This window comes from Tasmannia lanceolata, unplaced genomic scaffold (assembly GCF_043159265.1).
Source record: "Tasmannia lanceolata isolate RefF3 unplaced genomic scaffold, GAP_Taslan_0.1 ptg000015l, whole genome shotgun sequence".
Classification (NCBI taxonomy): domain Eukaryota; kingdom Viridiplantae; phylum Streptophyta; class Magnoliopsida; order Canellales; family Winteraceae; genus Tasmannia; species Tasmannia lanceolata.
This window is the reverse complement of record NW_027518692.1, coordinates 44,496,985-44,640,418: the sequence shown is the minus strand read 5'-3', so window position 1 is coordinate 44,640,418 and position 143,434 is coordinate 44,496,985. Positions and strand designations below refer to the sequence as shown.

The 143,434-nt window shown below is 38.7% G+C and overlaps 11 protein-coding genes across 18 annotated transcripts in view; 5 read left to right on the top strand and 6 right to left on the bottom strand.

Moving 5' to 3' along the window:
• LOC143847500 (uncharacterized) overlaps nt 1-31,684 on the bottom strand; it is a 40,810-nt gene extending 9,126 nt beyond the window's left edge. Inside the window, exons 1-19 of the mRNA XM_077356350.1 lie at nt 30,765-31,684; nt 27,914-28,028; nt 26,965-27,065; nt 26,542-26,633; nt 24,796-24,931; nt 24,594-24,662; nt 24,318-24,419; nt 23,341-23,439; nt 17,282-17,392; nt 16,823-17,029; nt 16,602-16,709; nt 15,759-15,854; nt 12,384-12,440; nt 9,859-10,005; nt 7,610-7,669; nt 7,374-7,478; nt 5,537-5,698; nt 3,984-4,057; nt 3,473-3,596 (exon numbers count right to left, since the gene is read on the bottom strand). Of these exons, the coding sequence (XP_077212465.1) occupies nt 3,473-3,596; nt 3,984-4,057; nt 5,537-5,698; nt 7,374-7,478; nt 7,610-7,669; nt 9,859-10,005; nt 12,384-12,440; nt 15,759-15,854; nt 16,602-16,709; nt 16,823-17,029; nt 17,282-17,392; nt 23,341-23,439; nt 24,318-24,419; nt 24,594-24,662; nt 24,796-24,931; nt 26,542-26,633; nt 26,965-27,065; nt 27,914-28,028; nt 30,765-31,445 (2,646 nt within the window). The 5' untranslated portion in view covers nt 31,446-31,684. The remainder of the gene's footprint in view (nt 1-3,472; nt 3,597-3,983; nt 4,058-5,536; nt 5,699-7,373; nt 7,479-7,609; nt 7,670-9,858; nt 10,006-12,383; nt 12,441-15,758; nt 15,855-16,601; nt 16,710-16,822; nt 17,030-17,281; nt 17,393-23,340; nt 23,440-24,317; nt 24,420-24,593; nt 24,663-24,795; nt 24,932-26,541; nt 26,634-26,964; nt 27,066-27,913; nt 28,029-30,764) is intronic.
• A 3,738-nt stretch (nt 31,685-35,422) lies between these two features.
• LOC143847498 (putative transcription factor GLK1) lies at nt 35,423-44,058 on the bottom strand. Of its 4 annotated transcripts, none has more exons than XM_077356348.1 (6): nt 43,347-44,058; nt 42,392-42,532; nt 41,108-41,431; nt 40,694-40,791; nt 39,572-39,688; nt 35,423-35,800 (listed from the first exon to the last, which is right to left on the bottom strand). In XM_077356348.1, the coding sequence occupies exons 1-6, from the start codon at nt 43,785-43,787 to the stop codon at nt 35,782-35,784; spliced, it is 1,140 nt and encodes a 379-aa protein (XP_077212463.1). In that variant the 5' UTR covers nt 43,788-44,058; the 3' UTR covers nt 35,423-35,781. The 4 variants fall into 4 exon arrangements, with proteins under 4 accessions (XP_077212463.1, XP_077212464.1, XP_077212461.1 ...); XM_077356349.1 differs by having other exon boundaries at nt 35,423-35,797; nt 43,347-44,057; XM_077356346.1 differs by having other exon boundaries at nt 40,720-40,791; nt 43,347-44,057.
• A 10,421-nt stretch (nt 44,059-54,479) lies between these two features.
• On the top strand, nt 54,480-55,351 carry LOC143892165 (signaling peptide TAXIMIN 2-like). 2 transcript variants are annotated; one of them, XM_077396611.1, is made up of 2 exons: nt 54,480-54,812; nt 55,098-55,351. In XM_077396611.1, the coding sequence occupies exons 1-2, from the start codon at nt 54,715-54,717 to the stop codon at nt 55,219-55,221; spliced, it is 222 nt and encodes a 73-aa protein (XP_077252726.1). In that variant the 5' UTR covers nt 54,480-54,714; the 3' UTR covers nt 55,222-55,351. The 2 variants fall into 2 exon arrangements, 1 of the variants encoding a protein (XP_077252726.1); XR_013255439.1 differs by having other exon boundaries at nt 54,681-54,812; nt 55,103-55,217.
• A 6,077-nt stretch (nt 55,352-61,428) lies between these two features.
• LOC143847497 (uncharacterized) lies at nt 61,429-65,927 on the top strand. The gene is made up of 3 exons (XM_077356345.1): nt 61,429-61,766; nt 61,863-62,269; nt 65,291-65,927. The coding sequence occupies exons 1-3, from the start codon at nt 61,602-61,604 to the stop codon at nt 65,727-65,729; spliced, it is 1,011 nt and encodes a 336-aa protein (XP_077212460.1). The 5' UTR covers nt 61,429-61,601; the 3' UTR covers nt 65,730-65,927.
• Nucleotides 65,928-66,807: 880 nt separating this feature from the next.
• Nucleotides 66,808-94,687, bottom strand: LOC143847495 (homeobox-DDT domain protein RLT2-like). Its single transcript, XM_077356343.1, has 18 exons — nt 94,125-94,687; nt 93,400-93,825; nt 88,978-89,060; nt 86,763-87,290; nt 86,587-86,676; nt 86,340-86,504; nt 86,032-86,254; nt 85,792-85,892; nt 85,299-85,385; nt 85,047-85,199; nt 84,783-84,938; nt 84,252-84,461; nt 83,450-84,172; nt 82,799-83,356; nt 80,884-81,522; nt 80,611-80,715; nt 68,291-68,554; nt 66,808-67,747 (listed from the first exon to the last, which is right to left on the bottom strand). Exons 1-18 carry the CDS (start codon nt 94,237-94,239, stop codon nt 66,917-66,919), a joined length of 5,457 nt encoding a protein of 1,818 aa, XP_077212458.1. The 5' UTR covers nt 94,240-94,687; the 3' UTR covers nt 66,808-66,916.
• On the bottom strand, nt 74,476-77,677 carry LOC143847496 (uncharacterized). Its single transcript, XM_077356344.1, has 2 exons — nt 75,546-77,677; nt 74,476-75,444 (listed from the first exon to the last, which is right to left on the bottom strand). Exons 1-2 carry the CDS (start codon nt 77,123-77,125, stop codon nt 74,829-74,831), a joined length of 2,196 nt encoding a protein of 731 aa, XP_077212459.1. The 5' UTR covers nt 77,126-77,677; the 3' UTR covers nt 74,476-74,828.
• Nucleotides 94,688-97,199: 2,512 nt separating the features above from the next.
• LOC143847493 (Pentatricopeptide repeat (PPR) superfamily protein) lies at nt 97,200-104,788 on the top strand. Of its 4 annotated transcripts, none has more exons than XR_013235063.1 (3): nt 97,200-97,346; nt 100,243-102,077; nt 103,775-104,788. XR_013235063.1 is itself a non-coding variant. In XM_077356339.1 (2 exons), exon 2 carries the CDS (start codon nt 100,495-100,497, stop codon nt 101,938-101,940), a length of 1,446 nt encoding a protein of 481 aa, XP_077212454.1. In that variant the 5' UTR covers nt 97,200-97,346; nt 100,243-100,494; the 3' UTR covers nt 101,941-104,788. The 4 variants fall into 4 exon arrangements, 2 of the variants coding, with proteins under 2 accessions (XP_077212454.1, XP_077212456.1); XR_013235062.1 differs by having other exon boundaries at nt 102,613-104,788; XM_077356339.1 differs by having other exon boundaries at nt 100,243-104,788.
• A 1,330-nt stretch (nt 104,789-106,118) lies between these two features.
• Nucleotides 106,119-107,049, bottom strand: LOC143847494 (protein DMP4-like). The gene has a single exon (XM_077356342.1). The coding sequence runs from the start codon at nt 106,932-106,934 to the stop codon at nt 106,299-106,301; it is 636 nt and encodes a 211-aa protein (XP_077212457.1). The 5' UTR covers nt 106,935-107,049; the 3' UTR covers nt 106,119-106,298.
• Nucleotides 107,050-123,464: 16,415 nt separating this feature from the next.
• LOC143847492 (uncharacterized) lies at nt 123,465-127,869 on the top strand. The gene is made up of 2 exons (XM_077356338.1): nt 123,465-126,298; nt 127,133-127,869. Exons 1-2 carry the CDS (start codon nt 123,697-123,699, stop codon nt 127,528-127,530), a joined length of 3,000 nt encoding a protein of 999 aa, XP_077212453.1. The 5' UTR covers nt 123,465-123,696; the 3' UTR covers nt 127,531-127,869.
• A 6,785-nt stretch (nt 127,870-134,654) lies between these two features.
• LOC143845629 (Protein kinase superfamily protein) lies at nt 134,655-136,529 on the top strand. Its single transcript, XM_077354013.1, has one exon. It carries the CDS (start codon nt 134,941-134,943, stop codon nt 135,961-135,963), a length of 1,023 nt encoding a protein of 340 aa, XP_077210128.1. The 5' UTR covers nt 134,655-134,940; the 3' UTR covers nt 135,964-136,529.
• Nucleotides 136,530-139,508: 2,979 nt separating this feature from the next.
• Nucleotides 139,509-143,434, bottom strand: part of LOC143847490 (uncharacterized) — a 22,329-nt gene continuing 18,403 nt past the window's right edge. Inside the window, exons 11-14 of the mRNA XM_077356336.1 lie at nt 141,959-142,044; nt 141,257-141,869; nt 141,080-141,157; nt 139,509-140,733 (exon numbers count right to left, since the gene is read on the bottom strand). Coding sequence (XP_077212451.1) covers nt 139,693-140,733; nt 141,080-141,157; nt 141,257-141,869; nt 141,959-142,044 — 1,818 coding nt within the window. The 3' untranslated portion in view covers nt 139,509-139,692. The remainder of the gene's footprint in view (nt 140,734-141,079; nt 141,158-141,256; nt 141,870-141,958; nt 142,045-143,434) is intronic.

Here is a 143,434-nt window from a genome sequence, read left to right as displayed (position 1 = left end):
TCTCTCCTTTCTGCCAAGATTCCCGGAAGATCTAATCCCCCCAGAATTGCCACGAACACGATCTCTATTCTCTGCTATTCTGATCATCTTTCTGAAATCAACTTCAAGGTTTACAGTCATAGGAACAACAAAGGGTAAAATGGTCATTTCTATGACAATCCCTAGCCAAAGCACTCAACCCAAGTCATGGTTTGGAGTTTCAGTAAAGAGAGAGGCCCTATCTAGGAGTTAGAACACTCATTAGAGTGTTTCATTTCATGTTTTAAGTGAAAGGGGCACAGCTGGCATTTTGAAAGTACCACATAAAGCACTTGAGTGATTTCAGTTCAAAAGAAATCCTGCTATTCTCCCACAACTTTAAGAGAGGAGAAAGGGGGGGGGGGGGGGGGGGGGTGGTATTAGGTTAGGGTCCTACAGTATTTTCTTTTCTCTATGTATGTTGCCTCATGGCCATCTTTTTCACATGTTATGTCATGAATAAAGTTACAAGAACTTGCATACAGAGAAATATTCTTCTCTTCTGATCTTCATGTGATGCCTTGATAGTCCATTGGTGTCAGGCCTTCAGTCAGGGTTGGGTTATTAGGTTAGGGTCTTAGAATCTACAGTATTTTATTTTCTCTATATATGTTGCCTCATGGCCATCTCTTTCACATGTTATGTCATGAATAAAGTTACAAGCACTTGCTTAAAGAGAAATATTCTTCTCTTCTGATCTTCATGTGATGCCTTGATAGTCCATTGGTGTCAGGCCTTCGGTCCACAGCAATGATGCCTTGGATTTATCATTCTTCCTTTTGATCTTCTCAAGGTAATATCTTCACCACTCGCCCTTCTCTTGTTTGAAATTTAAGATCTTCCACGCATGTGATGTTCCATGTTAAATTGTTAATTTTATTCAAGGGTTTTATAAAGAGCACCAGTCAAAGTAATCTGAACGAATTAGATCTGAGATCCAGCTGTTGGATTGAATCAATTTCCAGCATCAGATATCTAAAGTGCGTGAATCTTGAAATCCAATGCTTGGATCTCAAGATTGGGTAATTTTACATAAGAATAAGATCAATTTGGCTTTCCTCTATTAATCCTAGACCACCATCTTGTCTTTACAATGAGTTATTTTCCTTATTTACCAATAATTATTTTTTTCCAATATAACGTGTTCATCAATTTGAATAGTGACCAAATTGGTATATTACCAAATCATGCCCCTATGGCAAAAGCTATAGATATAGGTATTTTGAGAATAGGCCTCAACACCAATGGTTAACGATGGCTCCGATGGGCAGTTTCACTAGAATAGGCAATAATGAGATCACCATTTTAGTAAATGACACGAAGAGGTAGTAATATTGATATGCCAAAATCTCAGTGAACTCTTGGGAAAATTTCATACAGGTACATTTTTTGCAAAAACCCTTCCTATCTAATAGAAATGTATCCAATGATTATGAACCGATCTGAAGTACATATTGCGCAAAAACCCCTCCTATCTGATAGAAACGCATCAAATGATCCTGAATCGATGTTACCTAGGATCTTAAATCCCCACTTTGTCTATGAAGACAATATGGCATGAGGTAAAAAAAATCAAGGTATGAAACTACGCTCGAAAGCTGAAACTATTACCGAGGAGATGGTTGGGTTAGTCCAGAACATAAAAACTACAGCGAGGTTATGGCACAAAGTCACAAACTCTACCACAGGGTATAAAAAGATAAAGGGAAGTGATCAACAGGAGACTTCATCCATGATACCACAAACTTCCGCTAGGAGAGCGGTGATACCTGATAGTGTTTGAAGGATATGTTTGACGGTACTCCTGTAGAGTATATAAACATGTTAGCACAATGCTGACTGCATTATTGAGCATGACAGGAGCCAAAAGGAGTCTGTTATATTCATGCAACATGATTGAATACACTAAACCTGTTTTATATTTGGACAAAAATGTCAATAACCAAATAATTTTTTTAGAATGGTAAAATAACCAAATAATTTATTATTCTTAATCTTGATATCTATTGCAGGACCTTCATCTGGTTTTCATTGAATTGGAGAAAGCGTATGATAGTTCCCATGAATGTTATGCGGTGGGTCCTTGAAAGGAAAACAGTGCCTACTAAATATGTTGATGTGATTAAGGATATGTACGATGGAGCAGTAACTAGTGTCAGAACCACGGATGGCACGTCTAGTGAGTTTCCACTTACAATAGGACTGCATCAAGGATCAGAGCTCTAAGCCCTTATCTTTTTACGCTAGTTATGGATGAGCTTACGGAGGGTATCCAGGATGAAGTGCCGTGGTGTATGTTATTTGCAGATGACATAGTATTAATCGACAAAACCAAAGCAGGAGTAAATGCTAAGTTAGAGTTATGAAGACCTACTTTGGAATCCAAAGGTTTTAGACTGAGTAGGACAAAGAAGACAGAATATATGGAATGCAACTTTAGTAATGTAAGGAGGCGGGATGAGGATGTAGTAAATATGACTGGACATGAGGTACCTAAGAGAGATATCTTTCGCTATCTTGGTTCAATTCTACATAAGGAAGGAGAGATTGAAGAGGATGTTAACCATAGAATAAGAGCAGGTTGGTTGAAGTGGAAGCTTGCTTCAGGAGTTCTGTGCGACCGCAAAATCCCAACCAAGTTGAAAGGAAAGTTTTATAAGACAGCGGTGAGGCCAGCCATGCTGTACGGCTCAGAATGTTGGGCCAACAAGAAGCAGCATGTGCATAAGATGTGTAGCGGAGATGCGAATGCTTAGATGGATGTGCGGCCACACAAGGTTAGATAGAATTAAAAATGAAGACATTCGTAAAAAGGTGGGGGTAGCAGCAATTGAGGAGAAGATGAGAGAGCACCGCTTAAGATGGTTTGGACATATCCAACGTAGGCCTTTAGATGCTTCGGTGAGAAGAGGCGACTCATGCCAAATTGATGGAGTAAAAAGAGGTAGGGGCAGACCAAAAACAACTTGGGTAGAAACAGTGAGGAAAGACTAGATAACTAGGAACATAACAAAGAGCATGCCCTTGGATAGGATAGAATGAAAGAAAATGATCCACGTAAAAGAACCCAACTAAAGCTCGGATTAGAGCTGGATAGATTCCTTTCACATTCTTCATGAAATTTTTCTAAAGGATTTATTTAGCCGACCCCAACTAGTTTGGGACAAAGGCTTTGTTGAGTTGAGTTGAGTTGAGTTTGATTTCTATTGTAGGATGAACTTTAGAATGACTAGTATTTCCATCATAAGAAAAATATCAATACAAAAACAAGTATACACTCTTAAGCTATGCTGCTTCTCACTAATTATTCTAGAATTTCAGTTTAGCATCATTGAAACCATAAAGCAGTTATCCATGAAGAATGATCAAACACGAATTCAAATAAGGTTCTAACTTTACAAAGATAGGCAATTTACATAATGTATTACTTAAACCCCTTTTTAGTGGAACCCACCATGTTATCTTCTCCAATCTCTTCAATGATTTCAACTGTGGACCCATCAGATGTAGCTAAAAGTAAACATCCATTCATCAAAAATTTCATGCTGCCAGTCCCTGATGCCTCATGACCAGCAGTACTGCAAGACAATTAGGAAACGTCATAAACCAATGGAAGAAAGAATAATGTTCCAGGCATAACACATGCTACTAGTTTTCCAAAAATGTACTGTACTGTAATATGCAAGATTGCCAAGATATAACTTTTACCGAAGTTGGAAACTTGACCCAGCGTAAGTTATGGTAAGTCAATGCTAAAAATGAATGCAAAGCAGATTAAGAACCAATGTCTTCCCGACATTGCTTATGTGTTAATTTATTGAAATGAATCGGAGGCAAGAAACATATATTCGGTAAACAGGATTGCTTCCTCGTACTTAACAATCTCCTGTTAAATGAATAAGAAAGGCCCATGCAAAAAAAGAAAAAAAAAGGCCCAAAACATCGCAATGTGCATTTTTGCAAACCTGATGTGTTGTGAAAGGTCACTTCCTGGTATCACTAATTCCGCCACAGAGACATTGTAATCTGGAATAAAAACCTGTAAAACTGGAAGAGTTAGGGCTATGATTGATGCATGATCTAGAACTGGGATGAGGGGGCAGTAGGCAAAAAAAAAAAAAAAAAAACCCCTCCCTCAGGTAACACTTTCATGCCTAGTACAAACCGAAAGTGGACATTTGTTGCCATAACCTTCGTTTTCATCAGTGCAGGGCAACATAGAACTATAGCGAAATTAGATTTGATGATCAATTGAATATATTAAGCATGCAATAGAATGCTCTAACACATTTGTCACCAAGAAAATCAATTATATATAGTGATAATCTAAGGGTTTGTATCTTATCATTGACATGTATGAACATATCACTTTTTTGACATATAAAATTTGGATGCCATCTAAAGGACACAACAAATGTTACAGCATTTGTATACATACTTGTAATTCTATATGACATCATGTAATGCTCTTTATGATGATGAAGAATAGAGAACAACCTCTATTGTTCTTCAACTTGGAGGTTGGAGGTTCCATCCCAGCTTAAAAAAAGAAAAAAAAGAAGAAGAATAGAGAACAACCACCACGTTTTGGGTTATGATCTTTATGATGGTGAAGAATAGAGAACAACCTCTATTGTTCTTCAACTTGGAGGTTGGAGGTTCCATCCCAGCTTAAAAAAAGAAAAAAAAAAAGAAGAACAGAGAACCACCACCACGTTTTGGGTTTCTCACCTTCCACTCTTCTTCATATTGAAAAGAGATTTTACATGGTATCAAAGCATGGTTGAAACTTAATTGTCCCTCCAATTCAAAGTTAAGAATTACTCTCTCCAAAACCCTAATCTTCCTTCTTTCCATTCAAATAGCCCACAAGCATATCTTTTCTTTTAATTCAAAATTTTAAGCGCATATTTCTGACCATCAAAGCATCCCCATTCTTGAAAACCCTTAAACTTTTTTTTCCCTTCCATACTTCCCTTCAAAAACTCTAAACCCAAAATCCCAATGTCTGCTAACCCTAAATCAACAATTCTCACTATCATAAATCATATATATCCCTTTCCTTTTCTTCACAAACCCTAAATCATTACTTCTCTTTGAATAGAAAGCAACCTCCATGTTTTGGGTTCCTAACCTTCTGCGATTCTGAGAATTTTACAATATCATAAATATAGCCAGTGGAGCCAATGGTTTGTTGGACATCGAAGTCAGAAATGAAACATGGACCGAAAGAACCACGGACAAGCACAAATGTAAGTAGGCATATGTGCAGGTATGAAGTACATTTGTGCATTCATGTGCATATATGATATATGGAATGACCATATGGGTAAGTTCTACTGATATCTTGAAGAATAGTGTGAACTGGTTACGGAGTGTTTAGTTGCAAAAGATGCCCACATAGAAGAATGTAGAAATCTGTAAGCTAAAACAAGATACAATCTATCCAATTCTTTCAATAAACTCAATAAAGCCCATGACTAGAAGTGTAATGGCATCCACAATATTTCAGTTTTACCACTTTCAGAAGATCTCCAACATCAGGATCATTATTTATCTTTTCTCCAACAGCGTGACATAGTTTGATTATCTTTTTTGCAATTTCATAACCCGGAGCTGCTTTTCCTCCAATAATGCATACACGAGGTACAACCTTTCTCCTGTCACTCTCCTTCATATTCTGTGATATCAATATCAAAAGAAAGGAAGGCATCAGCTGAAAGATAAAGTGCATGGTATATAGGCAAAACATAATAAGGAAAAATGAAATCTGAATGGTTTACATGGTCACTGTTGGAATGCCTAGTTACTTGAAACAACAGAAGGTGTAGAAAGTTGGAAGATCATAAGAGATAAAATAGTGGTAAGGAAAAATAACTTGTTGAGAAAAACAGCAGGGAGTAGACTAAATAGTAGTGAATGCACTATAGTTTAAATAAATGCTCAAACTACAGTATGATTCAGCTTGTTCCAAGCAGTTAACTTGAAAGAAAAATATTTTGTCATGATAACTGATCTTATCTAATCTTATCTTGGAGGGAATAACAAGTTAACTACCAACTGGAATGCAGAGTAAGCAGGTGTGCCTGCAGTTCGAAATACATATCTTTCTTCTTACTTGTAAATATATACTAATCTCACAGAACCCACGTTTCAAACTTCAAATGAAATGACTCAGTGAGCCAATGCTCTTATCTTTCTATTTACAAATGTATTTATTTCAATTTAATTTTTTCTAAGCTATGGCAATGGATGGCTTACCTGAATATTCACAACACGCATGAAATACGTGGAGATTCATGATACAGTAGAAGGCTTGAATTCAAAGCCAAAAAACTTTTAGGAGTCCCAAATAAGCAAATACATAACGATGATATCTATATAAGAGATCTCTGATCTTTCAGAAACTGGCTATGGCGTCCAAGAATGATTTGTTATATGATTCAGGGACATATTTTTCCAAGGAAAATTATGAGCCGGCAGAAGTACAAATGAGGGTACCTTGTTCAATGAACAAAACCATTTATTGTCAGGTCTTGCTATGGAAGGGTCATGTGCCAAAATTCAACCAACTCAGGCGACTCTATGCCTCCAATCTGTGGAGGTGAATGCAAGATGTGAGGTTCCTCATTTTAAATCCTGCTCAAGAAACATGCTCCTGTCTACAAACCTACTATTACTCCTACCTTTGGTTTTATAGGTAAGTTGAAATTATATTAAAAGAAATATTCAAATGAAGTAAAATAATGGGATTGTCCATAGCATGATAAAAACATACATCAACTGGCTGGCTTAAACTCAATAAATGATAAGCAAACACCGATCATTCTGGGCTATGCATGACACCTGTTATTTTAATATATAGAGACAAACACCAATCCTCTTACTCCAGTAATTACTGATGCCAAAATTCCACCACCTCAATCAGTTTAGTACTGTTTGAAGCTTTTGTGTTCCCAGATAAAAAGGTTTCAAGTTTCTAAAACATAATTGCTAAATAACTTAATTTTCGTAATTTTCTACATTTTTTTAATATTTTAACATTTTCAAATTATTTTATATAGATGACTCCTATGCACACAACGCACTTGCTTCCTAAATATTTTGAAAATGGTAACTTCCTCATTCCTGCACCAAAATCTACTCCCATTTTGTGCAATGGAATTATACATCGGTAGCTCAAGTCCCTGCAATACAAATGTTTCATGGGTTTCACCATGTAACTTAAACTGGGAACATTGTTTTAAAGACTAAAATCTAAAACCATCATCACAAGCAGATAATCCACCATGCTGAATCTAATTTTTAGAACAATATTGGAATTAATTTGAAGCCATAAAATGGATGCCACCTACCTTTATACAATCATACCGGTGGATGATACCAAGTAAATTAAGCAACTGCCTTTTATACTCATGTATTCGCTTGACTTGCACATCAAACATTGCATCAGGGCTTACCTGCAATTTGAAGGTAGGCAGCAAGGATTAACTTGTTAGGAAGCATCAAATATCCTAAATGGGGAAAAAGTAACTGAAAAATTAAGTGAACCTAAACAAAAAAAAATCTACAGGGAAATTTATATTCAAACCTTTAGGCCACTCATTGCTTCAATGTACTCAGCGAGTCTCATTTTATTAACTCTTCGAACCTTGAAATCAAAATTTATAACGTTCAGATCAGTTGATTCCATACAAATTATATATATATATATATATATATATATATATATATATATATATATATATATATATATAGATAAGTTATATATATAATAATAATAATAACTTATCTACTCCCTAGCTTAAAATAACAGTTGGGGCCACATTGTTTGGGTGATCCAAAGCATTCATTTGATGGCCCTCACATAGATAGGGTGTGCCCAAAAAATCAGCTCGATAGGATCATCCTAACCTTATGACTTGTGGAGGCAAAAAATGGACAGATTTGTGCAGGTTTATACACATCCATTCTTGCCTCCACAAGTCATAGGGTTAGGATGATCCTATCCAGCTGATTTTTTGGGCACACCCTACTTATGTGGGGGGCCATCAAATGAATGCTTTGGATCACCCAAACAATGTGGCCCCAACTGTTATTTTAAGCTAGGGAGAGGGAGTACCTACTCTTCTCTCTCTCTCTCTCTCTCTCTCTATATATATATATATATATATATATATATATAGAGAGAGAGAGAGAGAGAGAGAGAGAGAGAGAGAGAGAGAGAGAGAGAAAGAGAGAGAGAGTAGAGTTCCTGAGGTTAACCTCATATAAGCTTATATGAGGTGGAGCTCACAAAAGATAAGGCGCCCACTTTGTTTGGATGATCCAAACCATTCATTTGCAAGGCCCCATCATAGATAGGGTGTGTACGAAAAATCAGCTCCGTTGGATCATCCTAACCCCTCCAAAAGTGGAGGCAAAAATGGGCAGATTTGTGGGCAAAAAGTGTCTATCCATTTTGCCCTCCACTTTTGGATGGGTTAGGATGATCCAATGGAGCTGATTTTTTGCACACCCTATCTATGATGGGGCCTTTCAAATGAATGCTTTGGATCATCCTAACAATGTGGGCCCCTTATGTTTTGTGAGCGCCACCTCATATAAGCTATATGAGGTTAACCTCAGGAACCCTTTTCTCATATATATATATATATATATATATATATATATATATATATGAGCAATGATAGATACAAGGGATCCCTTGCATAAAGAGCCGCAAAAGGGCTCTTCATTGGATCCACGTCATTTTCAGTTACAATTTAAAATCGGTTGAAAAAGTAAAATCAGTTACATTTGATGACGTGGATCCAATCAAAAGCCCTTTTTAGGGTCTTTATGCAAGGGCTCCCTTGTATCTATCATTCCTATATATATATATATATATATATATATATATATATATATATATATATATATATATATATATATATATATATATGTGTGTGTGTGTGTGTGTGTGTGTGTGTGTGAGGAAAAGGATTGTAAGCTCGAGTGCCCAATCACATATGGCCCACTTTGTTAGGATGATCCAAAGCATTCATTTCAAAGGCCCTATCATAGATAGGGTGTGTACCAAAAATCAGCTCCATAGGATCATCCTAACCCATCCATTTGTGGAGGGCAAAATGGACAGACCACATATTTGCCCTCCACTTTTGGAGGGGTTAGGATGATTCAATGGAGCTGATTTTTGGTACACACCCTATCTATGATAGGGCCTTGCAAATGAATGCTTTGGATCACCACAAAAAATGTGGGACCCATGTGATTGGGGCACTCGAGTGTACCATAAGCTTGGTACGCTCGAGCGTATAATCCTTTACCCCTCTCTCTCTCTCTCTCTTTATATATATATATATATATATATATATATATATATATATATATATATATATATATAGAGGAAACTGTTAAGCTCACCAAACTTATGGTGAGCTAGCTTGCCCAATCACATGGGGGCCCACTTTGTTAGGATGATCCAAACCATTCATTTGAAAGTCCCTTACATAGATGGGGGGTGTACCAAAAATCAGCTCCATAGGATCATCCTAACCCCTCCATTTGTGGAGGACAAAAATGGACAGACACAAATCTGCCCCATTTTTGTCCTCCACAAATGGAGGGGTTAGGATGATCCTATGGAGCTGATTTTTGGTACACCCCCTATCTATGATAAGGCCTTGCAAATGAATGGTTTGGATCACTCCCCAAAATGTGGGACCCATGTGATTGGGCAAGCTAGCTCACCATAAGTTTGGTTAAGCTCACCAACAGTTTCCTCACACACACACACACACACACACATATCATGACAAACAATAGCTACAGAAATACCATCCTCCATTCTTGTTGAAGAGTAGCATCCTCAGCAAGCTCTCGTAACCCCATTAAGAGGTCGACATCACGGATCCAAGCTTCTGTTCCAAGCCATTTTGAGATAAGACCACATAAACTGGGATTGCTCACGACAATCCAGCGACGCTGAGAAAACATTTTTCGGATGTTAGATGTGCAACAACCAAGATTAACATACCAATTCGAATTACACAATTTGCATTATGTTTCAAGGGAAAGAATAGGTGGGGAAGGAGATATAAACCAGAAGGTCAAGGAGAGATTTCTTTTTACATGCTAATTGTGCATGCCCCTTAACCTTCACAGCATTCTCTTTTTATAGGCGGCAAATTTGAAATTCCAGCCTATCAGACACATGCGAAGATCATGGCCACAATCCCCCTTTTGTGTTCCTGGGGAACCAGCTTGTCAGCCTCTAGCAATTGGTTCCAAGAAAGAGAATGTAAGTTTCTAAAGGTCTGACCAAATAAGCTGCTTCCACATCTCAACTTTGGCACATGCAGCACATGTGATCAGGAACTTCTAGAAAGCTCATCATCAATGTTCAAGGCATGAAACAAGTTCAGGAGGAGGGCAGTGATGCTAGCCTTCATTTCTCCAAAACAGTAAGATGCATTCATGTCTCTCTACTAAGACGTGTGGCACATGCGATGAGCCAATGAGCTGTATCCCTACCCTATTTAGCAAAACTTCGCATCTTATAGTGATTTGACATTTTAAATGGATTCGCTTTGCAAAAAGGCTTTGACTGCTTTTAATTCAAAAAAATAAAAACTCCATTTTATTGCTATTTTCAAGATCATTTAAAAAAAAATCCTTCAATTTTCAACTCTTTAATCGGTTTCCCTTTTTTCTAGATTCCACTTTATGTCTATTGCCTCTCTTCCACACAGAAGCAGAGACATGGGAAATCTATTTTCCTACTTGTTATCTTCCTCCTTTCCTCTTCACTCTACTTCTTGGTGACATCAGTAGTTCGTCTGACCCGATCTCCCTATCATCTAGTCCTCCGCCCTCTTGTGTAAAAAGAAACAAAAATTAAAACCTCACGTGAATGCATTATAAGTAATGTGGGGAAGTTTAATATGACGAGGAATGAGTGAATCACGGGTTATTATTTTAGAATTTAGAACTTGATGACAGTGAGGGACTGGTGGTCAACAAAAAAGTGGCGAGTGTTGGAGGAGGCATTGTACCCTATCCATGGTTTTCAATTTCGGCCAAAATGTTTCGTTTTCGGCACAAACCGAAACGAAATTCACATGAAGTCGTTGCTTTACAAGATTTTACCGAAATTTCACCGAAATTCCGAAATTTAGGTTGAAATTTCATTTTTGGATTTTTTTACAAAATTTCCACCAAAATTTTAAAAATGTACACCGAAATGTTGTAATTTCCACTGAAATTTATGAAATTTCCACCGAAATAGCCAAAATTTCAACCGAAATAGCCTAAATTGACACTGAAAATTTAGACATTTCGGTCGAAATTAAAAAAATAAAAGAAATCATAATCATATTTTTACATGATTTCGGCCGAAATTTCGGCCAGAAACTGAAACATTTCGGTTTTGGGTCCGTGTGGCCAAAACCGACACCGAAACCAAAATTTAAAACCTTGACCCTATCCAATGGAAGGGTATGTTCTGGTTTCTTTTTGAATCAACATCTCAAGATAATAAATGTAGTTGATTTGGCGTGCCATGTGGTATCTTTTGGAGATGTCAAATGTTTATCATGGCAGCCTAGAACCTTGAGTTGCGTGTCTCCGAACACCGAAGGCAAGACAGAAACCACCTAAACTACAACCACACAGGAGTATTATGGGAAACTACAAATTTGTGGCATATGGATTAAAGGGAAAGGCAATTCTAGCACATTTTAAGACGCAAGTGAGTTTGCGTTAAAATAGAGAAAATGAATTAGAATGAAACATTAAAATTTCAATAAATAGATACAATTTCTAATCTATACTTCATTCTGCTAGATTATAGACCGTGTGACTCTTATTATGATGAGAAATACAAAGATTATAGTAGTTGGGAGTAGTAAGCATGCAGAAGGATCAAGAGTTTCCTAAGACAGTTCATCTTGGTTTAGCTTATGTAATGGATGGCTCAGGACCAAGCATTAGATCAGCCTTCTAATGACAGACAAAAGGGTTTATAGATTTTAAATTGGGCTTTTAGGATTGATTTGGTTCTTCTATAGTTGGAGGTCATATTTGGGGATGACTTTCTGCCACAAAATTTTGGGGCATGGATGGTTAAGGTCAGTTCATAAGCAAGGATCACTTAGTTACAAGATGTGTGTTTGATGCTTGGTGTTGAGAGGATCGGATAAGAAATGAAGCCCTTTCAAGGTTAAGCGATGCCCAGGTTAATGCCAACTTATATTTCATATCCTTTCAATTAAACAAACTGCATCACGACCATTTCAAAAAGAAAAAAAACTGCATCAAGTATTTTACCCATATTGTACAAATTGAAGAATGGCAGTTTCTACCTGAGTCACACCATTTGTCTTGTACTGAAATTTTTGAGGCCAAAGCTCATAGAAGTCCTGCAGAAATGTTTCTGATAACCATTAATTAACTCCTCCATGTTTTAATTATAAGAAAAGGAAGGGCAGCAACAAAGTACAAAAAATGAAAATGATAGACAAAGTTAAGCATCAATCGGTCCTAATAGTCGTAGCTTGATAGATTCGTTCTTTCGCTTAGGTCTCTTGTCTGGATATTTTAGCTCTACTATTCCTTCTGGGACTGTCTTAGTTCTGGAGTGTTGGAGTTTAAGGAGGCAGATTTTGGCAGTTTCGGAGGATCCATTCCACTTGAAAGTCCAAGAGGGTGCTGGTTAGGAGTTAGTTATAGTCTCAATAGGTACAGGTGATAGCTGCACACGCTTGCAAGAAAAGTTGAAAAGAATGCAATCTACAAAATAGAGAATAGGAATGCTTACACTCTACTGTAAATGTGTTTTTGGTTATCTTTGAATTGGTCTCGGGTATGCCCGTTCCAATTCGTTTTAATATTTTTTATTGCAGGCTGGGACTCCTGGTCCCGATTGCTATCTGAATATTAATGAAATATGTCAATTTAAAAAAAAAATCGGTCCTAATAGGATGGAAACAATTTAAGATTTTTAGCACTTGAGCAAACTAACAGTGCACCAGGACATTCATTGATAGGAAGACCTTTTCTTAAACTAAAATTTTGATAACGATCATTGATAATAATATTGAAGCCACATATGTTTGTTTACTGATCCACCCATTTGTCTGAACAAACAGCCCTTGGTTGCTGGGTCTGTGGATCCTACGTGCTGGGGAAAACAAGCCAGTAATGAAATTGATCTGCTGAAAGCACATTCAAATATGTAGAAGTCATGGAGAACAGTATTTTGAGTCAAGCATAACCCCCTGCAAAGCAGGGGTAAGGCTGCATACATCTAGCCCTCCCCAGACCCCGCAATGGCGGGAGCCTCGTGCACTGGGCCGCCCCCCATAACCCCAAAATTAATGCAAGGCTTCAAAACTACAATAACAGAATCTATCAAAGCAGAAGAGGGATGTAGCTAAAGCTGCATCAATTCATCAATTTCAACTCCCATCTAGAAAGTGAAAAAAGAATAGAAAAAGAAACTTCTGAATAATAGCAAACAAAAGGAAAAATTAATGAATTTTTGAGATTGAAAATGATAGCAGGTATCTGTTGATTCACATAATGACCCCACTCTTCAACAAAGGGGTATACAGAGGAAGACAAGAAAGCAAGGGGTGGTGAAATGGTTTATGGGCTCCTACATATGATATCATTATGACTTCACAAATACATCACAGTGACATCAGAAGTAGGCCTAAGTTCACAAATACACCATTATGAGTGCTACTTGGATTTCCGTACTTCAACCGATACAGTTAACAGTTTTAGATGGTCTTTTGTTTCGGCCGAAACAAGGGATTTCATCCCGGTCAAAATGGACCGAAACAGGACAATTCCGAACGAAATGGAATTTGGGGGTGTTTTGTTCCGGATTTCCGAACGAAACGACACAAAATCCATAATTGTGATCCAACCAGAAAAGAAACTTTAAGTTGGCAAATCAAAACTATTTAGTGGGGTCAATTGGAGAGAAAAAAAAACTTTTAGTTTCCACCAGAAAATTAGTCTTCTCACCTTCCTGTCTCTCATGCATGGTTTTAAATTCCCACCGAAACCTATGATTTAGCTGACACATGTGTCGTGCCATGTCCGACACGACATGCATGTCCACACGTGTCGACACTCATTTGGACACTTTAAAATGTACCGGTAGAAGTGTTAGACCTAATTTGGGCGTGTGGGCACGTTTTTGTACCTTGCTTAGTGTGACATTCTATTTTATTATAGAATATTATGTTTACCTTTTTTATTATAAACTCTTCTTTTAACCTTTCTTTAACTACTATTTGATGTTATATCCCCTCCCCTAAACCTAAAACCCTAAACAAACTCTTATTCCAATACTATATATTAATTGTATCATATTGATTTCCCTTTCTCATTGTATATTGGATATGGAAGAGAACAAGATTAAATTGATAAATGAATAAAAAGATCCAAATCAAATCCAAAAAAAAAATGATGAATGCCTTGTTATTTGATTATCACATGTCTGTTTTCGATTATAGTTGATTAATTCTAAGATTTATTAGTTTGTTAAACGAATACCATATTTATATAGTTACCAACTATGATAGTAGTCAGTAATTTTAAATGTATGTATGCGTCACAATTTCTAGATTTTTAGATGTTGCCATGTCAGACAACTCGTATCCATGTTGAAACTCGCCACACGAGTTTGTATCCACAACTATGATTATATATACTTTCTATTTTAGCCATGTCCCCGTTTCTAAATTTTGGGGGTTTGCCATGTCCGACAATTTGTGCCTGTGCCCACACACGACACCGGTGTCCGTGTCTACAAATCATAGACCGAAACCAACACAAAATGACTGAAATGTTACACAAAATGTTTGATGTTGTTAGACTATCATGGATGGTTGTCATGCTTATGTTATCTCTTCTAAATGTGTGTCTGTGCTTAGTCTAGCACTGCCTTAAGTTACATTATAAAATTCGATTATTTGCATATGCTTACATACGTTTCTGTTATTTTAAAGGATTTGCAGCGAAATTTTCAACCAAAACCGAACCGTTTCTATTTCTGTGGCAACCGATACCAAAACTGAAACCAAAATTTAAAACCTTGCTTTCATGAGGGTTCATAGCATGGAAGATCTTTTGTTCCATGGTAGCCTGCTCCAGTCTCCTTGCGAAGCTTTCACGATTGGGTTAGCCATGCCCCACATGTTTCTAGTGATTCATATGCCTCATCAACTGATACAAGTCTTGATTAGGATGATAAAAAAAAATTTCATCACATCCATCCATAAAATGCTGTTGGGTTCCAAGATTGCCTCATAAATCACAAACTCTCTTATCAAGCAAAAATCCCAAAACTCTTACTTCAACCATTGAGAAAATGTATTTCATCAATAAATATAGGCTACTGATATTCGCACTACCCTATATTGATAATGGGGTGAACTCACCTTTATATTTATTATTTAACCAGCTGTCAAAAGATATTACAATTCCCAAAAAGCTCTCAGCAACAAATTAAAAAATAAAAGACGAGGTGAGTTCGCCCATTAACAAAACATAATAGTACGAATATCAATAGCCAAAATAGATAATTTACGATATCAAGTTCAACAAGGATGCAATTAGCATGTTACCATACTCGCAGGAAGATATAAAACACTTTAGGATATTTAATTAGAAACAAAGTAAATCAGTTGGGGGAAAAGAAAGAAGTATAATCATAGATTTACCTTGAATACTCTTGTTTTCAATAATTCTAGATGAAGTCGAGATACACCATTTACAGTATGGCAACAAACAATTGCCAGATTCGCCATTTGAATGCTCTACAAATCAAATTGGAAAAAAAACATAGGGTTAACTCCAAACTTTATCCACGTGCTGCAACCAAAGCTTAGAAATGAACGAATCATTAGTATGTAGAGGTACAAATTTTCTTATAAGATATATTTTCATGCAATATATATATATATATATATATATGAGAGAACGATTTCTACACACAATATTTTAAGCTAGTGTGTAGATAACTTATCTACACTTGTGTGTAGAAACCGTTTTCTCATTATATATATATATATATATATATATATATATATATATATATATATATATATATATATATATATACGTGGATGAATTAGACTATTAGGAAACCTTTTTTATTCTACCCAGATTGATATCTTCAAAAATTTCAGTTTGTTAGCATCTAGTTTTGGTTGGAAACTATGCTAATGGATGTTGAAAATACTATGGGCGAGGAGTTTAGATCCTTGAACCCTGGGGGTTCTTGACTGAGTAGTCCAAATTATCTTCGTAAGCTGCAGATAGGATTATATGATTTTGAGCAGATGCCTAAAGCAAATTTTTCAAAATTGGGAAGTTCACTTTCTCATAGGATACACAATGTCTAGTCTACATCTAATAACCACTAAGAATCCTGCTAAGATATCATCCTCTTATTGTTAACACCCTCGCTTAGAGTATGACAACCATCCCCATTTCTCGAAAGACCACTTGTATTTCAGAATATGAGAAAGTGAAAACTACTGAAAAAAATGTTGATTACATACCTTAACAGCCCCTTCTTCAACGATTGACATTCGAGACAAACGATTCCAATCAAGACCAAAATGCCTTTTCAACTCCTCCATGAAAAAGAAGTTTATATCATATATGATCTTTGCAGCAAACAGTCATTGAAGCTTGTCAAGAAATAATATGGATAAAGAGGGCTAATAAATTGTCGCTAACAAATTAACAGAGAACACGTGAAGCTGTATCCTAAACGCACTTGTAAATGCCGTGGAAGAAGGCTCCCCAATAAATCAACCGGAATTTTCTCGAGGCCGTCAGGAAGTACAGAGTGAGTTGTGAAGGAGAAAATTTTGCATGCAATGTCCCATGCTTGACTCCAACCCAAATGTTCTTCGTCAACAAGCACCCGCATAACCTCAGCTATCGCAAGAGAAGGATGGGTATCATTCAGCTGTAGAGCCACCTGCAAGATAATATCAACTTGTGAACAATCTTGACTAAAACAAACTTGAGCACCATCACAAATTAGTCAAACAAACTAGCAAATTAGATTTTGGAACATGGAAGACATAGGTCAATGAAGTTTAATCAATAAAATTGAAGAATTTCCCAATCAAAAAGATACTGAGCAAAAGTAATCTATCAGGACCTCGTGGCATGCACATCTTGTTATTTATACAGAACTCAAACAAATTGTTAGAGCTGGGAGACGAACCTTCTCTGGAAACTCGTCAAAGCTACTGTGAGAATCTTTGAATCTCCGAATGATGTCTTGCAATGATGCTGAGACAAAGAAATATTGTTGTTTCAAGCGCAGTTCCTTCCCCTAAAACACAATAGTACCAAATTGACTGTTTTGAACGGAAAAATATGTATAATGGAAATAAATCTTTATCAAATAGGAAAACATAAACTAAGATATATACAACAGGGAAAAAAAAGATAGATGCAACAGAAACAGCACAAAAAGGAAGCAATTAACTAGTATTTATCGTTCTTTGCTACTCCGTGCCAGCTCCACGCCAAAGATTTCAATCAAATATGCCCTTAAGTACATCTAACTTCTTCAAAAATTGGCGCATAACTCACACATGGAGAGATGCAAATGCCACGGCCGACTTACTTTCAAAAGTTGATTACCCTTGTAAAAGAGGAATGTCCCTCTTTCTAATATCCCCTCATCTCTTGTAGCTATTGTATCCATGAATAGAACTGGAACTCTCTATGAAAAATTGTAAATCTTTTAGTTCATCCCATTAATACACGGGTAGGGGTCCGCCAAACCCCAGCTTGCCCACCAAAAAAAAAGTACATCTAGCTTTTCTAGGAAATTGATAAAAGAAAAAAAAAAAAAAAGGAAATTATATCAACACTCCAACATTTTAATAAGATGCGCAAAAGCATAAGATGCGCGAAAGCATCTTATCGTTTAGTATTTAAAGGGCTGTCAGAGGGATACTACAGTTCTCAAAAAGCTATTTCAAGCTCTTTAAATACTAAACGACAACATACTTCATGCATGCTATTATAACATTGCGTACGTGCCAATCAAATCCGTTGAATCCTTCTGAGGTGAAGTACATCAGCCCCTCTGCAGTCATTGATACACTGCTGCTGGGTGTCCCAAGTGATGAAAAGGGGCGCATTTATCATTTCCCACAAAAAAAAAGTCGGAACAACTGGAATGGAGGACGATAATTTTGGTTTGATTCCATTCCAGTTTCTTTCCCAGAACAGAATGGTCTGCAATTTTTGCTCTGAAAAGAACAAATTGACTACTATATAAAAGAGGAGAGAGAACAAGAAACTTCAATATAAGATATGCCTAAACAATATAAAATGAATAGCTTGATGAACATAAATTGCATAAACTATATTATGAAATTGGTCGCCTGACCCTAAATTTCAATCTATGAAATCTGCAGTTAAGAAAATAAGCACACACATGGCTGCTTTAGGGAAATTAAGAAGTCCGACTTAAAAAAAAAAAAAAAAAACAAGTGTACACACCCAGAGTTCAGGATGATGTACATTCTACATAATAGTTTCTGTAACGACCCGGATTTGGGGCAAATTTTTTAGACGTGATTTTTTTTTTTAAATCCCAAAATCCGAATAGCTACCCCAAAAGGGAAACAAGCGGACAAAAAAAAAACCCAAAACAACTCACAAGGTAAAGGCACTTTGCCCTACAAGGCCACATGGCCAAACACTCTTTCCTCGATCCCTTTAAACTCCCTTATTTTGTGTTAATATCATCGTGTCAACCTACAAGAATTGTAGTAACTGAGTCAGAACGAGCTGAACAAGATCCCTTAGTGGGCTCACATAATAAAAGGGCACGGTAATGACAATGATCCTTATCTTAATGAACAGAATAGGCAACAACTTGAATAGAGATATGGAAATTGAAATAAGAGTATGAGTACGATAGTCAAAAGACACGAGAACAAACAAAGAGGACATCAATAGATCATAGTAGATATAAATAACGCAAGAATCAAAACCTCGTATTGGAGGAAAAACATAGATAGGCATAGGAAAAAAAGTCACATCGTATACCAAAGTATACGGTCTCAAATCTAAATCATCATATGTATATATCCCAAGTCATCATCACCTGGCCGAAGCGGGTGGAAGCATAGGTCTTTATATATATGCCATTCATATATATAGGTCAATAACATTACCATACGACGACAAAGAATATAAGCATAAGATCATACGTCTTTTTTTCAAATCAAATTTTCAAAACTCTCATTTTTTTTTTGAAATTCCAAGGGTACAGAAATATGATGCATGAATATAGGGACCAAAACTATAATATCAAAACCATTAAAGGAACCATTATTATGAGAGTCCACTATCACTTACCTTAGTATTTGACAGTCGAAGAAGATGGAAAACTCTAAGTATTAATCGAGAACCAACCCTGAAGACGAAAAATCAATCGATGCAAAACCGTAGCTTTTCTTATTCCTTTCTTCTCGTCTGTCCCTTTCCTTCGATTATTAGGTGATTAAAAATAACCCTAGATGGGTTTATTTATAAACTTAGCCTAGAGTTTTATTTTAAGAAGGATTCTAATTATTAGATTTCTAATTATAATCTAATACTAACTTAAGAATGATAGAAATATCAATATTGGGTTTCCTAGCTTATTCTAATATATTATTAGTATTTAGGTTATATTAGGTTACTTTCACATTTATCTTTTTTTAAATAAAACAACTTAAAAGTTGCCTAATAAGACAAAACTCGTAACTATGCCTAACCCTAACAGAAAAAGAGTCATAACTTGCTCAAATCATGTCTGAATTGCTAAAACTTGGGTCCGTTGGATAGGTATTCAAAATACCCATCTACCGGGACCAAAATCATGTCGAACGGATAAGATTTGATGCCCAAAAAATTGGTTATACTAAAAAAAACGAAAATACACTGTTGTGATTTTTGGTCGGGGATCTACGGTCCAAATTTAATTAAGGTTATTAACTTTCTAGGCCCGTGTGGGGCCGAGTCTTTACATTCTACCCCCCTTAAAGGAATTTCGTCCCTGAAATTCGACTCCCCAGATTCCCTTAATAGTGCCCAATATTTTCGTTGGCACATAGAATGGTATGACACTCTGGATTTATGTGAGACGACTAATATTGCCCTTGGAGCTCACAACTAGTTTTCTTGGCTTCTGCCGACATAACTCGCTCATATGTAAAACCAGGCATCCCCGGTGCATGTGAGTTCGTTACGTGGTTCTTACAACACAATTGACTCATGTGCCTGCAGTACACACGAATTTATTGCGTCGTTTCCTATATGCTCCTTGCCTAGTTTCTCACATCTTTCTAGATACTAGCCTTAGGGACCTACAGCCTAAGCTTTGATACCAACTGGAACGACCCGGATTTGGGGCAAATTTTTTAGACATGATTTTTTTTTTTAAATCCCAAAATCCGAATAGCTACCCCAAAAGGGAAATAAGCGGACAAAAAAAAAAACCCAATAAAACTCACAAGGTAAAGGCACTTTGCCCGACAAGGCCACATGGCCAAACACTCTTTCCCCGATCCCTTTAAACTCCCTTATTTTGTGTTAATGTCATCGTGTCAACCTACAAGAACTGTAGTAATTGAGTCAGAACGAGCTGAACAAGATCCCTTAGTGGGCTCACATAATAAAATGGCACAGTAATGAAATTGCATTATAACAATGATCATTATATCAATTAACAGAATAGGCAACAACTTGAATAGAGATATGGAAATCGAAATAAGAGTATGAGTACGATAGTCAAAAGATATGAAAACAAACAAAGAGGACATCAATAGATCATAGTAGAGATAAATAACGCAAGAATCAAAACCTCGTATTGGAGGAAAAACATGGATAAGCACTGAAAAAAAAAAGTCACATTGTATACTAAAGTATACGGTCTCAAATCTAAATCATCATATATATATATATCCCAAGTCATCATCACCTGGCCGAAGCGGGTGGAAGCATAGGTCTTTATATATAGGCCATTCATATATATAGGTCAATAATATTACCATACGGCGACAAGGAATATATACATAAGATCATACGTCTTTTTTTCAAATCAAATTTTTAAAACTCTCCTTTTTTTTTGAAATTCCAAGGTACAGAAATATGATGCATGAATATAGGGACCAAAACTATAATATCAAAACCATTAAAGAAACCATTATTATGAGAGTCCACTATCACTTGCCTTAGTGTTTGACCGTCGAAGAAGATGGACGACTCTAAGCATTAATCGAGAAGCAAACTTGAAGACGGAAAATCAATCGATGCAAAACCGTAGCTTTTCTTATTCCTTTCTCCTTTCTTCTCGTCTCTCCCTTTCCTTGAATTATTAGGTGATTAAAAATAACCCTAGATGGGTTTATTTATAAACTTAGCCTAGAGTTTTATTTTAAGAAAGATTCTAATTATTAGATTTCTAATTATAATCTAATACTAACTTAAGAATGATGGAAATATCAATATTGGGTTTCCTAGCTTATTCTAATATATTATTAGTATTTAGGTTATATTAGGTTACTTTCACATTTATCTTTTTTTAAATAAACAACTTAAAAGTTGCCTAATAAGACAAAACTCGTAACTATGCCTAACCCTAACAGAAAAAGAGTCATAACTTGCTCAAATCATGTCCGAATTGCTAAAACTTGGGTCCGTTGAATAGGTATTCAAAATACCCATCTACCGGGACCAAAATCATGTCAAACGGACAAGATTTGATGCCCCAAAAATTGGTTATACTAAAAAAACGAAAATACACTGTTGTGATTTTTGGTCGGGGATCTACAGTCAAGATTTAATTAAGGTTATTAACTTTCTATGCCCGTGTGGGGGGGGGGGGGGGGGTCTTTACAGTTTCCTATAGAGGAAACCTACATAAATAGCATCATATAGCATTAAAAATGATTGGGAAATTTTCAGATTTCGGTGAGGACCGAGACTGAAACGTTCCGAAACCAAAATTGCTGAAATTTCAGAAAATTTTTGGAATTTTCGGCGATATTTTTTATGAAATACTAATTTTTTATTCCTTTACAGAATTTCGGCCCAAAAAAACGACATTTCAAGCGCCTTTACCGAATTTCGCCGAAATTTTGGGATTTTGGCTAAAATTTCGGTTTCGGTGAGGACCGAAATTACCCCCGAAACCGAAATTTAACCTTGATTGGAACACAAATATTTAATTCTTTATTTGAAAGCAAATTTCAATTATAGTAGGAAGAACATTTTTGTATTCAAGGTTAAAATTCATTTTAGCACTTTAGGATGGTACCAAAAAATGAATAGGAAAATTACGAAAAAAAAACTTTACAAACTTTATCAACAACGAAAAAAAAGAAAACCAAACTTTGAAAAAAAATATTAGAAACACCAATCATTTGTCCAAAATGACTTAGGAAAAATTTCCACCTATTTCATCTCATTAAAGGAGGAACTATTGCTTTAGTCCAGTGAGTATTAGGATATGGCATTTATATGGTCATGCCCCATCTCATGAATCATCCCAAAAATTTAGACGTCCCACAATTGCTTCAGAGGTTCTCTCTCGGAGGACATGATACTATTAACATTTTTTGAATGTTGGTAGTTATCCAAAATTTTGTGGCTTTTTTGTGATGATAAACTTTAGTGAAAGGGGTTTTTGTAATTTTTTCCAACTTAAGATAGAATAGACATTGGATTAGCAAACTCATTTGAATAAAAGATAACGTTTATGAAATTATTACCCAATCAACACTAATCAATATTTAGGGAAATTAAAAGGATGTCATCCGAATAGTGTAATTAGATTTCCACATAAATGAATTATGCCACCTAAACAGTGAAACTCTTAAACTGTAAATACAATTTAGCTGAAATTTATTTCAGGAAAAACCAATTTACTCATGTGATCAAATTATGCCCATCCAAACGACCTCGAATGTAAAGATAGCTACATTTCAATGGGCATCTTTACTTCTAAGAATAAGTAATGATCAGATCATTATTAAAAATCTCACACAACAAAAATAACCACACCAAAAAGAATTTAAGTTCCTTTCAGCACTCATAATCATAAAAAACATAAACATTGGTAAGATATTCATGTTTTTCAGTTTTGGATTTTTATTCTTTATATAATTATCAATTGCAAATTCGCTTCGTCAGAAAAAAAATTCAGTAACCTTTAGCCACACATGTTTGTGCTTCCATATGCTCATGCTGCACCATAGAAAAGTAAAGACATACCTGATAAGAACGATCATCAGGATACAAAACACTACTTATCGTCTCAGCTCTCTGCCGGTTTATAACAGAATTAATATAATCGCCAGTATTGAATGATTCCTGCAAAGAAAATTGAACAGCAAAGAACTTATAAAGTATTGAATGATTCCTGCCAAGAAAATTCAAGAGCAAAGTACTTATTAGTTTTGAATAATCCAAAAAACCCTTGAATTCCCAGATATCTAACCAGAGCAGTTTGAACAAAACCAGTTCCAAATGTAGGAAAATCTTTTCAAGTGAATGCTGAAAATCAAATAATAATCAGCAGGAACTATTTGACGTAGATTTCAACATTTGCTGGCAAGATGAGACCAATTGGCGTCCATTCTTTGGATTAAGGGAAATTTTATCACGTGAACTTTGTCCAAGTATGAAATGGACATTGGTGATCATTTTTTTTTTTTGTTGCAAACATTTAACTCTACGTTGAAAGCAGAATAAATGGATGAGGTCATGTTTTCTCTCTTCTAAAAAGCATTGTCAGTGTTATTGATTTGAAAAGTTGGAACACTCTCGGTGCTTACAAGAGAGATAATTGAGACGATAAGATAAAACGGAACTTGCCATGTTCAATGTAGCTATTTGTAATTTGAACATGTATCATAATCCGATTATCTAGCATCAATAATCATGGAAGTGAAAAAGCATGTGGGATGGAAAGAACTTCCTTCAAACACTTCTGACCCTATCCTCGCCAATGGTCAATGGCATCTTGGGGCCTGGAGTTGCCCGTGTGCATGTGGCCTAGCCTTTGGCTCTTTTCTTTCTTGTACCAAAAAAAAAAAAAATTTGTTTACTGAGGCCAAAACTCATATGGTGCTTTGCCATATTAGCTTATACAAATATAAGTAGCAAACATGTGATCGTACTCAAGAAACCAAGCTGTCGAAAATCTATTCTGGTGGAAAATGATTTTCAAACATAATAGCTGTACTTACTATATCACACTGTCCACTGGGTTTGGCTGCCCATAGGCGGAGATTTATTGTATTTCTCGTCCCATAACCGGGTATTGGGTTGTCATAAGCAATAGCCTCAACCTGTGTCACCAGTGAAATTAGTATTCCAAAAGACTAATATCAAGCCTTTCAGCAAAGCTTTGTTGTTCAATCTGATTATGTATTTTTACATACACCTAACTAAAAAAGGAATATTTGCTTGGAATAAAGCAATTGTTTCCTGAAAAGGGTAAAAAAATCTAGATACTGCATTACCATTTCTCCAGGAACCCAGACTTTACATTTTTCCCCATTCCAAAGCTCCTCTTCAACGGTCCCATAGAACTAATGAATCAGTAGATCACATTATAGACGGAAGAAATAGAATTTTTAGGCTAACAACAAGATGGAAAGAGAAAATGTCAAATAAGTAACACCAATGGAAATCTGGAGATGAATGAAATGGCTACTTGCATACCTTCACTGCATGTGAGAAATGAATGCGCTCTATCTCCCACGGGTTTCCAAAATTCAACCAATAGTCGGGTTGCTCATGCTGAAACCCATCCAATATAACCTGGCGGAACAATCCATACTGGTAGCGTAGTCCATAACTGCAAAATAATATAATGGTATTAATTTTCAATAGTTTCTACATCCATGCCTATTTACACAAAATAATATAATGGTATTAATTTTCAATAGTTTCTACATCCATGCCTATTTACTAGGGCTGCAACTCGAGCCGGGTAAAACCCGACCCGCATCGACCCGACCCGAAAATAGCCTGGGTCGGGTTCAGGTTTCATGGGTTTCGGGTCGAGCCGGGTTCAGCTTTCAAAAGCCCGCATGAATCTCGGGTCGAGCCGGGTTTGAAGGGGCCCGACCCGACCCGACCCGAGTTACATAAGTTATAGTATGTAAATTTTTTTCTATTGTTAGTTAAAAGTTAAAGGGATAATTACATTTACACCCCCTCTAGTTTCTGACACATCCACTTCCACCCCTATAGTTTAAAACATGACAAATACACCCCTGTAGTTTCAATTTGTTTAAGGTGGGCCCCCTCAGCTGAAGGTTCGTCCATAGATTGAAGGGTTAGGATGATCCGATGGAGCTGATTTTTTGGGCACACCCTATCTATGTCAAGACCCATCAAATGAACGCTTTGGATCATCCAAACAATGTGGGCCCACATTATTTGGATGATTTTTTGGTAGTGTTTGGATTCGGGTAGGGGCCCACATTATTTGGATGATCCAAAGCATTCATTTGATGGGTCCTGACATAGATATGGTGTGCCCAAAAAGTCAGCTCAATCGGATCATCCTAACCCTTCAATCTATGGACGAACCTTCAGCTGAGGGGGCAAACCTTAAACAAATTGAAACTACAGGGGTGTATTTGTCATGTTTTAAACTATAGGGGTGGAAGTGGATGTGTCAGAAACTAGAGGGGGTGTAAATGTAATTATCCCAAAGTTAAAAGTGAAAACCCATGCACCCACTGTTACGGTATGTGAGTGTAATTTCTGCTTCTATGAGTTGAGTTGATTCAAGTGTTTGATTCAGCATTGTTTGATTGTAATTACAACATTGTTTGATTACAGCATTGTTTGATTCAAGTGTGATGTGAGTGTAATTACATCATTGTTTGATTCAAGTGTAATGTGAGTGTAATTTCTGCTTCTATGAGTTGAGTTGCCTTGCCAAACAAGAATTTTCCTTAAAAATTTGCGTCAACGTGAAAAAACCCGACCCGAACCGAACCGACCCGAGATTTATCATGGGTAGGGCCGGGTTTGGGAATCGTGGGTTTTCCGAAAAAAAACCCGACCCGACCCGACCCGAGATATTTCTCGGGTAGGGTTGGGTTCTCCAAAACCCGACCCGCCCGACCCGAGTTGCAGCCCTACTATTTACACAAAATAATATAATGGTATTAATTTTCAATAGTTTCTACATCCATGCCTATTTACAAAAAACGGATTGACAAATGTTGATGCAAAATAAATTGAAGAGTTTGAATCAAGCAAATCAGAATGCAGAACCCCCACAATAAAATTCCAGAGACCTACAGATTCTTCCCCTAAAAGGCAGCAACAAGAAACCTTCTAATGAGCAATCAGGGATTTCAATAAAAAAATATTGAAAGCAATAAACTTCTTATTATATGTAACAAACGTATAGATATGTTATACGGAGACAAGCAGTAAAATGCATACCCCCAAGCAGGAAAATCTAATGTTGCTAAAGAATCCATTTGACATGCCGAAAGGCGAGCTAGGCCTCCATTACCAAGGGAAGCATCCCCTTCCTTCAAACACCACAATGAAAAACTTAACTCATAAGAAGCAAATATGATTGGCCATTGTAGCTAAGGAACAAACAAAAGAAACAAAGACAATGTGATCACTAACACATCACCTGAAAGGTAAACATGTAGGTGCATATGGTTAATTGTTTTACAAAAAAGATGTAAAGAGATAAGGCCAAAGCAGTGGCTCGGATAATATCATCTGCAAGTGCAGTAGATTCGCCATTGTGACATAGATACAACAATACAACCGCGGAAACTTACATCCCGCTGTGGGGCAAGATCGAACATTCAAATAATCCAACTAATAGAGACAGGATATATTCCTAACCTGCTCGGCCAACACTTCAAACTCAAAGCCGAGTTGGTTTAAAGCATCGGCATATTGGTCTCTTATGCCCAAATTTGTAATGCTATTTGATAACGAACGACCTGAGATGACCAAGTGGCAGAATTTATCAGGAGTCCTATGGATGAAAGCAGAATGGCAAAAACATATATCTAATGTAATATACAACAAGCAAAATACGCTGAAATTATGTTAAAAATTACCCATACAAAAAGAACTAATGAAATAAAAATTTCTGTTGCCCACAATTGAGGAATATCAAAAGAAAAGTGTTGGATTTGGGTCATTTTACACTGCAGAAATAGAGAACATGGAGACAGCTCAAAAAATGTGTACAAAGGAATACACGTAACATACCATTCAAAAAAAAAAAAAGGAATACATGTAACAATGTTATCTTTTCATTTTCATTCAAAACTAAGATACACAGCCAGTCAAGGTGCCAGATTTCATCATTCAAACTCCAGAAATAGATGCCAATATTACTGCCACTATCGTTCCCTCTCTCCTTTACACTAGCATGTATGAAGCATCAGCAGCTTAACCACTTCATCCACACTGCTCACTACCATTACAACCATGTGCAGTCATATTGTCTTCCAAACAAAAAAACTTAGCTGGATTGCACTGTTCAATAAAAACGAATCTTATTTTGACATTGAGGACTTTCACTCATAAAGAAACAAAATATATAAAATCTTCAAAGGCCACTTTATTTTATTGCTGAGTATGAGGAACTTGTTCATAGATGATGAAAAAAATGGCAACCAATACTTCATTATTATGAATAGTGAGCCTTGTCCTGGTTGGAAAAATGCTTTATGCTAGTGAAACTGATGTAAGAGTCAATTAACGAGTCAAGCAGAAACTAGTACCGAACAAATATAAACTACAACAACTAATTCATAAAGTTATTAAAAATTTAACATACCCATAAGAAACTCCAAAGAAAGGAAGTACAGTTGCTTCGGGTCTTTCCTCTTAAAGTATTGTTGTGTATCATGCCAACGCTCAATCAAGCGGTCCCTTACACTGTGCGACAATGCCTAAATGGATCATAAAAACAAAAGATAGGTTATTATGTCTTGCCACTAGACAAGCGGATATCTAACACCATGACATTTCGAGTCATATTCATGGATGGTAATTACCTGGAAAAAAAATAACGGCCATATATACTGACATAAAATTTATAAACGACAAAGATTACAATACTTCAAACAAAACTCAAAAGAGAAAACTTCCTGAAAATAAAGATTTATCAAACTATGTAGACTATTTTACTCGAGACCAGAGTCTTGCCACACTATAATAACGTGGAAATTACAAAAGCAAAAGATATGATTACAAACCTAGAAGCCATTTAGGGACTATCAGATAACTTTCACTGAAATTGCTAAGATAGAGCATGGAAATCACAAAAGCAAAAGATATGATTGCAAATCTAGAAACTACTTAAGCACTATCAGATAACCTTGACTGATATGCTAAGATAATTAAATATTTATCTTTTCCACTAATAGGGGAATTATTGCAACAAATTATAGCACAAGCACGTAAGTCTATGTTTTCATATCTTTGTCTAGGCCTTTTCAACGTCTTCCCTTTCATAGGTAAACTAAAGCAAGTAGGGAAGATTTTACTCATATCTGCTCTGTCACCTGGGAAGTCGAATTACTAGGATGCAAGTCAGACAAACCACCTACTAAGCCTAACAGATTAGAATATGGGCCAGATTTAGGCTAGAAATTTAGGACCTGTTGGGTTGGAAGGAAAGGCCTTTCCACATAGAAAGAGCTTTCCTTGGGAAGCCTTCTTCTTTCCATTACTTGCGGAAAAAAAATTAACTTTTTGGTTGAGCAAATATGAATACGCAAACATTTTTCTAAAAAAAGTATTTCTCCTATTTGGATGCTTGTTACCTGGAAAAAGGCGATGAATAGTTCGCTAGTTCTAATCAATGACATAGTAAAGAAAGTGCAGCCCACATATATGCTAATGAGTTATATATTAGTTAAAAACAAGGAACCCTACAAGTACACTAATAAGTGATCTATCATTCAAAAAAAAAAAATACTAATAAGTGATCTACTATTGGGTCTAAGATGGAGGGCCAATGTCCAAAAACCAATTGGACCTACATATAAAGTAATTATTCTTATACTAGTGGGAGCCTATATAGAGGGCCTAATGGCCAAAAAGACAATGGAATGCACCCGTAGGTTAATCAGTGATCTACTAGCAGTCTAGCAGACCTACGATGTAGGCCCTGTTGACCAGAAACTATTGAGGCCTGCATGTATAGCAATTAGTAATAAATTAGTGGGGCCGACATATAGGGCCTAATGGCAAAACAAAAAAAAAAGGATCCCACATGTATATTAATAACTAATTTATTAGTTGCGCTAAGATGAGGTTCCAATGATGACAAAAAAAAAGGGGCTCACAGATAGTGATCAGTTACATATTAGTGGGGTCCACCTAGAGGGCATAATGGCTAAAAAATAATGGAGCCAACCATATATACTAATCAGTGATCTACTAGTGGAGTATGGAGGATACACCAATAAAAACCAAAGGCACCATATATAGTAACGAGTTATATAATAGTGGGGCCTACACAGAGGGTCTAATGACAAAACAAAACAAGAAACAATGAGCCCCAATGTATATTAATCAATGATCTGTTGGTGGAGCTAAGATTGAGAGCACAACGGCAAAAAAGTAATGGAACCCACATATATTGTAACAAGTTATATACTAATTACCAAAAACTAATGGAACCCACACTTGCCAAGTTGCCGCTGTTGCTCAAAATTTCCTTCGAGATGGAAAATTTTAGGAGGAAAATGGGTGCTTTCTTTCTAGATGGAAAGGTCTTTCAATCTTGGAAAGTTTTTCCATGACCACTTGAAGGTTTTCCTTTCACCAAGTTTCTACTACTTTCTTACCAACCAAGCAGGCCCTTAGGAGGTTAAATGTGTAGACTGGGATTATATTGGAATAGTCTAACAAAAATATTAGGAGCATCTCACTTTATTTATCATTGAATTCATAAATTAAAAGGGATCCTCTTAGATGGTTTAAATCTATCGGTTTTACATTTTCCAAGGTAAAGACTATCGATCTATCCATAGATATCCAGCATCAGATATCTTGAACTTACGCATCAGGTGTTAACCTAAGTTTTATAATTTCAATATAGCAATAATCAACAGCGTGTGCTCCTAAGGAGGTCTGATGGAGCACTAAAAAGTTTAACGAGGTATACAAGATAAGTGGTCATGAATTACTATTTAATGCAGATAATCATATGTTACTAAGCATTTGTGTAACAGAGATCAGCATACTACAACTTATGCAATATATAGTTGTTTCGTGAGTTGAAATATTTACTTTAGGTTTCTTTCCTTATGAGATTGGTTTTCTATATCAACCATCCTATATTTTGCATTGAGTTAACCCCACACAACCATCCTATATTTTGCATTGAGTGATATTCCCATCAATCATTGCATACCACTACAAGTATACAGCATGTACTGAGATTCATTATGTTATTCAGGAAACAATTCTATCAAGAGACATTGCCACAGTTAATGTTCAAAGCACACAGCTGACCAGCTGTGACAGGCAAACCAAAAACCATGTAATACCTCAAATACATACACATAAAGTAATCTACTCTGTTCTGAGAAATGAGAAACAACGAATCCAACCATAATGCAAATCAAACACCTCATAAACATCTTTCAGTAGAAAAAATAAATAGATGAAATTACCTGATAAGCCTCGAAATCATCGAAGCTGAATCGCGATCTTGCCACTGTATACTCAACATGATCCAAAATGTCCTTCTGAAGGCTAACAGGATCGTTCTTGAGGAATCCATCCATCAGCCCAAACATCTTTTCAGCCTTTGCCTTCCGATCCTCAGAACTCGGCAACAATCCAGCTCTCCTCACCACAAACCCTCTCGAAGCTCGCACCGGAACCCTAGCCACCTCGTCACCATCATTAAGCGCCTCAAATAGCGCCTTCTTTATCAGATCCAAGCTCTCTTTGTCCTCAATCTTATTCCCATGGGAATCAGTGACGAAGAACTTCTTTACAAAGAAATCGCCCTCGAACTCGACAGTCGCCCTATCGATACGCAATCCGAGGACTTTGAAAACCCTAGTAATGACCTGGAGAAGGCCGATCCTGTTGCGAGCTTTGACCACGAAACAGGTGGAATCGGAATCGGAGTTTTCGACGGTTAGGGTCGCGGTTTCGGAGATTTCTTCGTGTTTTTCGATGGCTCGGAGGCGCCAGTCTTGGAAGGAGTTGTTGCAGGGGAGAAGAAGAGAGGGATAGGGTTTTGAGAATTTGGAAATGGTGGAGATTAGAGGAAAGAGAGATGGAGAAGAGAGGTTGGAGTAGGAAGAGGTGGGAAGAACAAAAGAGGGTGAGATTGCTGACATAATAATAATCAGGTTTGGAAAGCAAATCTAGGGTTTGGATTTCGAGCTTTTGCCAATGAAGTTAACAGTGTTGAAAACCAAAAAGAGAAGCCTCATGAGCTCTGCTTCCACTTCAAAAGAATCCTGTGATAATGATACCACCTTCCTTCGTGATTCGGATTTTTAAAGAAGGTTCGAGTACCAAAATCGGATCCACTTTATGCGCATTATAATTACTTGGGCCACCCCCTGCCGGTGTAAAAGGTTGTCATTCATAAATACGCTAAGGGGCATGCCTGATGAAGAAAAGGGAACGAATATATTTCCCTATTTTTATTAACTAAAATATGAGTGGGGCCTACAATTTCTACGATCCACACCATTCGTCTATCTCACCGTCTATGGATGGGCCATGCATCAAAATCAACTCCCATCGGACAATTTCAACCGTCCAATTTGTACTTGCCTCCATGTTTTCTAACTATCCATTCAGCTGATACAAATGGAAGGGTTATCGTCCAATGGGAGTTGACTTGGATGGATGGATGTGGCCCATCTATAGCAAGTAGTCCCCACTTATACTCCTATAGTCCTATCTGCTAATATTTTTCCATCATGCAACCTCCCTCAACAACTGAAATAGGGGCCGTTTGGATGCAGAGAGGATTTTGATTTGGATTTCTCACATTTGCAGCCCTTTTGCCATTGTAATTTGGATCTTATCAAATTCTTGGATTTCCAATTCAGCAACTGACAGTGAAAAAAATCAGATTTCCAAATAAGCTGTGCAAATAAGAAATTGGAAATCCACAGATTTGGTAGTTTCCTTCACCCTCTTTGCTCCTCAACCTCTCTCCTCCAATAGGAAGTACCTCCTTTCCTCTCTCTCTCTCTCTCTCTCTGTCTCTCTCTCTCTCTCCCTCAACATGAGCTGCCCGATCTATTCATTTTATATTCAAAACTCAAATCCAAATCCAAATACAATATATAAGGTATCCAAACCGGCCCAGATGAAATCATGGTAGAAAAGTAGTTGTACACCCCGTGTGTCTCAACAGTATCAATTAATTTATGCCAGCGGAAAGGCAATTATTGTGTAGCTGTGAATGTGAATATTTTCCAAGGAATAAATATGAGCGGGCTACAAGTACAAGTGCAGCCCACTTATTCAATGATCCAAACCATTCATATGTTAAGATTTGTTGTGGATAGATGCGCCATTTATAAAATTTTACTCTCGTCCCAAGATTATAATGATCCTAGCCTTGTGATCTATAGAGAAACTGCATGTTGTGGAAACCTCTATATACAGGAGGGTTGCGATCATCCTATGACAATGATTATTTTGGGCACAACCTATTTCTTTCGTTGTGGCCCATCAAATGGACGGTATGGATCATCCTGTATGGTGTGGGCCGTACAGTGCTTTTGAAAAATACTTGACTATAGGGGCTTACACCATATAAAAATGAAAATGGTTTGACTTCTTAGAGAGCTTTTAGGATCTATCTTTTTCTCTCTCTAACCCCAAATCTTGGATGCTAATGTCTCCGTCTCTCCTCTTATGGAACCCCAACCCCCAGCACGCCGCAAATTCGCCGCATCTTTAGTGGAAGAGGGCGTTTTTATCTTTTAAGTTAAGGAGAAATACAGAGAACGGGCCAATCTTGGAGACCAAAGATCGCAATCCAAATATCAGCAGCATAAGATAGTTATCTAATCATTGAAAACCCTAAAAGATAAGTTCTATGAATTAAAGAGATGTGTTTTAGCCATGACCATGCGTTGGGAGGATTTCCATGGTGGACCTCGGATTCCTTGGAGTTCATCTTGTGTTTGGATCACCATCGGACCCAAGATCATCTTGTTTTAGTCTTTAAAATTTGGAAATAATGAAGTTTTGACCTAGATCTTAGATTTGCCATCGGTCGTCGTGGGATGAGTTTTTGGTGGCTGGATTGGATACGATGGAATCCTCTCATCGTACGGAGTCCATTGGATCCAATCTTGCGCGATTCTGACAAGGATTGGAGAAGTTATGATATGTTAAAGGTTGTGAAAATTCGAAATTGGAACCCCGACATAACGTGTCTCGGTCAACCGTGGGGGAAGACCGACCGCGGGTGTCTCTGCTTGCAAAGATCGAGTATCGACAAAGCGTGTCTCGGTCGACCGTGCCTTGTGATTGACCGTGGGCGCCTCGGTCTGCAAAAAAAATCAATATTTATCAGAGATCACTCAGTCGAACGTGGGTCATGGTCGTTCGTGAACACCCCTGTCTACAAGGTTGGATTGCCAGACATCGCTTTTATGTTTGTTTTAGGGGTTCCTCTATGGTATATCCTACCTTCCAAAGACCGCTTATCTCATGAAATATCTATGGTTAATATGTAATAAAACGTTTGAGCCCTAGAGCATGAAGTCGTGCATATGTATTTGGCATTCTAGGCACATGATACCGTATCATTTTAGTGCTTTGATCTCTTCCAGCCTCTCTGACCCTCATATTCAATTTATGTATAATGTGATCTTATCTTAGAATTGTGTGAACCTCTGTTCTCGGTTGATTTCGGGTCTAGCATGCCTTTATCCCATGTTTATTATTTCTTGTGAATTTGTATATGGACCTTTTGATCATGGATATCCCTTTGATCTTGCACGCCCATGCTTAGATGCAATGAAATTTTGTACTTTATTCTTCGAGCTATGCTTAGAACTTTGAATCTAAACGATCTTTGAACAAGTACTGCTTGCTAGTGAATTTGAAAAATCCTTGTTACTTACTTTGATTTCCATGTGGATCTTGTGAATAGTGAACACTCATGTGGGTTTAGATTTTTTAACTTAGAATAGCCCTCACCAATGGGGCCACAATACATTGGCCACATGAACATAAGAAATTAGATCCCGCCAATGGGGGACATACCTTGGCCCTGTCGACATGTATATGTGAATAAGATTAGCAACTAGTTCTGACATTGCCGACCGACAGTGCAAAACAACATGTCATTAGAATCGTGATATAACGTGGTATTATATGAGTATTATATGACTAAGCCGATGACCCGGAAGTGCTATAAGAACTTTGTTCCTCTGACCCTTACATGTTCTTTTTGAAATATTGACGTTTGAGAACTTTGGTACATACAACTTCGACCACCCATTCGTTTGGATATGATTCCCTTGCAATTAGATTATTTAGAACCTATGAAACATCGACCTATGTGAATCTTTAGCACGAATACTGTTGATCACTCATCCGTTTGCTTATGATTATTTTGTCTTTTGACACAATTAGACCTTTTGGAACATGTGAAAAACTTCGGATTTCAGACTTGTTAATTTGTTCAATTATGACTCCGTTCTTTGAACTCTTAATGGCATGCTTGACCCAACTAAAATAATTCATTATTATGTATTGGGCTTTGGCTGATTGTGGATTTAAAATTTTCAGATTTTGATCATCGCGCTGTTGACGAGGGAGCGAAAGCATAGTTTCCTCCAGTCGTTTGTTAGTTTCTTTGATTAGTTTTGATAGTAAGTATGAAATAAGACTTATCAAAGAATTGTTTTTAATTATGTTATATTCAGCGTAGGAAAAGAATGAGAGGAATTGATTTATGATTGAGTAATGCTAGGCAAACCCAGAATAGGACCTAAAAGTGGACCAAGCAAATTGATTAACGCCACAACATCACAAGTGATGTGAGCAAACCCTTAATTTTAGGGAAATCTCAAAAAATTAATTTTTGTCAGCACATAGCATATTCTCCCCGATTTGAATTGTATAAGAGATTGTTATCATGGATTTATGGATATAGATTGTTCTGATAGTTTGCTTCGCCTTGTATACTTGTAGAGGTAACTTTGCAGGTATATGGAACTGGACCGTGAGTACAGTATGGGGGCGTGACATCTTATCTGTACTTTCTATACTATTAACACACTATAAATGAACTTGAATTCAACAGAAGGGGGGGGTGGGGGGGTGGGGGGGGTTTAAGGTAGAAATTAAACTTCCTCTTTATTACAACCTCACAACACCCATTACAAAAGGTACTGGTTATTCTTCCGTGATCCATTTGAGGTAATAATAGAGAGAAAAAGAAAAGAAAAAGAAAAGAAAAGAAGAAGAAGATCTCTGATGGAGGCTTGTACAACCGGGAAATGTCGTCGAATTAGGTTTTGCTGATCTTCACAAAATCAACAAGATGTGCGTATAATCAAGCACAAGAGGGTGGTATTTTAGATATTCCTTGTCTTCGTAGTTCCCCCATCACACTATCGAGAGATGGAGGCTTCAGCCCAAGAGGAAGTGGCAGCCATGGTTTTGCTAAAACATCTCCAATAGCAGCATCTAGGGTCTCTTTTGACTGCTACCATTACAAAGCAAAAGGAGATGATGTCAGATCTTATGACAAACTTAGTGAAAATAAGTTGTAATAATTCTTGAAGAAAATCAATAAGTTATATTACTTCTTGAAGAAAATTAAGATTATAGATCAGTGCCCATTTATGTAAACAAGGGTTTTTACCAAAAATCCCCATTATCATAAGCTATATTGGCTAGTGCTACTAATTAACAATCTATTGAAAACATTTCTTTATCCTTCAAACTAACTACTCTTTAACCAACTTACATGCCAAGATGAACATAGGAATTTTAGCTTATATCATAGGATTAGGAAGCCTGATGTGGGCTGTTCGAGTCCATATTGTAATCATAGGGGGTCATAGTAATATACACGAGTTAGAATTCGAGAGATAAATTTAACAATATTGATCTACTGTCTAAGACAAGGCAACCCAAGAAATGATGAAAGTGAAACCAATGGAATTTCTTTACCTATAATTCAGATAGTCCTAGTCGGGAGAAGCAACAATTAATATGGGCATTAATATGAATGTTAATGCTAAGCTTAGCTAATTATAAAGTAACATAAAAATGTTGGCCATCAAATTAGGGTTAGATTTGATTTCCTTCCTTTGACTTCTAATGGCTGCTTTATTTAGCAAGTCCAGCCACAGAGAAATAAAGATTATTATACAAGCTTGTGCTGGAATTAGACCAACTAGATGGAGGTAGAAGATTAGATTCAAGAAAAGAAACTTGTTCTTCCGATGCCACACACACAAAGAATAAATTCAATTTTCACTAGAAGAAGATACAAGGTCCAAATTATAGTCTAGCTACATTTAAAATTAGAGTTAACACTTCTTAACTATACTTAGCTTTGCTAAGCAACCACTATTACACTATCAAATTCAAAACATAAATAAACAAAAGAACTTATACAATTCCAGAGCAAAATTAAGTTACTAAAGAGTATAAATTCCCAAGAGAGTAGATTTCCAATATAGCAAAGTCCCAATGTAGGTCACAATTCTAGCGAAGTCAATGTATATAGTAAGTCTCAACGGTGACGATGCCAAGCTCCAAGCATGTAGCAAGTTCCAAGAGACGGGTGATCAAGTGCTTAAACTTATAATTCCATCAGATTGCATTAATAAATCTAGATTTTAGGGCTAAGGCTGAGGTGATTTCAAAAATCAAATACATTTAGAAGGGGATTCGCTAAATGTGATTCGTTGGCTGAAAGGTGGGTCGGCTCCTCCGTGGAGATTTCTTTCCATGTTTGATGAGATTGGGGATATAACTTCGGGATAGGATATCAACATGTCAGAAGATCGGCAAATGATAAGGCGGATGTGCTTGCCAAGCGTGGTGTATCTGGTGGTCCTATTAGGTGGTTTGACCACCTTCCTCCTTGAGGAGTGGTGTGCCGTTGATTGTATATTTCGTCTCTTTTGTCTTCTCATTTTCTATTGTAAATATGGGAGTTCTATCTCGGTCTCCTGTTTTTTCCATTATTTATAATATCACCATTTCAAAAAAAAAAAAACATTTGGAAATATTGATATTCAAAAGACCTCCAAACTTCAAGTCTGAATCAAAGTGCTGAACCACAACCACATATATAAAACCAAATACTCCTCTTCATTTTTTTTTTGGACAACTAAAGTGTGTGTTTAGATGCAGACCCAAATTGCAGTTTGGATGTTTTTTAAGATTTCAGTTTACGTGTAATTGTTCATAAAAACTAGTTACATCTGTCTAAGTAAACCATGCACTATTCAATAAAGTCAATCTCTTTCTCTAGAAATAAGAGGAATTAGTTTCAGTTATTGTCTCCACCTTAGATATCAAGATATCAAAATCTGAAATACTTGCATGTTTCCCCTTTTTTATTTATTTAAGAGCTTGCGAGGTTAGTGCTATAATATAGTTTTGCCTTGAGATAATATAACCTCGATAGGCTAAGTTTTTTCACCATCTACTTTCACTCATGAAGTGTCTGACCTCGATTCTACAAGTTGATTTTGAAGTTTCATAGCCTCACGTTATCCTTTATGGATGTACTTTTTGTATCTTTAGGATTTGGCTCATATAAAGGGAGTCCTGGTCTTCGTCCTTATCTTCAACGAGCTTAATGTCTTTGATTCCTTTACTGGCTCATTTCTGGTCAGTCTTGATGGACCAGGTCGGGTTCGCTGCAAATGATCATCACCGTACACCTGTCCTTACTGTTGATGGCATGTCTATTTTTGAACAGTCAGACCTGGCAAACGGGTGGGTAGGGTCGGGTAACCCGTGGGTCATGCGGGTTGCGGGTCAAAATGACCCTTACCTGGATTGCGGGTCAAAATGACCCGTAAGGGTGTCAATTTTGGCTCGGGCTCGGAAAAAGCTCGGCTCGAATCATTAACAAGCCGAGCCGAGCATGGCCTAGCTCGGGCTCGGCTCGTTACGCTTAACGAGCCTGGCCATCCGGCTCGGCTCGTCTCGGCTCATTAAGGCTCATTAAGAATTTAATATATTTAAATATATATATTATATATTAATATATACACTGAAAGGGTTGTCCATGGAGTGAAAGGGGGAGGCAAAATGTCACTTCTTTTTTGGAACCTCATTTGTTACTTGGACCACCCCCCGAGAGTAGTCAAATTACACTAGATAGGGGTTGTCCAGGGAAGATGAGGGGTGTGAACTTAATATAACCCGAGCTCGATAAGGCTCGCCAACCTGGCCCAGCCTGACCGAGTAGAGCTTTTGAGCTTAGCGAGCCGAGCCGAGCTTGACCAAGCTCAGCTCAGCTCGGCTCGTTTACACCCCTAATGACCTGCTTTCCTACGGGTAAGCAACCAGTTGACCCGTACCCAGTGCGGGTGGGTCGGGTCGACCTGCGGGTTACCTGCATTTTTTGCCAAAACAGTGTTTTTTTTGGGCGGTGATAAATTCACTCCCTTCTATCTATGAATTCACCCCCTAATTTTCAAAATAGACGGTACAACCTACACCATAGGATGATTCAAACCGTCCACTTGATAGGCCACAACGTAAATGGATTGTGCCCCAAAAATCATTGCCATAGGATGATCCCAACGTCCTATCTATAGTAGTTTCCATATTGTGAGTCCCTCTTTAGATCAGAGGGTTAGAATCATCCTATGGTAATGATTTTTTGGGCACAACGCATTTATATCATGGCCCATCAAATGCATGGTTTGGATCATCCTATGATGTGGGTTGTACTGTCCATTTTGAAAAATAGGGGGTGTATTCATGCTTAGTAATGCCCTCTTTTAAAATAATTTTTTTTTAAAAAATCCAAAAACCCGCGGGTTGACCCGATCCAGCCCATGTTTTTGCGGGTTGGGTGACCCGCAGTTCGATTTTGACGGGTCACTAAAACTCCGACCCGTGCCCCCAAATTTGCGGATGGGTTGGGTCGACCCGCTTTTGCCAGGTCTAGTCATAGTGGACTATATGGTGGTGATGACAAAAAGATCCTATCTCTGTTAATAATCACTCCTTACTTGTTGAAAAAGAAAACGAAATGAAGTTTCCCAATTTTCACATATTCTTAATCATGTATGACCTATCAATCCGTAAAGAAATTTCTTATCTAACAAAGCTGAAATTATATCTTCAGTTTTTTTTTCTATTTTTTATTTTCAATATAACAAACAAGAATGATACATTCCATGAGCCCAATTTCATATTTCAATTGAAGTAATTCTAAGCTGCAGACATATATAAAGCATAATATCTAAAAGAAAAAAGAAAGAAAGGAGGTGGTTACCGGATGAAGGTCAAATTGAAGGTGGGAGTTGGATTGCCCGTTTGGGAAGACAAGGGTTTTATCAGGTCTGTACAATGCAGGAGGTGGAATGCCCGGCACGGGTGGGGAAGAAAACCTCTGCATTAATTTGCTAAGAAGTTAAGAACAATCGCGTTTATGTATGGAGTTTTTATATGGTGAGAAAAAATGTTAGTTGGATAGTCAAGTATTTTTCAAAATGCACTGTACTTTACTGCTTACACCATAGGATGATCCAAATCGTTTATTGACGTAGGTTCTGCCCCAGAGTGACGCTAAATGATTTTGGGGCATAACCTACATTGTGGCCCATCAAATGAACTGTTTGGATCATCCTATGGTGTAAGCCATACAGTTACTAGACTACACAAGCTTACACCATATTAAATTTGCATATTGTTTAGTTGAGTTTTGATATTGTGTAAGCCCTTATAGTCCCTTATTTTTCAAAAAGTACTGTACGCACCATATCATAGGATGATCCAAACCGTCCATAAGATGGAACACAAGGCTAAATACGTTGTTCCCCAAAAATCACTTCCATAGGATGATCCAAGCCCTCATATCTATAGAGGATCTGCATATTATGGAAACCTCTATAGATTGGAGGGCTAGGATTATCCTATGGAAATGATTTTTGGGGAACATCCTATTTACATTGGGTTCCATCTTATGGACGGTTTGGATCATCCCATAATGTGGTTCGTACAATACTTTTTGAGAAATACGGGAGTATAAGGGCTTACACCATATAAAATCTCAAGTTTTTATGTGTGCCCGCTTGAAGTCTCAGTATTTTTCAAAAAGTTTTGCGGGCCCACTTCATAGAATGCCCAAACCGTTCATTACACGGGCCACAATGTAAACTGCCTCTACCGTATAGATCATTTCCATAGGATCATCGTACGTTGCCCTTCTGTATTATAGCAACCTATATAGATCGGAGGGTTAGGATCATCTTATGGAGATGATCTACCGGCTTCATCCTGTTCAAGTTGTGGCCTGAGAATGTACGGTTTGGATCATCCAATGAAGGGGGCCCACTGTACTTTTTGAAAAATACTGGACTTCAAGCGCACACTCCATATAAAAACTCGTGTTTACCTATAGACGAAGGGAGTAATAGATACCGTCGTTAATGGCGGAGGAAAGCAAGGCGTTCCTTGTGTGAGAGAATTTGAAAGCCACCCTTCTTTAGAGACCTGCAAAAGGAGCACCACGTTGAGAGAGAGAGAGAGAGAGAGGGAGTTAAAGTATAAAAGATTAAATTATACCATCTCCATAAACTTAAGCTTTTGGGAGTAATTGGTAGTTTCACAGAGAGAGAGAGAGAGAGAGAGAGAGAGAGAGAGAGAGAGAGAGAGAGAGAGAGAGAGAGAGAGAGAGAGAGAGAGTACACGATGGTGATGGGGTGGGGTTGTTAAAGTATAAAAGATTAAATAATGCCATCTCCATAAACTTAAGCTTTTGGAGTAATTGGTAGTTTCAGAGAGAGAGAGAGAGAGAGAGAGAGAGTACACGATGGTGATGGGGGTGCCAAAAGGAAGGATCTGGTGGGAATGGAGGTCTTGGTGGAGGTGCCCATGGTAGTTGTGGTGGAGATGGAGACTGGACCAGATGTTTAGCCCACAAGTGTAACATTGATTGATCGACGGTTGGATGTCCCCACACGTGCATGGGCCTGAAAGGTTGAATTGCACTAGGTGGAGGGAAACCCATTGTGGGTGCTAGCCATGGAGCCATTTCTCTCTTGCTTCCTCCTCCATATATTTGCCGTCGTTGGCTCCAGCTCGCTGCTTCAGCTTCTCTTGCCAGCAAATGCTTCCGATGCGACCGATATTTCTGCAAACAACCAGCAATTAACCATCTTCAGAAAAAAAAAAGAATAAAGAAAAAAAGAAAAATGCTAATCCCTAAGGTTTCATATTGTTTCACAGCTTAATTTGTATGTTTAACTAAAAATGGATGTTCTAGTAATTCATAATTTTGTTGGCTAATCACTCTAGGCATAGTTTCAAAACTCCAACGCGTCCTCAACTCGTCCGAGTTGATTCCCTTTTGCATTTGCCGCATTCTTCTCCACATTTTGCCCTATGAAGTCAATCAAAACTCCGTTGACTCGATCTCCTGAGTTATGAGTTATCAAACTCGGTCGTGTCAACCAAGTGCTTGGTCTCATCAACTTAGTACTAGATCATGCCGTGCCGAGTTGATTAGGATTTGCTTTGGCCGCTTTTTAATCCGCGTCATCATTTTGAAACAGTTAGTTTAGTAGAAATTGAAGCTCATTTAAAGTTCATAAGCTCAACTTCTATACAGAAGGGAGGAAATAACTTTCTATTTTAGTTGAGGACTTTCCTATAGTTCAAGGAAGCTCATGTTTGTTATCAATCACAGCAAAGAAAACGAAAGGAATGTTTGGCCAAGATAAATAACCCTACAAGATCCAACTTCAAATAGATATTGAGAGAAGAGAAAATGAATATATCAGTTTTTAATTTGTAAGCTCTTTCAATGCATTAGTAGGAGAAAATCCTCTTTCTCTAACAAAGGAGCTCCTTTCTATTTTTCAGAAGAAAAAAAACCATGTTTTGGAAGTTTTACAACACACCTAAAAACATATGTTTTGGATCTATCGAAAGCAAACAAAGGAAAATGGCACAGTAAGAATGGGTATGGCAAAATTCCAAAGGAAATTAAATTCAGCCCACATGTGGGAAAAAAGAAGGCAAGAGCAAAAAAAAAATGGAGGAAAGAAGAACAATCTCAAAGGGGAATGTAGATGGGAGAAAAAAATTGTACCTGAAGGTGGCTAGCAATATTGTGTCGAGTGAGACAATCAATTCCCATAAGCTCTAGAATCCTTGAAGGCACTGCCTTATCTACGCCTAGCTGCTCCACTGCTTGAACAAATCTTCTATGTAGATCTGGGGTCCAATCCACCTACACACAGTCCAATAAAACGAAAATGAAATACAAAAAAAAAGAAGTTCAGTTTTATTTTTTAGAAATGCAAATTCCATTTTTCCTTTATTCACCTAAAGGTGAGTCTCTACCATCAGCCAGTCTCTTCATGCTTTTGGTTCAGATCGACCCATGATTTCCGTGATTCCCATGAAATATTTGACAATCTATTTAGTATTATTTTTTTTTAATTTTTATCTGAGAGATAGAGAGAGCTATTCTGAATACATAATCTCTTCAAGCACACCCAACATTTTGTCGAAATGTAATTTGTATGTCTGTACAATGTCAAAGTGATTTTAGAGAAATCTTACACTATCTTAAGCTCCCCATCTCAGAAATCCCCAACCTTAATCTATGGCTTCTGCTTTACCTGTCTATTACCATTTTCTCTTAAGCTCCTCATCTCAGAAATCCCCAACCTTAATCTATGGCTTCTGCTTTACCTGACTATTACCATTCTCTCTCTCTCTCTCTCTCTCTCTCTCTCTCTCTCTCTCTCTCTCTCTCTCTCTCTCTCTCTCTCTCTCTCTCTCTCTCTATGCAAGGCGAGAAGGAAAAGCTAAAGATATTGTAGTATTTCTCTAAAAACTTGAGGACATTTTTTTTTGAATGACAACCTTTGATTTAGATCATAAAGTGCAGACACAGATTTACTATCAAATTGGTTAAACCATTTTCAGAATTTTCTCTACATAGTGAGACTGGGTTAACGTGAGTACATTTTAGAGGAGTTACATTTCAACAAGCACAGTGGCTCATGTATGTCAGCAAACACACCCTTATTATTTACCTTCATTTTCCTCTTCCCTCGAGGGCTTTTGGTCTGGGCCGTTGCCGGTTTCTGGCCTTTATCACTCTCCGATGACACAGAATTCGTTGTCGCAACTGACTCCACTCTCCTGCTTCCGGCCTTCGCTCCCTTCTTTCTCCTTTCCTCCTTCTCTGATGACGAAAAATTCATCTCGGAATCTTCTCTAAGCAAACAAGTTTTATCAAGCGAAGAAAACTCGGCGAGTATTTCCGGGTCCATCTCCAAATCCGGCAAGATGTCCCCGTCATCGAGGCCCACAAAGAGATCACTGAAATCGATGTCATCGAGCAAGTTCCCACCGGAAATCTCATCAGAAAAATCATCGGCTCCGACCAAAAAGCCTCCCAAATCTCCCCCGTTTTCATCCTTGGAACATTTTAGAGGTGACACTGAAAGCATTTCAATATGGAAAGGAACCATACCCAAGGATAATTCTTGGGTTTGATTCACTTGATATGTCTATGAAAACAATATTGCATGAGAATAGTACCAAAACTTCTATCCAACTACGATAAATTCTTAGGTTTTTCAGAGATTTGGAGAATATGGTTTGGCTTGGTTGTGATTTTTTGGAGTATAGAAGAAGGGGAGAGTGGAGAGAGGTTGGATGTCAGCCACAACTTCTTTGGAGATTTGTTTTTTCGTTTTTGTTTTTGTTTGTGCTTGCTTTTGTGGACTGGTATTTTTTGAAGGATCTGCAAAAATAAGAGAAAGCTCATAAGGTTGATTTTTTTCCCTTTCAATTGTTTTCTTTTTCTCCTTTGGTTTGTAGTAAGGGTGTCAATTTTGGCTCGGGCTCGGAAGCTTGCTCGAGCTCGGCTCGAATCCTTAACGACTGACCTGAGCCGGCTGGCCAGGCTCGTTAAGCTTAACGAGCCGAGCCCGAGCTAGGCCAGCTTGGCTCGTTAAGAATTATATATATATATATATATATATATATATGAGGAATAAGATTGTGCGGTCGACCGCACCAAGCTTAGGTGCAGTCGAGGGCCCCAAACTCATGTGGGCACACTTTTTTAGGATGATCCAAAGCATTCATTTGAAAGGCCCTTACATAGATGGGGTATGCACAAAAAATCAGCTTCATAGGATCATCCTAATACATTCATTTGTGGAGGTCAAAATGGACAGACACCGTTTGCCACAAATCTGCCCATTTTTGCCCTTCACTTTTGGAGGGGTTAGGATGATCCAATGGACCTGATTTTTTATACACACCCTATCTATGATGGGGCCTTGCAAATGAATGGTTTTGATCAGCACAAAAAATGTGGGACCCATGTGTCCGCACCTAAGCTTAGGTGCGCTCGACCGCACTCCTTTTCCTATATATATATATATATATATATATATATATATATATATATATATATATATATATATACACACACACACACACACACACACACTAAAAGGGTTGTCCAACGAGTGAAAGGCGGAGGCAAAATATGTCACTTCTTTTTTGGAACCCCATTTGTTACTTGGACCACCCCCTGTAGTGTAAAAAGAGTAGTCAAATTACACTAGATAGGGCTGTCCAGGGAAGATGAGGGGTGTGAACTTAACATAACCCGAGCTCGATAAGGCTCGCGAGCCTAGCTAGCCGAGCTTTTGAGCTTAACGAGCCGAGCGGAGCCGATCATGGCTCGGCTCGTTTACACCCCTAGTTTGTAGTGTTAGAAAAGTTGAAATGGAACAAAGGGAGAGGAAGGGAGAAAAATGTCAGAAGACAAAGTTTCATACATATCAGCTATGTCTGTTTATGTATACCGGCAAAAAGGTAAATCAGGGTCGTAGTCTGACTATCCTTGTCTTCTTTATAATGGCAGGTTTGTCCTTTCCTTTACTTTTTCATGTTATTGTGCCAATATTGAATCTATTGATCTATGATTGTTTCGGATGGTAAAAATGGACAATCTACCTTTACAGCAGGCATACTGTACATATTTTTTGCTCTATGAAGCTACCCGTTTACTCCAAAAGCTTAAGCTGTTGGAGAAGGCAGTATTTAAGCTTTTATACTTTAACACTCCCCATCACATGTGGCCCCTCTTTTTAGGATTGGCCTACAAGTGGCCCCTCTTTTGGGTTTTGCCATTGCATGTGGATTTTGCTAAAGGAGGTTTGAACCGAGGCATTTGCTTTGATACCATGTGAAACTACCGGTTTACTCCAAAAGCTTAAGCTGTTGGAGAAGGCAGTATTTAATCTTTTATACTTTAACATGCTTGGTATCCACTCTTGGATTCGTTACCACTTGTAGTACAAGTGGGTAGAGTCTCTCTTTTGAATTACAAGAGAGAGATAGAGAGAGGGAGATTAAAATGCTAAAATAAAAGTCAGTTTTATACACGTTACTAGAAGACACTTATTTAGCACACTCTTGTCTGTTTATGTGATAGATCTATAGATTCAAATGGAAATTGTTTGTGGTGTTCCTAGAACCTTGGTCCATCAAGCCTCATTCAGGGTTCTCCCAAGAAATGCTAAACGAAAGAACCAAGAAATTATCGTGTGGCAAAGACCCTTTTTTAGTTGCAGAAAAACTTTTCCAAAATTTCTTTCTTTATCCTTTGTTTGATTACAAATGAAAAAAACCAACTTGAGCCACCACAGTTCAAGTTTTATTTCCAAGGACCTTGTACCTTCAATTTTTCATATCCCTCTAAAATCCTTGGAAAACATTTTCCTCAAAAAAAATTTCCTTCAATCCAAATAGGGAATAAACAATACAGTGACCGAGGGAAAAAGGGGCATATCCGACACAGATACCAAAGAGGTCCTTGACATGATAAAAACATGGGATTTGCTAGGGTCCATCGCAAAAGGCATTTCGCAGCTAGTCTAACATGCGACAGACCAGCCGCAAAATGCCTTTTGCGATGGACGCTAGCAATACCCGATACGCGTGGTTTATAGGTGATTGCGCGCATCAGGAGGGAATTAGTCCCGCTCTACAAAGTGGGGTGGCGACACCCTACGTCATCAAAAAAAATAAAAAACCATTATAAAGTTGAAGCGTACTTTGAGTACATCTTAATCCACAGTACAATGTTCCGTTTGCGTTCTGGAATATGATTTTTAGTAGATTTTATATGATGAGCGGGCGTTAAGTCCAGTATTATTCGGAAAGTACAAAGGACCACATCTTAGGGTGATCCAAACCGTTCACTTGATGGGCCACAAAGTAGAATGATCCAGACCATTCATTTGATGGGCCACAACGTAACTAGGCCTTACAACATAAATCATCTCCACGGGATATGCAGTCCCTTTTCAGATTGGATGGTTAGGATCATCTTATGGAGATGCTTTATGGGCTATGGCCTATTTACGTTGTGGCCCAGGATCATCCTAAGAAGTGGGCCCCACTATACTTTCTAAATAATAGTAGACTTCGCGTGCACACTCTAATAAAATCTTTGATTTTTAGTGGCTCTTAATTGCACTTCCAACCATAAGCTCATCATCATTGCTTAATTCAACTCTTTTCTACCTATATATTTTCACTTAAAATGCGTGTAAATTTTGTTTTACGCACTATTTTACCTTGACAGAAACAGAGCCTCTGTAAAATGAATGGATTAGACTATCAGAGATTTTAAAGAGAATGGAAGACATCCGCGTTGAAAAGTATTTACTAGAAGATTTGATCTTTTTATTTTGGAGCTCAAAACTTTATAAACATTTCGTCAACGTCATCAAAATCTATTCGAAGATGGTATGCTATGGAAACTTACATCTCTAAATTATAAGTATGGGAATACAGGCTATGGAGGAATAAGAATACGAAATAATTTGTAGAAAGGTAGGAAACGTAAAAGAAAGAAGATCAGAATGTAATATAAGGAAATTGAGTTGCACTCCCTCACCCAGGTTGAACATGAAGAGAAAAGGAAGAACACAAATTAAAAAAATCATAGGTGCCAATTGAGCTTCCACCTTGCCTCTATGTAAGTTGCACATGGCACATGGGAACCCTTTGTTTGCACAGAAGCTGGGATGGCTTAGGAGTTTGGCTAGGCATTTCGGTGCCATGTGACCAAACCCTTATTTGGTTGCCAATGTAGCATTAAAAATCCCTGGAAGCTATCAGGCTCTTGGTTAGTCATTGCATGTTTGATGGTGTGTCACCCTTGTCGCTTCCCAAAAAAATCCAAGCCAAAACCACAAAAAGGTGGGTTTTTGTTTGGATTTCTTGGGGATGATTCTCTCTATATATCATATCTATCTATGGGATTTTCTAGCATCTGTCGCAAAAGGCTTTTCGCAGTTGGTCTGTGGCATGTCAGACCAGCCCACTTTTTCAGCAGCTTGTGTCTTCATTCACGAGGTGGCTGGTCCGACATGCAATAGACCATCTGCGAAATGCCATTTGAGATGGACGTTAGCAAATCCCATATGTATATAGAGAATTTATATGATGGGTGGCCGTGAAAACACATGAAGTCTAAAAAAGTAGGTACGGCCCACTCCATATGATGATCCAAACTGTTCATCTCTTTGGGCACAACGTAAATAGGTTGTGCCCCAAAATCATTTCCATAGGATGATCCTAAACCTCTGATATGAACTAATCTAAATATGGAGTGCCCCAAAAATTATTTATGGAATCTTCTACAGATCGGAGGGTTAGGATCATCCTATGGAAATGATTTTTGGGGCACAACCTATTTACGTTGTGCCCAAACAGATGAACGGTTTGGATCGTCATATGGAGTGTGCCTACTTTTTTAGACTTCACGTGTTTTCACGGCCACCCATCATATAAATTCTCTCTCTCTCTCTCTCTCTCTCTCTCTCTCTCTCTCTACTTTTTTAGACTTCACAACCCTCTTCAACAATTTTTCAAAAATTGTGTCCCCAGTCACAATTCTTGTCTTTTGGTGTCCCCCATTAGCAATTTTTCCTTTTCCAAACGAAAACTTGTTTTGGTGGTGGCCCTAAAAAAAAAGAAAGGAAAAATTGCCAATGGGGGAGAACAAAATACAAGAATTGTGAATGGGGGACACTTTTGAAAAATTGTTAGAGAGGGACGAAATAAGGGTTATCAAGGGGTTATCCCTCTTTAACAACTTTTCAAAAGTGTGTCCCCATTTCACAATTCTTGTATTTTGGTGTCCCCCGCCCCTCCCCCCTGGCAATTTTTTCAAAAAGAAAAGGTAAGACACAAAGGTCTTTATCCACAACGGAAAATGGGCCCTCTCAAATGGAAATAATTGCTAGTACACATTGTTAATGAAAGAGTTTCTTTATCTAAACTCTTGTTTTTTTTCATTTTGGTCCCCTCCATGTACTCTGTCTCGGGCCAAAACAATCCAAAAACCATAATGTATGGCTCAGCACACATCCCACTTCAATAATTCAACCGAGATACGGTGATCATATTTGGAACTTAGGCCCTGCTTGAATTGCAGGAAGGGGAAAAAATTTCAAAGAATTTTTCTCTCTCTCTCTCTCTCTCCACAATTTAGATGGAAATGATATTAGTATGGCTTATTTGGAGGGATGTCATTATAAATTGAAGTTTCCTCTAAATAAAGCTTGGACTGCTGTGGTACAATTTACTTTTTCATTTGTAATCAGACAATGGAAAACTAAGAAAATTTGAAAAAGTTCTTTTCCATAAAATCCCCGCATTCCATACAAGGCCTTAGGGTGAGATCTGGCCTTTTTGAAAATCCAAAGACGTGGCTAGGTGAGATGTGTGCCCTTGCTATTTTGCGCTAGATAGGAAAGGGTTCCATCACATTCGATCCCTCCTAAGCCTTTCTCATCTACTAGTAGGGAGCCAAAGGGCCACTTCGGATTCCACCAAAATTGCTCATATTTTCTAAAACTGGTAGATTTTTATTGCTAAGAAAGGCCATGGCCAAGGCAGTCAAGGGTCCAGGCACAAAAACAGTTACAATAGAATACAAATGAGCAAACATAAGTTTTCCTCACTGGGGAAGAAAATCAAAAAATTCTAGTTCGGTTCTTGTCACTCTTGCCGGAGCAAGTGTTCCACATAAGAACTCCTTCCAAAGAGGCCTTAATGCCCCATCTGCAAATAAAATATTTACAAATAACGAGAAATAAAATATTTACAATTATTTTTAAGGCCTAAGATGGGTGTCGGAAAGAGAGATGGATCATAAGGTGGCTGGAAGGCCGATCTCCTCACCCGTGGAGATTTTTAGAGATTTTTGACTAGATATTAGATAGGGTTGAAGGACATAGGATTATCTATCATCATGTTAGGATGTCAGCAAATGAAGAGTCGGGTCATCTTGCTCCGACAAATTTTATTTTTTTTGTAGGAAATTTTTCTTTCTACTATGTAGAGGGAAATGATATATTTATGGTTAATTTATAGAGATATTATCATAAATTGAAGGTTCCATTAAAGCTCCATTTCTTTCGACTTAAAATTTGTTTTATGTTCATTTTTACAACATTAAACAAATTTTACATCAACTCTTACGTCGAAAGAAATGGAGCCTTATAATTCAAATTATAAAGAGATAATCGTGAATCCCTTAATCAATACTTACAAGCTCAACGCTCACAATCTATAAGATCAAACCCAATGGCACCTAACATCCAAGGCAACTCCCTTTTAATTGTTTCTCACATGTTTAAGCTCTCCTTTTCTTCTCCCTCTTAGTCCCACAATTTTACAGGAGACATTATATGTTCTCATTTTTCAACCACACCTAACTTAACTCCTAGTAATACTATGTGAGATTTCTCAAAACCACTATCCTAGTCAAATCAAACCGTATCTTTCCTTCCTAACGTTCTTAAGAAACTACAGAAGAGTCCCACTTGCTTTAAATCAAGACCTCATTCCAAACAATTAATTTGTCAAGAAAGCTTCTAGAATTTGTAATTATCTTCCAATAAAGCTTCTAGAAACTTGATGTTGATTATCCATACCTAGGCCAAGCAAATGAATGGTTTGGATCATCATGCGAATGTCCACCCATATTTTTCCCATTAATGGAAGTCACTAATTATATCATTTTTAAAACTATTATCACTACTATTTACAAATAAGGGATTTGCTAGGGACTTTTGCAAAATGGCATTTCACGGCTGGCTGTTGCATGAGAGAGCAAATTTTGTCATATTCATTTAATTCATCTGAGCCTTGCAACAGCCAGCCGTGAAATGCCTTTCTGCGAAAGTCCCTAGCAAATCCCGACAAATAATTATATTTAACTTCAAAGCTATTTGCGAATAAGCATATGGTAAGTAATCTGTATTTCTACTCCCATTTGTAGAAGTGGGAGCTTCATTTCTACTCCCATTTGTTTGTCATGTCCTGAAAATGAAGTCATTTTTCAGGAAAAATTAATCTGGAGAAACACAAGGGGGTGGAAATTTCATTCCCCTAACACATTATATACAAATAAATTTGGGACTTATCCAAATAGCCTCAGTCTCTATTTTCTCAAGGGTAGACGGTGCGACCTTGCTCTTTATTTTTAGGTGGTTGAGTTGCTATTTTGCAATGGATGGGAATGTGCTGATTCACATTAAGAATTTCTCGTCTAGGAATAGACGCAATGGTGCAATTCTCGCTCTCTCTCTCTCTTCACAGATCCATATTGGTCACCTTTGTTTCTTTATTTTCAGGCACGTAAAATGGGAGATTTTATATGGCATGGGCATAAGTTCATTATTTTTCAAAATGTAGAGTGGGGTCCACTTCATAGGATGATCCAAACTGTTCATTTGTTTTGCCGCAACTTAAATAGACCATACCCCATAGATCGTTTCCACAAGATGATCCTAACCTTCCGACATGTAGAGGGAATGCACAATATAAAAACCTCTATAGATCGGAGGGTTAGGATCATCCTATGGAGATGAACTATGGAGCGAAGCTTATCGCAAAAAAATGAACTGTTCGGATTATACTATAGAGTTAGCCAATTGTACTTTCTGGAAAATACTGGATTTCATGCGCACATAGCATATAAAAACTGTAAAATGGTTAGGTAGACCGATAAAATGGTCGGATTAGAGCCCGTGACCATTCTCGTCATGAGCGGTTCCTCTGTCACTTCAAACACCAAACGTATGGCGGTGGTTTTGTCTTTTATTTACCTTAAAAGAAAGAAATAATTCAAAATCTTTATATCTTGGAATGGTATAGTTTATAACATGGTTTTAAATTTCGGTTATGGAATGCGTTTCGATTTCGATACTCACCGAAACTGAAATTTTGACCCAAATCGAAATTTTGGCCGAAATCCAATGAAATAAAAAAAAAAAATTTTATTTTATCCCGTATAAAATTACAGTAATTTCGGCTAAATTTTCTGGAAAATATTAAATAATGAATACAATCCTGATTTTTTGGTGAAATTCCTAAAGGCCACTTTGGATACCTCCTTTTTTTATATTTGTATTTTGATTTGAGTTTTGGATACAAAAGACAATCATGCTCATGCTCATGCTCATGTTGTGTGTGTGAGTGAGAGAGAGAGAGAAGCGGGGGGCATCTGGCTGCTGCAGCAGCAAGGTCGATGAGTAACGAGGGTGGAGGTAATTGCCACAAATATTGATTTCCAAATAATGTCTCGCAGAACGTATTTGCAAATTGGATTTTTTTTCATTGTTGTAGCTTATTTGGAAATCTAAGGATCTGATCCAATTCCAAATCTCAACTGCAAATGTGAGAAATTCAAATTTAAATCTTGTGGGTATCCAAACGTGGCCTAAATTCGTAAAATGAAAGTTCGACTGAAATTTTACCGATTTTATTGACCGAAATCCGGTCGACCATGGTTTCTTTATGTAGAGGAATGCTATATCCACAATGACATTTTCTATTTCTTATTTAGGGAAATAAGGTCGAGAACCTTTGTCTTTTCGGGTAACAATTATAGGTGAAACATCTGGGTCATATTTGCAACAACAAGGTCGAGAAGCAACGAGGGTGAAGGTAGCAACAACAAGATCGAGGAGCCACGAGAGTGAAGGTAATTGCCACAAATATTGATTTTCAAATAATGTCATGCATAACATATTTGCAAATCCGATTTTTTCGCTGTTCTAGCTGATTTCCATCCAAATCCAAATCCAAATCTAAATCTTGTGGGTACCCAAACGTGGCCTAAATTTTAGACTGAAATTTCAGGAAAATGAAATTTCAAAATTTGGGACAAAATTTTGAATTTTTGTCGAAATAAAGTAATTTTTTGGGTATTACAGATTTCGATTTCGGTATTGACCGAAATCCTAAATTTTAGATTTTGGTCGACCATGGTTTCTATATGTAGAGGAATCCTATATCCACCTGATATTTTCTATTTCTTATTTAGGAAAATAAGGTCGTGAACCTTTGTCTTTTGGGTAACAATTATTGGTGAAACATCTAGGTCATCTGCTTGGGATCTTGATCTTGATTTGATGTGATTGTGGCATATAGGGGTGGACATGGTTTGGTTCTGGGGTATACCCAGAACCAAACCATATATAATCGGTTCCTAGAAATTGGAACCAAAACTGAACCATTTATCTTTGGAACCGAACCGAACTAGAACCAAATGGAGAGAGAGAGAGAGAGAGAGAGAGAGAGAGAGAGAGAGAGAGAGAGAGAGAGAGAGAGAGTGGAGACGGCGATGTTAGTGGTGGGCAAAGAAAAACGTTACAGGGAAAAGTGGAAAACTAGGGTTTCAAGTTTCTACTTTCTAAAAAGGCAAAGAAATACGTTGAGGAGGGGGCGTGGATTTATCCTCAAGCATAAGTAAACCATTCTCACGGAACAGTTATGGGGAGGGGGTGATTTTATCCATTAGGGGGCGCATCACGCTCGGTTCTCAGTCTGTTCTCGGTTCCAGGAACCCAAACCCAGAACCGAACCATATATAATCAGTTCCCAAAAATCTGAACCGGAACCGAACCATTTAAAATTGGAACTGAACCAGTTCCTCGGGTTGGACCCGAACCATGTCCATCCCTAGTGGCATATGCATAGAAGTCACTGAGCAAGCGAGGTCTGACTAAGCTAAAAAAATGAGAAATTATCACCGTGAAGTCCAGTGTGTGAGGTACCACCCTTGACATTTAATCATTAAGTGAAGTTTGACTAAGCTAAAAAAATGAGATATTACCGCCATTATGTAGTCCAGTGTGACCGGTACCACCCTTGATATTTGATCCAACAACAGACTCTTAAAAAAAAGCTCTGTTGTTGGATCAAATATCAAGGGTGGTACTTTTATTGTACCGCCCGCACTGTGTGTTTATTCTATGGTAAGTAGACTACAAAGTTAGAGTGCGTAGTTGTTAAAGTATAAAAGATTTAATAACACCTTCTCCAACAGCTTAAGCGTTTGGAATTACAGGTGTTTAAGAAACAAAGTCAACAACGCAAGATGAAGTTAAATATGGGTAAGCATTGCATGAAGGATACACCTTGCAATATCCACATAAATCTATAGAGTTGCTTCAAAAAGAAATTCTTGACATTTTCTATCATTTGTAGATGACTCCTCAAAAAAGGTACGAATTTATATTAGGTCTTTGTTACATTAAAGCAATGGAAATCCTACAGTCGTGAGGCACACTGGGAAAAACGTTCCGTGGTTCATTTAAGATTATTCCAACCCATTGTGAGTTCAAAACCAATTATTTGAGTCAAATAATTGGTTTTGGACTAACAATCAATTGGCATAATCTTAACAGAACGGAGCCTTAGATTCAGACAACCGATTGTCACTCCCAAACCGATTATTGGACTGGCAATCGGTTTAGGGCTCACAATCGGTCGTCAGAATCTAAAATGATCAGGGCAAAAGTAATTGAGGACTAACAATGATATTACGGTTGGACTTGATTTTAGCCAAGGCTGGGTTGGTATTTCCTAGAGTTGTGTTAGGGTTGACCCTCTTGACCCGAGGCTTGGATTGGGTCAGGTTAGTGTTAAGTAATTATACCTTGGGTTGGGCACTAGGGCTAGGGTTGGTCTCTAATCGACCCAACCCGGATGGAGTCTTGATTCCCTCAATATCCTTTTTTTTTTTGTTGGTAATGAAGGGGGTGGCCTTCGGGAGTAGGACTATTTCCCTACGGATGCGCTCAATCACCCGGAAACCACGCGCATCAGGTAAGCAAGGGGGGATTCGAACGCTCGTCACTGGGAGCAAACCCATGACTTTACGCCAAACAGCCACACCCTTCCGGGTTAAATTCCCTCAATATCCCACGTTTGTTTAGGGTAGTTTTCAGAACTTACCCTAAATAGGAGGGTTATCCGTACTTTGAGTAAGAAAAAAAAAATCCCCTCACCCCCAAAAGACTCGAACAGCCCTAGAAAAATCAGAAGAGAGAGAAATTCAAATTCGTGATGGGAGATTGCAGGCCTTTGGGTTTCCTTATCGGATTGCCCTTTGCTCTTCTTGCCTTGATTTTGTCCCTTGTGGGTGCAGTCATATGGGCCCTTGGGTGAGTATTTTTCTTCTCCATTGTATAGTACATACACCATCATTCTATGTATGCTCGCCCTTTGAAGGATTCAGATCTCAAGATGGTGTCACCATCATCCCCATCTTGAGATCCTTCGTAAGTTCGTAGAATGGGTGGTGGGTGATTTACCATACACCGAATAATGGTGTATAGTCCTCGTTGTGAGTCGTGACCCATGATTCTATTTTCTACGCTACATATAATATATAATTAAATTGAAATTAGTTTTACCTTTATTGATTCTTTTTTTTTTTTTCATGGCAGATCAGTGTTGAGTTGTCTGTGCCCATGTTGCATATGTTGTGCGGGGCTGGTGAATTTCGCCATGGATCTGATAAAGCTTCCTGTTACTGTTGTTAGATGGTTTATTGACCAGATCCCTTGTTAAATTTTCATTTTATGATTTTCTCATGCTTTTTTGTGTTCTGTTTTTTTTTTTTCTTTTTCTAGGATGATCTGATTTAGTTCGTTTGTGATTAGACTTTTTGGACATTAATTTAATTAATTGATTAATCAAAGTCTCCATGCTTCCAAACTTTAAATGACAATTAGCTTTCTTTTAATGAAATCCATGTTATCTCGAAATAGGATTTTTTTTCCTTGCGGATGTGAAAGATGTACAAGTCTTTAAGAAAACTGTGGTCTTGAATGTGTAGAGGCCAGAATGTGTAGAGGCCAGAACCTATAAGATGGAGAAAATAAATACCAACAAACCACAACCACAAAAGAGAAGCAAAGTAAGAATATATGTGGTTCCACCACAATGAGCTACATCCATGAACAAGGGAACACACACTCCACTATTTAGAACTAATAGTACAATGTTACCTCCACGGGTATAATCCATCTCCCTAACCTTCTATGCAGCCACAAAATAACATCCAAGTCTCTACACTGAGTACAAGAAAAAACTCACATTCGGAGAAGTAGTTGGAAAACCCTCCGACACAATGCTTACGCTACAACAAATAAACTTATGCTGCAATAAATAAACTCCGATGGAGAATAAGAATGGAAGAAGATCACCTCTTGAGTAGAAGAAGAAGAAGAAAAACTTTGCTTTTGCTTCATCGCAAAAGCCCTCCAAGAGCACAAGGAGAAACCTCCTTTTCTTGCCCTAATTTCTTTTTTTTTTTTTTGAATGGTAGTGAAACTCATTAATAAATAGACCAAGATGGTTAGAGTATAGAAAGAAAAGGAAAAAATAAAAGAGATAGAAAGATGATGATAAGAGAAAAGGGTGAAAACAAAACAATGATATTGTAGGAGCAACGGAGTCAAATAATGCCAGTTTCTCTTTGGAAACCCCTCCCTAGCAAGGCAATCAGCCACCTCATTAGTAGATCCTCGAACATGCTTGAAGATAATGGATGAAGAACCCAAACAATCCCTAATCTTATCAAAGAAATTTTCAAACTTCCAAGGATCCCTTAAGCCACCGGATCACGTTAAGAGAGTCCCCTCCACAACCACCGAGTCTAAACCAACATCTTAATCCCTTCATGCACAATGCTAATTTTTTTTCTCTTCAAGAAGAACCTTGCTTTTGCTTCACTACAAAAGTACTCCAAAAGCTCTAAGAGAAACCCTATTTTCTAGTCCTAATCTTTCTATTCAACTTTGAGTAGAAGAAACTTGCTTTTGCTTCACCAAAAAAGCCGTCTTAGAGCCCCACAAGAATTCCCTCTTTTCTTGCGCTAGCTTTTTCTACTCTCTTTCTTCCCATAACCTTTCTTTCTTATACAACCATATAAGAGAGCTAAGGAAACACCTGCATTTAAAATACCAAGTGGGACCCACACAACAAAACAAAAAAAAAGAAAAAAAATTGAAAAGTGATTGTGCATCACTGGTTCAACAGAATGAAACTCACTTCAAGAAACGGAAGAAAAGGGACGAATTAAACGTCTCAGTTATTTATGTTTTGAAATGGCAAAAATTTTATTTATGGCTACAAGTGAGGTGTTCCTTAATTTTCGTTTTTCTTAAACAAGAAGGTGAAGAGCCAAAGGATAGGGAGATCTTCGAGCGCACTATAGAAGCCTCTAAGAAGGAGAGTAGAAGAAAAAGAGGGAAAAAAAAAAAACTTGGCATGTGTCTATGTTTTAAAGGGGAATTAAGAGAGGGAGTTACAATGAAAATTGACTTAAATGTCACGTTTGTCCACAGGAATGTTTTTTTCATGAAAAATCAGCTCACCCAGTGGTGATGGAGGCTGGGATAGGGATAGAAACGAGAGGGTCCGAGTGAAGAGGGAAAGAAAAGCCTGAAAAACCAGGAAACAAAAAACTCTACCCAAAATGTGATCGACTTTTTCTTTGTTTTTTTTGCCACTTCTCACTCTCTAATCATCCGTGCTCTCTCAACTCTCTCCTTGTCTCACCCGAACTACTCCTCTCTCACCCCCTGGAGAAACTAATTTATCAAGAAAAATAAATTTCATGGTTGCCAGACATGGCCGAAGTGGATACAAGAAAAAGGGAAACCGAATATGTTAACTTTTGAAAACAACAACAAAATGGGTTTTTCAGGGATTGATCGTCTAGCTCAATGATCAAGGCTTTGTTCTTCAACCTAGAGGTTGAGGTTTAATCCCATCTTACCTACCAAAAAAATGGAGTTTTTATATAGAGCCTCTGTCAAATAACATTTTTAAGTTTTTTTTTTTTTTTAGGAAATGATTTCAGCGCTCCAATGCTTTGATAAACATGGGCTCCACTTGTTTGTCGTGTAGTATTTAAGGGCTTTTAAAGCTTTTTGAGATCCTTAATATTCCTTTGATAGCCCTTTAAATAATACACGACAGAAGTTGGGGCGCATGTTTATCAAAACATTTGAGGACAGAAATCATTTCCCTTTTTTTCTTAATAAAATAGAGTTGAATTTATTTTCTTCTTTTGCAAAGCGGAAGGTGAAATCACAATAAAGAACAAGGTTTTGCTGGGCCCAGTCTAGACTCATTTCCAACTTTAAAGCCCAGCCAAGCCCAATAAGCTCAACTCAACATATTGGGTGGGAGTTTTAGGCCAAAAAATAGCCTTGTGGGCAATTACTCTCAACCACTCACCGAAAAGTGAATGGGCTGATTGTGGGCGATGCACCCACTTGACAGAGGGTGAAATAGCCACTATTTAAACTATAAGTTAGGTTAGTCTAAATAAAACATAAGATATTAACACAGCTCATTAACGCCTTTGATCATTGATCATTAAAATGTACAACATGTATACTTAATTTATATCGTAAAAGGCAGAATACTAGGGGTTTCTCCACTCTAGCTACCATTTTAAGAGGAATTATATGATGTACAGCCGTATTTTTCAAAAAGTACGGTACGGCCCCGCTGCAATGTAAATAGGTTGTTCCCAATAAATCATTTTCATAGGATGATCCTAACCCTGGATCTATGTGCAGTCCCTCTATAAATGATTAAATAACACCAACTCTAACCGCTTAACCCTTTGTAGTAATTGGTTGTTTTCCAATTGGAGAACTCAGATAGGCCCACTGGATGAAAAGTCCAATTTGACACTAGGCATTCTATCTAACAATAGGCACCTTCCTGAATTTCAGCTAGGTTACACCTTGCTTATAGCATTAATGCTAGCTACTAGGAAGGGATGTGTAGGAATTATATGATGTCGGGGAGCATATTTTACCATGAAAATATATTGGAAGCAAAAAGTGCACGTGGTTCTCGTATTTTGTATGGTCTAAACCGTTCATTTGTTCGTCAATAATGGAGATAGGTTGGCGCCAAAAATCATATCCATAGGATGATCCCAACCCTTCGAGGAGGTTTTTAAAACATGCTCAGAACTTCTTAGCCGTCCATTTTATACCAAATATATTAGAGTTGCGATCGTAAGATGATTTTTGGGGGGAAGTGATAAATTTGCTCACTTTTATTCCCTGGGCCGGGCGACTCTAGTGTATTTATGTCCAAGGTTTAAAATTTCGGTTTCGGTACCGGTTTCGGACCCTGAAATTTCAAAATTTCGGTCGAAATTTGGTACATAACCTGAAACCAATGTTTTATTTAATATTAAATTTCGGTAAAATATTAAATTAATATAAAAAAACAGTTTTTTTTTTTGTCAAATTTTGGAAAAACCGAAATTTCGGCCGAAATAAATGACCGTTTCGGTTTTGGTCGATTTCGGTGTCGGTCTCCACCAAAATCTGAAATTTCAGTCCGAAATTTCAGATTTCGGTCGAAATTTAAAACCACGTTTATGACTACTCTTTAGTCTACAAGGAGTGGCCTGAGGAAGAAAAGGGGGCAAATATATCATTTCCCTATTTGGGCGCGGCATATCAATAGTGGGGACCAACAAATAAATGTTTAGATCATCTATCAGTCATCAGATAATGGTAAACTAAGGGTGCCCAATTTGATCCAAGTCCCCCAACCATATTTATGGCTACAAACCATACTATTTTAAGAACAAAAATGCCCGGTATCTTTGGTAAAATTACAAACACACTCCCGTTCATCAAGACCATTGAGGGTGAAGCTCAAAGGGCATGTTTTGGCTATTATGAATTTATTTCCATGATAAATTAGCTTCTTCATGTGGTGAGGGAGGCTGGGAGAGGGATTTGTTTTCTGGAATACAAGAGGGACTAAGTGGGGAGAGGGCAAGAAAAGCTCGAAAAATCGGGAAACAAAAAACTATACTCCAAATGTGATTGACTTTTTCTTGATTTTTTTAGCCACTTACTAACCATCAACTCATTCCTGCCCTCTGCCTCTCCCACCGCTTGGAGACACTGATTTATCATGGGAAAAAAAAATCATGGCGGCCAGATATGGCCTGAACCTTTGTTATTTTCAATAGTACGCACTACTATGTAGTGTGGCTAAGTTGAACCACATATCAGACGTAAACATGGGGCACTGAACTTTTGAAATATATTTTGTTAAAAAACATCTTTTTGACAACAATACCCTTCCATTACTTCTAAAATCATGATTTTTTCACCCTTTTTGGATTGCAGGAATTTCCTATAAAAGTTTGGAAAGGAAAAGTATTTCTAAAATTTCTTACTTTGATTACACGGGAAAAAGATTAGTTGAACTAAGGGTGTCAACTGATCCACTTCGGATCGAATCCACCTTTGTCTATGTCACAATCAGGTTCGGACTGTTCTTCGGATCCTCCTTACTATGTCTCGGCCACAATCCATTTCAAATCGGACCATCTATGTAAGTGTCCTAGTAGCTCCTTCTTACATTCTACACAGTTAAAATTCTTAGAAGAGGACGAGCACGAATTCGAGTGCTAACTGCGATGGTGAGCCTTAGTGGCGGCAATGCAGCGAGCTAGGGACTTGGGGTCAATGTTAGAAAAGGAAGAGAAGAGGGTGGCTCGAGACATTAAGAGATGAATGAAAAAAAATACTAGAAGAGAAATGATAAATGCACCCCTTTTCATTACTTTATACCAAGCTACAACGTATCTGTTACTGCAAAGGAGCTGATGTACTTCACATTTGAAGGAATGAAGTGACCTGATTGCAGCACACTAGGTGTCCCAAGTGATGAAAAGGGGTGCATTTATCATTTCCCTATTAAAATAGGAATAGTTCAAAAAAATGCATGTAACTTATTTTTAGGGAAAATGATCAGAAAAATGTACTTTCTAGCTAAAATTGTGAAAGGGGAGGTGATTTTTAAATTCTCAAAAAAAGGAGGGAGAAAACTTAGCCAATTTTTGGACCACAATACCCTAACATACCTCATTTTGAATTTTTTTCACCTTTTACTTTTCTTTTTAACCTTCTCCCCCTTCCTGCTGCAAACCCCAAACCGTGCAAACCCCAACCCGTCCTCTCTCTTCCACCTGAAGGGCTGTACGTTGAAGGGCTGTACGTTCGAAGAAATCGAACCCCACCAAAAATAATAATTAGAGTTACTAAAATAGAAGGTATCCCTCTTCTGTAAAAATTCACTTTCCTCTATTAGTAATAATTTTCAGATCCTATGGTATGGTCTCGAGATGTGTCAATGGATCCTGGTAATGTGTCTTGATCTTATTTAAGTTATAATTTGGGTAAGGGCGGTGATAAATTCACTCTTTCTATGATGAATTCACTCTCTATTTTTCAAAATGGACGGTACAGCCCACACTACAAGATGATCCAAACCGTCCATTTGATGGGCCACAACGTAAATAGGTTGTGCCCCAAAAATAATTTCCATAGGATGATCCCACCGTCCGATCTATTGAAGTTTCCATAATGTGAGTCCCTCTTTAGATCAGAGGGTTAGAATCATCCTATGGTAATGATTTTTGGGGCACAACCTATTTACGTTATGGCCCGTCAAATGGACGGTTTGGATCATCCTGTGGTGTGGGCTATACGGTCCATTTTGAAAAATAGGGGGTGAATTCATCATAGAAGGGGGTGAATTTATCACTTCCCTTTGAGCAAACAGGGATTTGCTAAGAAGGATGGGATGTGGGTCCAGTGTGCAGAGGTTGTGAGTGTGACTATGATGAGCCCACCGCTTATGAAAGCCTCAATAGACAATTATCAAGTGAAAAGAATTCGAGCAGGTAAAGGTGAGAATGGGACAAATCTGTCCACTCTTCCCGAACCTTCTACACTCTTCACATGCTCCCTCATAAATCCTCCACCCTTTCTCCATTCTCATCAAAATCCAACCACCCAGACGAAGACTTAAAACCAGAAGAAGAAAAGAAGAAGAAGAGAAGAATTTAAGAAGCGAAATTACAAGACCAGTAAGCAGAAGAGAAGCAGATGGGCGTGGATTATTACAAAATCCTCCAAGTAGACAAGAACGCAAAAGACGATGATCTCAAAAAAGCCTATCGAAAACTAGCCATGAAATGGCACCCTGACAAAAACCCCAACAACAAAAACGAAGCAGAAGCCAAATTCAAACAGATCTCCGAAGCCTATGAAGTAAGTTCTCTTCCTTCCTTACCCTTTTTTTTAATATTCTCACCCCATCTTTTTCAAATTCAGCCCCCAATCTCACACCATCATTTCAAAACCCAGGTCCTCAGTGATCCTCAAAAGCGCGCAATTTACGATCAGTACGGAGAAGAAGGACTCAAAGGACAAGTCCCTCCGGCCGGTGCAGGTGGGCCTTCGTTTTTTCAGCCCGGAGATGGGCCCACTGTTTTCCGATTCAATCCGAGAAATGCAGATGATATTTTTAGCGAGGTTTTCGGGTTTTCGAGCCCGTTCGGAGGTGGGGCCCCTGGTTCGGGTATGAGAGGGGGTTCTATGTTTCCTGGAGGGATGTTTGGGGATGATTTTTTTGGAAATTTTGGGGAACCATCTGTGAATCATATGAGGAAAGCGCCACCCATTGAGAATCATTTGCCTTGCAGTTTAGAGGAGCTTTATAAGGGGACTACTAAGAAGATGAAGATTTCCAGGGAAATTGCTGATATGAGTGGGTGAGTTTTTTTTGTCCCTTTTCTTTTAGACCCTGTTTGGATTGCAGGAATTTTCTGGAAATGTTTGGAAAGGAAAAAATATTTCCAAAATTACCTACTTTATTTACCCATGAAAATGGATTTGTTCGTTTCTGATTTTGGTAGTCAAGAGTTCTTTTGTTATATGTTTTGCTCTGTGTGTTTTTATGCTTAGACATTTTATCTTCATTTTGTTATTTTATTGTTCTTTTACTCTCTTTTTTTGTTTTTATCTTAGGGTCTTTTGTTAGTGCTTTTGTATGTTGTTTGTCTCTATATATTTGTTTTGATGGTCACTGAGATGCCATGTCTTGATATATTGGTCTCCTTGTTTATAAGAGGGTTTTTGTTTTGTCTTCATCTCATGGTACAATCTGAGTCCCTTCTTGATCAATATAGGTATACCCAAATTGCAATTTTAGTGAGTTTGTTTGTATGCCTGAATTGCAATTTGGATGTAAGTTTAGGAATTTATAATTGCAATTGCAATTTGGGTTCACACACTTAGGCCCTTTTGCTTTTGGATTTTAAGACCTGATTATGAGTCCAGAACTGATTATTGGACTCAAATTTATGTTCAATTCTCAGTGCAATAATCAGTTTTGGACTCACAATCGGTTCTCCAAAATTCAAAACAAAACAAAATTCAAAACAAAACAAGGCCTTAGTGATTCCATTGGAGCACTTGGAAACATGTCATTTTTATTTAGATTGCAGACTCCACCTTTGATCATTGTCCCTGAAAACATTCTTCTGTTTTGGGTAGGAAACGCTCTACTAGAAGTTCGTCTTTTGAGGTGTGGACCATTAATATCTCATTTAGTGGTTACTTATGTTGTGAGGAACAAGCTACATCTTGTTCTTCGGTGTGATCATGTTGGTCATATGTGTAGTTTTGTTTTTTCATGATCTCAGGGTTTACTTGATTGTTTATTTTAAAAAGTTCGGACAAATATTATATGAGTTTTGTTTCGAGTTATATCGTCACCAAGGTTGAAATATAGTGTGAATGAAAAATCTATGATCCCCTATAATTTGAGATAATTTGGGTTTTTGTCGGTTTTAACTTATGTTGAAAGTGTTCCAACCTTGTATTTCTAGAATTTCATCATGCCTTCATGTGTTCTCATGCTGTGGCTGCTTTTCAAACAGAGGGAAACCATTTTGGGTTATCCTGAAGCCGGATCCTAGAGATTGTAGTTATCCTGTATCGGTTAACTGGGGGAGGTTGAATGCGCATGTTTGTAAAACTCTTTTTTTTTTTCTTCTAACGAAAACCTTGACCATATCATTCACTTGCAAATTGTTCAGCTCTACCATGGTTATCGAGGATTTATAATAACAATCATGGAGCCCACATATTTGGAAATATTTGCAAATGAAATTGTTTAGGTGTTGTGCTTCTGACGCTGCTTGTTTAAATTTTTTTACTTGTTTGTGAGATTGTCAAGGGTAAAAAAAGCTTTATGTTCATAATTTGTACAATTTTTCCCTAACACATCCGGTGATTTTGCTTATGCCCTTTTCATGCTTCACATTAGTATAATGTTTTCTGTGCTGATCCTTCTACTTATGAGTATTTTTCTATTTTTATTTAGCTAACTTCTTCAAAGTACCAAGCTTGATGTATGCTGGTCCCTCTCCATGTTGATATTTTTCTACTAGTTTTAATAATTAATTGCAGGCTGATTTGACCATTTCTTTGCCAACTACACAGGGCTTAGGTTGTAACTAGGTGCATTGGTTGGTTTTTATTTTGTAGTTCTACAAGAAAACAGTGCAACTAGATAAATTAGTTATTTTTTTATTTCATATGCCTAGATTAGAACAGCACACTATGTGTGCAAGCACAAAATTTGCTTTTATGACTTTTTATGAGGTAAAAATAGAGATGCTCAAAATCAAGGGCTTAAATTTGAGGTCAGTACCCAAATGAAAATCATTATTAGATGTCATCTTTTTAATCAAACTTGAGTCCGACCCATAGCATAGATGTGATTGTGATCATTGGTTTGGTGGACTCCCACGAGGCAATCTACATGACACTTGTCCCATGCCATATAGATTCCCCATCCGTGAGATCAACGCCAATATAAATCAATGTGCTAGACTTGTTCAGCATGCTTTACTTGACAGGCTCCTAGAGATGATTTAGTGATCATGTTTCTAAGATCATCCAATGTGGTGGAAAAAATGCAATGGGCTAGACCTGAGCTTACCCATTAATTGGATTTTTCATTTTACTTTATTTAAAACTAAGTTACTCTGTTTTAGGAGATTTTGTTGCCATATGTAGAATATTTGCAAAAATTTAAGCTACATCATAATATAATATTTGGTTCTACTATACAAGGGAAAATTGAAAATCATGGGTGCCGTGTGCGTGTCCCGTGAAAACATTACAAAACTTTTCATGTGTATCATATGTAGTGTTTTTTATTTATTTATTTGACAATTGAAAAACTTATTTATTAATGAAATCCTCTAAAGATGGTTGACTACTAAACCATAAAAAAATAAGAAAAAACTTAACCATTAAGGAAGTGCCTAAATAGGTTTTAACCATGAGCCCTGCCACTTGTACATGATTAGTCCTTTAAATTGGTGGAACCTATCGTCATCAGTCCCACCATGACTGGTGGATGATCTTAACCCTTTAGACCATAATGTAATTTTTAAGGTTCTTCTATGAGAAGCTGCATGGTTGCTTTTTATGGGGATGGATCTTGTTGATGGGATATAGAACCAAAACCATGTGGAACAACTTATGGTTGCCAGTGGAAAAATAATACTAATTTCAATTAGGATTATATGCTGGCATGATACGAGAACCTTCATTTATAAGGTGTTCTTGGCTTTGGGAATGTCATTATACCTGAATTAATCCCAGAGTTCTTCCATTTGAAGTAAGCCTCTTTCTGTAGTTATGTTTTGAAAAGTGGGGAGATCAGCTTGGAAATCTGCTCTGTTTGCTGTTTTCACTTAAATGTTTCTTGTGTACAGGAAAACCATGCCAGTGGAGGAAATTCTAACAATTGAGGTGAAGCCTGGATGGAAGAAAGGAACGAAGATCACTTTCCCTGAGAAAGGGAATGAACAGCGGAACATCGTACCTGCTGACCTTGTGTTCATCATCGATGAGAAGCCACACAACGTATTCAAGAGGGACGGTAATGATCTGGTACTTACCCAGAAGGTATCTCTGGCAGAAGCTTTAACGGGCTGCACCGTCCATTTGACAACCCTTGACGACCGAAGACTTACCATTCCCATTAACAACATAATCCATCCAAATTATGAGGAGGTTGTCCCAAGGGAGGGCATGCCGATACCCAAGGACCCCTCTAAGAGAGGGAACCTTCGAATCAAGTTCAACGTCAAGTTCCCTACAAGGCTCACTGCTGAACAGAAAGCTGAAATCAAGAGACTTTTGGCGCCCTGATATACATGCATATGGCTTTGATGTGAAAGAGTTTTGGGGCTCTTAGAGCGAGAGTTCTATTTGTAGAATCATGTACAATGGAATATGGCTTCTTTTGTGTATGATACATATATAATGTAGTACCGTAGGCTTAATTTACAGGTTGCCTTGTATTGGTTTTGATTTAAACTTTGGTTCGGGTGGAAGCTTGTTATGGTCCTTGAGAGAGACTTATTTGGGCCCAAGTTGTTTATGTGATCGGATGATCCTACGCTACTCAGCATCCCAACTTTTTGCCTTGGTCTCATCTTTTAGGGCACGTTTGGCTATCATGAATTTTTTTTTTCCATGATAAATTTGTGTCTTAAAGTGAGGGGAAGGACGGTTGGGAGGTGAGAGATTTGAGAGGGCACCCACTGAGACGAGGGTAGGAAGTAGATAAAAATCAGGAAAAAGTTTGGATGATTCATTTCCTGATTTTTTTTTCAAGTGATGCCTATTTTCTGATTTTTAGCCACTTCCTACCCTCCTCTCAGTGGTTGCCATTTCGAATCTCTCCTTTCATGAAAAAAAAATTCCTGGCTGCCAGACATGCCTTTACATGTAGCTCTAAAACATGGAAAATGCCCTTACATGTAGCTCTAAAACATGGAAAATGCTCGGAAGAGTTGCTTCAATTCTTCCTAAAAGATACTGATCGGGCTCTACTTCTGCCTAGCCATTGAGAACACCTTGATTGGATGATCAAGACTCTATCAAGGTTCTGCCCCAAAAAAGAAAACAGCTAAACCTTTGATTTTTGTGGTCCTTAAACTCACAGGATGTCTGTTTGGGATGCAATCAAGATGATGTGAGTCGCCCCATAATGTTCGACAAAATCAGCAGCGGTCTTAATCTCACATGCATAACTCTTTATTAGGGGTGCAACTTTGGCCAGGCTCAACCCTAAGATCTTTACCTGCTTTTGGCTCGGTTTGGGTTTGGCATTTCTTGGGGTAGGGTTGGAAAACCACAGCCCCCGTCCGCATCTGATTCGATACAGTTTCTTTACAGTTGAGTCACAGTAGAGGCGGATTACTGAGCAAAGAGAAAAATCCCCTTACAAGTGAATCCATCTATAAAACAATGGAAAACCAACATGATTTTGACGTTGCTTCTATTACAACGAGTTTTATTTTTCCTTCTACACTGAAGATTACTACAATTTCCTAATCACTGTATTCTGAAGAGGAGGATGCTGTGACTTCATCCTCCTCATCCCCATTCCCTTCTCCATCTCCATGCTCAATTCTATCATCATCTTCATCCATAAATCGAAACCCATCCACATCCCTCCCTTCATCTTCCTCAGCCTCATCTTCTTCCCCTTCCTCATCTCCATTCCCGTCTTCTTCCTCATCCCCATCCCCATCACCTTCCCTGAGATCCTCCTCGCTGTCTTCCCTTAAGCCAGCTGGCTCTCCATTATAAATAATGTTATAGTCCATTCCCTGATCATCGTACTCATCAGCTGATGTTTGAGCAGCGTCATCGGAATCAGATGGCCCTGCACTGTTTTCATCCACATACATCTTCCCACTTTCTTCACCATCCAATTCCTCCCTTCTCGGCAATTCCCTGCTGTTGATCTGCTTGGCCCCACCTCTACCATTGAAATCAAATGACCCTAACTGTGTCACCTTTTTTACCACCTTATTATTCTGTGGTCTCCATCTTCCCCTGACTGTGCGGCGACCACGCCTACGGCCTCGTCCACGTGTCTGACTTTTCTGTCCCTGCCTCTGCACAGGCTTTGTGCTATTCCCAGAATTTTCCTTGAGAGATCCTACTCTTAAGCTAAGACTTCCTCTTTGCCGCCTTCCACCACGACTGCGGCCACGTCCCCGACTGCGACCACCTCGACCACGTGCCAAGCTACGTCCACTGCTCCCAGGATCAGCAGCCCAGTTATCTTCATGCTGATATTCGGGTTGCTCTGGAGTTTCAGCAGGTTCCAGCTCTTGGATATTCTTAACAACAGCATATCTAGATGGTACTTTCTGTGAATAGAAGAAGATGAGCATATTCCATCATACACAGACCATTAAAAGGCAGCTAAGTAAAAAAACAAACTCTGATCCAAGAACAGCCAGAAAGATTCAGAAAAGACAAACAAACCCAAAACTTTTTAAGTACACTTCTGCTTAAAAATGGAAAAATGACATTGAAAGAACTCTCAAATTCAAAGGTTCAGTGATGAACTCAACTTGGTTGTCAATGGATTGAGTGCAGAGTCCCAAATCCCAATACAAAATTCATGAGTGAACTCAGTTACGATATATTAGATAATAAGCGCACTTTTTTTGTAAGTACATCCTACCTTACTTGGGTTTGGTGAAAACAGTGAAGTTTTCAGTGCAAAAGTGCACTTGTTATTCTTATGGAAATGAGAAAACTGTCTGCAACTGTGCAAATATGAAATGTAAAACAAAACAATTTGGAAATTTCAGAAAAATCAGCACATCTATTTTTTCCCACCTTGTTTAAGCTAAAATCTGTTTTTAAACTCAGAGCAGTTATCTAAAGTTTCCAGCAATACTCACAATGAACTCTCCAGCTTCCCTGCCTTTTTGAGACTCCACCACCTTCTTGTGCAGCATGTAAATAATGGATGAATCAACTTCCAGAAGCCTTAATGCCACGGCAGCTGTGGTTGATGGTACCCATGGGAGCACAGGAACCGTTTCGGGAAGAGAAGAATAATCAACAGCACACTCCAGTGTAGAGGAACCCATAAGTTCCTTGGTTGTCTCAAAATTTGAAGACAAACAGTCACGTTTAACAGCACCTTCCAACAGAGTCAGGAGCTGCAACGACAATTACAACTATATATCATCTAATCTTTTGAGTTAATACAACTGCTAATTATTTTATTTAAACAAGCTTATAAGTATAGCAAACTAAAACTGAGCTAACAAGCACCACACTAGCTTGGCATCACTAATTTTGAAAGATAATTGATATTTAAAAGAGGATCATTTAAAAAAAGGATATTTAAAAGAGGATGGTACAAAGCAGAAAGGGCCGAGATAATCCCACAAAACCCTAAAAACAAAGATAGAATTACAATATCACAGCAGCCACAAGCTACCAATACATAAGGTTTCTCTATCAATTCCCTGCCTTGCTAGCCCATCTTGATAGTGCCCCTAGGAATGTGCCAAGCCTCTAGTTGCAGGAGAAATATCAGCCAATCTTCAAGGACTCAGCTTAGGCTTTGATGCATAAGAACAATGTTCTTTTTGCCCCCTAAACGTAGTCAGGTAAGGCCCCTAAACGTAGTCAGGCCTATCACGCCCTTATTAGTCTTGAGTGAAGTTCGCTTGCTGCTCGCCCCTATCTCTAAAGGTCAGTGGAAGGGAAGAAAACATGGTCACTCCTTATAGGAACATGGCTCGTTTAGTCACTTCACTCGCTGCTTCGAGCCAGCAAAGGACTGAAGTATAGGGGACAGGAAAGGTAAAGAAAAGGGGCCGTCGTTGGTGCGTAACATAGCTTTCCTATGAAGATCTTTCTTGGTGCATAAGCGAGGCTTAGCGGTCGAAGTAGGTCACATTGAATGAAGAGGAAAGGCAGTCAGAAGAAGAATTCTTTCCTTCCCTTTGGTCAGTAAGTCAAGATATCATTCCTACAGTCGAACCCAAGAGATTCACTTTGGAAATACGAAGACTGGTTAGGAGAGTGTAGTTAAAAGACTGGCTCCATGCTCCAACATTACCCCATCTCAGTGTAAGACAAGTGAGCTAGCTGAGTGCAAAGTGACTAACACAAGAAAGAACACTAGACCTTCACAAGAGTACAAAAGAAATGCTTAGAAAAAAAATTGATGGGGAGCATCAAGTCCCATTAGTCATTCGCAATAGGGGTAAAACTGTCGATTTGGGAGAGAGGGGTGGGGGTGGGGGTGGGGGGCTAGATGTCTGTTTCAATTAGGATCTTTGATTTTCTTTTCATTTACGTTATATAAAGGGTTTGGCTTGTAAAAGCAGATCACGATTGATGAATGAAAATTTTGAAAGCTTTGAAGTCTCTTCTTTATTGTGTGAATTCATGGCACATGCTTTCCAAGTGAATACATTCGATAAAGGGTGTGGTCTTTCCTAGGTGGATTCCTTTGGTAACCCTTATTCCTTTCTATACGTTTTTAATTCCTTTAAGGGTCTGTTCAGTTGCGCCGTTTTGGCGGAAAGGAAATGGAAAAGCGCACCGTTTCTGCAGAAATGCACAAAAAAAGATTGTTTTGTTGCACGGATTCGGAAATCGCTGCGACCCACGTGGAATCCGAAAAATATGACGTGTCCACCCACTTTCCCCGCTTTGAAGTCCGTCAATTTGTATCGGATTTGAGTACGATTCCGAAGGAAACATGCCCATCGGGAATGTAGTCGCAAAAACGAAAAAAATGCTCTACAAAAAGAACGTCTCCTTCTCCAGCCCTCTCTCTCTCTCTCTCTCTCTCTCTCTCAGCCAGGCCTCCTCCTCCAGCCCTAACCCTAGCAAGGTAAGATCCCCTTCACAGATCCTCTCTCTCTCTCTCTCTCTCTCTCTCTCTCTCTCTCTCTCTCTAAAGTACTCGTTTCTGTTTCTGTTTTTTATTTTTATTTTCGTTTTTGGATTCACTCATTCTGGACGAAGGTGTGGGGTTTTTTCACCATTGTTAATGGCGTTTTGTTTCCACATTTTTTAATGGTTTAATGCACGTTTTAATGGTGTTTTATCGCCATTTTTTAGGGGTTTTCTCATCAGTTTCAGATGGGAAAAAAGGATGGGTTTCATGCACATTTTAATGGGGATTTATCGTTATTTTTTAGGGGTTTTCACATCAGTTTCATATATGGGGTATTTTCTCCCTTTCCTGTTTCATTTTCTTTCTTTTTTTGAAAAGATGCTTGATCTTCTTCAGAGTGTTTTTTTTTTTTTTTTTTTTGCAAAAGTTTTTTGATTTATGGTTTGTAGGGTTTAGGGTATGCTTATTTTAACTTTTCCCTTTCCTGGCAACTGAATGCACACACCTCCAGCTTTTCTTAGCTGATTCTTTTCCTGTTCTTTTCCTACTGCCACGTCATTTCCGTTTCCGCTGCGCAACTGAACAGACCCTAAATATTCTCTTCATTTTTGTTCTTTCCTTTCCCCCTTCCTTTTCCCGGAACGTTTTTCAATTCTTTTGTTATCCTCTAAGCGTTGGTTTCCATACTCGTCCGTTATTCTCAAAACTTGATTCTTGGTTGTAGGTCCTTGATCTTGACATCTTGGATCTGAAATTTGTCAATATAATTGTGTTTCTTGAATCTAAAACCTTTGTTGTTGAATCTGAAATCTGAGGCTCAAACCCAGGGCTCTATATTCAACCCCTTTGAATTATATAGCATGAAAAAATGCATGTATACTACAACGAGAATGCCACAAATTCCTGACATAGATCTCCAACTGTGGAGCTCTCACCTATTTATAGGCCTTTGGCCCTTACACATATGGTGTGCATTGTGCCATGTGGTAGCAATTTAATGACTTCAAGAACATTCTTGAACTTTCAGGCCCCTTCACATCAATCACAACATCTACGTACAAAGAAAAACTCAAACTGTTACTAGAATCTCTCCAACTCTGGAATAAAGGAATAGTTGTGATTTCTCTAGCATTTTCTAAGTATCCATACTCTTTTACGACTAAGCTTCTCTAGAATTTCCCAACAAGTTATACTCTATGAAGCTCAGTTAGAACCTCTTCCTTAGCTTATATAAGTCGTTCAAGTAGGACCAACGCTTAGTGCATGACAATGCTCTCCAATTTTGTTGATGTACTGATCGCGCCTCTACCAAACTATCTCCTTTGATCCTTAAATGATTCTTGCTTTGTCGAGAATATTGATCTTCCATTGGAAGCTCAAATTGCCTTGGACACCCCAAATGTCCAATCATTTTCCCCCATCAACACTTTTGCGCCAAGAGTCTTCTCTTTGCATATTCCTTCCTTCGTCACGGCTTCAATGAAGGTGAACTCCTCCTTGGGGGTTTTAGTTAATTGTAAGGCTGGTTTGTATCAGTTTGAGTAAATTGGTTTGTACATGTGCGAATGATATGGTTTACATTCTTTGAGTGATTTCATTATGTTCGCTTTCATAAAACCTTATTTTAAAGATAAAAGAGTATGTTTGTGTTTTGTGTTTGCTTGCTTTAATAGAGTCCTTGCGTTTTGGTTTAGATAGTTGAGTCGTGAGTATTAGACAGAGGCTATTTCATTGAGATGTCATGATTGCCGAGTTAAGGGTCAGTGAGAGGTTATCTCCCTTTTGCTTACACTCTTTGAGTCTTGTAGCGTCATTTCATTGTGTTGCTTTTTGTGAATACTCTGCTAGAATCGAAAACCCAAAAAAGCCGCTTTACTTTGTTTTCGGGTAAATCAAAATGTGTTGTCTGTCCAGCTTTGGCATTCGCATGTTGCACACGCTCTGCCAAAGAGGGGCATCTGTAGACACCCCACCAAACCCTAATAAGCTCAGTTAGGATAGAAACTCTATCAAACTAGTGTTTTAGTGTCCCAAATTTGTTCCTACAATAGGTTAGGGACTTATTTAGGTCCCCATATATTTCATCTGAATCCGTCGCTGTTTGCCTAGTAAGCGAATAAAGTTCGTAGTGTAGTGTAGAAATAAGGGTGGCAATTTAGCCAGAAAGGGGGGGTGCTGGGACCTGGAAAGCTAGTTCAAATTTACTGCGGTGGGCTGTCCATGAAGATATATGTGTGTGCAGATTAATGTGTAGCATAATTAGGAGGTGCATTATCCAGGAGCAGGGCAGTTTGGTAAATAGGGAAGATTCTTTTCTTCCTTTTCAAGTTTTGTTTAAAGTCTAATATAGATTAATGAAGGGTTTAGGGTTAAGGTTAGTTGGAGAAAATCCTAGAAAGCTTCCTTGGAAGCTTCTTAGGTGGTTAGAATTTCTTTGATCCCAACCCTAAAACCAAAAAGCTGATTTGAAGGGCTAGGATCAAAAGGAGGGAAAGATATTTTTCAGAAAATTTCCCCTCTCCATTATTACCCGGGCCCCCTTTTATGAAAGAGTTAGTTACAAAATACATTTGGTGGCTGTCTGGAGGAAGAATAGAGGGTGCGAATATATCATTTCCTTTTTCTACTTGGGCCACCCTTTGTAGCTAAAAAGAGTAGTCATAAAAATGCACTAAGGGTGGCTGTCCTTTGAAACAAAAGGGGTGGCGGCGAATATATCATTTCCCATTTTCTTTAAAGCCCAAATCGATTAGGGTTTGCAGGGGGAGCTCCTCATTTTTGGGCGAAAATTAGAGACAGACGACAGCCATTTTCTACTTCATACCACCTCCGATCATCTTCTCCACCACCCTCGCCACCATCATCTCCACCATTCGTCTTCATCACCACCTCCATCTTATACACCCATACTCCGGCAAACTCACGGCCATTGAATCCAATCATCTTTGGCATCACATTCTCCGGCGAGATCCCTGCAATCCAACCACCATTCGATCATCATTTCTCAACAAATCTTTATTCTTATTTCCCAAACCCACTTCAAAACCCACATTTAGCTACCATGACTTTCAGCCACTACCACCATCTTCCTCATCTATCACCCCATCATCAGACCCTAACCCATTTCGTTAACCCCAACCCAGATTCGACCACCCCTACTCCCAATTTTCAGCCATTACCTAGCCACCATTCAAACCCTCTCCACCATCTTCTCCGATCCAACCTCATCTCCATTACCACTCCTTTCAAGCTATTCCCGGATTTTTAAAACCCAAACCCACTTGGATTTTCTCTCTAACAGCCCCAAAGCCCATTCGTTGCAGAGACAGAAGAGATGGAGCCACCTCGGCATCATCTTCTCCGACCTCAAATCCGACCCCATCTTCTTCCCTTCCCTCCTCCACCTTCTCAGCCACCAACACCATCATCTCCACTGTTACAAACCCTTATCCTCATCTAACCCATCTCCAGATCCTAAATCTTTGAAACCCATTTCGTTTTCATTTTTTTTGCAGAGACAGGATCTGGAGATGGGTTAGATGAGGATAGGGGTTTGTAAAAATGGAGATGATGGTGGTGGCTTATGGTGGTGTTGGTGGCTGAGAAGGTGGAGGAGGGAAGGGAAGAAGATGGGGTCGGATTTAAGGTCGGAGAAGATGATGCCGAGGTGGCTCCTTCTCTTCTCTCTCTGCAACGAATGGGCTTTGGGGCTGTTAGAGAGAAAATCCAAGTGGGTTTGGGTTTTAAAAATCTGGGAATAGCTTGAAAGGAGTGGTAATGGAGATGAGGTTGGATCGGAGAAGATGGTGGAGAGGGTTTGAATGGTGGCTAGGTAAAGGCTGAAAATTGGAAGTAGGGGTGGTCGAATCTGGGTTGGGGTTAACGAAATGGGTTAGGGTCTGATGATGGGGTGGTAGATGAGGAAGATGGTGGTAGTGGTTGAAAGGGATGGTAGCTAAATGTGGGCTTTGAAGTGGGTTTGGGAAATAAGAACAAAGATCTGTTGAGAAATGATGATCGAATGGTGGTTGGATTGCAGGGATCTCGTCGGAGAATGTGGTGCCAAAGATGACGGGATTCAATGGCCGTGAGTTTGCCGGAGTATGGGTGTAGAAGATGGAGGTGGTGATGAAGACGAATGGTGGAGACGATGGTGGCGAGGGTGGTGGAGAAGATGATCGGAGGTGGTATGAAGAAGAAAATGGTTTTGGTGATCGAATGGTGGTTGGATTGCAGGGATCTCGTCGAAGAATGTGGTGCCAAAGATGACGGGATTCAATGGCCGTGAGTTTGCCGGAGTATGGGTGTAGAAGATGGAGGTGGTCTAAGAAGCACGGGTACGGGTACGACACGACACGGGTACGCGGGTACGTGATTTTCCAAAAAACCCGGGTGCGGGTACGTTCAGGTACGTTAAATATAATAATAATTTTTATTATTTTATTATATATTTATAAAAATTAAAAACAATTAAAGAACAATCAAATTACAATTAACATCACCAAAATAGCAAAATCTAATATTACTCCATATTTCATAAGTTCCAACTTTAAGTACAAGATGTTACGATCGCATCATTCATTAGATACAATGTCCGTCACCTCATCTCCAATATCATCATCTACATTATCGGTAAAAACAACGGCTTCCAAATCCGGCTCATCGAGTGAAAGGCTAGCAACTTCAAGCACCCCAACATCCTCAAAAGAGTCAAATGAATCTCCACCTATGTCCCACATCCTCGTCTCTCCCTGTGCATACTGTGGAGATCGTCTTGATAGAAGAAGATTACTATGAACAAAAACCAAGTCCTGGGCCCGTTGTGGAGTTATCTTGTTCCTTATCAAAGAATGCACAAAGGAGTAAGTGCTCAAATTCCTCTCGGCACAAGATGAAGACGAAGGCTGCATAAGAAGCTTCAAAGCTAAGCTTTGAAGCATAGGAGCACACGTACCGTGGACAGCCCACCAATCATGAGGCTCTAAAGTAGCTCGGTCATTGATGGAATCAACGTCGTTGAATAATCCAGACTTCATAGAGAAGTGGGCAAACTCCACATTAGCCTTCGTGCGATCTGCTGAATTGGGAAAGTACCTTTTGAGGCACTTTACCCTCTCTGCATAAATCTCTGTATCCTTATGTGGAGGAACACGATTTGAACCGGCACTAAGCCATTCTTCGCTGTAATACCTTCAAGAATAGAAAAAATAATTTAGTTTCATGTTAAAAGTGGAAATAAAGTTCACAATGAACATAACTATTAATCTAAATAAAATTTGAAGTCACCTAACCTTGGATTCAATGAATGAGCCAAGCAATGAAGCGAAGTGTTGCTCTTGTTCCAACGATCAAAAAGAATTTCTTGCACCACTTCATAAAAGCTAGACTCTTCTTCTTTTCTCTTTGCTTCCTTCTTATAGATTGCCGTCTTCACTTTCTCAATCATCGTGTCCCACATATCATAAACCAAATGAAGACAAGGCTTATCCGTGTCACACTCTCTTAGCATGTCATACATAGGAGATGTAAAAGAGAGTATATAATCGATAGAATCCCACCAAATGTCATCCAACACCTTCTCTTTCACAAACTTTGCTTTTCCTACGTCATCATCTCGATAGCAATTCCATTTGTCACTAATCACCATCGATTGTAGACCTTGCTTTAAGAGTTTAAATCTCTTAAGTATCACAATAACACTCGCAAAGCGAGTCTCGGCAACGGAAAGCAACTTCAAGCTATTGAAGTCGTTGAATATGGCCAATCTCATCGAATGATTCATGATGAAATTCTTCACTAGCATGACATCTCCCGCAATATCCGAGATCCAATTACATTCTCCATAGGCAATTTGATTTACTTCCACATTCTTTGCCGCACAAATGTTCTTCAAAGCAAGATTGAGTGTGTGCACCACACACGGGGTCCAAAATATGGAAGGAAATTGAGCTTCAACAAGTTGTCCGGCCGCCTTGCAATCTGGAGCATTATCGGTAACTACCTGGACAACCTTATCATGTCCAACCTCATTAATGACTTCCTTCAATAAGTTAGCAATGAAATGCTTGTCTTTTGTCTCCCCCGAACAATCTATCGCCTTAAGAAACATAGCTCTACCTTCCGATACCGCCATGAAGTTAATGAGAGGCCTCCTCTGTGAGTCGCTCCATCCATCACTAACAATGCTCACGCCTTTCTCCTTCCACGTGTCTCTAATAGGTTGCAACAACCTATCAATATTAGCCCTCTCTCTTTGAAGTAGAGTTGTCCTAAGCAAGTTGTACCCCGGAGGCAAATACCCCGAAAGTGCATTGTTGGCGGCAAAAGTGTAGGAACTAGCATAGTAAGGGTTTCTTGCTAGGTGAAAGGGCAAGCCACCGGAGTAAAACATCCTAGCAATCTCGGCATGTAGTTGATCACGGGCCGCCATGTTGAAAGCTTTTTCAAGTGCACTCACATTTCCACTTGTCTTTCTCTTCTTCAAATCATAACTTGGAGCCACAAACATACTTGTGCAACCCAATGATCCAGTACTCGACGATGGCAGCAATGACACTTTCTTGGGAGCATTTTGCTTCATAATCTCTTTGCATTCTTCCTCAAACCTTTGCAGTGCAAGTAGATCACTTGCTTTCACTTTAGGACATGGTCCGATTCCTTGTCCCGCTATCTTCAACAAGTGCGCCCTAACCCTTGTGTAGGAGCTACTGAAACTCTTACTGCAAAAATTGCATTGCCACCTCACATTCCCTCCACCCTTAGGATCTTTATCAAATCTAGAGACATGCTTCCATAAAGGCTTCGACAAATCTTCATCAGTAGAAGACGTATGTGCGGCTTGGGCGGCGCTACTAGCACCGGATGAAGACATTCTAAAATCTATTAAACAACAAAAACAATTTTAATACGCAACGTTGCAACCCAACAAAACAAGGGACTCTAATTCTCAATTACACAAATTGAAACAAACAAGGTTACAAGGCAACACCAATTGTAAATTTGTATACACAACCAAACATACCCATGTAAATTAAACAATTGTATACACAACCAAACATACCCATGTAAATTCAAAAGGCAAGTGGCAAATGGCAAATGGCAAATGGCAATCCAATGCAATGCAATTATAAATTTATAATGAAGCAATTTTAGACTCTCAAGTCTCAAGTCTCAACAGGTATTGGCGTATTGCATCCAAAAATCAGTTTTGGAGTCTCAACAGAGTAACAGACAACAGGTATTTGCACCCAAAAATAAGTTTTAAACTCTCAACAGCCAACAGGTATTGCACCCAAAAATCTGTTTTGGACTCTCAAAAGCCAACAGGTATTGCACCCAAAAATCAGTTTTGGACTCTCAACAGCCAACAACCAACAGCCAACAACCAACAGCCAATAGGTATTGCACCCAAAAATCAGTTTTGGACTCTCAACAGCCAACAGGTATTGCACCCAAAACTCAGTTTTGGACTCTCAACAGCCAACATGTATTGCAATCAAAAATCATATTTGGATTTTGAGAACAGATTGTGAGTCCGAAGCTGATTCTTGGACTCAAAATTAGATTCAACAGATTGTGAGTCCAAAAATCTGCTTTGGATTCACAATCTGTTTTCAAAATCCAAAACAAACAGGGCCCAATAATCTGTTTTGGACTCAAAATCGATTGACAAAATGACAAAATCCAAAAAATGTTCCATCAAAATCCAAAACAAACAGGGCCCAATAATCTGTTTTGGACTCAAAATCGATTGACAAAATCCAAAAAATGTTCTCAAAATCCAAAACAACAGGGCCCAATAATCTGTTTTGGACTCAAATCGATTGACAAAATCCAAAAAATGTGGTGAAAATCCAAAACAAACAGGCCCGATAATCTGTTTTGGATCAAAATCGATTGACAAATCCAAAAAAAAAAAAACAGAGAGAGAAAGAGATACAGAGAGAGAGAGAAACACAGAGAGGAGAGAGGCTGAGAGGCTGAGAGAGAGAGAGAGAGATAGAGGCACAGAGAGAGGGAAATAGAGAGAGAGAGGCTGAGAGAGAGAGTTACAGAGAGAGAGATAGAGGCTGAGAGAGAGAGCACGGGGAGAGAGAGAGAGAATCACAGAGAGAGAGAGAGAGAGAGAGAGGGTTACCTTTAAGGCTTTAATGGCCGTCGGAGGGAGGGATTCGCCGGAGTGGAGAGACCTCGTCGGAGTGGAGGGAGCTCACCGGAGAAGATGGGTTTAGGTAGGGTTTTGAGAGAGGGAGAGAGGGAGAGAGGGAGAGATTTGGGTATAAATCGACGGTTTTTTTTACCTTTTATTTGTTTTCTAAACAACACCCCCCCCCCCAATATGTTATAAAGCCACCCCCTTAAGTAGCTGAAACACCCCCCTTTTTAATTAAAACCCACCCAAACGTGTCGGGCACGCGTGGGTGCGCACCCACGACGCACCCGACACGCACCCAAAACAGAAAAATTTGTTTTTTTTTTTTTAAATGAGGGGTGCGCACCCGGGACGTACCCGCACCCCATACGTGTGGGGTACGGGTACGGGACCCCCGAGAGAGTACCCGTGCTTCATAGGAGGTGGTGATGAAGACGAATGGTGGAGACGATGGTGGCGAGGGTGGTGGAGAAGATGATTGGAGGTGGTATGAAGAAGAAAATGGTTTTGGTCTCTCTCTCTCTCTCTCCCTCTCTCTCTTTAATTTTCGCCCAAAAATGAGGAGTTCCCCCCTGCAAACCCTAATCGATTTGGGCTTTAAAGAAAATGGGAATGATATATTCCCCGCCCCCCTTTTGTTTCAAAGGACACCCACCCTTAGTGCATTTTTATGACTACTCTTTTTAGCTACAAAGGGTGGCCCAAGTAGAAAAAGGAAATGATATATTCGCACCCTCTATTCTTGCTCCAGACAGCCCCCAAATGTATTTTGTAACTAACTCTTTGATAAAAAGGGGGCCCAAGTAATAATGGAGAGGGGAAATTTTCTGAAAAAATATATTTCCCTCCTTTTGATCCTAGCCTTTCAAATCAGCTTTTTGGTTTAAGGGTTGGGATCAAAGGAATTCTAACCACCTAGGAAGCTTGGAAGCTTCCTATGATTTTTTCCAACTAACCTTAACCCTAAACCTTCATTAATCTAGATTATGCTTTAAACAAAACTTGAAAAGGAAGAAAAGAAACTTCCTTATTTACCAAACTGCCCTGCTCCTGGATAATGCACCCCATAATTATGCTACACATTAATCTGCACACCCATATATCTTCCTGGACAGCCCACCGCAGTAAATTTGAACTAGCTTTCCAGGTCCCTGCCCACCCCCATTTTCTGGCTAAATTGCCACCCTTATTCCTGCACTACACTACACTACAAACTTTATTCGGTTACTAGGCAAACCGGGACGATTCGGATGAAATTTTATGGGGACCTAAATAAGACTCTAACCTATTGTAGGAACAAATTTGGGACACTAAAACACTAGTTTGATAGGGTATCTATCCTAACTGAGCTTATTAGGGTTCGGTCAAAATGGGGTGTCTACAGCCACTTTCTCGATTTGTCCTTGTGACTTTATTTCTTTCTTCCTCCACCTTCAATATCGTGGGTCTTAGACTTCTCTCATACACCCTTTTTGTGACCTCTACCAACCTCTCAGATGTTGCCAAAGAAGTTAGGTTCTACAATGCAAGTCCTCAAAGATACTATTACTCCGCATCTGGTTGCAACTCATTCATGACGACAACGTGTTTATCTTTGCTTGCTATAAAGAGGAAGGTCAAGAGTAGGTTTCACGAATAACTATCGGCACTCATGAATTGACATTGTGCTTGAGCCACACTAATTTCTTTTGAGCCAAGTGCTTAGTGTTCTCATGAAGGCATGAGCCTTTTGTTCCGTTTGAGATCCTTCCATCTCTCTATCGTGTAAAATCAAAGAGGCGATACAAAGTATCTGGAAATTTATACATCTACTAGCATGGAACCTCGTTTTCAGTATTTATATGGAACAGATTTAGAGGATATCAGGAGAGCATACACGCACCCCCAAAGGCCAAAGGTCACAGAGAAACAAGCCAAACTACATCAACAGTCTAACCCTTAAGTACATGAACGTAAACAAACAAATATATGACAACCTTTGAATTAATATGAGGTCCTTGTTGTAAGACACATTTCAAGTTATTCTCAACATAGTTAACGACAATAGTTGAATACATCTCACATATTTAGAAATCAGAATAAACAAGAAAAGAAAACATACAAAAAAGAAAAAGGAATAGCATAGTTCATTGTTTAAGCAATATTGGAGAGCCAAGAAAAATTAAGATAAAGCAACTACTAAAAAAATAAAAAATTATGAAAACCTGAAAAATATCTTCTGCCGATGATGAAGAGTGCAACTTTACACCCCAGCGTTTGCGATATACCTCTGTCCAAAAAGGTTGAAGAGCATCTGGTGGGATGGAAGCCTGAAATTTAATGAGTACAAATGTAGTCTAGATCAATTAGAAGTTTGAACATTTTACAAATAAACAAATATAGTAAGAAAAGACAACTGTAATGGACAACTAAAACATAATAACCACACATACAAAGAAAACACTTGATAGATCAATAAAAAGTATTTTCCCTCCCACCTCAATTAAAGACAATTGTGCCTTAAGCAATCGGATCCTCACAGGAAGGGAAGAATTAGTACCATGGAAGTTCCCATCAGAATTCACCTTTAGCTTCTCTTCACATTGAACCACATGTTCAGGAAAATTCACATCAAAATTATGAATGGTTTCAAATGTCATATGGCAAGAAGGGCAGTGCTTGTCCTTGAAAAGGTATAAATCATGGCAGAAGTCACAATTAGCCAGCAGCTCAGAGCATCTTATTTTTCCATATTTCATGGCACATAATATAGAAGGATTAAAACATTCTTTCCATAACCATTTCTGTAAATCTTGGTATCTCTTCAAAGCAGCACTCTTCTCACTTTCATTCCTCCCGAGCTCAATTCTGAACGATGCTGAGTGCTCCAGTGCATCAGAATTGAGACCACACACTGTACTGATAGGGCTGTCAATGCCCATTGTGCAGTCTGGACTGCAAGCCATTTCAGAAGCTTCTACTTTATGGGGAACACCAGTTGGGTCCAAAGTGTTGGTGCCGAGGAAGTTCCTTCTGATAGTTTCTCTGAAAGACATCTCTATTTTTTGCATCATCGAATATAAATGGGATTCCCTAATGCCACGTGTATCCAAAGAAGCTAAAAGGGCATCAAATGCCTGCATGTACAATAAATTAGGTAATGAATAAGCAATGAACTCACAATGTATTGAATGAAATTAAGATAGCATCAAGTTGAAGAAAGCGAGAGAGAAAAAACCTCCAATATGAAGACCATCGACCACAAAGTTCTACAAATAGATGTATAATAAGGCAAAGGCAACATGATATCTTTTGACAAAAAAAAACTTCACTCGACACTTCACATATGTCTACAGATGCTTAGGTTAACAGCCTGGGATGCTGGCTTCTTAAAAAGAGCAAGTATTATAACACCATTAAAACAATTAGAACTTAGAAATCAATGCCACAAAACATTCCTTTTCCCTTATACTAGATGGGTTTCGCTAACTTCTAATCTATTTCAACTTTCAAGGTATCCGCAGTTAGCAGCAATATAGTACCCTACCTGTGTAACACGTATCAACAGTAAGAACAGATCATGTTTTCCTGTTCTAGCAATTCATATAGCAGACTGAGTAAAATAAAAATAAGAATGTACTGAAAATGCTATCCTGTTGACATAAATTTTATCTTATTATGTGCAGTATAATTCATACAAACACGGCTGGATAAGAACAAAAATAAATACATATGAACCATCTCAACAGAAACGAAATGTGATAACAGGCACCTGGTAACATCAAAAGAACACTTGGAAAACAAAAGTTGAAACCATATGCTGGTAGATGTTTCCAGGGCTTCGAGTTAGTTGAGATATTCTTGGAATTTTAGAACCAAATTACTTCATACAAAACCACACTGTATAGGGAAAAGACAAGTGAAATCCAACTACATATACTGGCAAACAATTATATTTGGTTCCCCAGCTATTGCCCTATGACATTGCACTTACTCGCAATCGTGAAGAGATGGTTGCTGCCCAGATCTACACCACTTAAAGAGAAACTTGGGTGGCCCCCGAAGTTATTTAGAACCTTATAAATGCAAAGTCTTCCTCACCATTAAATGCCTCATAAATGTAATTTTCTATATAGCTATTAAATAATTTATACATGTAAATTTTTCTACAACTATCAAATACCTTACTGATGTAAATTTCTTTGCAACTATTAAATACTCTTTTTTACCACATAAAAATCAGTCATAAAAGCACTTCTTTTTCATATGAATAATGTTTGCACATAGTGCGTGCCATTTTTCTCGTATAATAAATCCAAAAGATGCAGAATATTCATTTTTGAAGCATTATTTCAACTATATTAAGATACATGTAAATAAGGAAAAATATTATGAAAGTTTGATATTAACTACCTCCTCTGAGTCTATAAGCCTCCAGCAACCATCTTGGGACTCAAAAAAGATCCTTCCGGAACCAGGATCACTTCTAGAAGAAGATGTAACAAACTGCCAGTAACGATTACGCCTGCGATCCTGACCTAGAGGCAGAGACCTGTATACATACATCTCTTCTGCCCTGTGACCAATATAAGATTTTAACTGTGAACGAGACTTTTCTGCCGTGCATCCATATTGTTGAAACGGGGAATTATCTGGAGCTGTAGAAAACTCTTGCGCTAACAAGTTCCTCTCAGAAGGTACGTTATTAAGATAATCCTGGACATTGAGGGGATCAAGAATTTCATGCTTGGTTGCTGGGTTCAGGGATTCGTCACTATTCTTGTTATCCAGACCAAGCAATGGGCTTTGACTGCCCTCTACTGCCGCACTAGGCAGGTTTGTCTCAGTCTTGATCCCTGTAAAAGCTGAATGTTGCAACTTTGTTACGTACTCTTCTTTCATGCGTCTTTTATCCAGTTGTGTCTCAGCCCACATTTGTTTTTTAAGGGCATTTGCTGCTTCCAAGCGTTCCTGCAGAAGCCATCCATTAAGGTTACAGATGCCAAAATGGAATCAATCAGACAATGTGTTTGAAAAAAAGACCAATATCAATCAAAAGATTACCTCAAGGATCACACGGATCGAGTTTCCTTCAATGGCCAAACCAATTAAAGCAGCAAGGGCATTAAGACGCTCCTCAACAGTAAGATCAGAATATTCTCCTTCCATCAGCCCCTGAACCCATAGTTCACCAGAGTTGCTTTCATCAATCTCTGTCCCCTCTTGATCGGAAGTACTTGTCCCATGACAGTTTCCAACAACATCAGGGGACTGAGTCTGAGTGTTGATGACTGCTGAACTGCAAGCATCTTTGGAACATTCCAACGGAAATGGAGCGAAAGTCTTCCCCATGCCACCCAGCCTACTTTGTGGAGTTTCTTCAACTTCATCATAGACCGTCTCCCCTTTCTCACTTCGTGAGCAAGCTGCTGATTGAGCAATTTTTATTTTACTTGAACAGAGCACCTCCTTGTTTGGATTTCCCATTATTCCTACATCATCAATTTCAGGATCATCTTCAGAATCTCCATCTCTTTCAACATCGTTGGCATATTCTGTGTTCTTTTCAGCCCCTTCCGAATCTGAAAGCCCACTTTCAAATATCTGTATTTTCTCCCTGGCAGCAGAAAGTATTGCATCGGCGTCAGCAGGATCCTTCCGGAAAGCAGGACGCACACAGTATGTTGAGGGGGCTGTTCTTTCAAAAAGGGTAGCATCCCTTGACAGCGCAGCAGCAATAGATGCCTCTGGTGTCTTGCTCGTTCTAAGGTTCCGAAGTCCAGATTTCTTACAATGAAATAAATAGAGAATCAGTGTAACAGCTCAGAGAAAGTGAATAAGGCAATGTAACATTAATGTGAACTACCTGAATTTTGTCTGCAACTTGTAATATCGTTAACCCCTTGCTTCCCTCGAGAGACAGAACATGAAAAGCTGCAAATTTGACTGTTCCCGGAGTCAAGCGATGCCTGGATCTACGATGGTGAGAGAAACCCTTTTCTTGCATCACAGCAGCAGCACTTTCAGCGGCTGCACCATTCCGTAAAGTAGAAATTATATCTTCACCATCCTGACCCTGCATCCACAAGAAAGTTAGCCTACCCATGTGATCGCAAAATGGCATAAGCATACAGATGGCAGTAGAATTTTAATGGGATTATGGGAAGTAGTTTGGAACAGAGAGAGGAAAAAAACCATAGTTAGCAGAGTGGGAAGCGATGCGGGAAGCGAAAGCGGGAAAAGCGAGGGGTTTAGAAAAAAGAAAATGCGGTAAGTGAAAAGCTCTAGCAAAGTAAAATGAAAATGTGTGGGATGCATCATTGAAAGTCAACATGAAGCAGCATTAGCAAAAGGTGCAGAACAATATGATGTCCTTCAAATGCAAAAAGGAACACACCTCATTGTCATCACGGTAATATGCCCGTTCAACACTTCTTTTCTTCAATTGTGGCCCAAATCCTGCAGAAAGGGCAAATTGTCGTAATATTTCAGGCCAAGTCAAAGGATTCAAGTTGTGCTGCCAGCTGCGTATATCAAAACCCCATGCATAAGCCTGGAAAAGAAAATAAACTTTGAGCATAAGGGATCCAGACAGGAAACAGAATGTAGAACAAAAATAAATCAATCGATGAGCAGCATGCAGCTTTAGAATACAACATACCCCCTCAACAATCTGTGGGTGCCCACCTCCAGGATTAGCAGCACAATTTTGGTTGGCTCCCAATCCAATAGAGGGTGTCCTTGCGACATCTTCAATGTCTTTGATGACGGATTTCAGAAGAGCAACATGTATCTCACCCAACAACCTTGGATCCTAAAATCGTAGGAGCAGTTTGAATACCAAAATTGATGGATACAGAAATCTGGACTGAAGTTTGTAACAATTAGAATGCAGATTTGATGAAGAACTCACATAATCATGCAAAGCTTGAACAAACTCATCGAGAGTAAATGGCCAAAGCCCAAGAACATCGGTAAATGTAATTAAAAACCTCCAAACCTGAAATTCAATTAAAATCCTCAGAGGTTTGCCCCAAAAAGTAGTAACTAGCGCACGGGTTTAAGTGAGACCTGATGTCTTACAAGCAGATGGGAAAAGAGAGAGAGAGAGAGAGAGAGAGAGAGAGAGAGAGAGAATCTGCCCTCTCATGAGCACATGAGATACTGAAACCATGATGGAACTATAAACTAAGTCCCCAATGTACAGATAAAATTAACAAAAAAATAATAGATCCAGTAATTTAGATGCAATTTTGTCAGCACTATCAGACAGATACATATTTGCATCATTATTAGTTTGAATATTGTCGGAATTTCAGCTTCTAATGGTATATGCATGACTTCCTCAACATTTACACAAATGTGAGTAACCAACAAAAAGTATCATGAAAGATAAACAAGGATACCATCAGAAGGTTTCCAATGTTCTCCTCAGAATCAGACCAAGGCTGAACTGCAAAAGGCCTTCTTAACTGAACTGACTTGGGAGGAAATGTGCTCAACATATCTGAAGCACAAAAACCTTGTTATAGCGGCTGATCAGAAAACAAGAATTTTCAGAATGTAGATATGCATCAGCAAGACATGCAAGCTCATCAGAAAGACTACATAATGATCGCAACCAAATACAGATATGCAACACGTACCTCTAAATAACTCGAGCTGCTCCAAAGTGACACTATCAAGGGAAACAATTGAGCGTAGTCCTTTGCTTGACGCAGCCAACTCCATAAGTTCTAAGCGTTCATCTTCAATAAGCTCCATAGATTCTCTAGCAATTCTACGAGCAGTAGCCCTCTCATTAGCAGCCTTGAGTCTCGCTGCCTCCTTCTCAAGTCGCAATTCTTCTTTCTGCCTGACTTTCTCAGCCTGAATTCAGAAGGCAAAAATAATGACCAGTAACCCTTAAAAAGACATTTTCTATCACTGTAGTATGTTGTGGTGCTCTTCTTACTCTCAGAGATTCTTTCTGCAGAAACCTCTCCCTTCGCTCATTTTCACGCTTTTGCTCCCGTTGAAATCTCTCGTCCTCTCGTTGCTTTTCACGCATCAACCTCTCCTCTTCCTTCTTTCTTTCACGGTCATGTTTCTCCATTTCTCTACGCAATTGCTCCTCTCTCTTGAGATACAGAATTTCAAACATCAGTTTGGAATCAATGCAAAGCATAGAAAACAAAGAGTTAGAGAGACACGAGATGCACCTTTCTCCTTAAAATATCTTGTTTTTCGAGCTCTTTCCTAATCCGCTTTTCATGGGCTTCAACTTCCTTTGCTATTCTTGCTTCTTCATTCTGCATGTGCTTAAAAATATTTCTATAAACGACAATTAAAATCTTAGGTTAAAAGAATAGATTTTGTTCTGAAATAATACGGATACCTTTTGCTTTCTCTCCATCAGAGAAGCATCTTCATCATGACCAACTCGCCTGTCCGATGATACAAATGGACTCTCTAGTCCAATGTCTGGGTGAGCAACTAACTGAGCATCACTTCCAATGTTCATAAAGGAATTCTTGAGTCGAACACTGTCATACTCTGTTGAACCTGAAGAAAAGGCACGGCCTTGCCTGCCTTGTTGAGACAAAAGACTAATACTTGACAGCTGACCTTGGACACCATAACCTGTGGCCATCTGTTCGTTTCCATGCAGAAATGGTTCTCCAGTAGACAATGGGGAAGCTTTGGCACTTGAAGGATCAACTGAAGAGTCGTAAAAGTGAGATGGGGCAACTCTTTCGTAAGTCTCAGATCTGATTGGCTGCTCAGGAAGAAACTGATATTCATGTAGAGCTCTTGCACCAGATTGAGAATGAACGACATGAACACTTCCAATATTTTGCTTTCTTTTCCCAACAGACAAACTTGGTGCAAAATAAGGTTCCAGATTGGGCAAGATTGATGATGTCTGCAAACCAGATACCAGGATAAGATAAATCACAATTATGAGAAAATTAGACACTTTAAAAAAAAAAGAACTCGAACCATCATATCAATCATACGTAAAATGTCACAATCAATGTTGCTCACCAGTTCGAGAAAGATCCTTTTTTTCTTCTTTTTTTAGTGGAAAATTAAAGAAAGAAAATTGAAAGATCACAAGTATGGTGTCCTAAAGTGTGGCAATTATGGTAGCCTGAGAAAAAGAATCACTAAATAATCAAAGGTCCAACACACTGTAAATCCCAACAAAGAAACAGAAAAATGGCAACAATGTGAGCAAAGACGGCTAACAGTGTTATATGGGAATCTACAAGACACCATGCCAAGAGCAAAAGAAGGTGGGCACAAGCTCTATGCTAAACTTTGTTCCGGTCCATGTGGGAAGCATCATGGGAAATGAACATGAAATGTTTTTTTTCCCATCTCTTTTTATGAAGATAATAAAATTTGCTAAACAAAAGAGATTATAAAGGCAATTCATTAAGGCAACAAGGGTCCAGATTACATCTGAAATCAAGTCACTCCCGTGTTGGCCAACTTGTCAGCAAGGTTGTTAGCACTCCTCGGGATATGAGAAAAATAAACATATCAAAAATCTCATCAGTATATGCAGCAAGCCTCTACGGATCCAAACTAATCCCATGCGCCCCAAAAATCATATTAGATGAAGCTCCCTGCATGTCAAGCCGACCTCCCATACGATCACAGAAAATGTGCAACCCAAAGTGAAGAACTAGACAATGATGAGAGACACCGGTGTACTGCTTTTCAATATCTGTTAAAACTGTGCTATGAATTCCATATAGTAATGGTTTCTTTAAGTTGGGCAAGCCGTTCCTTTATAAGTGGGGACTGTTTTGCTTATTTCTGTTTGGTTTTACGAGGCATCTTGTTTCATCTTAATGATGTAGTCTTTTTCTTATGCTTAGCAAAATCCTTTTTGTTGCCACTCAAACACAATTAAAAATAGCAATGGTGCACTGCACACATCAAATCATCTCATGAGAGTGCAAAGAATATAAGTTGCAGGCAATATGACGAATGCTGGTGGCAGGTAATAACTATAAAGGCTTGTAAAGAAGGAAATACAAAAGCTAGATATACAATTAAGACTGAAACAAACGTAACCTACTTATTGTGTCAGTGGATCCAAATGAGTAAAAGGTGATAACATAAGATTTCTATACATATGCACTGAAAATGAACTCTGAAGATATTATCGAGCTCTTAGGGCCCGTTTGGATGCTGAGAAGATTTTGATTTGGATTTCTCACATTCCAGCCCTTTTTGTGTTGTGATTTGGATCCGGATCAAATCCTTGGATTTCCAAATCAGCAACTGACAATGAAAAAAATCAGATTTCCAAATATGCTGTGGAAATAAGTAATTGGAAATCCACGGGTAGTTTCCTTCACCCTCTTTGCTCCTCAACCTCTCCCCTCCAATAGGAAGTACTCCCTTCCCTCTCTCTGTCTCCCTCAACATGAGGTGGCAGCTCTATTCATTTTGTATTCAAAACTCAATTCCAAATCCAAATACAAAATCTGAGGTATCCAAACGGGCCCTTAGTGAATTTCAAATATCTAACTAGTGGCATGCCATTGGAGGCTGAACAAACAGCAATATTCTGAACACAGAAATAAATAACCAACTTTGATAGAGTTTGCATCTTGTCTCTCAAATACTTTGCTTTCATAAGGCCGGCCTGCTTGGTTTTGCTGCCCCATTATTGCTTCTGCACAGAGTGACAAAAAATGAGAGAGTAGAAATAGAGAGAAAGCCAGCAGCCACCAATATCACATAGCTTAGCCAAAGGACATAATTTAAACTCAACTAAATAAATTACTTGTCTGCACAGCAATAAAATGCAAGACTCAGTGTACTTGTATGACAGTCCAACAGCAAATCAATTGGAGACATAAAAGAAGATCCATGTAAGTTTCATAGCAATTACTGGACCAAGTTTAGATAGTAGCCAAGTGCCATTAACGAGAAAGGCATGAGAATTATGTACCAAGTCTTTATGAAGTTTTCTTTATTTTTATGCCAAGCAGTGTTAGCATCTGTATACATGAAAAAATACAAGTTCCTAAGCTATGATTTGTGGAAACGAACACGAGTGTCGCATGTCGACATGGACACGGAGTGTTGGACACGACAAACCCCCAAAGTTTAGAAACCGGGACAAGACTATAATATAAAGAATATATAATCATGATTTGTGGATAAAGATTTGTGTGTCGAGTTTCCTTTCGACATGGATCCAAGTTATCTGACATGGCAACATCTAAACATATAGAAATGGTGACACATACATATAAAATTATTGATTACGATTATAATTTGTAACAATATAAATATGTTATTCATTTAAGAAACTAATAAATCTTAGAATTAATCAATTATAATCTAAAACAACAATGAGATAATCAAATAATAACATATTCATCAATTGAATCTAGTTCTCTTCCATCTCCAATATACAGCGAGAAAGAGAGACCAATAGGATATAATGAATAGGGATTTGCTAGCGTCCATCGCAAAAGCCATTTCGCGGATGGGATGTTGCATGTGAGAGCAGCCACCACATGAATGAAGACAAAATCTGCAGAAAAGTGAGCCTGTGTGGCTGCTTTCACATGCAACAGCCCATCCGCGAAATGCCTTCTGCGATGGACGCTAGCAAATCCCTAATGAATATAGAATTGGGACAAGAGTTTGCTTAGGGGAGGGGGTATAATAACAAATACTAGTTAAAGAAGAGCTAAAAGAAGAGTTTATAATAAAAGAAGAGCTAATGATAAACGAGATAAACACAATATTCCATAATAAAACATAATGTCACACGACATTGTACAAAAACGTGTCCGCATGCCCACATTAACTCTAACACTTCTAGCAGTACATTTAAAAGTGTCCAAAAGAGTGTTGACACATGTGGAGACGTGTGTCGTGTCAAACACGGCACAACATGTGTGTCACCAATAAATTCGAAGTGTCTGCTAAATCATAGTTCCGAAGTAACTATCATTTTTACCAGTCAAGAGAAAATAGAAAGCATACGTGTTACCTATTTGATCATAACATCCTGTTCTATATCAGCAATCAAAAATTGAATTCTCACAGCCAAGTGTAAAGGCCATTTTTTTTAATGGCAGTTTAAAGGACCTTTTACAGACAAAAAAATGGACTGAGGATGAAAACAACAAAAAGAAAACAAAAACAGAAAAAAGAACAAGAGCATATTTCCCAGCAAAAAAATAAAATAAAAATTTCCCAGCAACCATTCAAGAAAAATATTAGAAAACAAAAACAGAAAAAAGAACAAGAACATATTTCCCAGCAAAAAAATAAAATAAAAATTTCCCAGCAACCATTCAAAAAAAAATATTCCCCAGCAAAACAAAGGATAAATCTAAATAAAACCCGCACCCATCCACTGAATAATGCATCTTGAAAATTTTGTTACGCTTTTTTGGTGAGAGAATAAATAAAATGTGACACCTTAATTTTTTCTAAGAAAAACAAGTAACCAAAATTCTTACAAACTCTTCAAATGAATTCATGACTGAAGTGAAGATCGTTGATGAAAGGCCATAGCATAGAAAATTGGTTATAATGAGATCTTAGAGGAGAGATTCAATGTGAGTACTCGACAGATTTTCCAAAGATATCAAGAAAATCCACAATAAGAATCTCCTCTAACAAGACACTTCTATTGACACTGGACCACACTAATGGGTCGGCCACTCGGCCTCAATATTTACATATCTCCACTCTGTCAAGAATCTCTTTAATTGCATCTACACATCTCCAAGGATAGTCTGCTCCCTTGTTCATACATCAGAACACATCCAATGAATCACCTTCAAGTCTTAAACAATAGGATGCTCTAAGTCTCTTGTCTTAACTAAGCGAACCCCAGTCAAGAGAGGAGGCGCTTTTGCATTGGTTGCATCCCTCTGGTTCAACGGCCCCGAATATCTACAGAATTTATTTTTTTTAATGGTAATATCTACAGAAATCAATAATGGTTTTTTTATTGCCTTCAATCTTACCTCCAAGAAAAGGCTACATATTTTATGCTCAAAGAGAAGAGACGCGAAGGTACTCTAATGCCACAAAAAGCATGCACAATTATACTGGAGAAGCTTCTCAAAATTCTCTTTATAATACCAGCATACCTAGCCTAATTTTGTAACATACAGACTAATATGCAATATTTCATAAACTGATAATTTTTATGTTAATCTAATTTCAGAATCCAAGATGGTTAAGTGGTTTATTCTTTTATAATATTTTTAGTAAAAATTATGGGAAAGTATCTAATGCAAAACAATTTCCTTCTACTGTTTCATATCAATGAAACCATCGTTGTATACATGGCACACATGTACAAGATCCAAGATGTTCATCCGAAAATCCTCATCATGGATGGGACATTACCCAAATTCAAATTGATCCAACAATCCTAATGGTTTGGAGGGGTTTTTGCTTGTTGAATGTGGAACTATACAGCCATCCATTACTTGTCCTCACAAGCCTTTGGGTTAAATTGTTAAGGTCGCACAAGCTTTGTGATGTTGGGGTGTGTGTGGATTTATCCAACAAACTGGACAAATGTAGTAGAGAAAATAAACATTGAAGAGAAGGAAGAAAACTGTTTCAAATCCACTCAAGAAGTCTGCAAGGACCTCTTAAAAATGCACTACCAAAAGAGCCCTACAAAAACGTATCAGATGGAAGACAATATGGTATTATAGGGACTGAATTGAAGCTCCTCCCACCACAATCGCAGATAACTTTGTACCTCACTTATTGTCCCTTAGCATTGGCTGACTCCGTGACAAACATGGCCTTACCATCATTTGACTGGTGTTGCCTGCGCGTGGTGTTTCAAACAACTCATCTCATCGACCAGAGAAAGGCGGACTTCTAACATAAGGCTACCTGAAAGGTTCCATTGGAACCGTCCTAAAGATAAGATAACCACCGAAAGATCTACAACAGGGTCCGAAACCACTCTTGTAGTGGAAGAATGGTTCAAAGGCAACCCGTAGCATGCAAGAATGAATAAAATCAAAAGGAAAAGAAGATACATAGTGCCATCATATTATGCTCATAGTATGAGCAGTGGTTTTTATTAAGAAAATGTTAGAACCTTTAAATCTGGGAAGGGATCAAAAAGTAATCAATCAGATTCATCTTCGTAACTGTGCATCAGGCATGACGATTGCATCGTGACTTCGGGCCTACTAGCCATCCAAAGGCCCACGTACTGCTTGCATCCCCTTTGAGCTTGACATTGTCTCGGCATGACCCTCCGCAATACCGGGGTGTCTGCCCTCCCACCCTCTTTCCCTCCTTTGTGGCCTTCCGTGGTCCACGATACCATCAGATTTTCTATTGATTCTTCATTAGCATTTGTCGCATCTACGTCAAGATCGGACTCGTAACGCTAGCATCAACAACTCAAGAAAAATGGTTATAAATATACTAAAGAGGGTGGTCATGTTTAAAAGTTAAAACAGAGGGCAGCATTTATCATCAGCCTATTTGAAACCCTCCATGTCATCAGATCAGTTCGTATTGAGAAACACAAAATAGAACTCCACGCGTGCTCCCCAGTCCCCACAGCAACCATACAAAATACAACACATGGAGGTGAATTTAATCCCATGTATCAACCTCAACAAGCTGTGGCTTCCAAGTTCCAAATTACGGTCTTAATAATATCAATCATATATGATCTTCAGTGATCTAGAGAGGCACGTTGCTCTCAATGATCGTGCAAAGATGTCAAGAACAGTACACTTGAGCAATTTTTGTTATGTTCCTAAGCAGGAAAAAAATACCATAAATATGCAACAAATGGCAAGAGCATACAGCTACAATCCAATGACAAAGAAATGTATAGAGAACTTGATACGCTAGCTAGTCACTGAAAAACAGTAATTTTATTCCAAATACTTAGAAAAATCAGAACCAAATGGCAGCAATTGACTTCTTAATGCAGACAAAATTACACAAAAAAAAGCATTAAAGCCAGTGAAAAGAAGAAAAAATTGTCATACCTAGCGGCGCCCCAAATGCATCCGGAGGCAAAGGATCAAACTCCATACCGAGAATTGGCCCATCTTCCCTCAATGCCTCCCCCAACTGTGACTCCACAAAGGCAATTGCCCGCAACTCCGATATTGACTGTGGAGGCTCATAATACCTCTTCATCATCGGCAGATCACCTCCAATTCTCATGGCAACCTTCCGAGCATCACTATGACCAAAAGCGCTCGAACCTGAACCTGACCCACCATCATTCACCTGGTCACCCATCATGGCCTCGTCTAAAGCCGTCACCGTCCCCTTCCTCGGCCTCTTCGCAGGCGTGACCTTCCGGTCTTTCAGCCGCCTGTGACAAAACCACATCTGCAATTCGCGATCCGCAAGCCCTAGGTTCACCGAAAGCTCTGCCCTTAGGGTTTCAGAGGGGTATGCCTCCACTGATCAAAACAGAGGATAGAGAAGAAAAAAAGAGGAACAAAAAATCATCACATCAACATAAAAAATCCAAAAACCGAGATATATGCCTCCACAAATCAGAGCAGAGAACAAAAAAGAAGAGAAAGGAAAACAAAACCACCAAATCAACATTAAAAAATCATAAAAAGTTACGGAAATACGTTTTCTCAAGAATCGCAGGGAAAAAAATCACCAAATCAACATAGAAAAAAAAAATCACACAAATTTCACGAATTTCAAACGAATAGATTTTCTCAAGAATCACACGAGTTTCACGAACCAGCATAGGTTTTCTCGAGAAGCTCTAATTGAGAAGGGGTCTTCATCTTCCTCTTCCTCTTGGTGGATTTTTCTCCTTCAGGAGGCTGTTTCTTCTCTCCTTCGTCGGCCTCCATTGAAACCCTAATTCCAACCTTAGAAAATGAAGAGAAAAGAAGGAGGCGAAGAGGAAAATTAGGGTTTGTGGGATGCGATTTGTGTTGTAAAGGGAAAGAAGAGTTAGGGTTGGAAAAAGGCGAAGATGTGCGGTGAGATTTGGCGAGGAATGAGAGAATAAAAATAATAATAATACAAAGACTTGAGAGGAGTAATAATAATAAGAGGTGAGAAGGATTGGAATTGTGAGGAAATAGAAAAATAAAAGAGATTGTAACAGTTGTTGCTAGCTTCCATCTTTGCTCTTTGTGAAACTTTCTTCCGAAAATGTTTACGTTACGTGAGGTTGTAATTTTTATTTGTTTTTGTGCGTGTGAGAGAAAGAGAGAGGGTTACTAAGCTTAAGATAGAGAGAGATGCCTTGAATTCGGAAGAACGACCCAAGAATCTCTTTTTTCTGTTGTTGTTTTCCATTGGTTTTTGCTTTTCTTTTCCTTTTTTTATTGCCTTTGTTTTTCGAGGCGAGGGGGGGTGTTCGAAGATCTTTGGTGGGGCGTCTGGATAAAAAGAGGGGGTGCTTTTTTTTTTCTTTTGGGTTATTTGTTCTTTGGATTCGAAAAAAATCCAAACCCCTCGTTTCTCGTTTTTTATGATTGGGTACGAACGATCTGGTTAATGTTCCTGCCTGTCTTTGTACGTGGGCCCTCTCTCTCTGCCAAACACCCCAATTGGTGGGCCCTACTCCAATCACTGCTATTAATGTGGCTCTGCAGGTGATCCTGACCCTTCATCCAAGTGGACAAGGTTGGAACTTTTTTAAGCAAAATGCCATTGAGAACACCTTGACCAGTTGACCCTTGGTCCAACAGACTTCGTTTAGGGTGGTCCAGTCAAGAAAAGATAAACCATTGAATTTTCTAGATCTTATTCTTGAGCATTGGATGTCTGTATAGGATGGAACCAGTACCCTTTTTTTTATAAGCGCGCTGGGGTTTGGTGGGGACCCCTTCCGGTTTATTAGAATGAGAAAGACATTACAATAAGCATACAGAACATTAACCCTATCATAAGAATAGGAAGACAAACCAAGAGAACATAGGTAAGACATATCCTTAGAAGCAATACCTAAGTAAAAGATAAAACACAAAGGATCTTGTTGGGGGTTCCACGAGATCCCACATCAGTGAAGTAATAGATGTGGATGGGCTTTATAAGGGAATGGGCGCACCCTCCCCTTAACAGCTAGCTTTTGAGGGCGAATTCTAGCTGGGTCGCTACAAATCTCAAGAATCACATTAACCCCTAATGTTCAAGGACGTCTATCATCCTCTGACTGCACTTCCTGGCTCTGTGGCTCTTTCTCAATTTCTGATTGCTTTTTCTACTCACCTCCTACACTAAACAGTACCATGTGAGTCGCCTAATAATGTTCTACAAAATTGACGGTCTTGATTTCATATGCAAGTCTCCTTATAGGACTAAAAAAATGCCTTCACCATTGATCCCAATAGTAACTTTCTAAGTAGTCATTATTTTTTTTATCAAATGTGCATTGCAAGCTGCCCATGTTTATGAGAGATTAGACAAGTTCGTTGAACTGGTTGCTATGTCAATCTGGGCTATAAAAAATTTTCAAATTCGAATGAAATTTAAGAATTACTAGTTAAAGGAGAAAATTATAATCAAAATTAGGTATTGATAAATCGACCCCCAGATATCTTAAATCGACTCCCTATGTGTCTTTCTCTCTCCTCTAGGTTAGAGAGAGATGAGAGAGATAGACGCATAGGGAGTCGATTTAAGATATTCGGGTGGTACGTCTAATTTCTAATGGACTTTATGAGATCAATTTAAGAACTACAAATACAAATAACAGGATTGTTTGGGAAATTTTGTTTTTTTTCTTCTAAATTTTGATATATTTGGTCCTTTTGCAGAAGAGTTATATCCTATTTCATCTAACAGAAAAATAATAATAAGTAGTACGTCGCGAAAGTTATTTTTTTCTGTGTGTCATAAGTTTGATTCAACCTATGAACATCCTTTTCAAGAAAATGCTAAAAAGGGCAAGGTTGGAACCTTTGTGGCTAAATGCATTTGAGAACTCCGTGATCGAATGATCCTTGATCCTACAAGCTCCGTTCAGGGTGGTTCTGTCAAGAAAAGATAACCATTGATTTTGCTAGATCTTATTCTCACGCAGGGGATGTCTGTACAGGATGGAACAATACCATGTGGGTCACCTAATAATGTCCTACAGGATCAACTCTATTGATTTCATATACATGCCTTCTTCCTATAGGACTAAAAAATTGTCATTCTTATTTATCAAACATTCAAACGTGCATTTCAACATTTTCACGTGTATGGTGGAGATTAGGCAACTTCGTTGTCTTGGTTGATTGGGCTACACAAGTTATTGAAATTTGAAGGAAAATAATGTTTTTCATCTAAGCAAAAAAACAAATACTACGTCATGAAATTTTTTTTGTCCTCTGTATCATAGAAGCTCCCTTGTAAGCGGTTTTTTGCCTCGGCGCCCTTCAGTCTATCATTCCTCTCATATCATTTCCCTCTAATTTGTAGAAAGAAATTTTTTCCCAAGAAAGTTTTCTAGTCAGATATGTTTTTCTTGCGACTTCAAATAAGGCTTTACCTGTTTGGATTGCTAGAATTTTATGGAAAAGTTTGGAAAGGAAATTTTTTTGTAAAATTGCCTACTTTTTTTATTTTTATGTGTGAAAAAAAAAACCCTAGAACCAACGTTGTTCAATTTTTATTTAGTGGGACCTTCAATTTACGACCACATTACTGCAAATCAAGGTTGCCAAAACGGGAATAGAAAGCGGGAATCGAAGGCTCCGGGAAGAATCGTACTTCTTGCTCTAAATTAACCATAATTAATCATAGTATTATTTCCCTTGGAAGAAAAGTTTTTCCAAAGAAAAAATATTCCACAAAAAATGTTTTTTCCTGCAATCCAAATAATGGAACCCAAGGTTTTGAACCCTAATATATAGATTAACGTCCTTTTTTCTCCTCGCTATCAACTATTCGCCAATTCGCCATCGCATCCGTTGTTTCGCAATCCACCTCCCAAACTAAATCCTTCCTCTTTGAAATAGGGGTAAAGAAGCTGAAACCCTTATCTCTATTTTTTCTATTTTACTAGATCCTGATATGAATGGGGAAAATATTTTTTTCAAGTTTGAGATTTGCAGTTCTGGGTATTTCTATTTTTAATTTCTGTGCTTCATTTCTACTGCTTGTATTTGTATTTTCTTGAATGGAAATGATGCTTCCACACCTTCCCATAAATTGTTTCAATAGCAATTTTTTTCTCTCTCTTTTTCATGATTTTTTTAGCACTAGATTGATCTGAAAGTTGGCTGTTTTGGTTAACTCTGTGTAAAAACACTAGAACAGTGATTTTTTTTTTTTTTTCTGTTTTAGCAATGTAACGAGATTATTTCTTCAAAGAAGTAGGACTTTTACTCATGATTAATCGATATAAGGTGTCCCAAGGGTATTTTTTTTCTTCTTCTTCTAAGGACTGTGTAATGTGTTTTTTTTTCTGGGATCTTACTTTATTTTTTAGTGTTACATCTTGTAATCTAAGTTAATCTAAGTTAAGTAGGTGTTTCTTAGATTTTTGTAAAAAAGCACAAGAACAGCTATATTAGTAACTGTGTTCTTAGATTTGTGTAGCTGGTTCTTCAAAGAAGTAACTGTGTTCTTATTTGATATGGTACCATCTTGTAACCTTAGGTAAGTAGCTGGTTCTTCAAAGAAATTACTGTGTAAAAACATCAGAACAAATAATTCTGTATGTTGAAGTTTTGTAAGCAGCTGACCTATATATAAAAAAAGTTTTGCATGCAGCTGGTTCTTATATTTGTGTAATTTCTTCAAACAATGTTTTTCAATTGTTAGAATTCCAGTCATACAGCTTGTGAGCTTCCAATGGAACCACATGCCTAGATGGGGTGAATTGGGCGTCTCTTGAAACTTTTGATTCTCTCTCTCTCTCTCTCTCTCTCTCTCTCTCTCTCTCTCAGTTTCGATTTCATTTTCTATATAGATCTTTTCTCCTTTGAACTTTTGACCTCGTCGGTCTTGAGGTTTACCCTTCTCTTTTAATATAGCCTACACCACTTTAAACAAAAAAAAGAAGAAAGGAAACCACACAGGGCTAGATGGTCGATGAGTTTGTTGTTTGCGTGTAGTCTCTGTCTGATTCTCATAAGATGGTATCAACACATACGCATGGTCCAGAAGGGCAGCTAGGTTGGTTTGAGGGGGTACCACGGTCTCTTCTTACCAATATCACTTGGTTTCTTTAAGTTGTCGGTATTTAAAATGGTGCCCACATGTTTATTATAAAAGTCTCAAGTGATAGAGGCATTTAAGTCATTTGTAATTAATCACTTAAGTTGTTAAGTGACCACAAGGGCTCAAATTGCAACACAAGGGAGTGCTTGTATTTGTGGGACTTGAAGTGAGTTAGTTTTTCTATGATGGCTTTGAAGAGTCCTTGTTTATTTATAGTAGGATTAGATAGAATTTATGCAATGGGAATCCTTACGTCATTAAGCGTTTACTAGGTCATACCATCAGAAAAAGGAGCATTTACTAGGTCATTCGACACATGTTTTCATTAAAAAGAAGGTCATTTGATACTTGTCTTGTTTCTATTGGTAGAAAACTGGAGTCCCTTAGAGTGTTAAAGATTTTTTTTTTTTAAAGAGTCTCTGAAAAATGTGTCTTAAGTTGATTGGGCTCCTAGTAGGGTAAGAATTGAGTTTTAAAACTTGATTTGGGCGCGGTTTAGGAGTCCTAATACTCCCCTAATAATGAATTTCATGGGCTTTGAAGTATCAATAAATTGTAAAGGCCTATGGCCTATAATGATAATGAGTGAATAAAATTGAGTTTATAGTCCAAGCTTGGTTGCCAACCATGTCTCTCTCTCTCTCTCTCTCTCTCTCTCTCTCTCTCTCTCTCTCTCCTCTTTAAGGGAGCATTCGTCCTCCTCCCTCCTTCCCTTTCTTTCCTTCTATTCTCTTTCTTTCTCTTCTTAAAAAAGTAATATGCGAATTCCTATTTTGCATCAATTTGGTATCAAAGCTACATATCCAGTTGTCTTTCATTATCCATCTCACATAATCAATCTTCCTACCAAGAGAATCAACCATAATAATCAAGAGAAAGGGACACAGTTGATCACCATGGCAAAAACCCTAGAAGTCTTGAAGAAGCCATAGGGCCCACCCATTTTCCAAAACCGAGCACAAATCCGACAATACATGTCTATTCATCCAAGAGCACCAATTATCCCCAAACACCATTCTGTCCATGAGATAATCAGATAGCCCTCTTCTCCCAAGGAGCAAAAATTTGGAACAAAAGATGCGATATTCTCATGTTGGTTAATATTGTACTTTTATTTGCATTGATTATTTCCCCTATTCATCTAGTTTTTGGTTGTTGAGTGATGATTTGAAATTAATATATAAAATATGGAGTTGACTCACAATTGATTTATACCCGTTCTTGTTGTTTTTGCTTGCATTTATGCATCTATTTTACCCACACACTTAATTTTTAGTGTAAAAGCTGTATTCGTTTTTAATAAATCAGGTGACACAATAATATCATATAACTTTCGTTGACTGACCAGCCGAGATGCTCTAGATACATCTCTACTATAAAGAAATGTGCAATAGTAGAAATTTTACTGATCTGGCCATGTCTTATTTATCAATAGTAAAAATTCTATAGACACATCATTAATTTCCTATGACTTACTATATGATTTGATATTACCCTGTTATAATTACACAAACAGGTCTAATCTTTAGATTATTTCTGTACCCATAATGTACCCTTGTGAAACTGGGTAGTAATCTGCAGGTCATCGTTGACATTTTTATTATATGTTACTTCCTCAATAAAGTGTGGTTTCCTTCTTTTTTTCCCTTCTCTATAAACTAATAACATTCCATTTAAAAATTATATTGCAGTTGTTTCTGAATGACTTGCGAACAGCTGGAGCTATTATCAGTCAATTGGCTTCTGCTTTAAGAGTTCATTTTTTTGTATGTCTGTTCAGTAGTTACTAGAAGAAACAAGCTTTTGGAGGATGTTTTTTTGAGACGAGTCCTAAACAGAAAATCCTTCTTTCTGGCAATTCCATCTGAAAGTTGTTCTCTAATGGTTGCTTCCGCCTAGTGTTACCTGAAAGAAGTCATTTTTCATGAAGAGGAGTGTCAGCGATGGTAAGCAAAGCATCGATCAAATGGTCAAAGCAAATCACACCATCCCAAGTCCAGCAGCTGATAAGAGCAGAACAAGACATCCGAAAAGCCATCCTTTTATTTGATTCTGCAACAGCGGAGTATGCCAATGGCTTCAGACATGATCATAACACTTATGGCCTCATGATTTCCAGATTAGCCTCTTCAAACCATCTCAGATTAGCCGAGCAGCTCGTGGATAGGATGAAGGAAGAGAAGTGTAATTTCTCGGAAGAGATATTCCTCTCCATGTGCAGAGCCTACGGACGAGCTCACAAGCCACTGGATGCCCTCCGGATTTTTCAAAAGATGAAGAAATTCCAGTGCGAACTCACTGAAAAATCATATGTCACAGTGTTTGCCATTCTGGTCGGCGAAAACCAGTTGAAGTTGGCTCAGAGATTTTATAATTATATGAAAGAAATGGGGATTCCACCCAGTGTTGCTTCTTTTAATGTTCTGATCAAGGCACTATGCAAGAACAGTGGAACCTTGGATGCCGCTTTTAGGGTCTTTAGACAGATGCCTGATTGTGGGTGTACTCCGGATTCTTATACTTATGGTACTTTAATTAATGGGCTGTGTAAACTTGGGAAGATTAGCAAAGCACAAGAAATGTTTGAAGAAATGCATGTGAAAGGTTGTTCGCCTACTGTTGTTACTTATAGTTCATTGATACATGGCTTGTGCGTGTCCAACAGGTTGGATGAAGCTATGAAAATGATAGAAGAGATGAGTAGTAAAAATATTGAACCAAATGTGGTTACCTATAGTTCTCTAATGGACGGTCTCTGCAAAGGTGGGTGGTCTTTACAGGCCATGGAACTGTTGGAAAAGATGGTCAGTAAGCGTCATTTACCAAACATGATCACTTACAGCACATTAGTTAATGGACTATGTAAAGAAGGAAAGCTCCAAGAGGCCTTGGAAGTTCTAGATAGGATGAAGCTTCAGGGGTGTAAACCAGATGCGGGACTCTATAGTAAACTCATAAATGGTCTATGTGATTCTTGTAAGTTCCATGAAGCTGCAAATTTCCTTGATGAGATGATTCTAAGTGGGATTTCTCCTAATCGTGTTACTCAGAGTGTCCATGTTAAGATGCACAATATGGTGGTTCGGGGACTCTGTTCTGAGAATAGTCCAGACCGAGCTTTTCAGGTGTATCTGAGAATGCGCACTCAAGGAATTTCTACTGAGTCAGAAACATTTCATCTATTGGTGGATTGTTTCTGTAAGAAAGGAGATGTGCACAAAGCTGCACGTATTGTAAATGAGATGATGCTTGATGGAGGTGTTCCTGACAAGGTCATATGGAATACCTTTGTGGCTGGCTTTTGGGGTCGAAGGAAGGTAAGAGAAGCGGCAGAGTTGATACAGGCTGATCTGATGAGAGAATTTCTTGGATCCAAAATAGCACTTTGAATTTGAATAATGGGGTTTATGTGGGAAGTGAACCTTCCATCTCAATCTGAATGAAAATAATATCTACTGGATTACATACTGTGTTGGAATGCATGTTACCCACAGACAGCATCGCTAAAACAGATATGTCATCATGGGTACGCTTCTAATGCTTAAAATTTTTAGGAATTCAATATGAGCAGAACACCCACTTTGGTCTTGCCAATGTAGTCCCGACCCATGCACGGAATCTTCATAACCTATATGTTTTAAGGGATTTGCTAGCCACCTTCGCGCTCCGTCCTTTGCAAGTGATGACAGCCGCATATGTTGACTTTTGCTTTGTTCATTTAATTTATCTGACATGGCTGTCATCACGTGCAAAGGATGGAGCGCGGAGGTGCTTCTGCGAAGGAGGCTAGCAAATCCCAATTTTTAATATTGACTTCTGGACAGGGAAACATTTCATGAATATTCTTGGGTTAGGATGCCTCTCCTTAAAGGTAACATAATTTATGATATTTTTCTCTGGATTTAAGTTTTCTGAATGTCACATATGTAGGCACACATCTCTTCATAAACAGACTTTGTTCTATCTCTAACAATCCATTAAAGATTTTTTTGAATGGCAACTATCCATTGAGATGTTCAGTTTAATGCAGTATGAATTACCTTTCTGATGTTACTAGACAGATGGTTCAGGAACCAGATGAATTATTCTCCTTTCAAGTTGATATACGTATACGTAGATGAATGGGAATTGACAGGTGAGAAAGCATATATCTGCTCATTTGCAGCATCATCTGTTTGCGTCCTCTGTAACTGAGACACGGATATGTTGGTGTCAGATATGGAAATGAGGTATCAGACACGGCTAACCTAAAAAGCCCAACATGCTGACACATGTTACAGTTAAATGATAATATTGGAAGGTGTACTATTACTTTTTTTTAGTAAAAGAAGGATGGTACAAAACTATTTAGATACCAATCCCTCAGTAGTTGAATGCAAGGAGTTCCCCTTTGTGTAAGGGAATGTTGAGGTATTAAGTCTCTGATAACAGGTTTCAGTTAGCTGAAGCTGACTTTATCTACCAAATAAAATAAGAAGAAAAAGAAACTTATATCTAGATAAATAGAAAAACATTAAAGATTTAAAACTATGTGAATAGATGGCTACTGGATTTCGAGCACTTCTGCCATTTATAAGTGGTCTTTTAGTCTTTTGATCACTTCTTTGGCGTTGCTATTGCTCCCTGTGTTAGCATACTCCATTTACATTTCTATGGAAGAAAATGGAACCATTCTAACTTGAGGTCATAGTTTTTAACAATTGATAGTTTTACTGATTTAGAGTTACTAAAATTGTTAAACAAATGTGATGACCAATCCTGAAAGATACGAATAGAAGAACACATCCTAGGGCATGCCAGAAACATCCTCAAACATAGAACTTAGGTTAATGAATCCAACTCATTTGGGTACCAGTATTCCAGTATTCCTTGGTTTGCAGAATTTCCAGCTGCACCATATTTTTCCTATAAATATAGAACTCATGAATTGTCTCATCTACTATCTGTCATACAGTATAAACAATCCTCCGTATCTCTGCAGAATACTCATTACCCTTTCTATAGATTTCTGTCAATCTGCAATTATTGCCTTATTGACCTGGTAAACTACTTTGTATCGAATATAGGATTTAGTGTATTAAAAAATATAGCAGGTGTCAGCATAGCAAAGCCTTGGGTTTACTTGATTGTCGAGGTTCTCTTACGGTTCCTGTAATTTTACGTTATTGACTTTGTATTTTAAAGATTTTTGAAAAGTTCCCTTCTTTGCTGTTGTTAATGAAGAAAAATACCTAAGGAAAGTACACCAAACCTCATTGAAAGAGGGAGCATAATGCCACAATACTGGAGACAGATGCAAGGAAAGTATCTTCATGCTATGGATAGAAGAGATTTCATGGTTTTTCCAGTCTATCTTCCCAGTGTTGCTTCCTCCTGATGGGCATGTAAGACTAAAACAGCCAGGACCTTGGAAATGGGTTTTTTAACATTGAAGTTCTGTGGAATGTTTCATTCCTGGGTACTATTTAGGTTATCTGGAAGGAGAGGAATGCGAGGATATTTAAGGGTCAGGCTAAAAGTGTTGCTCATCTTCTATTGAAGGTGGTTGCTCTAACTATTTCTTGGGTTAAGACGATACCTTGCTTCAAGTTTTTGTCAGTCTTTGATCTTTGGTATGGTTGGAGAGAGGTTTGCTTCAGCTCAGAATCGCGCCCTTCGACCGGGCAAGGTTGGGAACCCCCTGCTCAAGGCTTCTTAAAGCTTAACTTTGATGGGTCCAGTTTAGGTAACCTTGGTCCAGCAGGGATTGGAGATGTCCTTAGAGATGATTTGTGTCTAGTGAAGTGTGCGTTTGGAGGTCCTTAGGTGTTGCGAGGCGGAGGTTCGGACGGTTTATCAAGGAATGGAATTTTTGGTGGGAGAAGATTTGGATGAGGTGGTGGTGGAAGGGAACTCACTCAATTTGATCCGTTGGTTATGCGTTTCTCAAGTCTTCTCTTGGCTCTTCACTCAGTTTTTCGATGAAATTCATGATATAGCGAGCAATTCGAGCTTCTTTTTCCGCCATGTCATAAGGTCTGCCAATGGAGTGGTGGATAATTTAGCATGGGTGGGGGTCCATCTCGAGGCCCTGGAGCAATATGATTTTCTTCCGCCTCGAGTTCTATATTTGTCTGTGCTTTGCTTGTACTTACGCTTTTCTGCTATACTTTCCAGCTTGTTATTGTTGTTTTCATTGTATTTGACCATCTCTGTCCTCCTATTTTAATGAATCTTGACCATTCAAAGTTCTGTGAATTGAAGGAGTCCCTTTACTTGCCCGTGCTACATTTGGGCAAGATCTGTTGGTCTAGATCTCATTGTGTTGACACTCAGCATTACTCCACGGATCCATACATATTGTAGTGAAGATAACAAAGCTGCCAATGCCATATAATCTAAGATGGTTCTTTGGACTAATTGTTGTAGGTGGATCCAGCACCGACGAAACCATTTCAATGTTTAAGGGGCAATTTATAGACTAAAGCAAATATATAATTTGATTTAAATGTGGATGCATAGATTGGGTTTCCTTGATCTTTTCTTGCCATCTCAAACATATTGTTTTTATTTTATTATTATTTTTGAATGGGGATAAAACTTCATTAGAAACAGCAAAGACCGAGGTGGTCAATGCAAAGAACAATACAAGAGAAAGAAGAGGACGATGTAGTCCAAGAAAAAAGGGTGAACAAAAGAACAAAAAAGAAAATACAACCAAATAAAGGAGGGAGATAGACGAACAACTCCAAACCCTCATTAAATGATGAAATTCGATGGAATACCCACCCTCACAATTAACAGACCTTCTGACATGATGAAATTCGATGGAATGCCCACCCACTATATCTTGAATCTCGTCAAAAAATTGGGCAAGAGAGCCGCTTAGCCAACGGATGACATTTAGAGAGTCCCCCTCAACGATCACCCTGGTCAAAGAGCCTCTGGCTAGCAACTTTATTCCCTGGTGTGCTGCACGAACCTCAGCCTCGCCGGAGCCTGCAACCCCTATTGGACCCTTAATAGCTAGAACAACACCTCCCGACTCATCACAAAGGGTAACCCCCAATACCTGTGAGGCCGGGATTCCCCGAGCTTGATCCATCAAAGTTAAACTTCAGGAAACCAAGGGGAGGATGTTCCCACTGCACAATCACAGGCCGATGCTCCGCACTGTAACATATCTCCAACCATCATTCCGTAAATCAAAGGCGGAGACAGAAGAGCAAGGGATGGATTTTGCCCAAGATATGGACAAGGCTATTGTTAAAGTATAAAAGATAAATGACGCCTTTCTCCAACAGCTTAAGCTTTTGGAGAAGTTGGTAAGTTAATATGGTATCAGAGCCAAAGGTCTTGAGTTCAAACCTCATGGATAGCAAAATCCACATGCGATGGTCGGCCCAAAGTGGGACCACATGTGCCACGTGTTTGCCAAGTGGGCCACACGTGCGAGGGAGTGTTAAAGTATAAAAGATAAATAACGCCTTTCTCCAACAGCTCAAGCTTTTGGAGAAGTTGGCCATTGTTGTTGAAAATTTATCAAGGTTTTATGCAAATGAAACTAGAGTAATTGAGTTGTTTCCCGTAGTCACAATATTCATCTGTCATTTTTATTGAATGACAATTCATCTGTCAAATTAACTGTTCAAACTATAAATCATAAAACTGTTGTGAAGTCTACAAATGACCCCCCGATTGGGCCCTTGAAATGTGAGACATGTATGAAATATGAATCACAGAACAAAATTATGTAGAGAAAGAGGGGCTACTCAGAAGATAATGGAAAGCCAATTCCATGGCGCGTGGTTGGGAAAGCAACAAACAACATACTGCAAATGACTCCAATTCCAACAGGCAATGCCATGAGGAACTCCTTCGTCTGCTCTGATGGGAAGGGATAGAAACATGCTAACACATTCTGATCAAACAGTGCAATTGCGGCAAAAACCAATATCGACATGAAGGCATGGGCAAAATCAATGAACCTCATTCTATATCTCTCTGCGGCCTCCGTTGAAAGGCAAGTGGAGGCATCATTGTCAATGACCCACAACCCCTTGAAGGTTGCCAACCCATAACAAACCTTCCCACTCCCATCCCTAAAACTATCCGTAAAACTCAATATGAAGCATGATGCCCCACAGAGGGCAACAAGACAAGCAGTCATAGACCGGCTAACCGCGTCACAATGGCCTTGGTTTGTGAAGATGGGAGATAAGAGTTGAAATGCAAGCACTGTCCCTGTTGGGAGAAGGTTGGCCAAATGCGCCGTGCTCTTGAACGTCTGACCAATGGCTTTCTGTATTGTAGTCTTTCGATCTAGATCCAATAGTATCGGTTTGTTCTCTCGTAAGAGAGGCTGCCTATGCAGAGCTGCTTCATCCTCTACCTTAATCTCCATAACACAGCTCCTCTTTTTGCTCTTCTGTTCTTCTTTTTTATCTTCACAACATGTTTTGAGGGATTGATGTCAATATTAGTAGAAGAAGAGATATGATAAATGGTTGAGGCATTAACTTGCAAGAAACTGAAACCGAAAATGGGTTGAACTTGTAAGCAACGTTTACAGGGATTGTGGGGGGAGTTTTGGTTTTTTGTTTACTGTTGGTAATGAGGTTGTGGTGAAAGAGATAGGTCTGTGTCCATAAAGGGCTGATGACCGTTATGGAATGGAATTTCAGTTGTATAGTTTTAGAAAAAGGTGTAATTTTGTTAAGCTAACAAATTCAAATGGTGCGGGGTTTCATTGCGTGTTGGGATCTTTCAGTTTTGCCTTGACGCAACTTATTCTTCTTGTTTGGATGGGGAATACTGGATTAAAAGCTAGGCGAGTTGGGCTTTGTTTTTTCTTTTTTTCTTTTTCGTTTTTGATGGGGAATTATAAAGTTCGTTAATGCAGGAAAATAAATAAAGTTGTTATTAATAAACTTGTTAGTATTGTCACCCTCAGTTTTGTGTCATTTCATCCCTTAATATTAGGGGTATCAATAGACCCATACTTTGGGTCCAAAATTAATTGGACATTAAGCACAGTGTCTGGATCTGTTGGACGCGATTAAGATCCATATCCAAAGGTCTGAAATTGTGCTCGATCCCATTGGAGGTTGCTAATATATGAAAATACATTTCATATTATAAATGAAAGGGTATTTATGAAGGTTGTTTTTGTCATATAAGATCTCGAATCAAAACAATTCTCTCATTTCGAACTAAGAATTGTCAAGTCTTTTTTTTTTTTTTTTTGAGTTCTCTAAGGCTTAGTGTTTGTCGCTCCATATATGCTAAAGCCTTGGTTCTCCCTCTCTTGCATGTTTCGCGTTAGGGATGGTTTTGTAACTTATCCTATCATCTTTCTCTCTATCAAATAAACACATAGGGGTCCCTGCCAAACCCCAGCTTACCTAGACCTGGCAAACGGGTAACCCGGGCGGGTACGGGTTAGGTGCTAGTATTTTTTTTTCGCGGGTATTGAAATTGGTACCCGTACCCCTGTGGGCCGGGTGTCCCCACGGGTACGGGTCCCATTTTGCTGGGTCTAAGCTTACCCATAAATTTTTTTTTTTTTTTTTGGAGTAAAAGATAACTATATTAAGAGTAAAAATAAGAGATTACAGATTCACATCATTGGGGAGAGAAGCCCCAAAGTAAAAAAGAGACCTAAGAAGTATCATGTCGATTGCCTCTCTCTCCCTCTCTCAAATTTACTCCTCTCTGCTCCTCCTAATCCTAAGCTCTAACTAATTAGGCATTAACCTAACCTTAGAGGCTAGATGATTGTATGTAGTTTAAATTGATTATGTTGTTTTCAAGCATTATTTAACTTATTAAGAAGTTTAGATTAGTCACACATAAGAGACTAAATAAACAATAAACTGTGTGGACACATTAATAGTGGACAAAATATTAGAACATTATAGCTGTGGACAACCTCAGTAGGACCTGGGACACTCGGATGAATATTTTGATTCAAAATGGAATGTGACCTGGACATTGAAAGTAGAATCCGAACAACACTCCGAATAGGTTTCGACCAATAAGGGATTTGATTGCATACTCCAACAAAGGTGGATCCGATCCAAATGAAGTCAACAAATTTATAATAAATTATCTATCAAAATAGCCAGAATATCATTAGATTTACTTGAAGAATGGAGGACCACAATAAGCATAGTCCCATGCTGTGATGAAGATCCCTCTATACATATCAAGGTTAGATCAAAGATGGAAGAAAAATTAAAGGTTGGACTCTTTTTTTTTTTTTTTTGGTGAGTAAACTGGGGTTAGGCAAGACCCCGACCAGAATATATTAGCAAGCAAGAAGAAAATACATAAGGATCAAAAGGCTAATAAGCCAAGAGGCTAGTACCCAAAGGCTAGCAAAAAAGGAAAGATTACATTGTAGCATAAATCATGCCGACTCTGTCTTTGAGAATAGAGTCCTGAAGCTCCGGAATGATCACACTCAAACACATATCTTCTCCTTTTGCCGGGAAGCCTCTTTTGGAGAGGATATCGGCAGCAGTATTTCCTTCCCTCCACACATGGGTGATTTTCTAGTTGTGGAATTTTTCCAGGAGATTGTGGATTTGGTGGACTCTGTTAATCTTGTTCCAGGGGCACTTTGCGGATTTCTTTACAATGTCAACTGCGTAAGAAGAGTTCGATTCAATCCAAATGCTATGAGAACGCGCAGGACCAGCTCAATGCCATTTTTTATAGCAAGAAGCTCCAGCCCAAAAATCTCCTCCGGATCTGTGAGAAGAGAAAACATTGCTATACCAGACCCATCCTTAATCCTAAGAATGCCCCCAATGCCCCCCATTAGCATCAAGGGATGCATCAGTGTTAACCTTGTTGGCTCTGATTTTTTGGGATTGAATTTATAACCAATGTTGTAAGTGATTTCCCAAAGAGACGGGTCATCAACACTGTCAGATGAGTTGATTTTCGATCTCACATCAGTGAGGATTACCTGAAGGATGCGAGTTTTATGGGATCTTTTGTTCTCAAAAAGCCTACTGTTTCGCTCTCGCCAGATGTGATACACAGAGAAAGTAAAATAAAGCTTCATTGCCATGGCAGCTTGCCCTTTTCCTTTATAGTTACTTCTGACCCAAACTTCCTCTTGAGCAATTGATTTTTTTGATTTCCTTCCGGATCCAAGTCGCCATAGAATTGAACGCCAAATCCAGGTTGGAACTTTCTTGAAAGGGTTGTGCTAGAAAACAAATTTTTTAAGTGATTAGAGAACCGATCAAGTAATAATAATTCCAATAACCATAAAATGCTTGATATCGTGCAAATTGATATCAATTCACCTTCAACTAGATTATGCCGTCCAATCCAATGGTTAGGATCGTCCCATCATGCACTTTTGGATTAGCTCTAATTCACAGGGGTACCCCATCGAGTGAAGGGTTAAAATGACAGTTGACATCCATATTTGAAGAATGCGAGGTGGAACACATTGTGAATGCTCTCACTTTAGGCTAGCATGTGCTCTCTCGTCGGTCTTAATCACTAATCCCTACTTATTGAGTTATTTCCTTTCATGACAAATGGTTAGTTGAAAATAACTGTATATACATCTGTGCATCATGAACACCACATATCTAATCTATATTCCCTTCATTTAATTTTTTCTTATATAAGGTGTTCAATATCTATGGAAGAAATTTACATTTATAAATTTAAATGTAAACATTGTCCCCTCTAGTGCATTTTTGGGTGGGTGGAATTTGTTGTTTCTGTGATTCTCGCTCTGTTCAATTCGTAAAGATTTTGGGGTTGCACATGACAACCTTAATATTGAACTATGGATAGATGAGGAACATTAAGGACGTGTTTGGATTGCTGGAATTAGGCATTGGAATTGGGGTCTGATTCCAATACTGCCAATTCCAGCATTTGGAAAAAAGAAGAAGGAAGAAATAAGAGGGAGAATGATGCCGGAATCTATTTCTCACCCCAAGATGGGAAGATGTGGTATTCTGATTCCGCCTTGGTCAGAATTGATTTTTTATTGGATTTTTTTTAATTTTAATTTTAATTTTGTTCTCATTCTGTTTAAGGGAGAATCAAAATAAGCATTGGAATATGATGTCGATTTCAATTCCTAATTCCGGCAATCCAGAAGCAGCCTCATAATTTATCATGGTTGTTTAGTCAAGCTTTTGAATTAATGGTCCTGACAATATACAATGACACATGACCAGCATGATTGATGTGGGCAAGCTATGACTTTGTAAGGTTTTTATTGGTGGTTATTGAGAATTGGCCCACGCACTGTTGGACCACCAATTCCACATTCTAAATAGCAAATGTTTCCGGGGACTATGTCCCACCAAATGGGCCCTACTTGTTTGAGTATCCACTGGAAATTCTGATGGAAAAATCTTCCTCCATTTCCTTTCCATCCCATCACTCACTTCTGTCATCTTAACTCATCACTTGAAGGTTAAAAACCAAACGAATCTAGGTTTGGTTCGTGGGAACCACTTGTAGAAAGGTGATCTATATTGGGTTTTTAGCTCAAAGATATGTGTTTCTAAGAGATACCAAAAGGAATCTTACATCCCTATGTTATAGATGCTATCAATTAAGGCCACGTTTAGCAGACATTAAGCCTTTTGTCATGGAATATTAGCTTACCAATTGTTGAGAGAGGGGTAGGGACACTGGAAGAGGGAGAGAATTGAGAGGGCATGATAGAGGACGATGAGAAGAGGCCGAAACAGGGAAAAGAAAAACTGTATTCAAAATAGAGTTTTTCTTTGCCTTATTTTTCAACCACTTCAGCCCATTTCTTCAATTATTCCCTTTCAATACTGCCCCCCTCGCTCCGCTTCTCTCAGACACAGACTAGATAAACTATTTTTCCATAGTAAAAACTTTCATGGCTGCAAAACATGGCCGAAATGTAGCTATGTTTCTTGACAATAGTTACAATCACTATAGAGATATATAGTGCAAGTGGAGACTATAGTAGTTTAATTGGCTGAGTAGTTCATCCCAGCTGTTGAAAGTATCATATTTTTTTATAGGTTCAAAGGGACCTACAAGGTTCATTTTCCTCGGGGTGGGCCGTGGGGGGTGGGGGGTGGGTTCTAGATAGTTGAACACTATTTCTACGATGACCTAGACAATTATTGTAAGTGATAGATTGTTCTTATGCCGATGGGAGTTTTTATGATGTTCAAACTCATTAGGTGAAGTGGGTCCCTATCTCTTGCAACTCCTTCTGTCACATCATCCTCATCAACCCATTTCATATGGGGCTCTAAGATTGCTAGCTAGCCTGCCTACGTGCCAGCCCTATGTTAAAAATAGCAAGGGGGTGTGACTTGGCTTTTGGTCTAAGCTGCCATTGTAGTGTTCGATAGATTATGGGCAGTGATAAATCGACCCCCATTTATCTTAAATCGACCCCCCCGTGTCTTGGGTTAGAGAAAGGCACATAGGGACATAAGGGGTCGATTTAAGATATATGGGGGTCAATTTATCACTCCCCTAGATTATCACTTTGATTTGTTTACCTATGGCCCTGTTTATTTTGGAATTTGAGTCCAAAACTGATTATTGAACTCAAAATCGCATTTAATTTTGGGCCCAAATAATAAATTTTGGACTAAAAATTAATTCTCGAAATCCAAAACGAACAGGTCCTTTATATATGTGGAATATCTAGTGTTGGATATTTTAACAATATTTTAATTTTCATTTATGAAGAGAGACACTTCTTTTGGGAAATGATATTTCCATTTAAAAGAAGCTTTTATTGTAAAAGGGTATCTTGTTTATTCAAAAAAAGGGTGCCTTAGTGTCTTTTTATCTTATATGCACAAAAAATAGTGTTTTGGGTCTCATTTCAAAATGATCTTTTGCAAATAGTGTTTTTATTCTCGTTTTTTTATATTGACACTCCTCTTTCACTCTCCTCTGTGTCTCTAATTAAGTACATTCGTACTGGTTGCTATTGAACTTAGGGTGTAGCCTTTGATCATAGCATAGGCATTGTATCTCGGGTACTTTATTTCTTAGTAGCAACCCGCGTAAGTGGGAAAATAAAAGTCTTTATGAGAAAGCCTTAATTGGCTTGCATTTCCTTTCTCTCTTTTCTATCTCTCATTCTATTTTCTCTGTGTTTCTTACTTTGATTATTGACATTTTCCCCATTTGATCATATATTTTTTTTTTGAATGGCCCCCATTTGATCATTCATCACATCAATCTGTCCCAACATCTACTAACTCAGGTGCCGATCATTACCTGGCCCATGGTTCAGGGAAGTCACGACATGGTGTCCATGGTCTCTCTCTCTCTCTCTAAGAAAACTATAAAATGTTTTATAGGGTAGTAAGCATTATATATGATTAGATTGTTCAGAGTTCAGACATTATCAAATGAAAAACAACTTGAGGTATGTATAGCTCCCACACTGATCTAGCTGCAACTTTGATATGGGTCGGATTGTGTTGAGCTATTGCAATACTGTTGCCCTCTATGTAATTATGAGATGCCTGTATATCTTAACCTTCTCTACAAGGGTCCCTCCACCTTCTTTTATATTATAGACTTTTGTCACACCAAACGACACATGCACGAGTGTTGAATGTTGTGAAAGCGTTTTAAAAAGTGGTAAGACACAAGGATATAACTATACAGAAAGATAAAGTGGTGATGAGAGCAGAAATGTTTGAATTCTTCCTTGCAACTTCCGAATGGAAATGGCTTTTTGTGAGCCCTTCACCTTCACAAACTTCCATTCCAAAATCTTATATAAAAATTTAAGAATATCTAAAAGATTTGTATCCATTTCCTCTAGGATAGAGGACAAAAGGGCTAGTGGCCCCCACCTCAAGCTCCGGTCCATGCATGCTTATGACTATGATTAGGGGTGAAACTTGGGTTTAGCTAAAAAATGAATTGGAACTAACATGAAGTTTAACTGATTTTATGGTAAAAGCTCAACCTGAATTCTTAAAAGGTTCAATAGATTAGCTTTTCTTGGCGGAACCCTAAACGAGGCTCTATGGATTAAGGGCTTAATATCATCCTATCACAGTGTTCTCAAGGTCATTTGGCTGGACTTGAGGTGGGGGCCACTAGCCCTTTTGTCCCTAATGTCTTTTAGGAAAGTGAGTAAAAGTAACTTAAAAAAACTTCTTTTTTTTTTCACATTTCCTGTATATAGATGTCATTTCCAATTGCTGTACAACTGGAACCCCTAGTTGAGTGGGCGATAGTGTCATAGTACAAAAATCACAATGATTGTGGAGATGGAAAAGAATTTACATGTGAACACAAATAGGCCTGAGGTCTAGCATTTTACTGTACCATTTTTCACATTAGTTGGTTAACAAATCCTACAAACATGATACGAGAATCTTGGGTTCTGTCTACTCTTTTTGGCCGTGTATGCCCATGGTTTTGTTTCATCTGCCTTTATTTGGTCCGGACGATGCCCAATTTCTCAATCATGAGAAGAGGTTAGGCTGCCTTGGCAATCTCAGGGTAGTTAGGGACAGGAAGTAAAGGGAAGGAAATACGAGTTAGTGAAAGATTATGTTTTTAGAGAGATTTCAGGACAGATATTGACTCAAATCTGATCCGCGGAATAGTAAAAATAAACATCATAAGATGCAAAGACTGAGATTTTACATAGTTTGCCCAGATGCCTATGTCCACAGACAATAAGACAATCTGTACTACGAAAAAGCAAACATGGATTACACGAGAACAACCCAAAACCTATAAAAAAGCCAAGAGAAACAAATCCAAGAAGAATATCTCTCTTCTCTCTCTCTCTCTCTCTCTCTCTCTGGCCCCAATAGGAGATACACTCTGCATTTTACCCTTCGTGTAGCCTCTACAGCGGCCACTCTAGGTCGTGAGAATTAAGACCCATTTTATATATCATAGGTTTTACCAAACCTAAGAAAACTTTAAATTTAGCTTTCCACTGCTACCCATAACGCGTGGGAACCAAGCAACTTTTCCAACATCTTTGATATAATTCCAGGACCTTATGACAATTTTGAAAAATTCTTAGGTCCTGTTTGTCTAAGATTATGACAAATGATTGTGACTGCTAAACCAATTATTGGACTCAAATTTAAATATAATTTTGAGTCTAGTAATCGGTGTGGAACTCACAATCGCTTGGCATAATCTCAAACAAGCCGGGCCTTATTTTCTTAATCCTGACTAATTTATCAACAAAAAAATTCCAAACATATCATAATCATCTAGATACCAACATTTGAGTAAAGTCCAGCCAGATAATAAGAAGAAATATAAAAAACACAAAACACAAGTTGGTGTTTTTTGGCAGCTAAACATGAAAACAACTTGAATTTCATAAAGGAATCTATATCAGCATAGATGTTTCAAAACAGGGATTTGCTAGGGACCATTGCAGAAGGTATTTAGCGGCTAGGTTGTTGCATGTGAGAGCAGCCACCTCTATGACTTAAATGAGTAAGACAAAATTTTCTGAAAAGTATGTGTGGCTGCTCTCACATGCAATAATACCCCAGCTCCTTTTGCAGTGGTCCCTAGCAAATCCCCTTGAAAACAGTCTTTTCCTATCTCCATGAATCAATTTTGTTAGGGTTCCACGCAATAGCAAATAGTCCCACATCGGATAAGTAAAATAATTAGGGATGGGTTATAAGGGAATAGGCACCCTCCCTCTAACGTCTAGCTTTTAGGGGTGGGTTCTATCCGGTTAAATTCCCTACAAATGGTATCATCTCAGAGCGTCGTAACTCCGGTTTGCCTCCGAGGGCGGGAATGTCCCTTGAGGAAGATCTCGAAAACCCAGGTGTAGTATCTCGTAGTTCCCATGTTGCCGCCGTGTGAAGGAGCAAGATTGTCCACGTTGCTTCCGTGTGGAGGGAAGAGCAGGAGAGCTAGGAAGTAGAGTCAAATGATGATAGACTCCCGTGGTTATTAGTATACTGTGTGCTTTTAATTTTTCTTAGATATTACTTCTAAGGATGGGCCTTGTCTTTGCTTCTTTGGGTGTGTATCACTAATCATGTGATAAGGTTCTTGACTTCTTGTCTTCTATGTTGATTTAATATCTTTCGTATTCTAATAAACCGGGTAAGGGTCCCCAGCAAACCCCAGCTTACCTATCGGAAAAAAAAAAAAAAAAAGAAACCGGGCCAAAAAAATTAAGAGAATTCTCAGGCTCCATCTAGTTACAATCACGTTTAAAGAGTGGAAATTCAAGGGATATGAAGTGGCATTCAAGTGGAGTGGAAGTGAAGTAATGGTGTTTAGGGGTCAAGGAAAAGTGTAAGAAAAGTAGATGGTGGGGTATTTGGTTGGATGAAAAATAAGGCTCAAGTCGTGTTGAGTAATTACTGAGGGGCGCCCCTAAACTATGGTATTCGAGCGGTCATGAAAGTCGTCTTGACTCTGTTCCCCATTCTGAAACGACACATGTCGAGCTTCATCCATGTCTCACTCGAACCACCGACTCGCATTAATCACCCTCCTAATTTTGTATTAATTATTATATTTTACAAAGAGAACAGACAGAGGTGGGACCCACAACGCCAAAGTGATCGACCTTGATCAAGACCGTCGGATATCCACCCCAGCTCATAGTGATTGTGGCCCATAACAGAATCCAAGTGGATAATTAGGATGGATTAATGATAGGGCCCACCAATGTAATAGATGATCACAGTTCTTATCCTTGTCTTTCACACTGTAATGTGGGGCCTCTTTCTGTGTGAGCAGATTATACGTGTGAAAGCAGAATAGAGAAAGGTGGATGACTGGATGCTAATCCAATGGCAGTGGGGTCCAGTGTCCACATGATTTTCTTGGAGTTCAAAGTAGAGAGCTGGATGCCATTATCCTTCCTAGTGAAAACTGAAAAGACACCGTCATTCAATCAATCAATACGTGAGAGTCCGTGTAGCTTTGCTATTCAAAAAGGTCCATAAATGTTATGAAATTGTCATTTATGATTTATCACATTAACTCGTCCCTTAATGTGGGACCTTGATTCAAAGCTACACCTTTTATAGGCATCTGAGCTATTAAATATGCTTCAACTAGGCATGAAATGACTCTTACTTCCCTATTGCTACTGTACTTTTCTCAATCTCAACTGAACTGAGCTCCATCCCTCTTCTTCCCTCATTCCCGGCTGTAAAACCCCGAGCAAGAAAGTTATCTAGCAATAAGATGGCTATGATAATGTTGGGAAAAACGTTTTAGCCAGGGTTCAGAGAAAATACAAACTAACAAAGAAATAAAAGATGCACGATGGTAACAGATTTTTATATAAACATTAGTACAACTCGGGTCGGGTTGGGTCAGGTTGAGGCCAACCAAACCTGACCCGAGGAACCAATTTTTTAACCCAAACCCAACCCGAACCGATTTCCAACCCGACAAGGTTCAACCCGATCCGAACCGAAGAACCCTTTTTTCCCAACCCGAACCCAACTCTAGTTTTTAAGCTTAAAAAAATAAAAAACGTCAAGTTTTACTCGAGTTGGGTTGCCAAACCCTCAACCTGAACCTGAACCCTATCCGAACTCAACCCGGGTGGGGAAAAGTCAACCCAAAACTCAACCTGACCCGACCTTATTTCTGGTTCAATAAGGTTGAACCCGACCAAGGTAAAACCCCCAAGTCGAGGGAATAAAAACAACATAAGAGATTATATTGTGAGAGTATGAGATTTGATAGGAAATTTTGCAGAATGCTGTTTCGCCGCTCGTTTTTGCTGGTGAGAATTGCCGGGGGGTTACAAACGGCCTAAGCTAAAAGCTCAAAAAAAGAAAGTATTATGGGTGGACGTCCGCTATCTAGTGAATTTGATCCTAGCTGAGCTAGATGAAGATGAATGAGAGGGCTGAGAACTGGAGGAATAAAATGTATCACCTGTTAACCATGCAAAAAGTGCCAAAGAAGATTTGCCTAAGAAGCTCCCAAAGATCCCAACATGATCCTATCCAGCTAGTCGCTTATGTAACTCAAGAGTATTTTACAATTTGATTTCTTCGGTTCAGTGTTCTGTCTTTGTCTAACACGAGTTTTTGGATCTCTCTCATGTTTTCGAGTTAGGGATGGCGTCTTGTACCCATAGATATAACATCTTTCTCTTTATCTAATAAACAGGTAGGGGTTCCCGCCAAACCCCAGCTTACCTTTCAAAAAATGAGAGAATAGCCACCTCAGATGAGTTAAATGAATAAAACAAAATTAGCTAAAAATTAAGCCTTTTTGGGTTGCAAGATCTAACTATTGGATTTAATACGATTTTTGATATGTTGTAGTGCCATAAGTCTATTATAGGTATACCAAATATTAGGTAACTCGGATTAGTTAAATGAATAAGACATAATTTGTTAAACGCGAGTCTGTGTGGTTGTTCTCTCCTGCTAAAGTGTGCCACGAAATGGCTTTTTTCGCAAAATTGCGTAGCAAATCCCTTTATATAATATCATACCCTTAATCCTAGTGCTAAAGTTTTAGAAAATGATATATTCGCCCAATTTTCTTTGGCAGGCCACCCCCTTGTAGTATAAAAAGTGGTCATATGCACTAGTGGCGTAGAGCAGGGAAGAAAATGGGGGGAAATATATCACTTTCCAGAGTTTCACTCAAAGAATGAATTAAATATGTGTTTTTTTTTATAATGCGATGAGACTCTTATTCTGTGTTTTAGGAGGTGCTACACCAATCTCTAGCCTGGGGCTTCTGGCTGGTTTATAGGCACGGGCCCTATCAAGCCTTTATTAAAATTGTAAAAGGCCAAAAGAAAATACATGGGTTAAAACTTGAGAACAAATACAATCTTTGGCCAACTAGAATTTTAAGTTTGGTCAACCTATAAAATAACCCACCTGATCAACTTATAAAAATAACCCACCTGATCAATTATACAGCCCCATCTTTTGCCACTAGAGAGGTGTTCAGAATATAAGATTAAAAGTGTTAATTTTATTTCAATTACTAATTTTTATTTAACAACTAATAATTTACTAAATTGAGGAGTATTAGTTAATATAATTTATCCAAATTAATATATTTTAAGCTTTACAAAGGATACAATATTTGAATATATTGTTTATAAGCAGCTAAGGAATGCTAGCAATAGACACAAGGTTTCTAGAAGCACCCAGCACAAGTGGACATGTGGAAACAGTTTCATTTTTTATTGTATCCAACACATAAATTTAGGAGGCTGTTTCGGAGTAGTTTAACTTCTAATTAGGAAAGAGTTAATTGAAATGTGAGTGTTATTAATTATCTAAATAAGGGTGTGTTGATATCATGCTTGTGATACCACCACCGAAGAGGATTGGGCTACGCTCCCCAAAAACTCTAGAGGAGCTGTCATGCGACCAATTATGTATTCCTTATATTCATACTAAATAAATATTATATATTTTCTTTGTAAAGAGGTTCTACTTTTATTCTACCCGTATCTTGGGTTAGAGGCGAGGTTCTATCTCCTCTTCTTGTAACTGTTTTTTCTTATCAATAAAATTTTAGGTGTTGCCCTCGGTTCCTAGACAAAAAGCAACTATGAATAAAACAAAACCATAAAAGACAAAAAAAAACCAAAAAGCAAGAGAGCAAAGTGGTGAAAAGCACTTTGAAATAAAAGTCCCACACATCTAGGGACGGAGCCAGGAATTTGCCCTAGAGGGGCAGAGGATGGTGGTTTTATAACAATTACTAAATTAATATAAAGTAAAAAAATATCAAAGGTTGACATAAATTTCAAATCAAATTGCTTTTAATTAAAAAAAAAAAAATTCATTCTCATTTATTTCTCGACCCGATTTAGTGATGAAAACACTCTCATTTTTCTCTGGTTTTTTTGTGTACTGTAATAATCAACTGGGGCTTCAATTTTATGACCTTTTTTTTATAAAATAAAATAAAATAAAATTTGAATATGGAAATAAGATTCATGGTTAGAACAAGGGGAGATTTATACGGTTGTTGAGGTTAAAGTCTAGTATTTTTCAAAAAGTACAGTGTGCCACTTCATAAAATGATTTAAACTATTTATCTGTTGGATTTGGCCACAATGTAAATAGGTTGTACCCCGTAAATCATCTCGATAGGATGATCCTAACCCTCGGATTTATAAAATTTTCGATAATGTACAGTCCCTCTACAAATAAGAGGGTTAGGGTCATCTATGGAGATGATCCTATGAGGTTGTGGCCCAACAAATGAACGGTTTGGATCATCTTATGAAGTGGGCCCAACTTACTTTTTGAAAAAATTATGGACTTTACTCCCTCCCACACATCATAAAAAATGCACACAGATATACACTTATTTTTCTCCTTTTAAATATTTGTCTCCCCTTCCTTCCTACTCCAAATTTATCTTGCTTTTGGACCCTAGAGGCCTTGACATATTAGGTGTTGAAATTTAGAATGAACCGTAGAGATGAAGATCTTAAATTGCTTTAAAAATGCCACAAAAATAGCTGTTTTTGGAAACAAGTGAAACCCCTTAAATACCTAATTAATTTTCTAAGAAAATGAGAGATTAGGAGAGAAATCTTAGGAGGGATAAACTTGAAAGGAAATCATTTCCAAAATAGGATTTCGTATGGATATTAAAGATGGACAGATTTTTCCGCAAAATCCTAGGGGTGGCGGGCAAGATTTCATTTGGAGATTAAAGAGAGGCGAACATTTCGGCAAAATCCAAGGGGGCGGACAAGATTGCGTTTGGAAATTAAGGGTATCAAATTTTTTTGCCAAAAATCAAGTGAGGGGCAACTGCCCCCCCTCCCCGCCCCCCTTGCCTCCTCTCAGTTGGAGTGTGAGGCCCCATGGCTTGGCCTACAAAGTTAGCCTAGGGAATATATATAAGAAAGAAAGAAAGAAAGGAATAAATCAATTAAAATATTAAGAGGGAAGGTAAAAGACACTCAAAGACATAGGGTTTAAACATTCCAATGGTCGGCCGTTCTACTGTTTTTCTTTTTCTTTTTGGAGTTTTCTTACTGTTTCAGTTTTTTAATTCTCTCTTTGTGGGCATATTGGTTGTCTTGAACTTGGGGTGCAGCCCTAGTTCTTGATGTAGGCATTGTATCCTCGAGACTTATTTATGTGAAGCCATTTCCTACAGTGAGGAAATGGAGTCTATAAGAGAAAGCTTCAGCTTGCCTTGCCTACTTCTCGTTCTCATTTCTATGTTCTCAATTGTTTTCATAATAATTTTTGCCAACACAGAGTTCATTTGCAGTCCAACGCAACTCAGTGCTGGGTCCTATATATCCCTTGCACATGTTCCAAGCAAAGAGCCTCCTCATGAAAAGGAAATTTTCTACTATAAAAAGGGGGAGAAGATATGCTATTCTGTAACTACATTTTTGGTTACAAATAGACGGCTGGACCCACCATAGATTACACTTGAAATAAAATCCATTGTAGGAAGACATATGCGTTTCCCATTCTTATAAAAAGACGCTAGCAACGTGACAAGCATCTTGAGAAGGCAACAAAGAACAGTGAAACTGTCGTGGTGGAGTCCAACTTTTAATAAACTGACTGAAGTACCCCGCTTTCTAGACAAAATTTACCAAGAGAGATACTAGCAAACAGGGGAATCTATCCTATGCTGTGAGCCTGTGACCATGGTTTCAAATTCGGTTTCGGTGAAATTTCGGATTAAATCTGATGAAATCAAGTGAAAGAATATTTTATCTCGGCCGAAATTCTGAAATTTCAGGAAGATATTAAATAATTAATAAAAATCGAGACTTTTGGGCGAATATCTTAAATTTTGCAGGATAGGCGAAATTTAGACTGAAATTAAATAAACGACCTTTTCGGGTATGTGTGATTTTGGTCGATATTTAAAACAATGGCTGTGACATGTGGGCGAGAAGACAAGGAAGTGCGCAAGAAATCCCAACAAAATACATGGAAATGACCAAATGAAATCCTGTTCCGTTTTGGAAGTGTTACCATTTACAAGAGATTTTATATGCTGAGTGGGCGTGCACAGACATATAGTTGCAGGACATCCTCCCTTGATATTTGGTTACAAAAGAGAAAAGTAGCGATTTCCATCCGATAAGAGAACTGTCCACTTCGTCAGACAAACACTCCTCTGTCCAAATGCTAACAATGCCGAGGCCCGAGTTTGGCATTTATCTCATCCGGCAAATGCGAGCGCATTTTATTTGTTTGATACTTGAACCCTTCGTCAGTTTTGGATTTGTATACAGTATAATTGATTGATATGAACTGTCTAATTTATAGGCCTTGATTTGGATCGTAAACGTAACTGAGGATAAGGATCTAACCGTGCAAAAATAAACTAAAATATAAAGAATGATTGAGAACTAATCTTGATCGGCCAAGGCGATTATCAACCAGACTGAATCTTTTGCTGCCTTCTTGATTTGTCTGATCTCTGGCGGAGAAGATCTCCTTTGGTGAGGTAAGAAGCTAGCAAAGACCGTCCGATTATTTATATATAGAAAATTACCTCTGAGAATTCTATCGACAATATAACTCTAATTTACTTAATCTTTTTAACCAACTACATTATCCAGGGGACCAACCCACCTTAGTTGATTGGCAGTCGGTAACTCCACTAATTTCACTCTTATTCTTCTATTTAAACTGTTGACCTTAGAACAATGATTACCCACATAGGTCTCCTATGATAAAAAGAAAATCATGACAATTGTCGATCTTGGATAATTAAGGGTGATGTTAATCACAAATTTTTAATAACTTAATATTAAAATGATAATTAAAAAAGTCGTAATTGAATTCGATGAAGTTTTAAGTACATTTTGAAAATAAATTTAAAATCTTGACTATTTAAGCAATTCATAATTTTCAATGATTAATTAAATAATTTGTGGTTAATTGAAGTCTGCGTGTGGATATCGATTTATGGGACCCATTTGGTTGAACCAATCTGAACCAGTCGTGTTCACATTGGAGATTATATTTTAGTGAAAGATGAACCTTCTTTCTGTCATTTCGGGCGGATAGGAAGAAGATTTTTATAATAGATTCGTCAGTGTCGGACTCTGGTAGTGCAATGCACTCAAATTTCTCTCCATCGTTTAAATATCACTGACCAGATTCACTTCTATTCAACTGGATAGTGTAATTTATAGTAAAACTCCACCAACTTTCTCCGCACCCGAGAAGAAGAAATCTCTCTCTTTCTACAGTATCAGCAGGCCTTGGGTCCCAGCTTCAGTTTAAAATTCCAATCCACACTTTCTGTTCTTTTGTTTAACCATATCTACGTATTTACACCCCATGTTCGCCATTCATCACCTTTATTACTCTGCTTTGCTCATAAACCTAGCACCCCGGCAGAATAATAACAAATAAAAATCGAAGGGTACTGATACTGCCACTACCTTGTTGTAATAGTTGCACAAACTCAGCTTGTCTTTTCTTATTTAATTGCCTAATTGGTCTGTGAGATCTTTTTGGGAACTGTAATAACCTTTGACAACTACTTAAATAATAAAAGTCAAGATGAGTTAGTGAAATTATCAAAACATGGTAAAGCTGTTATCCTTTCATAAATGGAAATGATACCCTTGCTTCCTGTTTTGATAATGGCACCCGACACTTTTTAAAAATTTTAACCACTTTCCTGATTCGCTAGATTGTCTAGAAATAAATAAGAAAGATGGTATAGAGAGTTAAAGAGTGGGGCTGTTAAGCACCTTCCCAACAAACATTATTAGTCATCACTTCTGCCTCCTATATCTGATCTAATCCGTTAATTCAAACTGCCAATTACCATTAAGAATACCTTGATCCAATCATCTGAAATCGTTGATCCACCAATCAGTGTTCTCTCAAGAAAAATCTAAACCGTCGATTCTTGTTATTATTTCTCGACTAGAAGATAGAGACTTCATTAAATTTAAAATCAAATTGAAGCAAAAGACAAATGAATAACCTCCCCATATTGTCCCTCCCTCCGTCTTACTCTCTCTCGTTGACGAGATGGAGAGGAAGACCCCTGCTCTTTTTTCCAGAGAACAGACCCTCCTCTCTTTTCTACCAAAACCCTCTCACAGAAAGGCATAAAAGGAATAAGCTTTTTCCCCCTTTCATAAATCAAACTCAAACCCCTTCCCTCAAAACCCATCTCTCTTAGAGCTAACCATGTTTCTCCACTTATTCCTCTTCCTCTTCCTCTTCCTCTTCTTCCACCCAGTCTTTTCCCTCAACCAAGAAGGACTCTACCTCCAACAAGTCAAACTCGGTCTGTCCGACCCTTCCGGAATCCTCTCCGACTGGAATCCAAGAGACTCCACCCCATGCAACTGGACCGGAATCAAATGCGATTCCTTCTCCGTCACTTCCCTCAACCTCACCTCCTCTAACCTTTCAGGCCCATTCCCTTCCCTCCTCTGCCACCTCACCAACCTCACCTTCATCTCCCTCTCCGACAACTACATAAACTCCTCCCTACCGTCCGATATCTCCACGTGTCAAAACCTCACCCACCTCGATCTCTCCACCAATCTCCTCACCGGAACCCTACCTCCAACCCTCTCCCACCTCCCCAATCTCCTCTACCTCGACCTCTCCCAAAACAACTTCTCCGGCGCCGTGCCGCCCACCTTCGCCGGATTCCGGCGCCTCGAATCCATCTCTCTCGTCGCTAATCTACTCGACCAAACCCTCTCTCCTGTTTTCTCCTCCATCTCTACTCTCAAACAACTCAATCTCTCTTATAACCCTTTTTCTCCCTCCCAAATCCCGCCGGAATACGGTAACCTGACTAATCTACAAACACTCTGGCTGGCCGGATGTAATCTCGTCGGTCAGATACCTGATTCGATTGGAAAGCTCACGAATCTCAAAGATCTAGATCTCTCCATTAACAATCTAGATGGTTCTATACCTAAATCCATCGTTAATCTTACCAATATAGTTCAGATCGAGCTCTTCAAGAATTCTCTCTCCGGCGAGCTTCCGGCCGGCATGTCAAAAATGGCGTCGATGCGGAGATTCGACGCGGCGATGAACAATCTCGAAGGAAAGATCCCCGACGAGCTCTGCGGATTAGGGCTTGAATCGTTGAATCTGTACCAGAACCGATTCTCCGGTGGCTTGCCGGAGAGTATTGCGAAGTCGCCGAATCTGTCCGAGCTTCGGCTTTTTATGAACCAACTGATCGGAACCCTACCGGCGGATCTTGGACGGAATTCTCCTTTGAGGTTGGTTGATGTTTCGGAGAATCAGTTTTCCGGTGAGATTCCGTCAGGTCTGTGTGAGCAAGGGGTTTTGGAGGAGTTACTTTTGTTAGATAATTTATTGGAAGGGGGAATCCCGGCAAATCTTAGTCAATGCCGGAGTTTGACTAGAGTCCGGTTGAAAGCGAACCGGCTCTCCGGCGAGGTACCGGTGGGATTCTGGGGCCTTCCTCATGTTTCGCTGCTTGATCTCGCCGGGAATTCTTTTTCCGGCGGGATTTCTTCTTTCATTTCTGATGCTTTAAATCTTTCAGTGCTTGTTATTAGTGATAACCAGTTTAATGGAAATATTCCTACCGAGATAGGTTCTTTGGAGAAACTGGTTGAATTTTCCGGCGGCAATAACCAACTAACTGGACCGCTTCCGGCAAGTCTAGGAAGGTTGATTCAGGTTGGAATCCTTGATCTTCATAAAAACCAGCTCTCAGGGGAGCTTCCTTCAGGAATTCAGTTGTGGAGTAAGCTCAGTGAGCTTAATCTCGCTGACAATGGTTTTTCCGGCGGAATCCCCAAGGAAATTGGGGACTTGCCAGTGCTAAACTACCTTGATCTCTCTGTGAATCGTCTAACAGGCGAAATCCCACTTGAATTGCAGAACTTGAAGCTCAATTTCTTTAACTTATCAGACAATCTGTTATCCGGGAAGCTCCCTCCCATGTATTCTAATGAAGCCTACAAGAAGAGCTTCCTGGGTAATCCGGGCTTATGTGGGGATATGATCGGATTGTGTTCGAATTCGAATTCGCGGGGGGATATGTCGAGGAGCCATAGATTTGTTTGGGTACTTCGATCGATCTTTGTAATTGCAGCTCTGGTTTTGGTGGTCGGCGTGGGTTTGTTTTACTGGAAGTATAGGAACTACAAGAAGGGGAAGAAGGGAACTGAGAAGTTGAAATGGACTTTGACATCGTTTCACAAATTGGGTTTCAGTGAATATGAAATATTGGATTGTCTTGATGAAGACAATGTGATAGGAAGTGGAGCTTCGGGGAAGGTTTACAAGGTGGTTCTTAGTAATGGAGAGACAGTTGCAGTGAAGAAGCTTTGGGCGGGATCAAAGAAAGTTGACTGTGAGGACAGTAATGACATGGGTAGGAATTCGGATGATGGGTTCGAAGCAGAGGTTAGCACTTTGGGGAAGATCAGACATAAGAACATAGTGAGGTTATGGTGTTGTTGTACTACAGGGGATTGTAAGCTTCTTGTTTACGAGTATATGCCGAATGGGAGCTTGGGGGATCTGCTTCATAGCAGTAAAGTAGGACTATTGGACTGGCAGAGGAGGTATAAGATTGCGGTGGATGCGGCAGAAGGGCTTTCATATCTGCACCATGGTTGCGTCCCTCCAATTGTTCACAGGGACGTGAAATCGAATAATATACTGCTGGATGGGGAGTTTGGTGCACGGGTGGCTGATTTTGGGGTGGCAAGGATGGTGCCGGTGAATGGGAAGGGGCCTGAATCGATGTCGGTGATCGCGGGTTCATGTGGATACATTGCACCAGGTATGTGGTATCAATTCAAAGTGAATTGATTTCCTTGTTTTTTCAATTGGGTTTTGTTTATTTGTATTTTGTATGTCATGTTGAATGTTCTTGTTCATGTGGGAAAATTCTCTTATTTTTTGTTATTCCTTTACATTTACATATGTTTTCTCTTTCTGTTCTGTTTTCATTTCCCTTTTCTTTTCCTCATCATTATTATTTACTTACGGGTTTCTGTATTTTGGTTTTTTGAGGTCTTCTGATGCTTTTGATGTTGGTTGTTCTCTGTAATGTCAAAACATTGCCTTGCAATTGCACATTTCTATAGTTTTACGACAAATGGTCACCGTAATATTCTATCCCAGTTTGCTCTTCATGATTCCTCTGTTTGTTTGCTAGTACCTTTTACATCTACCAGCTCTTTTTAAAGCGTCGACAATTACAGAGAGACAGAGAGATCTTGTTTTTCGGGTAATGATGTATTTGTCTCCACTATGCAATTTGTGTATTTTGTGTCACTAATAAATACATAACTTCAGATGAGGAATTTGATTACTCTCTTTTGATCATTCCTCGTTTAGAACTTCAGATTATAGTTGATTTTATCTTCCGTTTGCTATTATTTCCTTACACTATTATTAAACTTGCGAATTTTGTTTTTCTGTTTTCTTCTTTACTTTGGCTGATGCCCTTTATGCCACTTGACTGCCATCTCCAATTCTCCATAGCCAATATACCTTTTAAGACCCTGAACATACATGATCATGCCTTGACAGTTGATAAAAATTTATTCCTGTTATAATTTGATTAGTGAATTCATGGCTTACCAATGGTGTTCTATCTTATTTGCTGCAGAGTACGGGTACACACTTAGGGTGAACGAGAAGAGTGACATTTACAGCTTTGGAGTGGTTATCCTGGAGCTAGTAACAGGGAAGCGCCCTGTTGATCCTGAATTCGGAGAGAAAGACTTGGTGAAGTGGGTTTGCACCACCTTAGATCAGAAAGGAGTGGAGCACATACTTGACCCCAAGCTTGACATATGCTTCAGGGAAGACATATGCAAGGTTCTTAATATTGGCCTCCTCTGCACCAATCCACTCCCCATAAACCGTCCCTCGATGAGGAGGGTGGTGAAAATGCTGCAAGAAGTGAGAGGAGAGAGCAACCCCAACCCCAACCCCTCAACAAAGGATGGAAGACTCTCTCCATACTACTATGAAGATGCATCCGATCCAGGCAGCGTCGTCTGACGACAGTAGATGAAGAAAGGTAAGCTCTTTCCTCTTGTTTGACAGTTTCTCATATCCACCAGCAGGGATTCATGTGAAAAAGGAGATGAGAAGAGAAGAGAAGAGGTGGGATTGACCAAAGAAGTTTTATGATCATCTGCAGTATGTTCTTTTACAGAAAATATAGAGCTTTTGCACAGTTCTACACTGTAAAGTAATTCCATCCGACATTTTCATTCTACGACTTTAGGAAAGTGAAGCTATATTTAGATCTAATCCTGTTTAGTTGTTGAGTTGCTGGAAGTTTCTGTGCCCTACTTGTTTTGAAATATGATAAGGGCCAAAGTTTTTTCTGGTGTCTTTCTTTAGTTTTTTGTTTTGTCAATCAATAAGTATAATTACCAATTACATCACTCTGGTCTAGAAAGATTTTCAGGGCTTTTAACTTGCATCCCACTTATCCCTCTGTGAGACAGCCAACAAATAATGAGAGTTGATTGTGGCCCTTCACATTTATTCAAGTGGGCCTGCTGTCTCTCACTGCACAAACATCCGGATATTTATTGATGTTGTTAGTATCTAATTGTTTCACATGGTTATGGCCACTTTTCACAAAAAAATCCAAAAAGCTTTTCCTTTGAAGGGGTTTCCCCTTAGATGTGAGGAAGCATTCCAGTAAGAAAAATCTTGCTGGCATGGTAAATTAGTTTTGTTTTGTGTGGGCGTTTTGTTGTTGCAACTTGCAAATGGCTACAGCAACCAAACGTGCTTTTACGTTAAAAAGAGAGTCCAGGCCAATTTCTTATTCTGTTTTCTCCGTGTTCTGTTTCCCTTTGGTGCCTTTGCTTTTATGCCAATTTCTGACTCTCTAAAACATGACTTTGCGTTTTTTTATAAGAATTTTGTATGTTATGGTGGGTGGGTTCTTGGGTCATGCCAACTAATAGTAATGGGGATGGTAGATTAGCTTACCTAAATTGAAAATGCTTTGGTGGCCAACATATATTCTCTCCCGAACTTTAGTTCGAGCTACAATCTTCAGAATCTATGGAGACTTGTAACTTTCATAAGGGGACCGATGGGCTCTATTGGTTTTCAAAGTTGGGGCTGTAAGGTTTGGGTGACTAGGGGACACCTTATACCTGAAGATGCATTAATAAAATTTCAGTTACCTTTAGGCCATGTTTGACATTAATAAAAAGTTCTGTTACCTTTAGGCCGTGTTTACATTCACCAAAAAAAAATGTTTGACATTCATGAAATTTTTTTTCCATGGAAGTGGCTGAAAAACGGGGAAAAGAATACTCAAAATAGAGTTTTTGTTTTACTTATTTTTCAGCCACTTTGCATGATCTCCTCGCTCATGCCGTCTCAATTCTTTCTCGCACTGTCCCTGCTCCTCTCTCAACACTTGGGGGCCGTTTGGATACGTGGATTTTAGGATCTGGGATTTCTTCAAATTGTAGATGAGAGCCAAGAGACAAAGCATACTAGCCGTCGTTTTCTGATTTCTCACTCTTCTTTACGTCAGCGAGAGAGTAGCATATCATCCCATGTTTTCAGGTTTTAGAAATCTCAGGATGCGGGAGAAACTTGTAAAACCTGGATTTCTTACTTAAAATCTAAGAAATGCTGTTAGGACAGCATACACCAACTTCATCACGAATCCTCATTTACACTATTTTCAAACTAAAACCTGGATTCTAAAATCCGCGCATCCAAACGGCCCCTTGGTAAACTAATATTTCATGAAAAAGAAAGTTCATATTTTTCGGAACATTTTCTTAAAAAAAAAAGGAAACCGGACCGAATCTTTCTGAAATTGCAAAGGGCCAGAGCATCTGAAGGACTTAAATGGTACCAGTTAAAATTCCAATTAGGGATCGAAAAAGTTTACTCATATGGGAGATGGAACAATTTCTGTTGGTGGCAAAGATTGCTTATTCTTAATGTTTTACTTTGTCCTTCGAATCCAACAACTTATTATACGTTGGACAGTTTTCTGATGATGCTTCATGCATATTTGAGTTCTCGTATGTTGGAAGAAAAAAGCTTATAACACTAACCAAACAGATAATGAAATTCTTCTCATCCCCGCTCGGATATAAGATAAGTGCTCGACGAACCATACAAATCTTGTCTGAGTGTTTAATTCGACTTTGTCTTCTTAACTAATTTATTATTTAATCCGAATTTGCTATCACATTTGACGTTGGTCCAGTGACTGGTCATAAATACACTAGAGGGGATGGCCCGGGAAAAAAAGGGGCGGATAAATCACCTTCCTTGATTTGATGCTTTGGACCCAATCTCAGAATGTGGAAACTTTCCATGAAATTCTGGTGGGGAGCCGGAGCTATTGGAATGGTCAGTTTGGTTGTAGCCTTGTAGGTAGTTTAGTAGAGTAGTGGTGAATCAAATCTCAAGTAGTCAGCAGGGAGGAGACAAGCCAAGTAGTCTCCTCTTAGTTACCTCATAAATTAGATGGTAAGCAGTGTTTAGTTTTCTACCTCTTGAAGTAGTGGTAAGAGGTTTCATTACTGTTATAGAGAGAAGAGAGAGAAAGAGAGAAAAAGCATCACCAGATAAGGAGGAGACAAGAAGAGAGAGGCGAAACTAGCCTCGTGGTAATTTGAACCTACAAATCCTAGTTATTGTGCAACCAAACAGGCGAGCAGCTAAGACCGGGCAATGGTGGGTCCACCTTGATTTTGTGTAATTCATTTAGGCAGTGATAAATTCACTCCCCTGTTATCGGTTGTGGCTTCACAATCATATATATATATATATATATATATATAGAGAGAGAGAGAGAGAGAAAAAGGTTCCTAAGGGTGCCCTCATATAGCTTATATGAGGTGGCTCTTTCAAAACATAAGGGCCCCACATTGTTAGGATGATCCGAAGCATTCATTTGAAAGGCCACATCATAGATATGGTGTGTACAAAAAATCAGCTCCATCGGATCATCCTAACACCTCCAAAAGTAGGGGCAAAAATGGATAGACACATTTTGTCCACAAATTTGCCCATTTTGCCCCCACTTTTGGAGGGGTTAGGATGATCCAATGGAGCTGATTTTTTGTACACACCCTATCTATGATGTGGCCTTTCAAATGAATGCTTCAGATCATCCTAACAATGTGGGCCCCCTATGTTTTGAAAGAGCCACCGCAGGTAAGCTTATATGAGGGCACCCGCAGGAACTGTATTCTCATATATATATATATATATATATATATATATATATATATATATATATATATATATGTGTGTGTGTGTGTGTGTGTGTGTGTGTAGAGAGTTCCTACACATATGTGTAGAGAGTTCTCTACACACTAGCTTAAATTACAGTGGGGGCCCACATTGTTTGAGTGATCCAAGCCATCCATTTTAAAGGCCCTCACATAGATAAGGTGTCTACAAAAAATCAGATCCATAGGATCATCCCAACCGTACGATTTGTGGAGGTAAAATGGATGTCTTTAAACCTTCACAAATTAGTCCATTTTTTGCCTCCACAGTTCGAATGGTTAGGATGATCCTATGGATCTGATTTTTTGTGGACACCCTATCTATGTGAGGGCCTTAAAAATAAATGGTTTGGATTACCCAAATAATGTGGCCCCCACTGTATTTTAAGCTAGTGTGTAGATAACTTATCTACACATATGTGTAGGAACCGTTTTCTATATATATATATATATATATATATATATATATATATATATATATATATATATATCTCTCTCTCTCTCTCTCACACACACACACTGACACTGACACACACACACACAAGGTACAACCATCACACAGTTCTCACACTCTCTCCGGGTGAACTTTTGGTGGGGCTTAGCCCCACTTGTAAGTACTCTCTCTTCTCTCCTCTATCTTTGATGGCAAACCCTTGGTGGGCCCAATAATAAATGGTTTAGATCACTGGAGAAGGTGGACCCCATAAAAAGTATATTTTAAGAAAAAATCACCTGGGCCAAAGATCCAAACCATTCATCTGTTGGGCCCCAACGTAAAGAGGCCTCGTCCATAAAATCATTTCCATAGGATGATCCAAACCCTACGATCAACCTTTACGAATGAAAGAGTTAGGATCATCATATGGAGATGATTTTCAAGGAAATTTTTACCGTGGGGCCCATCAAATGGGATATTGGAATAATGTGGGCTGTATTTTTGTAAAAATAGAGTGGACACACCTTGTTCAAAGATCTAAACTATTCCCCATCTGAAATACGTCGTACCACAAAAATCTACTCCATTCGATGATCCTAAGATCTATAGAGATTTCTATATGGTGTAGCTTATCTACACATTAAAGGGTTTTTTTAACCCAGAATTTATCTAGGAACCCAAGGCGGCAACTTAAGTTTTATCATCAATAAAGAAAAGTTACAAGAGGAGGATATAAAACCTTGCCTCTAACCCAATAAGATTCAAGAGGGGAAAGAAAAAATCCATTAATCCCTTTACCAAGAAACAAAAACAAAACTTATTTAGTGCGAATATATGGGATGCATAATTGGTCGCATCTACCAGCTCCTCTAGAGTTCTTGGGGAGAGTGTCCCATTCCCAAAAAACTGCAATAGTGTGAGAGTTGCAAGCATGATTGGCCAAGCTGCCCACTACAAGATTACCTTCCCTGAAAATGATCATCTCCATTAGAGGGTTAGATTCCATTGGATGATCTAACCAACTATCCTTTTAAGGGTTAGATTCCAATGGAATTCCATAGATCATTTCTAATTCTCTATTAAAGGGTTAGATCATCCGATGGAATTCCACAGATCAATGATATTCTAACTAGAAGATCTCCCACACATGGAGAGAAGCCAATCAGGCCGCTGATTTTCTTTCTAAGACCAACTGTCCTTGTAAGGAGAGTCCATCTAACCTTCTATCATCCCCTCTCCTCTCTCCAAAATTGTTCAAAACGATTCTTCAAGACTCCTGTATGCCAGATTGTAATTTTTCTTAATTAATTGACCATTGGAGATCCTGCCAAACACCAACTTGCCCACCGAAAAAAAGAAACAACTTATCACAAGAAGAAATAAAAAATAATTAAAGGGGCATATCCTAACTGGTTGCTTTCTAGATGTGCCGAAACCAAGCAACCAAAATAGATGTCATGTTTGTAGACTCGATTATAAGCATCCACCCTGTAAACCTTGGGCCTAATTAACCTCATAATTAATGGTGACGGGAACCACTGTATATTCTTTGACATTGATTCCTGTACAGATACCGCTTCCGCTTGTAATGTGGCCCTTTAAAATATTAAATTAATAGAATGATTCTAGCCTATAATTAATGGAAATTTACCTAGGAAATGTTAGGGGTTCAACTCGAATTGGGTTGGGTCTGGTTGAGGCTTAGCCCCACCTGAGGTCGCATTAACTCAATCCTAACCCGACCCAACCCGAGGGTCTTGAGTCGAGGTGGGTCAACCATAATCCAACCAACGTTTTAAATTTAGGTTTCAGTTATTAGCGAAGAGGAAACATTTTTGTTTTGGTATGAAATTTAAGCCGAAATCTTGTAAAATCACGGAAACGTTTCGGTATGAAATCATAGCCAAATTCCGGGGAAGATTCTTCGCTACTGATTTTTCCTTTTCTTTTAGTAATTTTTAGAAATATTTTAAAGGAATCATGTTGTTCTTCTATTTCTGCAAGTGGAGTTAATTTTTGTCAGGGTTTTTGTTGAAATGTTAATATTTCAACAAAAAAACATTATTATTTTTTAATATGAAGAGTTGCATGTTTCGCATATTTCGACTAAAACATCAACAAAACCCCAAAATTTCGGTTGACATCTTGTAATTTTCTGAATCCAAGTGGATTTTGCTTCAGTGGCGGCTGAAGTCGAAATATTTTAGCTATTTCATTTCATTTCGGCCGAAAAACTTTGAACCCAACTAACATCTAAATCTTTCAACCCCAGCCCAAACTAAAAAAAAAAACATAAAAGAATATGGGTGATGATATTTTCACCCCCCCACGCATTACGCATGCGCCCCCTTATAACGCGATTTGATATAAAAAAGCATTAAAGTTGCCCACTTTTCACGTCAAATCATGTTGTAAGGGGAGCGCATGCGTAATGCAGGGGGAGTGAAAATATCATCTCCCAAAAATATAACCTGGAGTTCTTGAAAATGAGAATTTATATGATGGGTGGCCGTGAAAACACGTGAAGTCTCAAAAAGTAGGTACAGCCCACTTTTTTTGATGATCCAAACCGTTCATCTGTTTGGGCACAACGTAAATAGGTTGTGGCCCAAAAATCATTTCCATTGGATGATCCTAACCCTCCGATCTGAACTGATCTGAATATGGAGATTTCCAAAAACCATTTATGGAATCTTCTACAGATCGGAGGGTTAGGATCATCCTATGGAAATGATTTTTGGGGCACAAGCTATCTACGTTGTGCCCAAAAAGATGAACGGTTTGGATCATAAAAAAAAAGTGGGCCGTACCTGTTTTCCAAGACTTCACGTGTTTTCACGGCCACCCATCATATAAATTCTCCTTGAAAATAGCAATAAAACCATGATAAAATTAGGTGTTGGGGTTGGGTCGGGTTGGGATTCCCCGGCAATCAATGCTAACTCAACCTGAAATTAAATCTGGTTGCCTTGTCCCAACCCTAACCTAACCCAATCGGAGGAGATGCCAACTTAAATTGAGCCGTAGTCTAGTTGAACCCCTATTGTTCGGGTTGTGCCCAGACCAATTTGCGCCCTAGTAATCGATGGTCTCACATTTTTGTAAACTAATGGTTAGGATTGTTTGATATGACTAAACTTTATCCAGTCTTCCATCCATAATACAATCCTTTGGGAATATATCAAATGAGTATCTCTGTCCTTTATTGCTATTAATGATTAATTATTGCTGTTAATATAAATGGAGCAGTTAAATTAATGTTTAATAACAATAATATAACACAGAGAAAGGAAAGTTAGAGATTAGTTTGGGGTAGCTGTTATTTGTCGTGAAGGCAGCCAACCAACATCACTAAGGTCGAGAAGGCAGCTAACCAACATCACTAACACCATACAAATTTCCAAAAAACGTATACCTTACGTCTACCCCTTTTCCTCTCTCTTGTTTCATTTTCTCACCCAACTTTTCATCAAAATCAAAACTTAGAATCCTTTTTCCTTTTCTACTTTATGGGCTGGCTATCTTCTCCCTTGTCCCTTTCTTCCTCCCACTCCTTCTAATGTTTGAGATCTCTTTAAGTACCAAGTTAAACACAGGAATCAAAACGTATAGCAGTGGTTTCCTTCAAAAATTATGCTAAAAATATGATGATGAAAATAGAAGTTGCATCATTTTTTCCCCATGATTAGTTAAAAGATTGTTCGTGAATTCTATCAAGTAAAGCAATTGAAGGGCTAAAACATGACCCATAGGGGTACGATTTCTCCTCCAACTTACGACGGGCTCTTGGCCCTCTTTAGCTCCGTGCTCCTCATCCTCATCCTCGTCCTTGTCCTCGTCCTCATATGTAAGAAGAGATCGGCCGAGCCTCAGAACAACCTCTCTGTCAAGTTCTCGGCCCATTCATACCCTTTAACCTATGTAGATGCCACCACGGACGGCTTCAACCATCGTCGAATTATTGGCAAGGGCCATGTCGGAACTGTCTATGGGGCCGTCTTAGCAACCGGCGAAGTCGTTGCCGTGAAACGGATCAATCCACAGCTCGTGTTGAGCAAAGCCGGCACGAGCTTCTCCTCCGCGATCAAGTCTTTATCATTAGCACACCACCCTCACATAGTCCCCATTATCGGTTTCTCCGAGGCCCCATGTGAGAGAATTATACTAATGGAGTTTATGGGAATGAAGAGCTTGGATTTTCACCTACACCAGAATGTCGAGGGTGCGACCGCTTTTTTAGATTGGGGCCGCCGGTTAAGGGTCGCGGCCGAAGCGGCGCAGGGTATCGAATATTTGCACGAGGGGATGGCGCCCCACGTGGTCCATGGGTGCATCAAGCCTTCCAACATTTTGATAGACTTGAATTTTCATGCAAGGGTTTGTGATTATGGGTTGTCTTTTTTGGCACCCCAAGAGAAGAGAGGGCTTGTTGGGTATGTGGATGGTGAGTTTTGGGATGAGAGGGGAGGTTTGTGTAAGGCTAGTGATGTTTATGGGTTTGGGGTGGTTTTGTTGGAGCTTTTGAGTGGAAGAAGATGTGAAGAAGGGTTGATTGTTGAATGGGCCTTGCCTTTGATAAAGGAGTCAAGGGTGGATCAGATTTTAGACCCTAGGCTCGGAGTGCCCTTTGATATGAGACCTCTTGTGAGATTGGCTAAGGTTGTCTTGGCTTGTGTGGGTAATGGTAGAAAAAATAGGCCTTCTATTGTTCAAGTTGCAGCTATTTTGAACAACTTGGAGATGAAACCTTTGCATTTGATCTGAGTATGGGGTCTATCTGGGGGGGTGTTTACATGATTAATTGGAGCTGCATGATTGGTGGGGCTGAGGAGAGTCATTGGTCGTTGGGGAGCATGGGGGAGGGTGGGTCAACCGAGCGCACGTTAGATGCTTGCCATGAAGAATAGGAGAATGTTGGTAAAAGGTTGGGTTTTGGAGTTTAGAGGAAAAGAAATGGGAAATGATACATTAGCTTCGTTTTCTTCCTTGGGCCACACTCTTCCAGTGTAAAGGTTAGTCATAAATACACTTAGAGGGGGAAGTGATATAGTCGCCTCATTTTTGAAGATTTTGGGGAGGCAGGTTTACCTACATAACTATTTTAGTGAAAAGATGAGATTTTTTGGACGGTGGAAAAAGTCACTTTCCATCTCAAGGACGGTGCAATGGACTCTTTAGAAAACGCATGTCTTGTTCTTTTTAGCTTTTTTTTTTTTCTATTATTTTGGATTTGTTGATAACTGAATCATCAATCATTTTGTATACTATTACAAGGCTGTTATCAGATCATTTTGTATACTGTTATAAATCAATTATTAGATCGTTTTGTATACGCTGCTGATATTGGCACTACCATGTTTTAATAATTGCACAAAATCAGTCTGTCTTCTCTTTTTAAATTGGCTTCTGAGAGCTTTTTGGGAGCTGTAATAATTAGGGTTGCAACTCGGGTCGGGTTTTGGAGAACCCAACCCTACCCGAGAAATATCACGAGTCGGGTCAGGTTTTTTTTCCGGAAAACCCACGATTCCCAAACCCGGCCTTACCCATGATAAATCTCGGGTCGGGTCGGGTCGGGTCGGGTTTTTTCACGTGACGCAATTTTTTAAGGAAAATTCTTGTTTGGCCAGGCAACTCAACTCAGAAGTAGAAATTACACTCACATTACACTTGTATCAAACAATGATGTAATTACACTCACATTACACTTGAATCAAACAATGCTGCAATCAAATAATGTTGTAATTACAATCAAACAATGCTGAATCAAACACTTGAATCAACTCAACTCATAGAAGCAGAAATTACACTCACATACAATAACAGTGGGTGCATGGGTTTTCACTTTTAACTTTTAACTAACAATAGAAAAAAATGTATATACTATAACTTATGTAACTCGGGTCGGGTCGGGCCCCTTCAAACCCGGCTCGACTTGAGATTCATGCGGGCTTTTGAATGCTCAACCCGGCTCGACCCGAAACCCATGAAACCTGAACCCAACCCAGGCTATTTTCGGGTCGGGTCGATGCGGGTCGAGTAAAACCCGGCTCGAGTTGCAGCCCTAGTAATAATAACCTCTGACAGCTATTTAAACAAGGAAAAGACAAGGTGAGTTTGTGCAATTAATAAAATATGGGAGTGCGAACAGAAAACGAGGGTGGCTGTTAGCCTAACATAGCTACTTTTTGGCCCCCCTAGGGTCTCATGTGGTATGTGGACATGATTGGGTCCATTGATCTGATGGCTGACTAACGCATGGGCAGTACAATTAATAAAATATGGGAGTGCGAACAGAAGTCTCATGTGGTATGTGGATATGATTGGGTCCATTGATCTGATGGCTGACTAACGCATGAGGTACTGCGGAAGCTTGTATTTTAAATATTCAACAGCAGGTGGTTGAATTGAGGTGGCAAAAACAAGCAGTAGATGGCTTGTTGTAGGGATAACATCAGATGGCAGTAGATGGCTTGTTGTAGGGATAACATCAGATGGCTCTCCAGTGAACAAATTTCGCGGCAAAGGCAACAACGGAAAGGCAACAAATTTTAGTTCATAAAAGCTGTAAAATTTTATGTACAATCAAGTCTTTTTATAGACTTTTCATGGACGTTTCCTACTCCATTATAGTTTCCTAATTTTACTCAACCTTCTACCATAATCCAATCAGAACTAGAAAATTCCTAAACATTTCTCCAACTTATCTACTACACTTGACTTTAGGTCGCAACCAAATTCTAAAAAGTCTCCAAAAGAAATCTCTAACATCACAAGATTCGTCCAACTCTACTCCCTAAAATTTCTCCAAAACAAATCCTAATAAAAGTAAAATTCCTAAATGTAGTATTCAACGTGAGTCGTTGATCTCGTGATCGTGTGATCTGTCAAGATGCACCTGCATCACTGGCCAATAGTCCGGCCCATTTCTCTTGACTCGACCTTTGATCATACTATCCTGGTCCCTTAATCCATCAAGACTCCTTTAGGGAAGAAAACGAAAAATTAAACCATTTACTTTTATATGACATTATTTTACAGATGGAATGCCAGTTTGGCATGAGACCAAGACCATGTGGGTCGCCTCTTGATGATTTCAACGGTCTTGATTGCACATGGATACCCTTGTGGAACCCAAAAATTGACAGTTGAGATTGATTAGGGACGATGACTATCCACCTACGTAGAATCATACGAGAAATTCATGGAAGCATGAACTAGCTGATCTGGAGTCAATTTGGTAGGCCCTATTAACAAATGGATTGTTAAGAAGAAAGGAGTGATAGTTCATGATGGTGGACACAAATCAAGCTTCTCGTTACTTCTCAATTCTCATAGTATCATTTCCCTCGACAAAAGCTATTGTTGGGCCCATTAATCAATTATCCAAACCTGTTCTGCTGTGAATGGGCCATCTAAGGGTGAAAGTTGGGCTGCATATAGGTCTATACTAAGACTAAGGGGCCGTTTGGATATGCTGATTTTAGAATCCAAGTTTTTAGTTTGAAAACAGTGTAAAAGAGGGTTCATGATCAGGCAGTTGTATGCTGTCCTGACAGCATTTCTTGGATTTTAAGTGAGAAATTCAGGTTTTAAAAATCTCTCCTGCATACTAAGATTTCTAAAACTTGGAAATATGGGAGGATCTGATACTCTCTTGCTGACGGAAAGAAGGGCAAGAAGTAAAAAACTACGGCTGGTCCGCTTCTTCTCTTGTTTCTTAGCTACAATTTTGAAGAAAATCATGGATCCTAAAATCCGCATATCCAAACGGCCCCAAAGAGTCCAAAACTTTTTAAGCACGCCTGCGTAAATACACAGTAGGCTCAAGAGGCTCTACGCAAACCCAACCCAACCCACATCAAAATATAGAAACCCATTGGGTATCTAGTCTAACCCAAAAAATTAACATGGTCCAGTTAAGTATATTAAGTACATTAAGGCCAAAGTGTTGAGAAATCGGCCTGACAAAACAAGGTACGAGAAATTGTAGAGAAATAAACAAACTACAAGATGCACAAACTCATATTTTACGTGGTTAAGCCAAGATGCCTACAACCATGGGCAATAACATAATCTTCCATGGTTTACCAAAAACCCACGAACTGTAGCCTTTTGCCTAAAGATCATACACAAAAGGACCAAAAATATCACAAGAGAAAACCAAGAAGAAAACAGACTTCTCTTCCCTTCACTTGTTTCTCTCACCCCCTCACCAAGATGAGAAAAAACTCACGTTTTTCTCCTGTGTTTTTATAAGGTATCCGATAGGTGACCACACTTCATAAGTAGTTTGCAAATTCACAACCTAGCAAATAAAATACTAGAATAAATTACCAACCTGCAAGTTCACTAAGGAGAAGAACATGCACTGTACATGTACAGATGTTTGTTATACATGCCAAGCACATGAGCATCTTTCAAAACATGCACAGATGCTCACACACGGTCCCTCCAGATAAATTTGGAATATTTTCAAGGTTAAATACATCTCTATTTGTTAAGAACATGTTTCTCATATAGAGCAACTATATCCTTTTTGTTAGGATTCCTCAATTGCAGCAGTTGTGCTCCAAAACCATGTTTAGTAAGCTCCTGCTTTAATTTCAGGACAGTGAACTTAGCATAGTCTTCCGATTCTGTTCTAAGGCTCTCATTGTTATCCTCATCCCCTTTAAATATGGAACCTCCATCGTCCCCCGGCGGCGTTTTTAAAGGGCTCGTTGTGCTCTTCGACCTTTTCGCTCCTCTGATAAGCTGTTCATCAGTGTCCATATCTTGCACGGATTCCACACCCACGTAGTCATCTATCCTCACACGCTTCCCATGAGAGGCGGTCCTGAGCTTACTATCCAGTGCAGTTTCGTTCACACGTACTGATGTCAATTCCTGGTGGAGGGAATCAAGTTTGCCTTGGGTGGCCTGTAGTTGCAAAGAGAGGGCCTCTGCTCTATTGCTGGCCTCTGCTCGAGCCGCTCGTTCGGTTGCTAATAGGCTCTCGAGAACTTGGACTGTGTTTGCTCTCTGTTCATTGTTTGATTGCAGTAGCATTTCAATTTCGTTCTGCCGCTCTTCAAGTTGCGATTCCAGTAATGCGGCCTTGGAAACAGCGTCGGCTTCAGCAGCACGGAGACTCTGTACTTGATCCATTAGGTTGGCTTTCTGTCTTTCTAGGGTTTCGACATGCCTTTCAGCTCTCTCGATTTGGGCTAATCTTTCCACTGCCAATCGCTGAACCTCACTCTTTTCTTTTTGGGCAGTGACTGCGTCCGTCCGAGCTTTATCAGCCATCTCGGTCGATCTTTTTGCTTCCTTTTCAGCAGCGGCACACCTTTCCCTTGCTTCCTCAAATCTTTGAAGCTCAGAAAAGTACTTTTGCTCCTGGTGAGTCTTTTCTTGTTCCAGTATCCTGGCTTTACTCTCGTATGCTTGAGCTGCAGCCTTGACTGAATCTAACTTCTCACTTAACTCCCTGATTTCATGTTTCAAGGCTGATGATTCAAAGTCATAATTCTTCAGTTTTGACTCAGCAGCCTGCGAATAAATGACCAAAGCCATCATGATCACCATCGTCATAAAAGACATGTAAAAGGGGTTGAGAAATCGAGTATGGAGGTCACTGTCCAAAATCGTGAATAGAGTTTCTTTCTAATGCGTAGGGCGGCCCAATAGGTACCATGTAGATTGTATTTGAGATGGGAGACACCTTGTCTCCCACTCCAATCCTCTGTACTTGTTGTTTTGAGATTGTTAAAGTATAAAAGATTAAATAACGCCATCTCCAACTGGGGAGTAATTGGTTGTTTCACAGGGATTAATAAAGTTACTGTTTGTCAAAAAATATACAGTAAGGCACTGATGGCCTTGTGAAGTGTATTACCTGCAACTCTACACTCACACTTGTCAGGCGATGCTCAGCATGGTCAATCTTTGCCTGCTTATCTTTAATTTCATCTTCCTGCCATCCATTATCAAAAGGAGAGTCAAACCTATCATTTATGACCCAAATACTGTAACAAAATGGATCGGTAAAGAAAAAAGAGAAACAAGGTGTCACCTTGTCAGCCAAAGTGGCAGAGAACTTTTCCCGCAGTTCATCTTCCCTTTGTTGGATCTTCTTATTAGTGCGTTCCTGTATTACAGCTGCTTTCTCCAGTGCTGTTTTGGCTTCTCTAACAGCAATGTCATATTTCCGTTTCCACTCTGATGCCTCCTCCTGAGCAGACTGGGCTTGTTCACGTGTAGCAGCCAATCTTGCTTCAGCAGCATTGCTTATGGACTTGAGAGCCGCTATTTCCGCATTGGCCTGCTCTTCTTCAGCTTTCTGTTTTGAGGAACTCTGTTCAAATTTCCTTTTCCACTCAGAGCACTCCTGCCTTGCAGAATCCAGTGCTTTCAGTAAGCTTGAACACCTTTCCTCCAAGGAGCTGCATTTGCTCTGCAAATTAGCTATACGGGTTGTATATTCATCCGCACTTTTCTTCTTGTCACTGATAGTTTCCTCATAACGCCTCAAATAGTCAGCTTTGTACTTCTCATTAGCCTCGAGTTGCTTGTTAAGCAATCCCAATTTGTCTTCAGTTGAACGGCATTTCAACAAAAAAGCACTCTTTTCTGATCCGATTTGATCCAATTGCTTCTTGACAAGGTCAAGTATTGGTCCTTCTAAACTGCACAAATTACAAACATCAAATGAAGGGATGCATAAAAGAAACGGTTAAAGATATAAAGCATGATCACATGGAATGATGAGACAAACCACTGTTGCAAAAAGGTGGCCAACTTTTGCCATTTTCCTGGACCGTGAGATGATGTTTCATACTCGGAAAGTAGACCATCCAGCACCTGTACAGAATATTAAAATCATCATATTATCAAAGTACAAGATCAGTTAGAAGATAAATTGAACTTAAATGCACCTTCTAGAACAAAAATGTAACCCCACCTGTGCTTCCTATAGATCTTGGAATAAATCAGTGACACGATCATACAGAGAAGTTAAAAAATACGGGACCTCCCCTATTTAGCACTTTTGGACTTATATCATGCACAATTAATCAACTGTGGAAGACAAAAATGCTGCAATGCATATATAACAGAATAGATAGATGTTAATAACTGGGATTTAGCCATACCAAGAGCCTTTGTGAGGAAATCTGTAAAATTGCTTTCTGGGGATTGATCGGTAAATATAAATATTAACCTAGTTATATCTAGAGAACTCCTGGGGCAGAGAAAGCAAGCAACATGCATCCTAAACACACCTCCAACTTCAGCTGTGAGAGGATTAACTACAGCAGCAGCATCAAAAATGAATTTTGTAATGCCAACACAGAGAGGGTGCCAATTCATCTTTCCTCATCTCTTTTCCAGCCCTCATTCTAACAAATTTTTTTGTTTTTTTTGAAAGATAACAAGATTTATTCCATCATAGAGCAATGACATGCGGAAACCCTTTGGGGGAAAAGATGTCCCCTGATTACAGCGATCATGGCCACAGCATCCACAATTCCAATTGGATACACAATATCTCATAACTTATCCCCCATGGATGCGTGGACCACCAGTTGTGGCACGGAAAGATGTACCCCCTCCTTTGCCTATCCAACAATTTTGTCCCATGTCCGGTAGAGGCCATTTGTTCTAATCCGTCACTGGATTTCTTATAGTTATTTCAAAGAATTTTTCGTCGTTGTGTTTTGATGAGTGAAGTAATTATAGATAGAAAGACCACAGCACACACACAATGAAGTCTTTAATCGGAAAGATCAGCTCATCCTACACAATCTCGTGGCCTACGTCCACCCCTTTCTATGCTAATTAATCGTTCAAAGCCTGGCTTCTCATAGTGGAAAGCTTGTCACTCCAGAACAGCAAGTGGACCCTCAAATTATGACAAATGCCAATTAAACTCAAATCTGCTCCAAACCTAGCCTGTCAGTCTACAGCTTTTAGTTGCGTGACCGCTCTAAAGGCGATGGGTTCTCATATACGAGATCGTACAACTTATACCAATTGAATGAATTGATTCATTATTGAACTTGATCCCAAACGTCCCATTTGCTCAATAGAAGTCCAAGTTAGTCATTCTTTAAAACCAATTCCATTGGTTGGTTTAATTAGTGCTAAAATGAGGGGATTTTTCATATTGCCAGTTACTACTTCCTATAGATGCTCGCTCTGCACACGGTTCTTCATTGTTTATAAGCTTTCATTCAAACTTTGACATTTGAAC

Coding starts and splice junctions, on each gene's coding strand:
- LOC143847498 (XM_077356346.1), bottom strand. CDS start 43,787: ATGGTTCCTTTCCATATTGAAATGCTTTCAGTGTCACCTCTAAAATGT. Junction 39,689..40,719: donor TTCCTCCGCCATTAACGACG/GTATCTATTACT, acceptor AAATTAATGCAG/AGGTTTTCTTCCCCACCCGT. Junction 35,801..39,571: donor TTCAATTTGACCTTCATCCG/GTAACCACCTCC, acceptor TTGTAATGGTAG/CAGTCAAAAGAGACCCTAGA.
- LOC143892165 (XM_077396611.1), top strand. CDS start 54,715: ATGGGAGATTGCAGGCCTTTGGGTTTCCTTATCGGATTGCCCTTTGCT. Junction 54,813..55,097: donor GCAGTCATATGGGCCCTTGG/GTGAGTATTTTT, acceptor TTTTCATGGCAG/ATCAGTGTTGAGTTGTCTGT.
- LOC143847497 (XM_077356345.1), top strand. CDS start 61,602: ATGGGCGTGGATTATTACAAAATCCTCCAAGTAGACAAGAACGCAAAA. Junction 61,767..61,862: donor AGATCTCCGAAGCCTATGAA/GTAAGTTCTCTT, acceptor TTCAAAACCCAG/GTCCTCAGTGATCCTCAAAA. Junction 62,270..65,290: donor GAAATTGCTGATATGAGTGG/GTGAGTTTTTTT, acceptor TCTTGTGTACAG/GAAAACCATGCCAGTGGAGG.
- LOC143847496 (XM_077356344.1), bottom strand. CDS start 77,125: ATGTCTTCATCCGGTGCTAGTAGCGCCGCCCAAGCCGCACATACGTCT. Junction 75,445..75,545: donor GCTCATTCATTGAATCCAAG/GTTAGGTGACTT, acceptor CTATTCTTGAAG/GTATTACAGCGAAGAATGGC.
- LOC143847495 (XM_077356343.1), bottom strand. CDS start 94,239: ATGGAGGCCGACGAAGGAGAGAAGAAACAGCCTCCTGAAGGAGAAAAA. Junction 93,826..94,124: donor TCTCGAGAAAACCTATGCTG/GTTCGTGAAACT, acceptor TGTTTTGATCAG/TGGAGGCATACCCCTCTGAA. Junction 84,462..84,782: donor ATTACCGTGATGACAATGAG/GTGTGTTCCTTT, acceptor TTGTGGATGCAG/GGTCAGGATGGTGAAGATAT.
- LOC143847493 (XM_077356339.1), top strand. CDS start 100,495: ATGGTAAGCAAAGCATCGATCAAATGGTCAAAGCAAATCACACCATCC.
- LOC143847494 (XM_077356342.1), bottom strand. CDS start 106,934: ATGGAGATTAAGGTAGAGGATGAAGCAGCTCTGCATAGGCAGCCTCTC.
- LOC143847492 (XM_077356338.1), top strand. CDS start 123,697: ATGTTTCTCCACTTATTCCTCTTCCTCTTCCTCTTCCTCTTCTTCCAC. Junction 126,299..127,132: donor ATGTGGATACATTGCACCAG/GTATGTGGTATC, acceptor TATTTGCTGCAG/AGTACGGGTACACACTTAGG.
- LOC143845629 (XM_077354013.1), top strand. CDS start 134,941: ATGACCCATAGGGGTACGATTTCTCCTCCAACTTACGACGGGCTCTTG.